This window comes from Carcharodon carcharias, chromosome 7, assembly GCF_017639515.1.
Source record: "Carcharodon carcharias isolate sCarCar2 chromosome 7, sCarCar2.pri, whole genome shotgun sequence".
NCBI lineage: Eukaryota > Metazoa > Chordata > Chondrichthyes > Lamniformes > Lamnidae > Carcharodon > Carcharodon carcharias.
The window spans coordinates 76983383-77119512 of NC_054473.1; the positions used below are offsets into that span (position 1 = coordinate 76983383).

The 136130-nt window shown below is 44.0% G+C and overlaps 2 protein-coding genes across 3 annotated transcripts; both read right to left on the bottom strand.

Moving 5' to 3' along the window:
• Positions 1 to 11811: 11811 nt before the first annotated feature.
• Positions 11812 to 68059, bottom strand: bap1 (BRCA1 associated protein-1 (ubiquitin carboxy-terminal hydrolase)). Its single transcript, XM_041192757.1, has 17 exons — positions 67954 to 68059; positions 50084 to 50113; positions 49874 to 49928; positions 45797 to 45929; positions 42582 to 42701; positions 40856 to 40917; positions 38226 to 38368; positions 34934 to 35012; positions 34112 to 34235; positions 32408 to 32555; positions 31254 to 31438; positions 23277 to 23410; positions 21662 to 22113; positions 15378 to 15550; positions 14431 to 14523; positions 13826 to 13898; positions 11812 to 12630 (listed from the first exon to the last, which is right to left on the bottom strand). The coding sequence occupies exons 1-17, from the start codon at positions 67988 to 67990 to the stop codon at positions 12497 to 12499; spliced, it is 2175 nt and encodes a 724-aa protein (XP_041048691.1). The 5' UTR covers positions 67991 to 68059; the 3' UTR covers positions 11812 to 12496.
• A 13704-nt stretch (positions 68060 to 81763) lies between these two features.
• amt (aminomethyltransferase) lies at positions 81764 to 120808 on the bottom strand. Of its 2 annotated transcripts, none has more exons than XM_041192697.1 (9): positions 120569 to 120808; positions 106028 to 106195; positions 101473 to 101553; positions 99406 to 99537; positions 98716 to 98794; positions 95918 to 96063; positions 87950 to 88151; positions 84654 to 84809; positions 81764 to 83379 (listed from the first exon to the last, which is right to left on the bottom strand). In XM_041192697.1, exons 1-9 carry the CDS (start codon positions 120662 to 120664, stop codon positions 83201 to 83203), a joined length of 1239 nt encoding a protein of 412 aa, XP_041048631.1. In that variant the 5' UTR covers positions 120665 to 120808; the 3' UTR covers positions 81764 to 83200. The 2 variants fall into 2 exon arrangements, with proteins under 2 accessions (XP_041048631.1, XP_041048632.1); XM_041192698.1 differs by having other exon boundaries at positions 87971 to 88151; positions 120569 to 120743.
• Positions 120809 to 136130: the final 15322 nt, after the last annotated feature.

Here is a 136130-nt window from a genome sequence, read left to right on the forward strand (position 1 = left end):
GGATTGGTGATTACAGTCAGTAGGATTGGGGTCTGTGATTACAGTAGTTTGGATTGGGGTTGGTGATTACAATCAATGGGATTGGGGTTGGTGATTACAGTAGATTGGACTGGGGTCAGGGATTACAGTCAGTAGGATTGGGGTCGGTGATTACAGTCAGTGGGATTGGGGTCAGTGATTACAGTCAGTGGGATTGGGGTAGGTGATTGCAGTCATTGGGATTGGAGTCAGTGGTTACAGTCAGTGGGATTAGGGTCAGTGATTATAGTCAGTAGAATTGGGGTCAGTGATTACAGTCGGTTGGACTGGGGTTGGTAATTGCATTTAGTGGAGTTGGGGTCAGAGGTTACAGTCAGTGGGATTGGGGTCAGTGATTACCATCATTGGGATTGGGGTTGGTGATTAGAATCAGTGGGATTGGTGTTGGTGATCACAGTCAGTGGGAATGGTGTCAGTGATTACAGTCATTTGGACTGTGATTGGTGATTACAGTCAGTGGGATTGAAGTCAGTGATTACAGTTAGTAGGATTGGGGTCGGTGATTACAGTAGTTTGGATTGGGGTTGATGATTACAATCAGTGGGATTGGGGTTGGTGATTACAGTCAGTGGGATTGGGGTCAGTGGTTACAGTCAGTGGGATTGTGGTCAGTGATTACAGTCAGTAGGATTGGTGTCAGTGATTACAGTCAGTAGGATTGAGGTCAGTGATTACAGTCGGTTGGACTGGGGTTGGTGATTATAGTCAATGTGATTGGGGTTGGTGGTTACAGTCAGTGGGATTGAAGTCAGTGACTACAGTCAGTAGGACTGGGGTCAGTAATTTCAGTCAATTGGACTGGGGTTGGTGATTACAGTCAGTGGGATTGTTGTCACTGATTACGGTCGGTTGGACCGGGGTTGGAGATTACAGTCAGCGGGATTGGGGTCAGTGATTACAGTCAGTGGGATTGGGGTTGATGATTACAATCAGTGGGATTAGGGTCGGTGATTACAGTAGATTGGACTGGGGTCAGTAATTACAGTCAGCGGGATTGGGGTCAGTGATTACAGTCAGCGGGATTGGGGTCAGTGATTACAGTCAGTGGGATTGGGGTAGGTGATTACAGTCAGTGGGATTGGGGTCGGTGATTCAGTTGGTTGGACTGCGGTCAGAGATTACAGCCAGTTGGATTGGGGTCAGAGATTACAGTCAGTAGGATTGGGGTCAGAGATTACAGTCAGTGGGATTGAAGTCAGTGACTACAGTCAGTAGGATTGGGGTCAGTGATTACAGTCGGTTGGATTGGGGTTGGTGATTACAGTCAGTGGGATTGTGGTCGGTGGTTGCAATCAGTGGGATTAGGGTCGGTGATTGCAGTAGATTGGACTGGGGTCGGGGATTACAGTCAGTGGGATTGGGGTCATTGATTACAGTCAGTGGGATTGAGGGAGGTGATTGCAGTCAGTGGGATTGGGGTCAGTGGTTACAGTCATTGGGATTGGGGTTGGTGATTACAGTTGGTTGGACTGGGGTCAGAGATTACAGCCAGTTGGACTGGGGTCAGAGATTACAGTCAGTGGGATTGGTGTCAGTGATTACAGTCAGTGTTATTGAAGTCAGTGACTACAGTCAGTAGGAATGGGGTCAATGATTACACTCAGTTGGATTGGGGTCAGTGATTATAGTCAGTGGGGTGGGGTTGGTGGTTACAGTCAGTGTGGTTGGGGTAGGTAATTACAGTGAATGGAATTGGGGTCAGTGACTGCAGTCGATTGGATTGGTGTTGGAGATTAGTTAGTGGGATTGGGGTCTGTTGGACTGGGGTTAGAAATTACAGCCAGTTGGACTGGGGTTCTAGATTACAGTTAGTGCGATTGGGGCTGGCGGTTACAATCAGTGGGATTGAAGTCAGTGACTACAGTCAGTAGAATTAGGGTCGGTGATTACAGTTGGTTGGACTGGAGTTGGTGATTACAGTCAGTGGGATTGGGGTTGATGGTTACAGTCAGTGGGATTAGGGTCAGTGATTATAGTCAGTGGAATTGGGGTCGGTGACTGCAGTCGATTGGACTGGGGTTGGAGATTACAGTTAGTGGTATTGGGGTCAGTGATTATAGTCAGTGGGATTGGGGTCAGTGGTTACAGTCAGTGGGATTGGGGTCGGTGATTACAGTCGGTTGTACAGGGGTCAGACATTACAGCCACTTGGACTGGGTTCAGTCAGTGGGATTGGGGTTGATGAATACAGTCAGTTGGATTGGGGTTGGTGATTATAGTCAGTGGGATTGGGGTCTGTGGTTACAGTCGGTTGAATTGGGGTCAGAGGTTACAGTCAGTGGGATTGGGATCGGTGATTGCCGTCATTGGGATTGGGGTTGGTGAATACAGTCAGTGGATTGGTGTTGTTGTTCACAGTCAGTGGGAATGGTGTTGGTGATTCCAGTCGTTTGGACTGGGGTTGGTGATTACAGCCAGTGGGATTGAAGTCTGTGAATACCGTCATTATGATTGGGGTTGGTGATTACAGTAATTTGGATTGAGGTTGGTGATTACAGTCAGTGGGATTGGATCGGTGATTACAGTGGTTTGGATTGGGTTTGGTGGTTACAGTCAGTGGGATTGAAGTCACTGATTATGGTCGATTGGACTGGCGTCGGAGATTACAATCAGTGGGATTGGGGTCAGTGATTACAATCAGTGGGATTGAAGTCAGCGATTACAGTCAGTGGGATTGGGGTTGGTGAATACAGTCAGTTGGATTGAGGTTGGTGATTATATTCAGTGGAATTGGGGTTGGTGATTGCCATCATTGGGATTAGGGTTGGTGATTACAGTCATTGGGGTTGGTGTTGATGATCATAGTCAGTGGGAATGGTGTCGGTGATTACAATCATTTGCACTGGGGTTGGTGGTTACAGTCAGTGGGATTGAAGTCAGTGATTACAGTAATTTGGATTGCTGTTGGTGAATACAGTTGGTGGGATTGGGGGTCGGTGATTACAGTCGGTGGGATTGGGGTCGGTTTATTACAGTCAGTGGAATTGGAGTAGGTGATTACCGCTGGTGGGATTGGTGTCGGTGATTACAGTTGGTGGGATTGGGGGTCAGTGATTACAGCTGGTGGGATTGGGGGTCGGTGATTACAGCTGGTGGGATTGGGGTCGGTGATTACAGTCGGTGGGATTGGGGTCGGTGATTACAGTCGGTTGGATTGGGCTCGGTGACTACAGTCGGTGGGATTGGTGTCGGTGATTACAGTCTGTGGTTTTGGGGTCAGTGATTGCAGACATTGGGATTGGGGTTGGTGATTACAGTCGGTGGGATTGGGGTCGATGATTACAGTCAATGGGATTGGGGTCAGTGATTACTTTGGGTGGCATGGGGTCAGTGATTTAGATAGGTGAAGTTGTAATGGTTGTTCGTTAAGAATGTAACATGCCGTGATTTGGCATTTGCAATGTAATGACGCCCATTAAAACAGACTGAGTAATATTGACCTGAAATGGAATCTGGGACCATGGATTGAAGTTTCTGTGATTTTTGCACTAATCTTTGCCTCTTAATAACCCGGTTCCTTGTCTCTTACCATTGTTTAGAGTCTCCAGCCTATTATAAAGAGTCAATGTCTCGTTTTCGCTACAATGGCTGTTTGAGCAGTGTCGCAATGTCGAGGATTAGTGACTACCTGATGGATGAGTTTAGTGAGCTGAAGCCAGGTCTGCGTCAGTTACAAATGGTTTTCATTGTTTCTGTGTGATGAAGACTTGTTCATAGAAAATAATGAGCCATATTTTTTGTTTTATAAAATGGGTAGGTGCCTATCCAGCCACTAAGCCTAGGATTCCTCCTCAGTTTGCAAATCCATACGAAGAGATGAAGCTGAGCAGCTTTAGATATTGGATAGAGGGAGATTTCTGTGGCAAACTTTGTAAGTAATTGCGTGCTTAGCAATGGGTAATTGTGCAAATGACAATGTGATATGCCCCCTGCCTTGGAGGTAGCACAGTGCCAGGTCATACAGATGAGAGAAGTCCCAAGCTTCTCATGCCCGCATGTCAGTCCTTGGCCTGTTGCATTGTTCCTGTGAAGCTCAACGAAAACTGGAGGAACAACACCTCATCTTCCGACTAGGCACTTTACAGCCTTCTGGACTGAATATTGAGTTCAACAATTTTAGATCATGAACTCTCTCCTCTATCCCCACCCCCTTTCTGATCCCCCTTTTTTCCAATAATTTATATAGATGTTTCTTTTCCCACCTATTTCCATTATTTTTAAATGTATTTTCATCCATTGTTTTATCTCTATCTTTTAGCCTATTTTGATCCCTTCTCCTCACCCCACTCCCACTAGGGCTATCTGTACCTTGCTCGTCCTTCTTTCTACCCTTAATGTCACCTATTATCACATTCCTTAGATAATATTACCACCTTCAACACCTCTTTGTCTTTTTGTCTATGACATCTTTTGGTTATCTCCACCTATCACTGGCCCTCTATCCAGCTCTACCTGTCTCACCACCCCCCTTAAACCAGCTTATATTTCACCTCTTTTCTATTTTTCCTTAGTTCTGTTGAAGAGTCATACGGACTCAAAACATTAACTGCTGAGTTTTCCAGGTATTTTTGTTTTTGTTTTTAATCCCCTGGTCTCAGCCTAGTGCTTGAGCTGACCTGAGCTCCTCTTAGTTAGATCGACTGGAAACTCCATCAGAGTTCCCATAAATGAGGGATTGAGAAGCCACTAAGGTGTGAAGCTACATTATGTGGCTTTTGATTGCAGATACAATTGAGGTGAGGGATTTGGTCATTGCATCTTAAATGTGGCTAAAGAAAAAAAAATCTGAATTATGATTAATCTTTCTTGGCTGCAAAATGCCAATAGTTTGAATGAGTCAATGTCTTTTATTAATCCTAATGGAACTGTTTACCAACTTTCATCCCTTCAGGTCCAATGGTGCGAAAGAAACCTGCTGCAACATGGTGAACTGCAGCAACTCCTGACCTGAGACCTTGTTAGCGCCCTGGCTCCTCTGTGTATTTTCTTCTGACCAGTTTTGAGTTTTCTCATTTTTAGCACATCTTTTCCATCAAGTTTTATGCATTTTGAATAAACCATGTAACCAAAGGGAATTCAAACTGCCATTTCAAAGAGGTGACAGGCTGATCATGTATTTACTGTGCTCCTCTCTCTCTGATGTTGTCAAGTTTAAATATATCATCCAGCTTCCACTTTTCCATGCTCCAATTAGCAAAACCCTGGGAAAAGCAAGAACATGTAGTTATAAAGTATGTCATTACATCCTCATGACGTTCAATGATTTAGTTTTGCAGCCACTGTTGTTATGTCAAATGTAGCAGGCAGCTTGCACACATCACTTTCTCACAGATGGTAAGTGAGATGAATGACCAGTTATGATGTTGAAAATGGGATTGGTGAAGAGAGAAATGTTAGCGAGAAAACCAAGACTCTTGACCCACCTTCAAATAAGGTCATGGGATCTCTCACATCTACCTGAACAGGCAGACAGGGGCCTTGGTTTGACAATTCATTTGAAAGTCATCATATTTAACAATTGCAGCACTCCCCCCACTGAAAATTATCAAACAATATAAAGCTTGAACTCACAATCTTCAGTCAAGGGTTTGACCAAACTAGCCAGGCTAACATCCATAAGACCATAAGACATAGGAGCAGAAATTAGGCCATTCAGCCCAACGAATCTGCTCCACCATTTAATCATGGCTGATAAGTTTCTCAACTCCATTCTCCTGCCTTCTCCCCGTAACCTTTGATCCCCTTACCAATCAAGTGAGAAATGAATTCACTCACCAAAGGTCCCCACAGTAGGAGGATGTGAATTCCCCACCAGTGTAACCTGGGATCAGAGTGTGTGAATTCCCAGTGTATCCTGAGATCGGAGTGTGTGAATTCCCAGTGTATCCTGGGGTCAGAGGGTGTGAATTCCCAGTGAACTCATTCCTTAACTGCACTGTGGGTGTAGCTACACCACAGGTACTGCAGCGGTTCAAGAAGGCAGCTCACCATCACCTTCTCAAGATCAATTAGGGATGGTCAATAAATGCTGGCCTAGCCAGCGACACTCATGTCCCACAAATGAATGAAAAAATATTCTGGAGTCAAGGTGTGTAAATTCCCAGTGTATCCTGGTATTGGAATGCATGAATTTCCCAGCTTAGAACCGGACAGTGGACTGTGTAAGAAGAGATGAAATAAATAACTTAAGATCCCTTTTCATGGTAATGTGGAGGTGGAGCAGGCTGCATAAGAGCAGGATTTAAGGGGTAACCATGATGGAGGAACTCTGAGGTAGATCTTTTGCTGATAGAAATCATGAAGAGTATAGAAATGTTCATTTTGATTTCATTAGGGAAAGTGGTGCGGTCCTGTGCATGTTGAGTTTGATGGACGTGTGGGTAAGAGTTGTGGTGTGTGAGGGCTGAAGAAATATTAGGATAGGACAAGTTGAATCCTGGAGGCCACTAGCACATCCCTTCTAGGGCTGATTGATGGATGTGATGGGATTTCTGGGTAGGTAGAATGACTTTGATGGTGGGGAGCACATCATCAGGGAGGCTGAATTCCATCAGTCCAGGAAACTGGGGAAATGAGGGCAGGGGGAGACATGGGGAAATAAAACAGGCCAAGAGGCAGCAGCCATAGAAGCAGAGAAATATGACTTGTACAAAAACCAACATGTGCACAAGTGGATAAAGCATCCCCAATAGATTACAAAATTTACAGATAGATGCAAACCATACCAAGGGCAGCCACTGGAGGGTCACTGCATTCCAACAGGAGATGGGCCATTAGGCTGGTCTCTCTAATTCCAAAGAGCAATGTCACCACGCTTCTAAGGATGTGCATACAGATGGCTGTAGTTTCATATTAACACAAATAGCCAACAATTATTGTTGCACAATGCAACTGACAGGCTGGTAGAAACTAAACTAGATGGACCCAGGTCTTTCATCTCACAGCTGCTGTTGCTATGTAAAATATGCATGATTCATACAAAACTAATTCAAGCATCTGGTGACAGGATACTCAGCTGATTTAAGTATAGGACCTGGACAATGGATCTCAGCAATTTTGGCCCACTGTGTCTGTGCTGGCTCTTTGCTGGAGTAATTCAAAATTAATACAACTGACCTGCACTCTCCACATTGTTCGGCATCTTCTCTGTAATAGTCTCTGCTTTAAGTATTCCATGTGGCAAAATACTCCATAATCAAACAATGGAAAGGGGAATTTTTCATAAATCCTCCATTCTCTTCGTGATCATTTTAAATTGAAGTCTCCTTCAGACTCCCCAAAGGAAATAGTTTTTCTCTATTAAAACTATTAAAATCCTGTTATTTAAAAACTTCATTAAAAAATCTCTTCTTTCCATTCTCTGTTCCAATGGAAACAATTCCAGGATCCCAAGTTTCTCAAATCATCAAGATATACACCAAGAATGGGACAAGACTATTTCAACCCTTCAAGCTTAACCCACTATTTAATGGGGTCATGGCTGAGTTCCGCGAACCCATCTTTTCTCCATTTTCTTTCCTACCATAGATTAAATCTGTCAATCTCAGATTTAAAATTACCAATTGAGTTAGCATTTGCTATTTGCAGGGGCAGAGGGGTGTGTGTTCTAAACTTCTACCATCCTTTGTGTGTAGAAGTGTTTCCTAATTTGACTCCTGAAAGGTCTGGCTCTAGAGTGCTAGACTCCCCAACCAGCAGGAACAGTTTCTCTCCAACTACCCTATCTGTTCCTCTTAATATTTTGAAAAACTCCAGTCACCTTCTAAATTCCCAGAGAATATCCTAGTTTGCGTACAGGTATTATTCTGGTAAATCTACTCTGTACTCCAAGGCCATTATGTCCTTCCTAAGATGTGGTGCCCAGAACTATTCACAGTACCCAGGTGTGGTCCAACTAGAGATTTGCATAACTGAAATGTGTCTTCTGCCTGGAAACCCAAATCTTTTTGGACCTCCACTATTTCTAGCTTTTCACCATTTAGAAAGTATGCTGGATCTCAGATTTACATACATTGAAATTCATTTGCTACGATTTTGACTTCACTTTATCAATAATACTTTGCATTTTTATCCTTCCATCTACATTACTTACATTGCTGCCTATTTTGGTGTCATTGGCAAATTTGGATATGTGGCTTTCTGTCCCATCATTGAAGTCATTAATAAATATGGCAAATAGCTACATCCCAACACAGATGGTGGCATAGTGGTAATGTCACTGGTCTGGTAATCTAGAGGCCCAGTCTAAATGAGTTCAATTCCCACCACAGGAGCGGGTGGAATTTAATTTAATGAACCTGGAATATAAAGCTAGTTTCAATAATGGTGACCATGACAACTATCATTGATTGTTGCAAAAACCCATCTGCTTCACTAAAGCCCTTTAGGGACGGAAATCTTCTGCCCTTATCCAGTCTATCCTACATGTGGCTCCAGACCTACAGCAATGTGGTTGATTCTAAACTGCCCTCTAAAATGGCCTAGCAAGCCACTCAGTTCAATGGCAATTGGGGATGGGCAAGAAATGCTCACCTTGAAAAAATTGAATAAATGATCCTTGTGAGATGCCACTAGTCACATTTGCTAATTGGAGTACCTGTCCATTAGCCTTATTCTCTCTCTTGCAATTCAGTCAATTTTCAAACCAGGCCAATAATTTGCCTTCAATTATGTTAGCTTCAACTTTAACCAACAGTTTCTTGAGGGTCTTTATCAATGCTTTCCGAAAGCTCATATGCACCCATAGATATTCCCCTATCCACTGCTTTACCCATCTCTTCAAAATCTGATTCATCAGGTATGACTTACCCTGTACAAATCCATGCTCAGTCTATGATCAGCTCAAAATCTTAGTAGCTGTTTCGCATTTGTCCCTTTCAAACACTACAGTGAACTCAATCATATTATGATCAATATTAGATAAATGTTCACATTCTGTTAACTAAATGTGGTTTATTACTAAATCTAACATTGCATGTCCTTTGTTGGGTCCAGGCCAAACTGCTGCAGAATACTACCCTCAACACGAAAAATTCACCAACTTTTTGATATGTGCTAGTCTGCTTATTCTAATCTATATGAAATGTAAAATCCTCCATTAAAATCATATGCCTTTGCTACATGCTTGTTTAATCTCTGCATGAATACAATCTACCACTTCACAACTGCTACCAGGCCTATATACAATTTTCAAAAGTCCTACATCCTGTTCTATTAATTATACCAAGAAAATTGACACTGCTTTCAATATATCCTGTTTTACTTTTGAAGTAATCATTGAGGCTACTCCTCATCTTCTACCATTTTCCCCATCTTTCCTGTCAGCCTTATAATCTGCTAAATTTAATTCCCAGTCCTGTCTTGTAACCATGTCCAGAAATGGCGAGCATGCCATACCCTCTCCTCTAAATTTGACCTGCAATTCATTCAATTTGTTCCTTATGCCCTGTGTATTTGTATGAAGAATGCTTATTTGGTAATACACTCACTAACTAGTCCTTCAGCTCTGTTTTACTCCTACATTTCTTATTTTCCTCTCGGTTTAATTATTTTAACTCTCAGTTTTCCCTTTACCATAGGTCCTTATTGCACAAAATTTGACTTTTCCTCTGCTCTCATCTCTTTCACAGGAAACAGCAGCAGGATTAGGCCATTCGGCCCCTTGAACCTCCTCCACCATTCAACTATATCATGGCTGATCTTCTACCCCAACACCATTTTCCCAGTTCTATCTCCATATTCCCTGATATCTTTAATATCTGGAAATCTATTGATCTCTGTCTTGAATGCACTCAATGACTGAGCCTCCACAGCCCTCTGAGGTAGAGAATTCCAAAGATTCACCAGCTTATATGTTTTTGAACTATTATTTATACTAGCTTTTCCACCTGAGCTCTCCACACCTCACTTACAAGTTTTAAATCTTCGTTTCCACTAGGTCCCTGATCCAAGCCCAGTTCAGGTGCAGCCAGTCCCAATGGTGCAATTCTTTCCTGTCCCAATATCCCATGAAATGGATCTACTTTTTCCTCACGCCATTCCTTCAGCTCGTGTTCACCTCCTCAGTCTCCTTATCCCTATGCCAATTTAGCTGCTGGTACTCTCCAAACAGGACTTCTTACCTATTCTATTCATGTTGTTGGTCCCAACATGGTCCATACCAACTGGATTCTCTCACTCCCTCTCCAACATAGTTTCAATTCAGTTTGAGATGTCCTTTGCTCTGGGTTACAAGTACTGACTCAGCTTCCTGCTCACAATAATTAGATCCTATTCAGCCAGTCACTTCACGGTTGACAGTTCACTCCCACTTACAGGCAGTTTCTGGTAATCAGCTTGCAGTTCTTTTTACAGTTGTTAAAATTCTAAGTTAAATTCAAAATGTTAATTTAAATTTCATTTTGAGATCTACTCACCACGAATTCAACAAATTCCCAACTCTGAACACTCTGCAACCACTCTTAAGTAGATTCGGATCTAATCTTTGGGATACACCATTTCTAACTCTTCTTCAGAGAAATTTCATAACTATAGTTTGTCCATCCTGGCAGCATACTGATGAATCTATACTGTACTGACTTATGATGCTAATATACGCTAGCCAAAATTGCACACAGTAGCCTAATGTTCCATAAAATTAATCATTATTCTTGTACTGTATATGTCAAACCCAAGGTGCTATTGACCTTTGCTATGGTTTTTATAGGCACTCGCACTTCCAGGGAATTACGCACTTACATTAGCTATCTCTGTCATTTACATCCTTCTATTGAATCCATATTACCATTCCATGGTTTTTCTCCCAAAATGCTTATCCACATTAAATTGCACCTGCCTATTCTTTCTGGGTTCTTCTCAGGTCCGTAACAATCCTCCTTGAGGTTTGCCAATCTCCCTGCTTGTATTGTAAGCAGATTTTGCCACTGTGCCTCCTATGCCCAAGTACAATTTATCAATACACAAGCGGGCCATGTTTGACCTCTGGGATAATCCACTTCCAATCATTCTCCAGGAAATTCCAACCCGCAAACCCCCTCCCCCCCACCCGCCCCCACACACACACACACACACACACACCAGTTGCCCCCATTTTTCTATGTATTTTGGACATTAAATGAAACTTCTAAGATGGCTAATTCTTTAGAATGAATGTTAGCACTGCTAAGGGGACCTGATGTTTGCATCAGAATCTGAACAGACTGTGTAAGAGACACTAACCTTAGATATTCGGTCTGGAGTTGGTCAGGTGTCCACACCTGGACTATGGCAAATGATCGTTCAAAATAAAGTAAACATGTCTTCAGGAGATAGTTCAAATCCATTAAGGGAGGTTGAATAAAATATAGATTTCATAATGTAGGTTAACAGGGTTTTGGGGAGGGAATAACAAGGTTACTTGTATCTTAACTTTTGTAAAGGTGTCGGTGACCAGTATTACAGGTATTATGCCTGTGAGGCTTGTGTCTCTCAGTGTCCTTACAGGTGTAACAGTTTTATTGTGTCAGTCATGTGGTACATTGTTGGGTAATTTTGCTGTATTTCAGCCATAGGGAGATTGCAGTCAGGTCTGGTCTGCAGCAGAACCAATGCAAACACTGAGTAACACCACAGCAGATCTAATTTCCGGTTAATAGGAATCGCTGGCGTCATTGAACTGGAGCTGAGCCAGCCATCAACATAACATAATTACACTACATGACCTTTCCATTTTAAACATAGGAATCATCTACTTTTAATCCAAATCAGTTTCAATTGATCACTGACTACAACCAATTTTTAAAAAAGTGCTCTTTAATTTGAACTCGCATTTAATTCAAAATCGTAATTGTTACCCTCTGAATAAATAGGGCTTTATTCCACAGTCTTTGTTTATTCCCACATTTGTTTATCGCAGGTCAAGCAACCTAGTTCCTTCAGGTAGTCAGTCAGTTAGCGGCCAGATGTGTAACAGTTGTCCTTTAATCGATCCCCAATATAAATGCACTTCCACAGACGACAGGGAATTTAGAGGAATGCCTGAATTTGGATGGTCCAGGGCGGAGAAAAGAACAAATGGTGCAAATTCAGACAGTGTATACACAGTGGAAGACCAGAACAAGGTTGTAGTTGCCATGTAATCGGTACTGTCTGGCTTGCAAGCACAGAACAGTGCTAGGATGAGCACATGGATTCTGTCTATGATTGGTCCACTATTAGAAAGCAGCTGTTTCATATCACTGGCCCCAATATTGACTGACCCCGTATTAAGTTTTGCTGGACTGTTGACGGTTTAATTTTTCAAACCAGATCCAAAGTTAGTGTAATTGTCTTGCATTCCAGTCAAGTGTCTGTAATGGGAACGCACAGCTCCACCAGCTGAATCCAGCACGCCTCAGTAACAAGAGCTGCTCGTCAGTCTTGCAGGGATAGGTCCGATGCTGAAGGCGCAGGTGCCTGGGCACTCGTGGGGTCGCAAGCGTCACTGCCGCTTAGCTTTGTATGGCCGGGAACGTTTCCGCCGGTCTGGTTTACGCTGTTTGTGCAGGCGCCCAATGCTCACGCCCTGTCTCCTCCGTACGGAGATGTTCTGCTCCACAAGGCTAGCCAGCATTCCTATAGGGAGAATTAGATAACAGTGATCAATAACTCAGGGATCTGTTCGTCAGTTAGATTGGAATTCACCCTGAGCAAAGATGACTTTGACCTAGTAACCTTTCCATGTCATGTTCAGAAACATGTCCCTGTGGACTAGCAGCACGGCTTTCCCCACATTACCTATCACCCTTCCTAACTGAAGTACAATCCATCTAATTTTGAACAATATTGACATCAAACTACATCCAAAATGTTCAGTCTGGAAGGTTTGAAGGGCATGAGAAGGGTGGTTTCCATTCAAAGAATTAGATGTCTTTTTTTTATTTACACTCTCCACATAAGCTTGGATGCTAAACGCAGCATTACGTGCAGACCATTTGAGCAACTTTGACCTACTTTAGGGACATGTCTACTGGTTTCCCAATTCCAACATCATTCATAGTTAGGGGCTGTTTAAGTTAAGACAGCTCCTAGGTTTCCTGTAAATTCTGTGTTCATTAGGCAAGAGAATTTTAGCACTGGGGGCTGAAACATCATTTGATTTCTAGAGTCAATATTCTCAGGTTGCATGCAAAGTAACACCCCACTTACTCAGTAACTGCTGTCCGAAGAACACTCTTTAAACCACTTTTCAAACTCCCAGTACAGTCGATTGGAGGCCCTTTCAAGTAAGATTGTCCCAAAATGTAGGCCCAAGCTAATTCCAGTATAGCCAGCAGAGGGCAGCTATGGGGGTAGTTGAGGGAGGGGGAGGGGCACAGAATTTTCATGCCATCTGGATTGGTTTCGAGCCCAGGGTAGAAGGCTATACAACCAATTCCCTTGCTACCATAACACAATTAAACTTCACAGTCAATACCTGGTGTTATTGCTAATACTTCTGACTGAGTATGGGGCTGGGTCAAGAAAGGGAGCAAGTAACACTTGCACAATGAGGTCACACTCTATCCAAAGCAGAAAGATGATTCAATGCATTAGTTAACTTAAAAAACCCAGCTTTTAATGAACCCCCACTGCATGTATGAAGTCAGGGATTAGTCCCATTAAATGCCACCTTGATGGATGCAAAGGTGTTGAGACTGCAGCCAGATACCTCTATACAGAAACAGGCAGGTGAGGCTAGAACTAACATTCATGATAGGATGTAGCAATGCTCTTCCCAATTGACAAGGAACTCAAACAGCCTCAAAGGCTTTGGCAAACTGACCCTTACCTTCTTGAGAGAGCATAGAGATGAATGTACAGATAAACTCATCGTAATTGTGGGTTCTTCGCTGATCATCAATCTGCTCAAAAGTAACACAAAAATGTCATTGAGAAGCTGCTTATAAAAAGGTTTGTAAGACAAATAAACGGGTGACAATTTAATATATAGATGCCCAGCAACATCCTACCTAATGGCTGTCAGGCTTTATAGCTCAGAGCAGCTTTAACTGCAAACCGAGCACATCAAAAATTATTTTCCTTCCCATTGTTACTTCAGTTTTTCCCTCACATGAAGTCAGGGAGGATGATGAAAAGAACTGACCGCCCGTCTAGTTTTCTTTCTAATTGACTTCAACCGAGAACAAATTTGGGCAGGGTCCGAAATGGGTGACCAATTTGCTATCGACCATTCTAACAGTGCCAAAATCAAACGTCATACCCAGTAACCTGAGCTGGATCACTGATCCAAGAATACACCTTTCTCAGTGGTCAATGAAGAACGTGTGAGGTTTGAAATTAAGTAACTTATGGTATAAATTGTTTGGTGTCAAGCAGTGTATTCATTCAGTGGGAGCAAGAGAGAGGGAGGGAGCAGGTGTCATTTCTATTCACCTTGTATTTCTTGCGCTTTTCCACCTCCTCTTTAAGGCATACCTCACAGTTAGAGATCTCAGCCTCCACACACTTCAATAAGGCCAGCAGCTCCTAGAAAAACAAACACCAGTGAAGGGGAAGGGAACTATGTTTCCAGAAAGAACAGAGTTATCTTATAATAAACACTATGCCATTTCCCTGTCTTACACCTAAGAGGGAAAGTGTAAAAAGTTAGAAATAAAATTGTTGAAACTTATGCTTTTCACTAAATGTGTCTATTCTCAGCTCTCAACAGAAATTGTGATTTGATCCTGTTTACTCACTGATTGTCTCCTCCTTCATTCTCTAGTACAAAAATGAACCGCCATCATTGCACAAGGCAAATTAACTTGGGTTACTGTCCCTTTAAACGAGTAATGCCTGGAGAATCAGGTAAGCTCTCTTTTCCTTTCCCACCCTAGCTGTTCAGAACTGTGTCTGCAGGAGACAGCAGCAATGGGATCAATGTAACTTCTGTAGTAATTGTAAAGGTAATACAGCAACACTGGGTTCCAGCCATCTCAAATAAGGGAATGACACCTGCAACAGCACAACTGTTGGCATTTTACTAGTTTTCTTTTGCTTTCTCCTCTCTTGAAGCTGATATCTCTTTTGTTGGCATATAGTTCATGGATGCCAGCAATCTTCCATTACCTAGACCTGTTGCCCTTCAATGTCCACAATCCAGCAAGGCTTACTGATAGCAGGAGGTGCAGGAATTCTGGTTAACTTTACCACTACCTAACCTGGGGCTGTGAAATTAACTGTAGGGTCCTTACCACTGCCCATACACCTAATTCAATATAGACTGAAGATGAAACGTGGGATGTTCTTTGTCATGTGGTTCAGAACCTCGCAGGACAGTGAAATTACCTTCCTATCTAACTGAATCCTTCCAGTTATTGCAATAATCGTCAGTTACTCACCTTAGGGGAATACTTTTCTGCAATATTTTGTTCATTGCTTCCACTCCCTGAAAATTTCTCCTTCCTGTCACAGGATCCCGGGGACTCTTTTCCATCCTCCATTTTGACTTCTGTAGACCTGTCTGCACTGTGAGGTAATGGTGAGCTTTTAATGGAATCTGTTTTCTGCTGGTCTACAATCAAAGAGGTGATAGTTTAAAAAAAATTATGTTCTGGTAGCAGTTAACAAACTTTTTCCTGAACATTTGATATTGAACACCAAGGGAGATTAACTACAAATTATAGAGGTTTTATAAATTTGGATTCAGATATTCTCATGGGTTCAGCAATGCTGGTTACTCCCACCAGTAGTCCCTGGATCTAACTTTCAAGAGTGTGCCAACACTGTCCTGTATCCAATCACTACACTAGCATAATCCATAAGTCTAAAAAAAAACCTCCTGGGATAGGAACTGGATACTTGTGCCTTTCATAGGTTCCCCATTTGCACTTGGCTAGTCTATCAGTAAGCTGTTAATATATTACTACCAATTACAGTACAATGATTATCACAGAATATTTTAAGATCAGTGTGGAGGAGGGACTTTTAAAAAGTGACTGAAGACTAATAAACTCCTTAGCTAGTTAGCACCTATCTACTCCTGCTTTTGTTGTGTCGGTATCACAGATTAATATCCGTATTCTGCCAACATTTATGTGGTCAGCACCAGCTGAACCAGACATAAGCTGCTCATGTGGTAGTCATGGTAATAAAAACACTTAGAAATAGAAGCAATCTAAAGATGAGGCTTGAAGACTTCAAGTGCTGGGGCAGTGACTATTTCCCTTGGCAGCTTGTTCCACTACGGGATTGTCCTTGGGAAGAAAGATTACTGATATACTGTCTTGGCAACAAATGGTCTTTGTAGTTTGTGAGGATGATTACCTCGTGTCTTGTCACTGCAAGAGGGCATCAGGTACTTGTTTCTGTCAATTCCCACCTGTACATTCCATATTTTATAGAACATGGTCTGTCTTTCTCCCTCCTTTCCTGTAGTAAGTCCCATTCCAAATCTTTGATTAAGCTTGTGACTCAGGTGTATTTCCCATACTGATTTATTCAGCATGTCTTTGGATCACTTCGGTCTTATTTATATCTCACTATATAAAGATCCCACACACAACTTGCATACTCCAGGACTGGGCGAACAAATGTTTGGCAAGCTATAATTCTGATACTTGTGTTGCAATACTGCAGATTCCTCCTGAGATCCAAGAACCCTGCTTGCTTTGGATGTTACCTGCTGAATGTGGAACTCCCATTGAAGACTGATTTTAAGATGAACTCCCAGGTACCTGTTGGAGAATTTGACTACAAAACTTAAAGCTATCTGTTGGTGTCATTTTTATTGGTGATGCACATGACATACCATTTTTGGCACTGAATGTGATCTCCCATTGATCTTGCCATTTTCGCAATTTCCAAAGATCATCTTGCAATGAACTGATCTTAAGATTTCCCTGATGTGTAATGGAGCCATCTGCAAATATTCCACCCTGTTTTTTTTTAAACCTGTTGGGAAGGTCATTTATATATGCCAAGAAGAATAAAGGTCCCAACACAGTTCTCTAGGGCACTCCAAAGTGGGGGTCTCTAGGGGACGGTGATTCCCCATCATACACCACTCTTTGTTTTCTGTTGCTTAGGAAGTACCGGATCCCATTTAACAATGTTTCCCTAATTCCATAATAATCAAGTTTGAACAAGACCTTTTCACAGGAACTCTGTCAAAGGCTTTTGAGAAATCCAGTATTGCCATGTTAGTAGTATTGCCATCTCATTTGAGACTTGAAGCTATGTCATCAACAATCTTTAAGAGCTGTGTTTCGGTACATCTTTTAACCAAAAACCTATCCTAGGGAGACCAGGGAGTCTTGGCTGCAGTGAAAGTGGGAAAACACTGGTACCTTGTCTATGGGGCAAGTCAATTAGCTTTACACCGATACTGGGTAAAACAATTAAAACTATCGTGATGTTGAGCTACAGACAAGCTGATTCTCTCATCTGATGGACACAATTTTGAATATTATTTAGTGTTCCCACAACTCTTGAAGGTGATGATCCATTTCTTTTTCCCAGTTTCTTTCTCCCAGGTTCAGACTCCTGCTTCTTTTCCCAACAGCTCCTGAAGGTGTTGACCCCAGTTTCTTTCCCTAACCTCTTGAAGGTGCTGACTTTTGCTGAGGTACATGGCTTCAGTAGTGCCAACAGTCGTCCAGTAGCTCACTGCAAGTAGCCATTTTATCAAATATCACCATATCCCCGTGATACTTGCGGGGTACCTAAGCATAGCTTGCCTCAGGGCTCAGTTGATAGCACTTTTGTCTCTTAGTCAGGAGGTCATGAGTTCAAGTCCCACTCCAGGATTTGAGCAAACACTCAAACTGGAACTTCACTGTGGAAGGTGCTGTTTTGATAAGCCATTAATCTCAAGATGTAAAGAATCATAAGACACTGTTCGAAGGGGTACAAGGAATATTTCCTGTGTAGAGGCCAACATCCCTGCTTTAACCAACACAACTGAAAACTGGTCATTTGTCATATTTGCTGTTTCTGGGACCATGGCTGCCATTTTAATCTACATAACAATAGTGAGTACACTTTTAAAAACAACTCATTGAATGTGAAGCATTTTCATGAGGATATGACAGAGTGCTATACAAGTGCACACTTCTTTGTTCTTTTCTTACAGTTAAAATAGAACCTGTCCTTACACACATGTGCAAAGGGACAATGAAAGACGAAACCAAAGAGGTGCTTTGTAAAGTGAGCAGGATCGTTGCTGAATATTTCGCCTCTCAATACTGGAGGGCACTGAGGGTAATTATACTGGCTCAATTGCTGCCCCTTCTAAGCTCAGCTAATTCAGAAGAAACCAGAGGCTGGGATTTTCCTGGTCTATGTGGAACAGATACTCACTGCACTAGCAGTGTAGCTCCATTACTGCCAAGTTTCTTACATTATAACATGACAGTACTTCAGAAATACCTAACTGGCTGAAAAGCCCCTCATGATGTCCTGAGGCTGTGATAGGGGCTATAGAAATGCAAACCTTTCTTTCTTTACATCTTCTCTTGATTCAGGAACCTTAAATTGGAAAACTGTGCATACTACTTCATTATTAAGAAAGGTGAGAGATTGAAACCAGGGAATTATGGACCAGTTAACCTAACATCTGTTGTCAGGAAATTGCTAGAGTCTATAGTTAAGGATAGAGTGATTGAATAGCTTGAAAATGTTCAGTTGATCAGAAAAAGCCAGCATGGATATGTAAAGGGTAGATTATTGCTGATGAATCTGATTGAATTTTTTTTTGAAGAGGTTACTAAAGTAGTGAACAGGGGAACGTCTATGGCTATTATTTATATGGACTTCCAGAAGGCATTTGATAAAAGTCTCTCATAAGAGATGATTATCTAACATTGAAGTTCATGCAACTGATGGCAAATTATTGACCTGGTAAAGAAATTGGCTGAGCAGTTGGAGACAGAGACAGTTGGAGCAGTTGGAGACATAATGGGCAGGTACTCTAAATGGCAGCATGTGAATGTCTTGCAAAGATCTGTGTTTGGGCAGCAGCTATTCACTGTAATCATTAACAACTTAGGTGATGGGATAGAAAGTCACATATCCAAACTTGCTATGACACAAAGATAGGCGGTATTGTCGGCAGTGTAGATGAAAGTGTCAAACTACAAAGATATTGATAAATTAAGTCAATGAGCAAAACTGTGGCAAATAAAATTCAAACTAGGCAAATGTGAGGTTATCCATTTTGGACCTAAAAAGGTGAAAAGATAGAAAGAGTAGATGATGAGGGGGTTCCAGGTAAACAGATCATTAAAATGTCATGAATAGGTACAGAAATTAATCAAAAAGGTTAATGGAATGCTGGCCTTTACATCTAGAAGAACAGAATACAAGTCATCCTTCAGCTATACATAGTCCTGGTCAGACTACATTTGGAGCACTATGAGCAGTTCTGGGCACCATACTTTAGGAAGGAGGGTCTGCATTGTAGATTTACTGCATGATATCTGGATCCAAAGAGTTAAGCTACAAGGAAAGGATTAAACAAACTGGGTTATGTTCCCTGGAACTTAGAAAGTTAAGGGGTGTTGATCAAAGTATTCAAGATATTATTAACAGTAATAGATAGGGTAGAAAGAAACAGTTTTCACTTGTTGGGCCTGGGATTAGGGGCATTGTCTAAAAATTAGAGCCAGACCTACAGGAGTAAAATTGGGAAACACTTCTAAACAAAAAGGGTGGTAGAAGTGTCAAATCTTCCGTCAATAGCAACTGATGTTAGATCAATTGTTGACTTTAAAACTGAGATTGATATTTTTTGTTAATGAAAGATATTAAGGGATATGGGGCAAAGGCGAGTTTATGGAGTTAGGTCACAGACCAGCATAAGAACACAAGAACTAGGAGCAGGAGTAGGCAATTCAGCCTCTCCAGCCTGCCCTGCCTTTCAATACGATCATGGCTGATCTCATTTAGGCCTCAACTCCAATTTCCCACCCTTTCCCCATAACCTTTCAACCCGTTACTAATTAAAAATCTGTCTATCTCCTCAAATTTATTCAGCGTCCCGGCATCCACTGCACTCCGGGGTAGTGAATTCCATGACCCTTTGAGAAAAGTAATTTCTCCTCATCTCTGATTTAAATCTACCACCCTTTAGCCTAAAACTATGGCCTCTCATTCTAGAATGCCACACAAGGGGAAACATTCACTCGACGTCTACTTTTTCTATCCCTTTTAGCATCTTATATACCTCAATTAGATCTCCTCTCATCCTTCTAAACTTTAGCAAGTATAGGCCTAAACTGCTCAATCTCTCCTCATAAGACAAGCCCCGCATCTCTGGAATCAATCCAGTGAACCTCCTCTGAACCGCCTCCAATGCAACTATATCCTTCTTCAAGTAAGGGGACCAAACCTGTGCACAGTACTCCAGGTGCAGTCTCACCAATGCCTTGTACAGTTGCAACAAAACTTCCCTATTTTTATACTCTATCCCTTTAGCAATAAATGCCAAAATTCCAATTGCCTTCCTTATTACCTGCTGTACCTGTATACTAGCTTTCAGCGATTCATGCGTGAGGACACCCAGATCCCTTTGCGCTGAAGCATTCTGAAGTTTCTCTCCATTTAAATAATAAGTCGCCTTCTAATTCTTCCGACCAAAATGGACAACCTCACACTTATCCACGTTAAACTCCATCTGCCAAATTTTGGTCCATTCATCTAACCTGTCTGTATGCATTTGTAAATTTCTTATTTCTTCCTGGCAACTTACTTTCCCACCTATTTTGGTGTCATCTGCAAATTTAGCTATAGTACCTTCTATCCCTGAATCCAAGTCATTAACATAGATTGTAAATGGTTGGGGCCCAAGAACCGAACCCTGTGGCACCCCAGTAGTTACAGCTTGCCGTCCAGAGAAAGACCCACTTATCCCAACTCTCTGCTTTCTGTTGGTTAGCCAATCTTCTATCCAAGCTAATATATTACCCCTAACTCCATGTGATCTTATCTTGTGTATTAATCTTTTATGCGGCATCTTATCAAAGGCCTTCTGGAAGTCCAGATATACTACACCTACAGGATCCCCAATATCCACTTTGCTTGTCACATCTTCAAAGAACTCTAGCAAATTAGTCAAACACGATTTCCTCTTCATAAAACCATGCTGACTCTGATGGATCGCATTTTGACTTTCCAAATGCCCCATTATTACTTCCTTAATAATGGATTCCAACAATTTCCCAACAACAGACGTTAAATTAACTGGTCAATAGTTTCCTACTTTCCGCCTCCCCCGCTTTTTGAATAAGGGCGTTATATTAGCATTTTTCCAATCCACTGGAACCTTTCCAGAATCCATGGAATTTTGGAATATTATAGCCAATGCATCTGCTATCTCTGCTGCCACTTCCTTTAAGGCCCTGGGACGTACGCCATCAGGTCCTGGGTACCTGTCATCCTTTAATCCCAATAGTTTGCTCAGTACTTTTTCTCTAGTAATGGTGATCATTCTAAGTTCCTCCTTCTCTATAACCTCTGCACTACCTGTTACTATTGGGGTGGTACTACTGTCCTCCACCGTGAAATCAGACCAGTCAGGATTTCACTGAACAGCATTACAGGCTTAAGGGGCTAAATAGCCAACTCCTATCTTTCATATTGCAAGACTGCACCCTGTCCCCTCAACTTCTCATCGCCCAGCTCTTACCTGTGATTCCGAGGGTCTTCAGCATTCCTTCATCTCCCAGGTGCAACAGGTTCGTGCTAACAACTGGCCCAAGGTCACGTACTGCTCGGTTATAACGCATGCAATCCACTCGGGACAGACTTTCCTCTTCCCCAAACAGCACTTTGGAAATGTGAGAGGTGACTGGACTTGAAGGACGGGTGGGGTTGGCTGAACGGATAGGAGAACGGAGTGGCGAGTTGAAAGCACTTCCGATCTCGGAGGCGGTGTCTGTACTCTCGTTGCTGGGGGTTGGGGAAGGCTGGGAATGGGTGGGAATGCCACTGCCAATGGTTTTTATGGAAAGAGGAATTGACAAGTCCTTCTGGGATTCCTTTAGCTTCTCAGTTAGCACGTTGATAGTGTTGGGCTGCAGAAGAGAGAGCTGTTCGCTGGGTCGTTGCTCCTGTAACAGATGGCTCTTCTTTTTATACCTGCATGCAAAGAAACAAAAGGAAATACATTTTGTATAATGCAGAGGCAATGGAGCAAATATCTTGTCATATTACACTTGCATACAACATGCACAATAACTTGGTTAGATTGTAATTACACTAACAATGAACCGAGGGATGTGTGAGTATGTGGCCATATAGGTATTAAGCCAAATCCGTGTGACAAGGGTCCCCTAAAGTTCAGTAGATATATCATTGGCTAGTGTGGGTACCACGCCTTGAAGTTTGCAGGTTTCATCCCTAATCTATGCTGAGATACAGTTGTCTTCAGTGCCCACAGGCCAGGAAGGCAAGTCAAGTTTCTCACTCTAAAGGACTATCCTGTGACATTCTGCTGTATTGGCTGTGAACAGATTGGGGCTTCTCTCTAATGGTCCGCTGAGTTGAAAGTCTGCCAACACTCATTCTTCAGGCAATTACACATTAAGAATGAATATGGTAATCCTGGGCGGGGGACATTTGGTGCAATTGTACCCAAGCAAGAGGGGTGCAGGAAAGGAAGCAGATGTGGGTCTATGTCCTGGAGCTGGATGAAGCTCTGCTAGATGAGCTCACTAAAAATAGTCACCATATGTCCATGTGTGAACATAACTGGTTAGTATCAGTGGGTAATTTGATTATGAGAGGAGACCTCACAACCAAGTCCATCCTTTTGCCATTCATATGTGGATTTTCCAGCAGGGGTCACTGAGTATCAACTAGGAGTGAGAATCCTAGCTGAATTTTCTGATCACTCACCCAGACCAACTGCAGCACTATATCCCTAGCTGAGATCACTAACATCACACATAGCTAGAATTAAACCCGAGATCTCCTTGCTCTATATAGTTCAGTTCAATCCCTAAGCTGGTATACTTATCAATCCAGTCAAAAGGAAAAGGCCATGACCAGGACAACAGCGCTAATTCACCTGCTTGCCTTTGAAATAATGCCATTTGACCTTTTATGTTTAACCTCACCACAAGAGGGGAGAGGATACATCAGCATCACTAATTGACAGCCAAACCACTGCTTGTCCCCCTGTTTTCTACCTGACTTCCCTCTTCTGAATGCAGTGACTGTTTGCTGCAGTTTGCTACCAACAGGTCATGGATACTTTTCGGAATCTGAATTCCTTGGAACTTACTATGCACTGGACTGACCTGATAGCTGTGTTGGTGTTCTGACAATCTTCTTCCTCTTCGTCATCGTACTCATCATCGTTGTCCGAGTAACGGTGGTGCTGGGGGTTGGGCAGTCGGCTACGACCAACACCAGATGCAAGGTCTTCTTCTTCCTGTGGGAAGTGACAATAAGTGGTAACAACTGACCTGACTACTAAGCTGAAACTCCCCATTCACTCATACTGGATTTGAGAAAGATTTGTATATACATAGTGCCTTTTCACAATCTCAGGGCTTTGCAAAGCATTTCACAGCCAATGAATATTTTTGAAGTGTAGCCACAGTTGTAATGTAGGAAACACAGCAGCCAATTTCCACACAGCAAGCTCCCACAAATAGCAATGTGATAATGACCAGATAATCTGTCTTAATAATGCTGATTGAGGGACAAATATCGACAGGGCAACAGCAGTAATTCACCTGCTCACCTTTGAAATAGTACCATGTGTCCTTTTACATCCACCTACAATAGTAGTTGGGGCCTCGGTTTAATGTCTCAACTGAAAAGTGGCACTTCAGAAAGTGTAGCACTCCCTCAGTCGTTATTCAGCCAATGAATCTGTACGCCTTTAGTGGGAGTTGTCTACAGGCCTCCAACAGTAGTAGTAGTAAGGTAGGGGACAGTGTTAGACAGGATATTAGAAATGCATATAACAAGGCAGTACAGTAATCATGGGTGACTTTAATCTACATATAGACTGGGCAAACCAAATTAGCAATAATACTGTGGTGGATGAATTCCTGGAGTCTGTATGAGATGGTTTTTTAGACCAGTACTTTGAGGAACCAACTAGGGAACAGGCTATCCTAAATTTAGTTTCATGCAATGAGGAGTTAATTAATAATCTTGTTGTGAGGGGTCCTTTAGGAAACATTGAACATAGCATGATAGAATTCTTCCTTAGATTGGAAAGTGAAGTAGTCCAATCCAAAACTAGGGTCCTAAATCTAAACAAAGGAAATGACAAAGATATGAGGCATGTTGGATAGGCAATGGCTAATACTTAAGGAATGAATGTATGCATTGCAACAATTAGATGTTCCTTTCTGGCACAAAAACATAAGAGGAAAAATGGCCCAACCATGGCTAACAGAAGAAATTAAGGATAGTATTAGATCCAAAGAGTCGTCATATAAAGTTACTAGAAAAAGTAGCAAGTCTGAGGATGGGGAGCAGTTTAGAATTCAGCAAAGGAGATCCAAGGGATTGATTAAGAGGGGCAAAATAGAGTATGAGAGTAAACTTGCAAGGAACTTAAAAGAGAACTGTAAAAGCTTCTAGAAGTATGTAAAAAGAAAAAGGTGAGTGAAGTTAGTTTAGGTTCCTTACAATTCGAAATGGAAAATTTATAATAGGAGGACAAGGATATGGCAGAGCAATTAAACAACAACTTTAGTTCTGTCTTCACAGAGGAAGACACAAATAACTTGCCAGAAATGTTAGGGAATCGAGTGAGAAGGAGGAATTGAAGGAAATTAGTATTATAAAACAATAGTGCTAAAGAAATTAATGGAACTGAAAGCCGATAAATCCTCAGGGTCTGATAATCTACATCCCAGGGCACTAAATGAGGTGGCCATGGAAAGAGTGGATGCATTGGTTGTCATTGTCCAGAATTCTGTAGATCCTGGAACAGTCCTGGTAGACTGGAGGGTGGCAAATGTAATCCCACTATTTAAAAAAGGAGAAAGGGAGAATACAGCGAATTGTAGACCAGTTTGGCCTAACCTCAGTAGTGGGGAAAATGCTAGAGTCTATGATAATGGACGTGATAACAGGACACTTAGAAAATAAAGTCAACATGGATTTATGAAAGGGAAATTATGTTTGATAAATCTACTGGAGTTTTTTGAGGATGTAACTGGCAGGACTGGCAAGGGAGAGCCAGTGGATATGGTGTATTTGGGTTTTTCAGAAAGCTTTTGATAAAGTCCCACACAAGGGGTTAGTGTTTAAAAACTAAAGCACATGGGAATGGGGGTAATATTCTGGCATGGATTGAGAATTGGTTAGCAGACAGGAAACAGACTAGGAATAAATGGGTGTTTTTTGGAGTAGCAGATGGTGACGAGTGGGGTGCCGCAGGGATCAATGCTTGGGCCTCAGCTGTTCACAATATATATCAACGATTTGGATGAGAGAACCAAATGTAATATTTCCAAGTTTGCTGATGACACAAAACTAGGTGGGAATTTGAGTTGTGAGAAGGATGTTAAGAGGCTTCAAGGCAATTTAGTTAAGCTTAGTGAGTGGGCAAATACATGGCAGATGCAGTATAAGGTGGATAAGTGTGACATTATCCACTTTGGTAGGAAAAGCAGAATGGCAGAGAATTATTTAAATGGCGATAGATTGGGAAATGATGTACAAAGGGACATGGGTGTCCTTGCACACCAATCACTGAAAGCAGCATGTAAATGCAGCAAGCAGTTAAGAAGGCAAATGGTATGTTGGCCTTCATTGCAAGGGGATTTGAATAGAGGAGCAAGGATGTATTACTGCAGCTGTACAGGGCCCTGGTGAGACCAAGCTAGAGTATTGTGTACAGTTTTGGTCTCCTAACCTAAGAAAGAATATACTTGCCATAGAGGGAGTACAGCAAAGGTTTACCAGGCTGATTCCTGGGACGGCAGGATTGTCATATGAGGAGAGATTGGGCCGATTAGGCCTGTATTCACTGAAGTTTAGAAGAATGAGAGGGGATCTCATTGAAAAAGTGTAAAATTCTGACAGGGCTGGACAGATTGAATGTAGGGATGATGTTTCCTCTGGCTTGGGGGGTCTAGAACAAGCAGTCGCAATCTCAGGATACAGGGTAGACCATTTAGACTGCTATGGAGGAGAAATTTCTTCACTCAGAGGGTGGTGAACCTGTGGAACTCTCTACCACAGAAGGCTGTGGAGGCCAAGTCACTGAATAGTTTTAAGAAGGAAATAGATTTCTAGACTCTAAAGGTGTCAAGGGATATGGGGAGAGAGTGGGAGTAAGGCATTGAGATAGAGGATCAGCCATGATCATACTGAATGGCGGAGCAGGCTCGAAGGGCTGAATGACCTACTCCTGCTTCTATTTTCTTTGTTTCTTTGCTTCCTCCATGTTGAACACCATTTGGATGAAGCCACGAGGGTGGCTGGGTCAAAACGTTCTCTGGATGGGGGACTTCAATGTCCAACATCAAGAGTAGTTCAGCAGCACCACTGCTGACCAAGCTGGCTGAGTTCTAAAGGACATAGCTGCTAGTCTTGGTCTGCGGCAGACGGCAAGGGAACCAAGAGGGAAAAACCTACTTGGCCTCATCCTCACCAATCTACCTGTCACAGATGCAGCTGTTCAAGACACTATTGGTAGCAGTGACCACCATACAGTCCTTATAGAGACAAAGTCCCATCTTCACATTAAGGATACCCTCCATCACGTTGTGTGGCACTACCATCGTGCTAAATGGGACAGATTTCAAACAGATCTAATAACTCAAAATTGGGCATCCATGAGGCACTGCGGGCCATCAGCAGCAGCAGAACTGTATACAACTGCAAATTTGTAACTTCAAGGCCCAGCATATCCCCCACTCCACCACTGCCATGAAGCAAGGAGATCAACCCCTGGTTCAATAAAGAGTGCAGGAATGTATGCCAGGAGCAGCGCCAGGCATACCTAAAAATGAGCTGCCTACTTGGTGAAATTACAACACAGGACTACTCACATGCCAAATAGCAGAAGCAGCATGCGATAGACAGACCTAAGCAATCTCACAACCAACAGATCAGATCTAAGTTCTGCAGTCTTGCCACATCCAGACGTGAATGGCAGTGGACAATTAGACAACTAACAAGAGGAGGAGGCTCCATAAATATCCCTATCCTCAATAATGAGGGAGCCCAGCACATCAGTGCAAAAGTCAATGCTGAAGTACCCTGTGGATGGTCCATTTTGGCCCCCTCCTGCGGCCCTCAGCCTCATAGATGCCAGTCTTCAGCCAATCCGATTCACTCCACGTGATATCAAGAAACAGCTGAAAGCACTGGATACGACAAAGGCTATGGGCCCTGAGAGCATTCCAGCAACAGTACTAAAGGCTTGTGCTCCAGAAATAGCTGCGCCCTTAGCCAAGCTGTTCCAGTACAGCTACAACACTGGCATCTACCTGGCTATGTGGAAAACTGCCCAGGTGATCCTGTCCACAAAAAGCAGGACAAATCAAACCAGTTGCCGACCCATCAGTCCACTCTCGATCATCAGTAAAATGGTGGAAGATGTTGTCAACAGTGCTATCAAGTGGCACTTACTCAGCAATAACCTGCTCACAGTCACTCAGTTTGGGTTCTGCCGGTACTCAGCTCCTGACCTCATGACAGCCTTGGTTCAAACATGGACAAAAGGGCTGAACTCCAGGTGTGATGTGAAAGTGACTGCCCTTGATATCAAGGCAGCACTTGACCAAGTGTGGCATCAAGGAGCAAAACTGAAGTCAATGGGAATCGGGGGGAAACTTTCCACTGGTTGGAATCATACCTAGCACAAAGGGAGTTGGTTGTGGTTTTTGGAGGCCAATCATCTCAGTTCCAGGACATCACTGCAGGAGTTCCTCAGGGTAGTGTCCTAGGCCCAAACATCTTCAGCTGCTTCATCAATGACATTCCTTCCAACGTAAGGTCAGAAGTGGGGAAGTTTGTTGATGATTGCACAATGTTCAATACCGTTTGCGACTCCTCAGATACTGAAGCAGTCCATGTCCAAATGCAGCAAGACCTCAACAATATCCAGGCTTGGGCTGACAAGAGGCAAGTAACATTCGCGCCACACAAGTGCTAGGCAATGACCATCTCCAACAAGGGAGAATCTAACCATTGCCCCATGACATTCAATGGCATTACCATCGCTGAATCCCCCATTGACCAGAAACTGAACTGGACAATCTATATAAATACTGTGGCTACAAGGACAGGTCAGAGGCTACAAATCCTGTGATGAATAACTAACCTCTTGGCTCCCCAAAGCCTGTTCATAATCTACACGGCACAAGTCAGGAGTGTGATGGAATACCTTCCATTTGCCTGGATGAGTGCAGCTCCAACAACACTCAAGAAGCTTGACACCACCCAGGACAAATCAGCCTGCTTGTTTGTCATCCCATCCACTACCTTCAACGTCCACTCCCTCCACCACCGACACACAGTGGCAGCAGTGTATACCATCCACAAGACACACTGCAGCAACTCACCAAGGCTCCTTCGACAGCACCTTCCAAACACACAACTTCTACCACCTAGAAGGACAAGGGCAGCAGATGCATGGGAACACCACTAGCTGCAAGTTCCCCTCGAAGCTACTCACTATCCTGACTTGGAAATAAGTCGCCATTCCTTTACTGTTGCTGGGTCAAAGTCCTGGAACTCGCTTCCTAACAGCACTGTGGATGTACCTACACCACAGGGACTGCAGCGGTTCAAGAAGGCAGCTCACCACCACCTTCTCAAGGGCAATTAGGGATGGGCAACAAATGCCGGATTAGCAAATGACACCCACACCCCATGAAAGAATTAATAAAAATGCCTCTCCTCATTCTTCCTTGAGTAACTTCTTTGTTTTATTTATTGTGTGAGTGGCTTGCAGGGGAACTTACAGGTGGTGGTGTTCCCATGCATCCGCTGGTCTTGTCCTTCAAGGTGGTGGAGGTTGGGGGTTTGGAAGGTGATGTCAAGGGAATCTTGATGAAATGCTGCAGTGTATCTCATAGCTGGTACACACTGCTGCCACTGTGGGTCGGTAGTGGAAGGAGAGAGTGTTGAAGGTGTTGGATGAGGTGCCAATCAAGAAGACTGCTTTGCCCTGGATGGTGTCGAGCTTCTTGAGTGTTGCTGGAGTTGCATTCATCAAGGCAAGTGGGGGGGTATTCTATCATCTTCCCGACTTGTGCCTTGTAGACGGTGGACAGGTGAAAGCAAAATGCTGCAATGTTGGAAATAATGCAGATGGTAGCTAGCCTTTGGGAAGTCAGGAGGGGAGTTACTCTCCACAGAATTCCCAGCCACTGACCTGGGAGAACTAAACATGAACTAAATGGTATAATTATAAAGCAAATGCAGAGATCTGGGAATGTATGCATATAGATCATGAAGGTGACAGAACAAGTCAGATGGCTGTTACAAAGTGTATGGGATCCATGGTTTTATAAATAAAGACAGAATAAAAAAATAAGGATCCATTCCAAAGCTTTATAAAAAGCTGTTTAGGCCTCAGCTGGAGTATTGTGTTAATTTGAGCCATCACACTTTGGGAAGGATGTCAAGGCCTTGAAGAAGATGCAGAAGCAATTTACTAAAATGGTTCCAGGGATTAGGGACTTCAGTTATGTGGAGTGACTGGAGAAGCTGCGGTTGGTTTCCTCACAGCAGCAAAGGTTAACAGGAGAGTTGATATAAGTGGTAAAAATCATGAATGGTTTTGATAGAGTAAATAACGATAAAGGGTTCCAGAGGACTCAGATTTAAAAATGATTGGCTAAAGGACCATGGGCAACAGAAGGAAACAAACTTTTTGCACAGTGAGTTGTTGTGATCCGGAATGCACTGCTTGAAAGGGTGATGGAAGCAGGTTCAATACAAACTTTCAGAAGGAAATTGGATAAATACTTGAAGGGAAAAAACATTTCCAGGATGCTGGGAGTTGGGGGTGGGGTGTACAGCTGGGAAGCAGGACGAGTGGCTCTTTCAAAGAGTCAGCACAAGCATGATGGACCAAATAGCTTCCTGCTGAGTGATATCATTCTCTGATTCAATCAAAGAAAGGTTAAAAAAGAAAAAGGGACAGAAAGAATTTGCATTTATTAGCATGTTCACAACCTCAGAATTGCTTTGCAGCCAATGAATTACTTTTCAAGTGTCGTCACTATCATAATGCAGGAAACGTGACAACCTATTTACATACGGCAAGGTCCCACAAACAGTAATGAAATAAATAAGAAAACCTTCTGTTTTAGTGATGTTGTTGGAGGGATAAATATAGGCCAGGAGACCAGGGAGAACTCCCCCGCTCTTCTTCGAAATAGTGCCAAGGTTTTTTTTTTTACATCTACCTAAGAGGGCCGTAGGGCCTTGGACATCCCAGCTGGAAGATGTTACCCCTGACAGGGTAACACCCTACACCCTAGATTATTTATTCATGTCTCTGGGGTGTGGTTTGAACCTGTAACCTTAGGACTGCAACACACTGAGCCACAGTTTGAATCAAAAGGCTGTGTCAACATTGCTAGGTCATTCTACATCCAGAGGATGCCCTGAAAACATACATGACACCTGGTGGGAAACTTTTTAAAAATTCAACAAACGGGGAAGTGTAAACTTACAGAAAAATGGGGGAATTTGTTTTTGGTTTTACTTAGAAACTTGGTCAAGGAAAGCTAAACCATAACCCAGCCCCGAGAGGTAATCTGTAACTATCTAGCTATCATGTCATCCATCATAGAGGTTGCTTCAGATTTGGGCTGGTAACTAGTGAGAAAGCTGTCTTTTCAGGGTCAGATCCAGGCCTGAATCCAGAACACACCGGTGAGATAATAGTGATACATGCTTATGTTGCATCACCCTACTTCGGAATGAGCACAAAGCTGATAGCCTCAGTCACAAACAATAATGGGTGCAGAATGTCTAAATGTGCACCGATGTAGTAGTGCTCTGCTTAGCTTGGAGCTATGGCACAGTGATTAAGCACTGTAGAGACCATCGCTCTTCATTCAATTCATGCCGTAACATTCCTGGAGCACACAATTCTGACACTGGGTGAAACATGTTCCATCCCCATGCACAGACATCTCTCAGGTTGAACTCCACAAAACTTACTTTGTAAAACATTTTTGCAAGACTGTAAATGGAATCATTCATTTATGAGCTCCAAATTTTTCTCAGTAACATTAGTTCAATCTGCTCAGTGACAGGAGAGGAAGGGAAGTGATTACCTGCATTGGCGACTTGGCATAGTTGTGGTTATCAAGGAAAGCTGGAAGGCGTTGGATGACAGGACTGGGTGCAGACGTGGGTCCATTCGTACTGGACACTACAGTTTTGATTGGAGGTTTTGGTTTACTTGAAGGGCTGGACGTACAAACTGGTTGAGTTTGAGGCACGGACGCTTCACTGGATCCTGGGGGAAAAAATATTCATGTTATGCAATCTTCCCTGTGCCAAGGTGGGAAATTTTTCAGTATGCCCATTATTTCAATAATTATAGTATAAGAATTGGACCATGACAAGCCTGGCTTCCTATGAGTGTACAGTAGGTGTTATCATGTGGAATCCTGTGTACAAGGACCGTGGGCACCAGCTCAATGTACAAGGACTGTGAATAAAGGAGCCCAATGATTAATTGAGGACCATGGGGACATTCTATTTTTTCCACTGAGAGCTGTTGGTATCAGAGCTGTCCAAAACCACTTAGCTGTTCCATAAAAAGATGTGAGTTCCTGTAAAACTCAAAGGATGGAAACTTGGGAGATATTTAAAAGGAGAAACTCAATGCTTGGATCTAGGCCTTCCAGGGTCAATGAATGTGTCAATTGGCTGGCTGGTGAACAGAAGGCTAAGATTAGAGATGGTAAAGGTAGAAATAAAATGAATGACCAGTTAATCTGTTTTGGTAATATTGGTCGAGGGAAGATTGTTGGTCTGAAGACTCATTGCTGCTCTTCTCTGAATTGCGAAAGGGAAACTTTTACATCTAGCAAAAGGGGACTGCGGTTTAGTATCCTCACCCAGAAGACAGCAACTCAACCAATGCCATACTCTCTCAGCATTGTACTAGAGAGTCAATTCAGATTCTGTGCTCAAGTTCTTGACCTTTTGGCTCAGAGGTGATAGTGCTATGAGTCAGAATGAGATGCAAACATTTCAGGTCAAAACATAAAGGGCAGCAAGATCAGGAGAGAGACTGGCAGCAATACCAATGTACCTAATTGCAAACAGCATTATCATTACATGTGTCACAGTATAAATACCACTATCAATAACAACCCAAAAGTTCTAAAATGTTCCTACAGAAATGTGTAGGGAAGAGTTGGTGACTAAATGAAAGTACCATTCAGCGGTGTTTCCTGCACAGTGATTTAACACTTACCACTCTGCAGGTTATCCTGTACTGGGTATGCCTTGCTGCTCTCCGGTTCAGGTGCAGGTTTGTTCAGAGCTTGCTTTGCCTCCTCCATGGCTTGAGCTTCCTGGGGCTTCTGTGTCTGGATTAACTCTGGCTGGGTGACACGGATCAACTAAAAGAAGAAATTAGAAAGTCCAGTTCAAAGCGTTACTGTGATAGAATATTCCTTCAGTGCTCAAAAAAAAATACAGCTTGTGAAGGAGGCAGAAATTGGACCCAGGCAGAAATGACTTATGGATTGAAATAAAAATGCATCTCATATACATGAAGGAATGGAAACCTATAAAGGGTACACTCATACAGTATGGGAGTATCCTTGAAAACAGGAAGGGCTGCTCATTACACCAGCCCATGCTAACTGTGGCACCTGCAAGCTTCCTCCGCAGCTCTCAGTCTCATCACAGGCTATTGATCAAGTACAGTTGTTGGTAGCCCTATAACCTGTATGAGGAAACAAGGTTGCTCATGGAGTTTGGAAGATTAAAATAGTACAAGAACTACAAAAGCAGAGTCAAGTAAGTCTTTTACTGGGTAAGGCTCTTTAAATCTACCTGGCACAAAGCTGTGTAAAACAGTAAGAATCTAAAAGACATTTAAATTTCCTGATTCTCCATGACAGCATACCTACCATGTTTCTAAAGAAGCAATAATTTAGTAGTAATAAACTTACATTTACACAGTGCCTCATCATATCTTGACAGGATATCCCAAAGGCCTTTACAACCAATTAATTTTGAAGTGCAGTCAGCTTTATGTAGGAAATGCAGAAGCCCATTTGTGCACAGCAAGATCCACAAACTGAAACTGAATGAATGATATTGATTGAAGGAAGAATGTTGGCCAGGACACTGGAAGAAGCCTGGGTTCTTTTTCAAACACCAAGCAGACAGATGGTTCCTCAGTTTAATGTCTCAGTTGAAATACAGCACTCCCTCCATAGACGGCTGAAGTGACGGCATTGACAAAGTGCCTCAGGTCACAGGACAGCTCGAATGATAAAGCAGTAATTCCCACCATACTAAAGCAGGAGCAGGAATTTCCTCAGCATGTCAGCACTCATTATTGTGCCCAGAGTCCGAAGAAGGCACAAGATGAAAGTTGAAAGACTGAAATTGCCGAGATATTAGGTTGGTGTCCCTGTGCAATGGTTGCAGAATTTAAAATCACCCTTCCCTTTCATATGAACCATAACAGACAGGTCCATCCAGCCAGTCCCACATAGTTGCGTTACCTTATGGATCACAATGTATACACTTGCTACCCATCCAAAACCAGGTGATCTCCTGGGAGAGGTTGGAAAAAGATATAAACCCAGGTCAATTTGGGGAGAAAAGAACATCTGGGAAACTCCTTTCTGATCCTCTAGGCCATCGAAACAAATCCAGGAAATCACTTTGGTACTGATAATTCCTTGCAGTATTGACCTTTCATAAAAGGTGAACTCTGTTCCAACCAGAAAGAGGTCCTGTTTTCAAAGGAATTCAATGAATCAGCATTCATCACACAAGCGCAGGCTGTTCCGCGGGTCCAATGTGAGAGAAGAACCACCTCCTGGCATTTAACCTAGATCTGGTCTTGTATACGTCAATGCTGTGACTCCAGTCCCACCTAATCAAAGTAACTGGAACAAACTGTCAATGTTCATGATCTAATTCTCTCAGGCAATACCTGTTGTAGGGCCTCCAGCACCGTCTGCCGGTTCATTTTCAGAAGGCTCAATTTTGTCTCGTACTTCATCCTCCGATCCGGCACCACTGCCATCAGGTTGAAACGGATGTCATGGTAAGGTTCTCTGGGCAAAACAAAAATTATGTTGGCAACAATAAATAAAATAATAGAGCAGAGCATTCCATTTAAGGTTTGAATTCAAGTTGTCATGTGGACAGTTGCCCGTCAAACGCTAGTGAAGAGGAACAGCTACTGCCAATAACTTGTGAAAAAAAATCAATGGCTCTGCAGGTTGCTGCTTAGTGACCTACTGAGACCACTAAAACTGGGAAAGTTAGAAGTTGCATCCTTGGTCTGTGTTGAGTTAGTTGATCTCCGATGGAATGGTGGCAAGGACATCATAATTAGCTTCACCACACTGAGCTAAGAAAGGTGACAGTGGTCCAAAAAAAAAGCCAGAACTTGTGCTCTTGCACTTAATTAGTGAAGCAAGGTACAAGGGGGGAGTATTTCTGGACTAGTAACCCAAACGGCAGAATTAATAATCATGAGTTCAAATCCAGAATTTTAATTCAGTTTAAAAAATGCTATCTGTAAAAGTGACCATGAAGCTGTCTATTTTCACAAGAATCTAATTAGTGCATTAATGTCCTTTAACTGCTGTAATACACTCTCACCTGGTGAGCTACAAGTTGTATGGATATAGTAACCCATCTGATTAACAAGGTGTTGACATTAAAAAAAGGTGATGACAAATGAGTCAGGGGTATTTATAATAACATTTCCTGAATAAAAATGTGTACAGTGGCTATAGATCATTACCCAGCGGTAGCCAGTCCTATTCGCTCCATTATAACTCTCCGTGCTTTGTCTGTCCACTCTTCATCTTCACCCCAAGGCCCTGGAAATAGAAGACAGTTTTACCCTTCAGTACAATACCAGCAGACTACATCAGAAACAATATAAAACCTACATCAGAGGGGACTGAAACACTACAGGATTAAATATTGTTTTGACAAAAAGCATCTTTCGTTTAAAGAAACCTTGTTCCATAGTGCAGGGTGGGATAACTCTCGAGATGTAATAATTAGGTGATGCTGACACTTGCAGAATGTAGGAGGAAGGCAAGCCTAAAGGAGCTATGGAGTGCCAGAATTTAGAGATCCTGGGAAAGAACGAGTTGAAGTCGATGATGGGGCAACGAGTCTTGCTATCAACACAGTAAGGGTGAAGTAAGTGCTATCCCTGTCTGAGAAAGTGTACTTAGAGCTTAGGAAGAACAAGAGAGGAATGCAGGAAGTATTGATAAAATAAAGAGAAAGGAAGGGTACATGATGAGCAGAAAATTTTATTTGCTGAATGCTGAAACAAGAGTTAAAACTAGCATGATGGAGAGGTAATTAGCAGACTTCCTGTCACAAGATGTTATAAAATATTTGCTAAAAATAATGGAAGGATTCAGACACTGCTAAAAATTCATGACAATCTGGAGGTGACAGACTGAATATTTTGGTGGCAGTTCATCTCTGAATCCAGTTATCTAATCCAAGAGTTAAGCTTTGTAAGGTTGTGTTACAGTAAGATTTGATGGCAGTGTAAAGTGTGTTCGTAATGTGGCTAAACAGGTTGATTATCAGCCTGCAAACCCATCCAACACACCTGATAGCAGGCAGTAAGAGCGGGAGAGTTTCCTGGTCAGCCATACTTTTCCGAACATAACCACGGACCAATCCAATGGAAGTTCATGGTTGCCAACGCCCTCTTAGGGCATGGTACCTGAAGGAGGAGGAGGATATACTGCGATGATCTATAATAAGGATATTCCCTGGGACCAGGTTTTCTCATTGACTGTGGTGTGCTTTCCACGGCATAGAAAGTTTGAAGATTGCACACAGTTCTGTGCATAGAAAGTTGCGTAGCTGTGAGCAGGAATTTACAAAAGGACATTGATAAACTGAGTGGGGAAAACAGTGGCAAAGGGAGTTTAATATAGGGAAGTGTGAGGTCATCCACTTTAAATCCAAGAGTTCCACAGAAGAGTCATATTGGGCTCGAAACATTAGCTCCGTTTCCTTCTCCACAGATGCAGTCATATCAGCATTTTCTGTTTTTATTTTGGATTTCCAGCATCAGAAGTATTTTGCTTTTATAAAGAATATCTCAATGTTGGGAGACCAGATCTATCCAGGAACACAGATCACAAAGAGTTAGTAAGCAGAGTCAAGGCTAATGGAATGTCAGCATTTATTTCAAGAGGATTGGAACATGAAGCACAGGAAGTGATACAAAGCTTTAGTCAGGTCCTATCTAGAGTACAGTGTCATCTGGGCACTGCATCTCAAGGATATATTGATCTCAGAGCATGCATTGTGCAAATTCATCAGAATGAAATTGGAATTTATAGGATTAAATTATGAGGATTGGTTCCATAAACTTTTCTTAATTCCCTTGAATTTAGAAGGTTGAGATGTGATCTAATTAAGGTGTTTAAAATGATAAAGGAATTTGAGAGGTAGATGCAGGGAAACCATTTCCTCTGATGGGGGAATTCAGGACTAGAGGGTAGAATCTTAAAACTAGAGCGAAATCATGATGTACTTTTCCACACAAAAAGCCAGTGGAAACCTGAAACTCTTTGCCAAAAGGCTGAGAATGCTGGCAGAATTGAAATTTTTAAGGTTACGATCAAAGTTATCAAGGGATATGAAGACCAATATATTCCTGAACGGCAAGAAATGCACTTGAGGTACAGATCAACTATAATGAACAAACGAGAGGGCTTCGTTTTATTATATCCTGGGACGTGAGCATCGCTGGCAAGGCCAGCATTTGTTGCTCATCCTTAATTGCCTCTGAGAAGGTAGCTGAATGGACTGTTCCTATGCTGTTGGTCTGTGGGCAGATTTCTTTCAGGAGATTTCCTTGGTCATTACTCCCACCAAGCATGTGTCAGATTTGTTCCTCCTCAATGTTCTCATTTCCTTTCCTATAGCTGGACTTTGAACCCATTAGCACCAGTTGCTTTCCTGTACCTCATCCATTTGCTGTTCCTCACATGAGCCTAAACAGAGAGTGTTGATGGACTATTCAACCAGAGGGTTAGGAAAATCAGAGCCAAGTCCTATTGCACCCACTGACATTAACATTTGCACTTCCAGCAGGGATCATGGATAGCTATTGGGAGTGGGAACTTTGGCTAATTATCCTTTCATTAACCAGAGGGCGCCAAGACCACTAGAGCACTCTTACCACCGCTTTGGCTGAAATCCATTCATCCATCAGGGTCACACTCAGGGACTACCTAATAGGTCAGTTCTATAGTGAGTGCTACTCACCAACTGATCTGCTATGGGGGAAATGATGTAGCAAATGCTTAGTGGAGATGGCAAATATAGGCCCTATCTGTTGTTACTGTGGACAGGGATTTCAGGATGCCTCTTACTTCTAGCACTTATGGTAAATATTCAGTACTGATCCAGAACCAGTGTTAAAGCAGAAAGAAGTCCACAATCCATTCTGAGGAGATGGAGGATAAAAGATATACCTGGAACTAGGAGATCTTGAAAGATAGAAGTAGATAAGTGTAACTGAAGCCATAATGTGTAATGTAAGCTTTTAAAAATAATTATTTCATAGGAGGTGAGCGTCGCTGGCATGGCCAGCATTTGTTGTCCATCCCTAATTGCCCTCGAGAAGGCTGTGTTAAGCCACCTTCTTGAGCCGCTGCAGTCCATGTAGTGCAGGTACTCCCGCAGTGCTGTTAAGGAGAGAGTTCCTGGTTTTTGACTCAGCGACAGTGAAGGAATGGTGATTATAGCTCCAAGTCAGGATGGCATGTGGTTTAGATGGAAGCTTGCAGGTCATAGTGTTCCCATGTATCTGATACCGTTGTCCTTCTAGGTGATGGTGGCCACAGGTTTGGAAGATGGAAGGAGGAATGTGGCCTGCTGCAGTTAAACTATTAAGACCAAAAATCCAATCATTAATTGGACACTGAATATAAAAAGGGAGACCTGCCACCAGATAAAGAAGCTGCAGGTTTTGTGTGAGCGTTCAGTGCAAAGTGAAGTGCCTGTCTTATGTTGACATGAAAGGCATGCAGTGTAGCTCATACCATGATCAATGGGATAAGCTTTCAAACCATCCAGTTCAAAGAGGCGACCTTTAATGGGAACATAACTGACAAAGTGAAAGGCCTCCATGGTCCGCACAGCGCTGATTCCATTCTGTTTCTCTGGAAGGTGCCGTGGCTCTGGCCTAGAGGGGAAAAAAAGACAATAAACTCAGTTTCATGTAGTGGCAGGGACTTGGGCAGGATTCCAGTCCTTCCCCTGTTTAGTTAACAATGACAAGTGGGACTTACACCAAGAAATAATGTGCCAAGGTCAGACATTTACCTACACATGGGAGGCCAAAATGGAAGGACAGAGAGAGAAGAATCAGGTAATTGAGGGGAAAAGGATTTCTTATCCTATATAAATAATTCAGAGATAGATTATTAGAAAAGGAGTATGTACTTTGTAACCTCTACACCCAAACATGGTAATTTGGGTATATATTCCACTTAATTCAAAAGCTCTTAATTCATATTACATAATTTCAACTTCTTCAAAGCTGTACAAAACTTTACTGCGTCAATTCTGTCACTTAATTTAAATAATTGGATAATGCAATTTCTTTAGGCACAAAAAACAAACTTGAATTACGAATATGACATCAAGGCTGAGTGAGAGATTTCTATGTGAAGTCACTACTACAGTGCTTTGGGATGGCAGATGATCAAAATGCAGAAGGGCAGGACATGAGCAGTGGTGAAGGTTGAGCCAACATCACTAGGTACCCTCTGTGACATCTACCTAATCACTTCCCTCTCTTTGCATTATTCCACTGTGCCAACTCCAGTAGAGTGTCCATGTAGCACTATTATTTTTTAGGATTTTGAGAACATTTCACCAGCGATAAACAACTTGGGGGGAGAAAAAAAAAAGACGTTAAAGGATTGTGTTTTAAAGCAATATTATTAAGACATTGAGACAAAATGCAAATGAGCTAAGCTTTGAAGTTTACCAAAGATTGTAAACATTGAGCAACTTCTTTGCTTGTGTCAATAATTAATAAATACCTCAGACCTATTTTGTTAGAAAGTCCTTGGGTTCAGACACAAAGTAAGGATTTGTCTGGTATACATCCTCTCCTGGTTCAGATCACAGGCAGATAAATAACAGAGATAGTCAGATTTTAAACAGCAAGCTGCGATGGCTCAGACGTGTAGGATAGTGGAAGCTATTTTAAGTTGCTCAAGACAACCCAGTATTGAGTGGAAATGTAGCATGCTTATTATTCTGCTTCATTACACGAAAGCAGGTCGCACTGATTGAATTAATTATCAGAGCATAGCTGCTGCTCTGTATATAGACTTGTTGATGAAATAAACCAGTTCCAAAATTTATATCTGGTCTCCATCTTACAAAGTTTATTCTTAGACTATCTTCAGAAAGATTGAAGAGACATATGCGAGGGGATGTGTGAAAGATATAATATTCAGTTTATATGTCAAGAGGTGCACATTGCTATGCCATCTTAGGAGTAGGTACACCAACTTTGATCAACATAAGAGGCATGGGATCTGCTTATGTGAGTAACTGACATAACTGGACCCATGAAGAGCTTGCAGATGTTGGCCTCCCTGCTGTGCTTCCAGCAGAGATATTGGTTCTAGTCAAATTGAACTGTATCATTCAACATTTACAATGCTATCTGCCATAGTAGCACTAGGCTACTTGACATAGTATTTAAGATAGCACAAGATTTGCTGCTTGAATTTGTACAATGCACCAGGAGCTTTTCAAGATTTCTCCCCTTCTAAAGATGTTGACCTTTGCTGGGTTCAACTGTCATGCACAGACACCACCCACCCTGCCCTGCTAAGTAACCATTCCCATGCGAGTGAAGATAACAAGCATTTCTACTATGGGGGGCATCGCAGTCAAACCTGATGCTATTCTCAAACCTTCCCAGTTCATGGTCATCAAGGCCATTTATAGCAGCATTGGCTTACTCCAGTTAAGATCAGGTAATTCAGTGCACTATGGACATGAACAGGGATCTCTTGAGCTATATCATGCTGAGTAATACATTTACAAACATGGCTATTCCCTAAAGCCCCTCCACCACACCACCTCCCTCCATGCTTTCAAAAGACTATTGAAAACTCTGTTTTCTACTCTTTTCTTGATTCTTCTCTCAAGTGTTTTGAGACTCCTTTCTAAAAGTGAGGAGTATGTTTAGGAATTTAGGTGGTTAAGCCATGGGGGAGCTCTCTGTTCATAATTTCTCACAAAACCTGGACACGCCCATTAAGTGGCTGGTTTTCTTTTATTATAGCTTTTATTTTACAGCAAAAAGGTTATGGTGCTCTCGGGTCTCTCTCCTTTTAAATAACATTCTGCATCAGTGCATATTCTTCATACCCCAGATTTTATTACAGATTGAAAACAACCTTTAAAAAGCCAGGTATTTACAGGCAACTACAGTAACCTGAATTTGCCTTTTTAGATTGCTTCCTGCACTGGAGTATTTTATGGCACAGGCCAGGTTAAACATAGGCAACATTGGCAGCTAAATATTAAAACTGTGTTCCAGACTGTCCATGAGCAAATCCATATGGATCATCCAGAATTTTAAAATTGTATTCGAACCTGTGTCACATTCCACCGAAGGCTCAAAAATAAATTGCATTCCTACCTGGCATGGCTGTTGTGTGCCTTTGCTAGCTCTGGAGCATTACCAATTGCATAACCTTTGCTCTGTGGAACGAAAATGAACAGCCCTGGTCATCTGTGAGTTAATAATGCAAAAATAAAAACAGCTTCGAGTCTAATGATGCCTGACCCTGCTTCATTCAGAGTCAGGTTACGCGAGCACCATGTTGAGTGCCAGATGTGCACAAACCATTTGGTCCCTCCTCTGATTCTAGCTTTCTTGTGAAGGTCCTGACTCTTACCAATGCAAGTGACCATTCTGAATGTTGAGCCTCAACAGGGGTGTCAGCAAGCACTTAAACAATACAATTCATTGCAGTCGTACTTGATCCTAAGCCCCAGCTGACATGTGCATTTTCTAGCACACTGTTCTGGATAGCCATCAGGAACAACAGGAAGCCTTGCTGAATTTCCCTCTTCCTGGCCCGTGATGCTGAGGACAACCACCTCTAGCACCATCTTAGCTAATTCAGGCAGATTGGTGACGAGCTCAGTATAGCTCAGTATTGGAAGGAGGTCTTGTGATGCAGCGATAAAGTCTCTACCTCTAGGCCAGAGGCTCTGGGTTCAAGTCACACATCAGGATTTGCTGGCCATGGAAAGAGCATTCGTGACACGGTTCCAGAGAATCTTCCCAACACAGAAATTAACTGCGGGCTGGGACCAATTCCAAGTGCTGACCCTGCTGGTGTCTGCTGTCCGCAATCTGATGGGAGCCGACCAATTAAAGACTGCGGCTGGGACCGCGACGTGGGCGGTCCAATGAGAGAGTCCGCAGCACTGGAGAGTGGGCTGCCTCACTGGGAGAAGGCGGTGCTGATGAAAGAGGTAAGTGAGCATGACAGCACCTCAAAATGGAAGCACTCTCAAATGGCTATTAAACATATTTTAAAAAATAAGGTCCAGAGATGTTAGGGCCTTCACTGTAGAGGGGAAACCTCTTTCAGCCTTGCAGCTTCATCACTGGGGGTGTGAGATGCAACTTCAATGGCTCTCCAACAAGCTGCCAAGGGGCTGCCCCCAGGCAGCTGCCAAGCTCCAGACTCACTGGGGGGCCGCCAGATGGGAAAGCTGTGTCAGCGTGGGATAACGGCCCTTCAAACAGGGTCTTAACTGGGGCAGTTGGCTGCACGCCTCCATAGAATGAGCTGTCAACTCCCGTGGCACCCCACACCTGGAAAACATGCCCAGAAGTGGGACAGCATCAAGGATTCATGTGGACAGGTTTTTGTGATACTTCTCCAACTCCCCTGCCTCCAAGGAGCTGGGAAGCTTTGCCCACACTGTGTCTAGTGCAACACTCAGGTAGATCTGTGCTGGAGGACGTCTCACAGCATCTGCCCTAGGGACCGGCATTTTGTTCGCAAATCAATTAGAAGCCAACAGTTCTTTTCCAAAAAGTCCGATGATTTGCAAAGAGTTACAGAAGTATTTAGTGAGCAGAACAAAAGCACGGTTATCCACAGGCCAGTCTTTCATCTGGTTTGGAACAGCTGAGGCAAATGCTGCAGCTGGTGCAGGGTCTGTGCAGGCACCATAAAAATATTGTAACTATGCTGAAATTTGCAACTAACTCATTCTTTGATAAGCAGATTCAAGGATTATTCAGTTCTATATTTTGACTGTGCTTCCCAAAACCTCATTATTGACAACTTAAGAAATCAAAGCACTTTCATCCAGTGTGGGATATTCTCACGGTGAACCCGTACCTCAGGGCTGAATCCTTTGGTAAAGTCCTTCATCCGGCTGAGAGTGGGACCCAAATCCACATTGTCGCAGTTCAAAAGGACGCTAAGCAAAGCGTGCGTTGCACACGAATTTGGGATCAGCTTTGAGACAAGATCGAAAAAATGTAATTAGATTACCGTGCACTTGAAGAAATTTAAGTTAATCAAGGTCAGACAGCACAGGTTGCTAAAAGGTAAGTCATGTTTGGCAAACCTTATAGAATTCTTCAAAGCAATAATTGAAGATAGATAAACAAAATGCAGTGGTTTCTGTAGATTTGCAAAAAAATTGGATAAGGTACATTAAGGATAAGGTCCAAGACTTATGGCACATGGGAATATAGGTAAAATGGGCAGCGAGATGATTGAAGGGCAAAAGGCAAAAGATGAGGTAAAGGGAGGTACCTCGGATTGGATCAATGTGGTGAGTGAGCTTCCATTGAGTCTGTTCTGGAGCTGCTTTTAATTATATCAGATACATAAATGGACCGGGCTTCAAAATTAGTGAAACAATATCAAGGTTTGTAGTGACATAAACTGATAATGACAATTAAAAGGAACATGGAAAATTAAGATAAGGATTGTGGAAAAACTGCAGAGGAAAAGAATTAGGCGGGTAGTTGCAGGCATAATTTGGACATAGTAAAACGTGAAGTAATACATTTTAGAAGTATAAAAAGCAGTAAAATTAAATGGCAAGATTCTAAATGGAGTCGAGGAACAGAGGGGCCTTGATGTGCAGGTACACAGATCATTAACAAGTGGTGGCAGCATAAGTACATCTGGCCAAAATATAAAAGCAAATATTTTTCTTGACATTCTATAGATACATAGAACATAAAAGCAAGCAAGAAAGAATGACCTTGCACAAGATGGCAGTTATGCTGCAATTAGAGTAGACTGGACAGCTTAGGACACTATAGGAAAGGTATAAAATGAATTGAAAAGGTGCAAAAATAGATTCACCCCGATGAGACAGGGTTTGAAAGGTAACAATTATGAGGAGAGACTTAAGAAGTTAGGGCTATTTTTAATGAGTCTAAGCAAGCTGAGGTTATTAATAGAAATTACAAGAGGGAAACTAGCCATTTGTATATCCAGTACATCTTGGCATTTATCCTTCACATGTCCAGTAATCCCAATCCCTGTGCCCACCCTTTTTTTCTTATCCCTTTATTCTATTTTCCTTCAACCACCTATCTATTTAATTTTAAATGCTGACAGAGTTAGAGATTCAATCACTAATTCTGCTGTATTCCACAGCAGGATTATCATTTTTTAAAATTTATTCTTTTCACGGGATGTGGGCGTCACTGGCTAGGCCAGCATTTGCTGCCCATCCCTAATTGTCCTTGAGAATGTGGGGTCTTTAAAATTGCGAGAGGGTTAATAGTGATGGGCTGTTTCTACAATTAATGAGAAGTTAACCAGAAGACACAAATTTAAGATAATCACAAAAAAAAATTAAAGGGGAAGCTACAAAAAACTCTCACAGGTATATTTAGGATGTGAAATTCTCAGCCAGAAATCATTGTTGATGCAGAATCCATTTTTAAAGGGAAATTAGAAAGCTGATTGAGAAAGAGTAAACTGAAGGGTTTGGCAGATGAGCAGGAGATATGTTTAGATAAGGTAGCTCATGTGGAGAAAAACACTGGTGCAGACTTGATGGGCAGAATGGCCTATTTGCGTGCTGGAACATTCTGTGATTCTATAATTGCCAATATTGTGGAAATAAATTAGAACCATTTGTACCAGCTGTTCAGTCACAGTTTTGTCTATCTCTAATTATCAAATTCCGATAAATCATCTGTATGTTTGGAAATTAAACACACCCAAGGTTCAAAACCTATTCTTCCTCCCCTTGAATTTAACCCTTCTTCTCTTTCAAGGCCCTGACTGTTGCTTAGATATGGTTTAACAGGAGTCAGTCATCCTTGGGTACAATATCTAGGTGATCATTCTTCAATAAGTTTCAGCAGGTTTTTTGACCAGGGAGCACAACATAGCAATGACTGACACTAAAATCCATCCATGCCCAATTAGCAGCAGGAATATTACCTGGTAGTAATCAGGAGTAAGGAATGAGCTGATTTCTCTCTTCTTAATCTGCTGGCAATGAGGCCAGTTGCAGTGACCGATCAGTTTCTTATTTTATTTCTTGAGGTGATGAATCAAATACTATACCCCAAAATTAGTATAGTTCTTCACTTCAACCAGATTGCTGCCAATGTTGTATAGCAATAAGGCAACAACCAACAACTGTGCTTCACATTGGCTTTCTCCAGTGTGGAACTGACTCATAAAGAGCAGAGAAGTCCCTGGTTCGATTCCTGGCCTGTGCTGACTCAAATGGGGTGACAATAGAGTGCAACAATTAGCTTCTATATCACTGAACTTTGGAAGTCCCTGGTTCGATTCCTGGCCTGTGCTGACTCAAATGGGGTGACAATAGAGTGCAACAATTAGCTTCTATATCACTGAACTTTGGAAGTCCCTGGTTCGATTCCTGGCCTGTGCTGACTCAAATGGGGTGACAATAGAGTGCAACAATTAGCTTCTATATCACTGAACTTTGGAAGTCCCTGGTTCGATTCCTGGCCTGTGCTGACTCAAATGGGGTGACAATAGAGTGCAACAATTAGCTTCTATATCACTGAACTTTGGAAGATAAAAATCAGCTGGGACTCCTGCTCAATATTAATATTCCAATGATCCCTGCTTGGAAGTGTACATTAAGTGATGACAAGTTTGAGCTTGGCTGTGACATCCCCCATGCTCAAATAGGATGGCGAGCTGCACATCACTGCCTCGTACATGCAAGATTTGGAGCTTTTAAAGGGATGGGCTGGAGAGGGGAAGCAGGAACAGGAGAAGGCACAAACTACTTTTTAAAAAATCTCTTTCCTTGAAAAATGCTGTGCTAATTCCACATTTAACATTTAAGAAACGACTGAGAAGCCAGAAGGATTTTCAATAATAACTTTCAAAAGGGAATGCTATAAAGACTTGCAAAGAAGGAATAAGCAGGACTATAGGGAAAGTGCAGTGGAAGTGGGATTACTTGGAACACTCTTTCACAGAGACACAATATGCTGAATGGCATCCTTTTGTGCTGTATGATTCTATAATTCCAACTGTCCTGCCATCCTAGCATGGACAGCATGAGACATAACATTGGAAACGTCAGAGCTTACCTGGTGAGCAAAGAACATGTCATTAACGATTTCCTCATCGATCACAGATGTCTCGTCTACCAGGGGTGTCACTTTGCGCCGTGATCTACGCTCTTCAATCCATTTGAACAGGAAGATAAATCCGTACACTGGACTGGACATAAGAGGGTAGGAGTGGCGTGAGGTAGCACATTTGATATCATATCAACAATTTATATTCACGCAGCGGCTCTAACGTAGAAAAACATTTTGAAATGTATTAGAGAGGTGTAATCAGACAAGTGGCCACCAGGTCACAGAAGGAGAAACTGGAAAAAGCAAATAAAACTTTGATCACTAAGAGGTGGGCAATATGGAGAGTCAAAGGAAGAGACATAAAGAGATGGAGACGCAGGGAGTTAAAACAGCTAAAGAACAAATTCCAGAGTTTAGGGTCTAGGTGGCTGAAGGTACGGCTGACAATTTAGAACAAAGAATGGAAATATATATTAAGGTGTTGCCGTGCTGTTGGAGATAGAGAAAGGCAGACCTTTGAGGGGATTTAATTATAAAGACAAAAATTCTAAGTTTGAGTCATTGGGAGCCTGCTTGCAAGGCAAAGTTTTGGGAAGCCGGAATGTGATGCGAGTTGTGCTACAGGCAGCAGAGTTTGAGAAATTTACAGACTGTGGGGGAATGATCGGCCACCAAAAGAGCATTGGAATAGTTGTCAGAAATAGTAGTAAGTATCACAGGAGCACACTGTGCTTTGTTACAAAGTCACTTGTTGGGAACTCCTTACAAACTCTGTGCAACAAAGCATAGAGTAAGCCATCACATGGGTTGCTATATTTTTTTTCGAGGGTACCCCGTAATATAATGTAACTGGGCTCCCTTTGCTATTTAATCTACTGTTTATGGTATAGCAGTCTGCATGTGCAACTCACAAATGTGTAGTTGCTTAAATGTAACTTCAAAGTAACTTTTCCAGGCCAAAGATGGGGGGAAGCGATAGGAGAATTGAGACACCTGCATGGCTCCGATTACAGTGGAAATGTTTACTTGACAGATTTATGTCCAGATGCACTCTCACTATTGCACTCAGCTTACTAAGCAAATATCAAGCTCACTTCTGGTTTGTGTGAAATGAACATGGAATTTGAAGATCTCTACACTTTGCTGCCCAAGCTGTCACTTGCTTTAATTAAGTGTATTTATACTAAAATGCAACTGAAAAAAGCAAATCATGTATGTACCAATACAGTTTTATATAGTGTAGTACATGGATACAGTTGCGTAGTGGTTATGTTGCTGGACTAGCAATTCAGAGAATGTGGTGGTTTGTTGCAGGTTCCATCATGGCAGCTTGAGGATGTGAAATCATGTAAAACTGAAATTAAATAAACCTGGTGGGAAAAGTGACCATGAAGCTGTCAAAATGTTATGAAAACCCAAATGCTTCACTAATACCCTTCAGAAAAGGAAACCTTTCGCCCTTACCCTGGATGGCCTAAGTGTGATACCAGCCTGCAACAAATAAAGACAGGGAATTTACCAACAGCAGCTGCCCTCTGAAGCAGCCCAATAACCACACAGTTGAATCCAACAGCTATAATGAAAATGCAATGTTCCAAGGAGAAGGTCCACCATTACCCCCTCAGGACAACAAAGGATCTAGAATAATACAGCACATAGGGAGGCATTCTGCTCATCACGTTTGTACCAACTCTTTGGGACAGCTATACAATTAGTCCCACTCCCCTACTCTTTTCTTGTGCCCTATAAATTTTTTTCCATCAAGAATTTATCCAATTGTCTTTGAAAACTATTATTGAATCCCTGCAGGCAGTGCTTTTGAGATCACAATAACTCATTGTACAAAAAAATGTTTCTTCATGTCATCTCTGGTTCTTTTGGCAGTAAAACATGTGCCCTTTGGATACTGACCCTTCTGCCATTGGAAACAGTTTCTCCTTATATTTTCATGATTTTGAACATTTCTATCAAATTTACTCCTAGCCTTCTCATATAAGGAAAATACCTCCAGCTTATCCAGTCTCTCCATGTAACCAAGTCCCTCATCCTCATATATTCTAGTAAATCGGTTCTACAACACCCCCCAACCTCCCACAAGGCCTTAACATCCTTCTAAAAGTTTGGTGGCCAGAATTGAGCACAATATCCTGCTAAGGTCTAACCAATAATTTATAAAGGTTTAGCATATCTTCTTTGTCTTCATTTATAAAAGTCAGAGTACAAAATCAAAGATACCATATACTTTTTAAACAGCCTTCTCAACTTGTCCTAACACCTTCAAATATTTTGTACATGCACCACCTGTACTCCCTGTTCCTGCACTCCCTTTAACATGTTGCCAATAATCATAATGGGCAATAAATGTTGAGCCCACATCACAATTATTTTTTTAGATCACAGCTGCTGCGTCTGTAACTAGAATTATACATTTCACAATGCTCCACTGGACAGACAGAATCTGTAACTGTACGTCAGTACATGTAAAATAACAGAAAATGGCACACCATTATCTAAATTCCTTGTGACAACAATGTAATGCCAATCCACTTTGCAGGAAATGCACTACCTATCAGACCACACTCTCCTCATCCTCCCACAGGACAATGCATATGCTGGTAGCATCTTTTAAAGCATACCCTCTTTCTCACAGGAGATTATATAAGTAACAGAAACAAGTATCCAGGCCAGTGCAATCTAAGTGGCTGTTTAAAACCTGCAATCTGGAAACGTTCGAGCTTTCTGAACCTGATGAAGCTCTAATTCTTTGATCCCACTGATCCTCAATCTCTCAAGTACTACAGACAATTGTTCTCTCATATATTGCCAAAACAGTTGTGGTCAGGATAATACTCAAGAAAAGGTGAAAGGTACAATGACTATAAAATGCTAGAAAAATTTTAACTGGCACACAGGCCCCAGGTCAAATGGGCTTCACACAGGGAGAATCCATCCATTGTGTTCTGTCCCTCAGACAGTCTCACATGTGAGATTCTTGAGCCACTTTCTCAGGAAGGGTAGAGCTGGTCTCCCATTGCCTTCCTCATAGTTTTTAAAAAATCTATCTTTGGAGTATCTTCAACCAAGATCAAAGAACCCCTTTATGGCAACAAATACTTGCACTGAGTGCCAACCAGGTATTCAGAGCGAGAGTAATCTGGACTGGGGCCCGAAGCCAACCCTTCTTACTCAGAAGTGGGAATACCACCCAAGTCAGTGGTCACTTCTTCCAGACCCAAGTCTCCTGCTGGTTGCTCCTTGCCGGGACTGTGTCAAGTGGGACTCAAACTTTTTGCTTTCTCACCTCATTACCAAAGACGCAGCAGTTATTCAATAAGGTGCACCACTGTGATAGCACAAACACATGAGCTCTGGTAAACTACCTGGATGTGGAACAGGAGTTTAGGATTACAGTTCAGACAGCTGCTGAACACCATATTGCTTCTTCACAACTCAACAGCAATTTCTATAAGCTGACCGAGTCTCTAATGACCTGAAGCTTCTGTTTATAAGCTCCAATGTGCATGGGTTAGTGTAATCAAGGCCTAATCACCTGCTGGAGAACATGAGATGTCCACCAGGTTCTCATCATCTCAGAACACTGAAAATGACACCCTCCAGACCAGTGCATACATACATTGGAGTTACTGTTCACTAGGATTGTGATTCATCCATAACATCCTTAAACTGAGTTAGAGAGATCAGCAGCTGCCAGGTTTGATTCCCAAGACTATGCTAAATTGCCTAGTGTGGTGAAATATAGCATTACAATTGGTCTCAGCTAAGAAAAGATATCAGCCAGTGGTCCATATTCCTCTCCGCCATCCACTAATTCCTGCTGAGTAGTATGTGTGTTTGGATGCCAGGAAAGGACAGCATCGGTTTGGTTATAATACTTTATCCCAGTTGAATAGCCTTGGGACACTCCAACATCCAAGTGCATGCAAAGGGAATGGTCACTTAGATAGTTAGCAAAGGGCATCTTTGGAATTGTACTGCAGTAAATGCCATCACCTTGCGGGAAAGAAAAGGAGAAAGCAGGAAGTAATGGGAAAAAATTAGTAAAAACAAATCAAAAGGACTTACCCTTGAACTTTACAGTGTAGGTCATAGATCTCCTCTACTTGAACACCTTTTACACCTAGGGTGAGAGAATAGAGATGCTAACAATTAATCAAAAGACATGATGAATAACACAGTGCAGCAAAGTAATTTTACTTAGATTTTGCAGCTTCTCCAATTGGTCAAGTTTATTCAATTTTATTGAAACACATTGCAACGTGAACAGGTACTTACCAAAATCCTCTACCAGCAGGGTGAAGAGCCCTGAAACAGAAAACAGAAATATACCTTAATGCATACATCTCAGGCATCCAGCTAAGGATGCTGGCCATTATCAAGGTTTCAACAACTGGTTTTTGAATGCATCTGTACAGCAGATTTTTATTAAATACCAGGCAACATTTATGTACCGAGTTCACTTGAACTGTACAAGACATCTAACGTTATAATTCCAGATTCAATTCATTCAAATTTGGCTCAAGTCTGGAGTGCATTTTGGGCCTAATAGCACTGGGATAAAACATTAGTGGATACAGATTTATCACCAACATTGATAATGGTGGGAGCAATATGAGTGGATGAATTGAAAGTTCTAGATGGTAAATAAGCCTGATGATAATGTGGTTTAACAATAAAAGTTCCAGAATCTTACATCGCAGGCAGAGGACATTTAGCCCCATCGTGACTGTGTTGGTTCTTTGAAAGAAATCATTCCCAATTGTCCTATTCTAGAAAGCCAGTTGGTGAAGGATAGAACTGGAGCCAATATTTATACACTTTTATATTTATTTAAAAAGTCAAATATAACAAGCACACAATTCCTAATCGAACAACCAGTTTTTAGTCTGTCTATTTTTAAGGGGCTCAAGTGATCTTCTCGGTCTTTAAATAAAAATTAGGGTTAATGTGCACAAAATGTCAAAACCTTCCATATGCTGTTACAAAGAATTACATCACGAGATGGTCCCCCTCAAGGACCCTAACAATTCACTTGTGCATGTATTTCTTTTTGTAAAACAATCCGGTAGTTGATAACTTGCATCTACCCATTTCATTTTAGAGATTACCTTTTTCTCAAGTCAGCAAGGTCAATCCACAACATTTTCTCACCGACACTTTTCCTAAAGTGCACATTATCCCACGACAGACAATTTCACATGATACTCAACAGGTATACTATCTGCAGTACCCCACTTCCAGAATCCCACTTAAAATATTTGACAAATAGAATCCCATATCCACTGCCTCTACAAGAGTCAGTGGTTCAGCAACTAAACTACTTTTACCAGCCCTTTATTTTGTTAGCTTCCCAAGCTAAAGGACAACACTTCCCATTTTCACCCATTAGAAACATGAAATCAGCTGACTTGAATACATCAAGGAGATTAGCATATGGAGCACCGCTAAAAATGGCTAGTTTCATGTTTTTTGGGTAACCTAAGGATGGGAACTTAAGTATACATTTTTTCAAATTTATTTTTTTTAAATGCTTTATTTGCACTTAAAACATTCTCAACTTTAGGGAGTTTCATCAAGTACTTAATTCCAACACACTAACATCTGGTCTAGTCTGTGTGCCCAACCAGTTCAACTGACTAATCAAACTTCACAATTACACTGCTTCTTCCTTAGATATAACATCCTTCTGTGGTGATCTAGCATGATTAGAGTGTGTTATGTGTATCCCTGTTAAATAGGATTGTTGTCTTAAAGTCATCCCAGACCTGCTTTATGTGTAAACCAATACATTTAAAAGACCCACAGTCCAGGCTCCCAATTTTAAATTCTAATCTTATTGGTAACACCTTTCTCAAATCCTGCAGTTCATGAGAGATCCTCAACATGCATCATGAAGATGCCTTCAAGTTTTCCTTTATGATGCCAATAAAACATTGTGGGATCTGTTTTTAGTTGAAAACAATGTATTTTCAGGAAAACAGATCTCAGTGAAAAACACCAGGCCCTGGAAGCATCATTCTGGCCACTGACATTAGTCTCCATAGTTTTCCTTCTAAATCTGCTGCCTCTCTGGGCGGTTTCAGAAGAAGTTCTCTCTGAAAAGTATCACCCTGCAGTAATGTGGCTCATATGTCAATTGACCTATGCTCTCATGAAAATGTGGCCAAAAAGCTAAAATTATTTTTTAAGATTACCTTTTCAGTGGTGAGAATCCACCCTAACACCTTTATTGCTCAGTTACTCTTAGCAACTAGCTTTGCTTTAGCCTTACAAGTCCCATCTGCATATACTTTTCAATACAAATCCATCTCTGTGACAATACTGGTTGTCTCTTATCTGGTTTCTCAGAATAAATTCCAAACTCTCTCCAACTATCCAACTCTCCTTGTTTTGCCTCTCTTATTTGTTTATCCTCAAACTTGTTGGCAGCCACCTAAACTTCACGGTCATGAGGGTTTATGTTCCAAGACTGTCTTGTGCCCTTATTTTGTCAAATCTATTCAACCCATGGCCTCTACTTGCATTTTTATGTCTGTTGGGACTATTGAAGGGTCTTTCTCCAGTATGCGATTGTTTTCTGACACATTGTTTTCCGTCACTTTCAGGCTCATTATCAGTACTTGCACTCTGCTTTCTTACTACTCTTTCAAGCCATTCTGCCAGTCCATGGGCCTCACTCCTTGTCCATCATCCTGAGCATTCACCAATTTTTAAATCTGCCATTAGCTTCTCCTGCATGTCCCATTGCACCCCTCCATTTACTAGACCTCTCTCGAATATATGTCACCTAAGTATTCACTCTGGGAAATTGGCCTTTGGATGTGCGCAATGATCACTCATATTACCATAGGGGAGGTGGTGGCGTCGTGGTATTGTCATTGGACTAGTAATCCAGAGGCCCAGAGTAATGCTTTGGGTTTGAATCCCACCACAGCAGATGGTGGAATTTGAATTCAATAAAAATCTGGAATTAAAAGTCTAATGATGGCCTTGAAACCATTGTCAACTGTTGTAAAAATCCATCTGGTTCACTAATGTCCATTAGGAAGGAAACCTGCCTTACCTGGTCTGGCCTGCATGTGACTCCAGATCCCCAGCTACGTGGTTGACCTAGTAAGCCACTCAGTTGTGACAAAACCACTACAAAGTCTGAGACGAATGAAACCCGACGGACCATTCCGCAACAACTTTGACACCAGAAATGACAACAGCAAACTCAGCCCTGTTGACCCTGAAAAGTCCTCCTTACCAACATCTGGGGGCTTGTGCCAAAATTGGGATAGCTGTCTCACAGACTAGTCAAGCAACAGCCTGACATAGTCATACTGGGGGAATCATTTCATATAGATCATGTCCCAGGCGCCACCAGAGGTGGTGGCACAGTGGTATACAGTCAAGAGGGTGTTGCTCCAGGAGTCCTCAACATTGACTCTGGACCCCATTAAGTCTCATAGCATCAGGTCAAACATGGGGAAAGAAAAATCCTGCAGATTACCATGTACCATCCCACCTTCAGCTGATAAGTCAGTGTTCCTCTATGTTGAACACCACTTGGAGGAAGCACTGAGGGTGGCAAGGGTGCAGGGTGTAGTCTGGGTCAGGGACTTCAATGTCCATCACCAAGAGTGGCTCGGTATACCACTACTGACCGAACTGGGCGAGTCTAAGTGCTGCTAGGCTGAGTCTGCGGCAGGTGGTGAGGGAACCAACAAGAGGGAAAAACATCCTTGACCTCATCCTCACCAACCTGCCTGTCACAGATGCGTCTGTCCATGACACCACACAGTGCTTGTGGAAATGAAGTCCTGTCTTCACATTGAGGATGCCCCCACCATGGAGTGTGTCACCACTACTGTGATAAATGGAATAGATTTCAAACAAATCTAGCAGCTCAAGAGGTGCTGTGGGCCATCAACAGCAGATTTGTACTCAACCACAATCTGTAACATTATGGTCCGGCATATCCCCCACTCTACCATTACCACCAAGCCAGAGGATCAACTCTGGTTCAATGAAGCGAGCAGAAGGGCATGCCAGGAGCAGCAGCAGGCATACCTAAAAATGAGGCGTCAACTTGGTGAAGCTACAACACTGGACTACTTGCATGTCAGCGTAAGCAGCATGTGGTAGAAACAGCTAGGCGATCCCACAACCAACGGATCAGATCTAAGCTCTGAAGTCCTGCCATATCCAGTCGTGAATGGTGGTGGACAATTAAACAACTCACTGGAGGAGGAGGTTCCACAAATAACCCCACCCTCAATGATGGAAGAGCCCAGCACGTCAGTGCAAAAGATAAGGCTGAAGCATTTGCTACAATCTACAGTCAGAAGTGCCGATTGGATGATCCATCTCTGCCTCCTCCTGAGGTCCCCAGCATCACAGATGCCAGTCTTCAGCCAATTTGATTCATTTCACAGGATATCAAGAAACAGCTGAAGGCACCGCATATTGCAAAGGCTACGGGACCTGATAATATTCTGGCAATAGTACTGAAGACTTGTGCTCTAGTCTAGCTGCGCCCCTAGTCAAGCTGTTTCAATGCAGCTACAACACTGGCATCTACTCAGCATGTGGAAACTTGCCCAGGTATGTTCTGCCCACAAAAAACAGGACAAATTACTGCCCCATCAGCCTACTCTTGATCATCATTAAAGTGATGGAAAGGGTCATCAATAGTGCTATCAAATGGCACTTGCTTAGCAATAACCTGCTCATTGACGCCCAGTTTGGGTTCCGCCAGGGCTACTCAGCTCTGACCTCATTACAGCCTTGGCAAACATGGACAAAAGAGTTGAACTCCAGAGATGAGGTGAGAATGACTGCCCTTGACATCAAGGCAGCATTTGACTGAGTGTGGCATCAAGGAGCTCTAACAAAACTGGAGTCAATGGCAATCAGAGAGAAAACTCTCGACTGATTGGAGTCATACCTAGCACAAAGGAAGGTGGTTGTGGGTGTTGGAGGTTAGTCATCTCAGGACATCACTGCAGGAGTTCCTCAGGGTATTGTCCTCGGCCCAATCATCTTCAGCTGCTTCATCAATGACCTTCCTTCCATCATAAGATCAGAAGTGGGGATGTTTGCTGATGATTGCACAATGTTCAGCATCATTCACAACCCCTCAGATACTGAAGCAGTCCATGTCCAAATGCAGCAAGACCTGGACAATATCCAGGCTTGTGCTGACAAGTGGCAAGTAACATTCGTGCCACAAAGGTGCCAGGCAATGACCATCTCCAACAAGAATCTAACCATTTTGCCATGGCATTCTATGGCATTACTATCGCTGAATCCCCCACTATCAACATCCTGGGGATTACCACTGACCAGGAAATGAAATGGTCGAGCCATATAAATACTGTGGCTACAAGAGCAGGTCAGAAGCTATGAATGCTCCTGGCTTCCCAAAGCCTGTCCACCATCTACAAGGCACAATTCAGGAGTGTGATGGAATACTCCCCACTTGCCTGGATGAGCTCCAACAACACTCAAGAAGCTTGACACCATCCAGGATGAAGCAGCCCACTTGATTGGCACCCCATCCTCAAACATTCATTCCCTCCACCACCGACGCACAGTGGCAGCAGCGTGCACCATCTACAAGATGCATTGCAGAAACTCACCAACACTCCTTAGACAGCACATTCCAAACCTGCGACTACTACCTCCTAGAAGGAGCAAGGGCAGCAGGTGCTTGGCAGCACCATCTGGAAGTTCCCCCCAAAGTCACTCACCATCCTGACTTGGAAATATATCACTGTTCCCTCACTGTCGCTGGGTAAAAATCCTGGAACTCGCTTCCTAACAGCACTGTGGGTGTACCTACACCACATGGACTGCTGCAGTTCAAGAAGGTGGCCCACCACCACCTTCTCAAGGGCAATTAGGAATGGGCAGTAAATGCTGGCCTAGCTAGCGAAGCTCACATCCCATTAATTAAAAAAATCCAGTCCTTGATCTACCCTACTCTGTTACTCAGGACCTTTATCACAAAACATGCGCACCTGAGGTACAAAGTGGCTCATTTACGTCGATCAGATGCTCAGAGTTTGACACTTTGTAATTAATTCTGATTAATCATGAGGAACGAACCTTAAGTTTGATAAGTACTATCTTACTGACATAACCTATGACCTTGCCAAAACTGTTCCAAACTGTGACCCTTTCTTTTATAATACCCCAAATCCCCTGAATTAAATTCTGTCTCAGATGGTCTGATATAATGCTTCAAAGCTCTCTGAGATTTTCCCGAGACTTCAATCTTGATGACAGCCTGTCTATCTGCATGTAAAGCATTCAAATGTGTGGAAAAATTGAACTAATTGTAGAACTTTCTAGAGCAGGAAGATCATCACACAGCAGAGAAGGCAATTTAGGATTTTGTCCACAGAATAATTGATATGGGGTATACTCTGCAACAATCTGGAGTAAATTCTTTGCATGAACCGTCCTTGCCAAGGCAGTTGTCAACTTGTAGTCTGATTGATCAGCTAAAATTTATGCAGCATTTCATAGATCAATGCACAATTCATTTTACAGAGTCCATTGCTGATAGGGCATGATCTGTTGCATTCATGACCATGATGGCCATGTTTTCACAGGTATCTGAATGAGTCATTGGCAACTTCTCATTCCCTTCCATTATCAGTCAGAAACTTTGCTGGGGTCCCAAGCCCAGTCACTATCCATTTCTCCGTGATTTAGACTATAACAACCTTTTCCGCCCCCAGGCTAGATATTATTGTAGAAAGACTAAATCTAGTCACCAGGTCTACGAAGTGTAGAATGAAAATATTTCTATCCTTGCCACATGTCTTTAGATCCTTGGCGACTAAATCGTTATAGTCACTTGCTAATGGAAGACTTACAATAGGATGTGACAGTAGCTTCCAAGACTTTTTTTTTTTTACAGATTTCGAGCTTCTCATTAATCTCTTCTAGTAGCCTCATATGTTACTTCAACCACACTTGTATCTTTTAGCAGGATTCTTTCCCCCTTGACAATTTTCTCATCCCACATGTCAAATTTAAGACAATTTGCTTTTGTCTTCTCTGATTCTTATAATCTGATGTCATTAATACTTTGCTTACACTCTGATGAGAAAAATCAGTTTTTGTTAAGGCGATACAATAGTAATTGGATAACCTACAGATTTACTGATTTTTCCAAAAATAATTGCCTTATCATGCTCCATGTCAAGTTTCATTTGTGCCTCTTTCATAGAAGGTTTATTCAACAACATAGTTATCTCACTAGAGACTGGCTAACTCCAGATGTTTTAGGTGGAATTACAACTCCTTTTGTTGACCTCAATTCGTTGTCACCATCAAACCTAATTCTTTAACCTTGCTTCAATCCTCACCACTTAATGAATTAAGGTAATATTTTAAAGTCTGTTCTGCACAGTTAAATGAATCTGTGAACACGTTCATCACAGGAGTGAAATTCTTTGTGGCCAGTACAATTTGTTCAGGTGTGCCATTATCTTCATCATTTTCCTCAAAGTGCTCTTCATCATGTGTCATTCCAACACTCTTGCTTTGGACAGTTCACCATATCATGATACGTCGAGTCCCGATTGAAGCACTTATGAATGGTTCCTTGGGCATTCCTGGGATTCGCTCGCGTTTTATTCCTGTTCCATTTCTGTTTTCCATTGTAATAGTCAGAACTACCATTGATGCTTTCATTTTTGGTCTGCCTATTTTAATTGTATTGATGCCACAGTTCAGTATCTGGACCATTTTAAAATCTGGCAATCGCTGGGTCTTCTATTCTTTGTGTCACAGCGAAAAGTTTCATTTATTCCATGAAGACGGAAGGAAGTAAATATTTCCCCTAGGAATTATTTCAAGGCAGATGTCTAACCAAACAGAATCCCCCTCTCTGAGAAGCACACACTAGTTAGAACCAGAAGCCTGTCCATGAGACAATGGAGCACAACCCAGTAATTTAAATGCTAATACTGATGCAGGGACCACTAAATTGAGTTCTGTCAATCTTTTGTACAATTTTTAAATCTCTGTGATATATACGTCCATGAAATAACCATTGGTTTTTCAAAACCCATCAAATTCTGCCCACATTTCATCGTTGTTTAATAGATTACCTTTCTTGTAAATGTAATCCAAGGGCTCAAATAGAAAATCCAAACCTTCTTTATCCAACTGACGTGTAACGAGCTCACAAATTACTCCAAAGTAGTAACTGGGACAAGTGGAGACACTTTCCAAAACAGTAGCCGGGACAGTGAGCAACACTTTCCAAAGCAATAGCCGGGACAGTGAGCAACCCTTTCCAAAGCAGTAACCAGGACAGTGAGGGACACTTTCCAAATCAGTAACCGGGACAGTGAGGGACACATTCCAAATCAGTAACCGGGACAAGTGGAGACAATTTCCAAAGCAGTAACCGGCACAAGTGGAGACACTTTCCAAAGCAGTAACTGGGACAAGGAGACATTTTCCAAAGCAGTAGCCGGGACAGTGAGCAACACTTTCCAAAGCAGTAACCGGGACAGTGAGCAACACTTTCCAAATCAGTAACCGGGATAGTGAGGGTCACTTTCCAAAGTAGTAACTGGTACGATGAGCGACACTTTCCAAAGCAGTAACCGGGACAGTGAGCAACACTTTCCAAAGTAGTAACCGGGACAGTGAGCGATGCTTTCCAAAGCAATAACCAGGACAAGTGGAGACACATTCCAAAGTAGTAACTGGGACAGAGAGCGACACTTTCCAAAGCATTAACCGGGATAGTGAGCGACATTTTCCAAAGCAGTAACTGGGACAGTGAGCAACACTTTCCAAATCATAGCCAGGACAGTGAGCGACATTTTCCAAAGCAGTAACTGGGACAGTGAGTGACACTTTCCAAAGCAGTAACCAGGACAGTGAGGAACGCTTTCCAAATCAGTAACCGGGACAATGAGTGACACTTTCCAAAGCAGTAACCAGGACAGTGAGGAATGCTTTCCAAATCAGTAACCGGGACAGTGAGTGACATTTTCCAAATCAGTAACCAGGACAGTGAGGAACGCTTTCCAAATCAGTAACCGGGACAGTGAGCAGCACTTTCCAAAGCAGTAACCGGGACAGTGAGCGACACTTTCCAAAGCAGTAACTGGGACAGTGAGCAACACTTTCCAAATCAGTAACTGGGACAGTGAGCAACACTTTCCAAAGCATTAACTGGGACAAGTGGAGACACTTTCCAAAGTAGTAACCGGGACAGTGAGCGACACTTTCCAAATCAGTAACCGGGACAGTGAGCAACACTTTCCAAAGCAGTAACTGGGACAAGTGGAGACACTTTTCAAAGTAGTAACCGGGACAGTGAGCAACACTTCCCAAAGCAGTAACCAGGACAATGAGCAACACCTTCCAAAGCATTAACCGGGACAGTGAGCGACATTTTCCAAAGCAGTAACCAGGACAATGAACAACACCTTCCAAATGAGTAGCCGGGACAATGTGTGACATCTTCAGGGGTCAGTATTAGGACTGCTGCTCTTACTGATGATGACCTGGACCTTGGTATACAGGGCACAAGTTCAAAATTTGCGAGTAATACAAAAATATTGTGAACTGTGAGGATAATGTTGTGGAATTCAAAAGCACTTCGGTTAGAGGACCACATTTCATCGTTGTTTAACAGATTATCTTTCTTGTAAATGTAATCCAAGGGCTCAAGTAGAAAATCCAAACCTTCTTTATCCAACTGACGTGTAACGAGCTCACAAAATACTCTACTTCAGATTTTAATTCTGGTAGGAAGTGACAACACCAAGGTCATACTTTGTTTCCTCTTTGGTAGGGCCATAACCAATATTCACATATCCGCTTCACCCTTCCACTGCTCACATGGTTCAGACTCTGAGAAAATCAGAGAGTAATCATACCCTGACAATTTACACTTGCTTCCTCTCAATTTCTGCATTGGTTACTTGGTTGTAGTTTTCTGTCTGAAAATTCTTATCTAAGATCCCAAGCTTTATCTTTAGGCAGCCATCCTCTGCTATCATGTTCGAGGCCAGAAAGCCAGTTGGCAAAGGATAGGACTGGAGCCATCCTTTGTGTACTTCTAGTTATTTACCCGAGTTACATACAGGTATTATAAACAGAAGAGGGCTCAGCTTAATGTTTAGAAGTTTAGAAGAATGAAAGGTGATCTAATTTAAATATATAAAACTCTTAAGGGGCTTGACAGAGTAAATGCTGATAAAAACATATCCAGTATTCAGGTTGAGACGCTTTGCAGTTTCGTCAGATCCAGAGGAAAAAGGTTCGATTGAGAGTATTTTATTTGTCATGTAATGAGCAGAAACTGGAATGGAGCTCAAATGTAAACTAAGTTGATTTTATGGTTAAAGAAAGATGCAATTTATGTCTACTTTTATGACAAATGGAAGCACCTCTGGTTACATGCACCTGGCAACAGTCTCGGTTTTCTAACTTTAACTTTTTTAAAGTTTACTTACGGGGTGAGGGCTTCGCTGGTTAAGCCAGCATTTATTGCCCTTCCCTAGTTGACCTTAAGAAGGTGGTGGTGAGCTGCCTTCTTGAACCACTGCAGTGCTTTTGGTGTAGGTACACCCACAGCGCTGTTAGGGAGGGAGTTCCAGGATTTTGACCCAGCGACAATGAAGGAATGGCGATATATTTCCAAGTCAGGATGGTGAGTGGCTTGGAGGGGAACTTGCAGGTAGTGGTGCCCCCATGTATCTGCTGCCCTTTTCTCAGGAGATGAGTTATTCATTGCAGGATTCCTAGCCTCTGACATGCTCTTGTAGCCACAGTATTTGTATGACTAGTCCAGTTCAGTTTCTGGACAATGGTAACCCCCAGGATGTTGATTATGGGGGATTCAGCAATGGTAATGCCATTGAATGTCAAAGGGCGATGGTTAGATTCTCTCTTGTTGGAGATGGTCATTGCCTGGTGCTTGTGTGGTGTGAACGTTACTTGCCACTTGTGTCAAGAAAACAAAAACATTTAATATTTTTCATCTCCTAATATCACTATCATTTTTTTAATGTACTGGAAGACAGGCGGTTGGGGTAATTTCATAAGGGACAGAGTGACTGCACAGTGGTAGTGCCACACAACACTGTCCAGAACATTAAAATGGGACAGTGAGCAACATTTTCCAAAGTTTCAACTGGGATATGCTTTCCAAAGCAGTAACCAGGACAAGGAAAGACACTTTTCGAAGCAGTAACCAGGACAGTGAGCGACGCTTTCCAAAGCAGTAACTGGGACAGTTAGCGACACTTTCCAAAGCAGTAACCGGGACAGTGAGCGACACTTTCTAAAGCAGTAACCGGGACAGTGAGCGACATTTCCAAAGCAGTAACCGGGACAGGGGGAGACAATTTCCAAAAGAGTAATCGGGACAGTAAGTGACACTTTCCAAAGCAGTAACCGGGACAGTGAGTGACACTTTCCAAATCAGTAACCGGGACAGTGAGTGACACTTTCCAAATCAGTATCCGGGACAGTGAGTGACACTTTCCAAAAGAGTAATCGGGACAGTGAGTGACACTTTCCAAAGCATTAACCGGGACAGTGAGTGACACTTTCCAAAAGAGTAATCGGGACAGTGAGCGACATTTTCCAAAACAGTAGCCGGGACAGTGAGCGACACTTTCCAAAGCAGTAATCAGGAGAAGTGGAGACACTTTCCAAAGCAGTAACCGGGACAGTGAGGGACACTTTCCAAAATATTAACCGGGACAAGTGGAGACACTTTCCAAAGCAGTAGCCGGGACAGTGAGCAACACTTTCCAAAGCAGTAGCTGGGACAGTGAGGGACACTTTCCAAATCAGTAACCGGGACAGTGAGTGACACTTTCCAAAGCATTAACCGGGACAGTGAGTGACACTTTCCAAAAGAGTAATCGGGACAGTGAGCGACATTTTCCAAAACAGTAGCCGGGACAGTGAGCGACACTTTCCAAAGCAGTAATCAGGAGAAGTGGAGACACTTTCCAAAGCAGTAACCGGGACAGTGAGGGACACTTTCCAAAATATTAACCGGGACAAGTGGAGACACTTTCCAAAGCAGTAGCCGGAACAGTGAGCAACACTTTCCAAAGCAGTAGCCGGGACAGTGAGCAACACTTTCCAAAGCAGTAGCTGGGACAGTGAGGGACACTTTCCAAATCAGTAACCGGGACAGTGAGGGACACTTTCCAAAAGTGTAATCGGGACAGTGAGTGACACTTTCCAAAGCATTAACCGGGACAGTGAGGGACACTTCCCAAAGCAGTAACCGGGACAGTGAGGGACACTTTCCAAAAGAGTAATCGGGACAGTGAGTGACATTTTCCAAAGCAGTAACCGGGACATTGAGGGACACTTTCCAAAACAGTAGCCGGGACAGTGAGCGACACTTTCCAAAGCAGTAATCAGGACAAGTGGAGACACTTTCCAAAGCAGTAACCGGGACAGTGAGAGACACTTTCCAAGATATTAACTGGGACAAGTGGAGACACTTTCCAAAGCAGTAGCCAGGACAGTGAGCAACAATTTCCAAAGCAGTAGCCGGGACAGTGAGCAGCACTTTCCAAATCAGTAACCGGGTCAGTGAGGGACATTTTCCAAAGCAGTAACCGGGACAAATGGAGACACTTTCCAAAGCAGTAAGCGGGACAAGGAGGCATTTTCCAAAGCAGTAACCAGGACAAGGAGACATTTTCCAAAGCAGTAGCCGGGACAAGTGGAGACACTTTCCAAAGCAGTAGCCGGGACAGTGAGCAACACTTTCTAAATCAGTAACCAGGACAGTGAGGGACACTTTCCAAAATATTAACCGGCACAAGTGGAGACACTTTCCAAAGCAGTAGCCGGGACAGTGAGCAACACTTTCCAAAGCAGTAGCCGGGACAGTGAGCAACACTTTCCAAAACAGTAGCCGGGACAGTGAGCAACACTTTCCAAAGCAGTAGCCGGGACAGTGAGCAACACTTTCCAAAGCAGTAACCAGGACAGTGAGCAACACTTTCCAAAGCAGTAACCGGGACAGTGAGCAACGCTTTCCAAAGCAGTAACCGGGACAGTGAGCGACATTTTCCAAAGCATTAACCGGGACAGTGAGCGACACTTTCCAAAGCAGTAACCGGGACAGTGAGCAACATTTCCAAAGCAGTAACCGGGACAGTGAGCAACGCTTTCCAAAGCAGTAGCTGGGACAGTGAGGGACACTTTCCAAATCAGTAACCGGGACAGTGAGTGACACTTTCCAAAAGAGTAATCGGGACAGTGAGTGACACTTTCCAAAGCATTAACCGGGACAGTGAGTGACACTTTCCAAAAGAGTAATCGGGACAGTGAGCAACATTTTCCAAAGCAGTAACCGGGACAGTGAGGGACACTTTCCAAAACAGTAGCCGGGACAGTGAGCAACACTTTCCAAAGCAGTAATCAGGAGAAGTGGAGACACTTTCCAAAGTAGTAATCAGGACAAGTGGAGACACTTTCCAAAGCAGTAACCGGGACAGTGAGGGACACTTTCCAAAATATTAACCGGGACAAGTGGAGACACTTTCCAAAGCAGTAGCCGGGACAGTGAGCAACACTTTCCAAAGCAGTAGCTGGGACAGTGAGGGACACTTTCCAAATCAGTAACCGGGACAGTGAGGGACACTTTCCAAAAGAGTAATCGGGACAGTGAGCAGTACTTTCCAAATCAGTAACCGGGACAGTGAGGGACACTTTCCAAAGCAGTAACCGGGACAAGTGCAGACACTTTCCAAAGCAGTAAGCGGGACAAGGAGGCATTTTCCAAAGCAGTAACCAGGACAAGGAGACATTTTCCAAAGCAGTAGCCGGGACAAGTGGAGACACTTTCCAAAGCAGTAGCCGGGACAGTGAGCAACACTTTCTAAATCAGTAACCGGGACAGTGAGGGACACTTTCCAAAATATTAACTGGCACAAGTGGAGACACTTTCCAAAGCAGTAGCCGGGACAGTGAGCAACACTTTCCAAAGCAGTAGCCGGGACAGTGAGCAACACTTTCCAAAGCAGTAACCAGGACAGTGAGCAACACTTTCCAAAGCAGTAACCGGGACAGTGAGCAACACTTTCCAAAGCAGTAACCGGGACAGTGAGCAACACTTTCCAAAGTAGTAACTGGTACAGTGAGCGACACTTTCCAAAGTAGTAACTGGTACAGTGAGTGACATTTTCCAAAGCAGTAACCGGGACAATGAGCGATGCTTTCCAAAGCAGTAACCGGGACAAGTGGAGACACATTCCAAAGTAGTAACTGGGACAGAGAGCGACATTTTCCAAAGCATTAACCGGGATAGTGAGCAACACTTTCCAAAGCAGTAACTGGGACAGTGAGCGACATTTTCCAAAGTAGTAACCGGGACAGTGAGCGATGCTTTCCAAAGCATTAACCGGGACAAGTGGATACACATTCCAAAGTAGTAACTGGGACAGAGAGCGACACTTTCCAAAGCATTAACCGGGATAGTGAGTGACGTTTTCCGAAGCAGTAACTGGGACAGTGAGCGACGTTTTCCAAAGCAGTAACTGGGACAGTGAGCGACACTTTCCAAAGCAGTAACTGGGACAGTGAGCGACACTTTCCAAAGCAGTAAACAGGACAGTGAGCGACACTTTCCAAAGCAGTAAACAGGACAGTGAGCGACACTTTCCAAAGCAGTAAACAGGACAGTGAGCGACACTTTCCAAATCAGTAACCAGGACAGTGAGCGACACTTTCCAAAGCAGTAACCAGGACAGTGAGGGACACTTTCCAAAGCAGTAACCAGGACAGTGAGCGACACTTTCCAAAGCAGTAACCAGGACAGTGAGCGACACTTTCCAAAGCAGTAGCCAGGACAGTGAGCGACACTTTCCAAAGCAGTAACCAGGACAGTGAGCGACACTTTCCAAAGCAGTAACCGGAACAAATGGAGACACTTTCCAAAGCAGTAACCGGGACAATGAGCGACACTTTCCAAAGCAGTAACCAGGACAATGAGCAGCACCTTCCAAAGCATTAACCGGGACAGTGAGCAACATTTTCCAAAGCAGTAACTGGGACAGTGAGCAACGCTTTCCAAGTCAGTATCTAGGTCAGTGAGCAACACTTTCCAAATCAGTAACCAGGACAGTGAGCGACACTTTCCAAAGCATTAACCAGGACAGTGAGCAACACTTTCCAAAGCATTAACCGGGACAGTGAGTGACACTTTCCAAAAGAGTAATCGGGACAGTGAGCGACATTTTCCAAAGCATTAACCGGAACAGTGAGCGACATCTTCCAAATCAGTAGCCAGGACAGTGAGCAACACTTTCTAAATCAGTAATCGGGACAGTGAGCGACATTTTCCAAAGCATTAACCAGGACAGCGAGCGACACTTTCCAAAGCAGTAACTGGGACAGTGAGCAACACTTTCCGAATCAGTAGCCGGGAGTGAGCGACATTTTCCAAAGCAGTTACTGGGACAATGAGCGACACTTTCCAAAACAGTAACCAGGACAATGAGCAACACCTTCCAAATGAATAGCCGGGACAATGTGTGACATCTTCAGGGGTCAGTATTAGGACTGCTGCTCTTACTGATGATGACCTGGACCTTGGTGTACAGGGCACAAGTTCAAAATTTGCGAGTGGACAAGCGTCAGGTTCAATTTAATGCAGGGAAGCATGAAGTGAATTATAATGGTAGAGAGAACACGAAGACACAATATAACACCAAGGGTAAAATTCTAAAAGGGTTTAGAGACAGAGGGGCCTGGGTGTATATGTGCATAAATCATTGATGGTGACAGGACAGGCTGAGAGCGCAGTTAACAAAGCATATGGCACCCTAGGCTTTATATATAGGGTCATGGAGTACAAAAGCAACAAAGTTACGTTAAACTTGTATAGAATACTGGTTCACCTCAACTGAAGTACTGCGTCTAATTCTAGGCACCACACACTTGTGAAGGCATTAGAGAGGGTGCAGAAAAGATTAATGAGAATGGTTCCAGGCATGAGGAACACCAGTTATGTAAACAGATTGGAGAAATTGGGACTGCTCTCTTTGGTGAAAAGAAAGCTGAGGGGAGATTTGATTGAAGTATACAAAATCACGAGGTGTCTGGACAGAGTAGATAGGGAAAAACTATTCCCATTGGTGGAAGGATCGAGAACAAGAGGGTGTAGATTTATGGTAACTGGCAAAAGAAGCAATGATGACACGGGGGAAAACTTTTCATGCGGTAAGTAGGTAAGATCTAGGGTGCCCTGACTGAGAGTGTGGTGGAGGCAGGTTCAATCTAGGCATTCAGAGGGAATTACGTTATATCTGAAAAGGAAGAATGTGCTGGGTTATGGGGAGAAGGCAAGGGAATAACACTAGGACTATTGCCCCTTTGGAGTGCCGGCACAGATATGACAGGCCAAATGGCCTCCCTTCTGTGCTGTAGCCATTGTCATTCTGCGACCCTGGTCCACTGCTCAATCAACCCCAACACCCTGTCCCCTTCCCACTGCACCTTTCTATGCAATCGCAGGAGGTGTTATATCTGACCTTTGACCGCTTCTCTCCTCACTGACCCAGGCCCCAAACACTCCTTCCAGGTGAAGCAGTGAATTACTTGTACTTCTCTCAATTTAGTATACTGCATTCACTAATGCAGTATTCGAGGACGCAAGTTTGAGAACTAGCACCTCATCTTCCAGGTAGGCAATTTGCAGCCTTTTGGATGCAACAATTTCATACTATGAGTTCTGCCCCCCATTTTGATTCAGTTTTTTTTTTGCCATGCACCAGTTTGAACCTTATTTGTCATGTTTTTGCTTTTGGACAGATCTGTTTACACTCACTCTGGACAAATTGTTTGTATCTTTACTACAACCATTACCACTTCCTTTGCCTTTTGTTCCATGACGTCTTTGACATTTAATCTCTCCCACTCTCTACCATAGCCCAGACCACCTCCTTTTGTTCTTCCCTTTCAACAGCATAAAACCTATCACGTTTCTATCTTCCTTCAGTTCTGATCAGACCGAAAACTTTAACTGTTTCTCTCTCCACAGATGCTGCCTAGCCTGCTGAGTATTTCCAGCAATTTGTTTTTATTTCCGATTTCTAGCATCTGTAGTATTTTGCTTCTAGCACCTGAATTCCTTTTTTTCCCTAATCTCTCTGGAAGCATTCAAGTTAACAGCATGGGAAGATGTGAGTCAGTCCATCATCCCTGCATCATCTTCTCATTCAAATATTTATCCAATTTTCCCTTAATGGAAGCAACGTCTGTGCTTTGATTGCTGGTTGCAGGCAGTTTTTTCCCCCAAAATATACTTTCAAATTGGACATTACAGAAAGCGTAATAATATTTAACTTTTCTCCACTGTGGTACTCAGAGGTACCTCAATGCAACTGTATTTACTATATACATTCAATGACAAGCATACAGTGGGGCTCTACAATGTTACCAGCTCCATGGGGCAGTATGGCTGAAAGGCCTTAGACTGTGGCCTTTTCCATTGCGCCTTTGTGGCGGCTGCCCCAAGGTTTAGTGTATCCTTCAACAGGACCTCGGAATGTGCAACACTCGATCGTGGACAACTCTTTGCACTGGAAGACCAATAAGTTTTGGACAGACCAAAAAGTGTCTTTCATCAAACTGGTGATCCTCCAGCAACAGTTTACACTTATCTCAGTATGCATGCCTGGGAACAGCCCATAGAGCACAGGAGACAGCTCAATTTTCTACATGCTAAGTGAGACAATGACTGCACGCAGCCTTCTAGATGTCACAGATAGTTCAGTGAGAGTCACTGAACAGGAGTAGGAACCCCAGCTCTGGGTACTAAAGCCAATTATGCAGTCCTAGGACAGAGCAACATTGAACCTGGGACTGTCCTGGTCTACAGCCTGGGTTTATACCAACATTCCCTCATACTCCTGGACAGGTGGCAATCTTTACCAATGGCTCAGTCACCAAGGCAACCCCTACAACCAGAGACTGGCTGATAAATAACAGGCTGCTCCATTCAGTAAAGCAGCACACTAAGCTGCAAAGCTCTATCTCAAACAGGCTGAAGCTCTCTGGGGATATATCAGAGCCCAGGAAACCTTATCCTGTCCCTGCAGCCTCTAACGTCACCCCCTCACTCTATATTCACTCACCCGGGTCGCTCTCCAGCTCCAGCCAGCCTTTATTCATGTTCTCACCCGACTCTCCATCACTCCCACAGCCCAGGCCCCACAGCACAGTCGGAGCAGGCCGCAGTACGTCATCAGACCGCGCCCGCTCATGCGCGGTAGCGGCTCCGCTGCCCCTCCCGTCGCCATGTTTGTGCGGGGCGAACTCATTGAAATATAGCAGCTTCCCCATTGTCAACTTCCCATCAATTTGGACAGGCAGCCTGTCTCATTCTGGTTTAAGATGGGCATGCACTTAGATGTGTGTCGCGTTTAGTAATAAAAATGGACTTGCAAGCTCAGTACCTTAGTGATAACAGCTCACTACCAAAGAAAATAATAAACTGCAGATGCTAGAAACCTGCATTAGAAAAAGAAAACGAGAGAACAGATTTTCAGTACCCGCAGTGTGCCATATAAAAAAATATGTTGGGCTCCTCTGCGCAAACCTCCCATTCTGCTCTTCCTCAATCCAATAGTTAATACACTGGACAAGTCCATACTCTAACAAATAGTCCCAGTACTACCTGCCAGGTTGCCAATCCTCCAGGATTGGCCTGGAGTCTCCAAGATTTGAAGATCAATCTCCAGGACATTGCTGTGTGCAACCCTGGAGAAAAATCATCGGGACATTAAAAAAGATTGCTCTTTTTTGTCATTTTCTTTGAACATTTCCTTCTATCAGATATAAAAATATTGAAAGTGGGAAAAAAGTGAAACAAAAACAGTAAATGCTGGAAAACTCTGCAGGTCTGACAGCATCTGTAGAGAGTGAAAGAGTTGATGTTTCAAGTCTGTGTGACTCTTCTTCAGAGCTGAGTTTTCCAGCATTTTCTGTTTTTGCTTCAGATTTCCAGCATCCACAATATTTTGCTTTTATATAAAAAAGGCTGTTTGGCTGACAGTCAAGCATCATCCAATTGGTAATGAGTCTTTTTGCTTTCCCATTGGTGTAGGAAGACAGTGCGTCACAAGGATGGATGTGTTGGCCGACTGGTGGCTGAAGCACGTGAGGACAATTCATGTGAGGAAACCTTCAGGAATAGATTTAATCAGAGTTGGCAATCCTAATTGCCACTGCTGTTTACAGTAAATCTAGGTGGCCACACTGAGAGAAGAGTGGGATGCTTTCAGTGTGTTAGCCACTGCATTTGGGGAGAAACAAATGGGAAGGAGAGAAATTAATGGCAAAAGGAAGGCACAAAGATGGCACGGGTAAATTGGAGACTGCACAGTTTGGGGTGTAGTAGGGAAAAGAATGCCAACATGATCTCTGCAGGATGGAAGGAAAGATTATTGGTTTGCATGGTGGGAGTGCTGGAAATATTTCAAAAGGGAATTGAATAAAGACTTAAAAAGTAAAGGTTTGCAGTATTATGGGGAATTTGGAGGGTAAAGCATAAGTACATGGAAGGCTGAAGAAGAAAATCCAAATGTCGAAGAAATGCAATCGATTTTTAAGCAGGTCTGAGAATATGCTGACCTGGAAGTTGTTGAAATTTTATGTTAAATGTGATGCATTTTTTCTGTATTTGAATTTGAGGAGGAGAATGGCAAGTTAAATTGAAAAAAGAGAGTGAGGAACACAACTATGACCTGAGATGGCTGGAGAGAAAGTCCCCCTGGAAGTGTGGGAGGTTTGAGTACAGTGAATTAAGAACTGAATTTTGAGGGGGTTGAGTAACTTTTTTATATTCATTCATGGGATGTGGGCATCACTGGCTAGGCCAGCATTTATTGCCCATCCCTAATTGCCCTTGAGAAGGTGGTGGTGAGCTGCCTTCTTGAACTGCTGCAGTCCATGTGATAGGTACACCCACAGTGCTGTTAGGAAGGGAGTTCCAGGATTTTGACCCAGCGACAGTGAAGGAACAGCGATATATTTCCAAGTCAGGATGGTGAGTGACTTGAAGGGGAAATTCTAGGTGGTGGTGTTCCCATCTATCTGCTGCCCTTGTCATTCTAGATGGTAGTGGTCGTGGGTTTGGAAGGTGCTGTTGAAGGAGCCTTGGTGATCCTGCAGTGCATCCTGTTGGGTAACTTTTGAGTAAATTTGTTCTGTTGAAAATTAAAATGTCACTTTGTTTTAACTTTTCTTTTGAATTAACTGTGGTGTATAAAACAACATAGAATTAACAAAAATGCATCACAGGCAAGATAAAATTTTAACTACTTCCAGGGGTACATGATTCTGACCTGCTTAAAAATTGATTGTGTCTTTTCAGCATTTGGATTTCCTTCTCCAGCCTTCCATGTACTTATGTTTTTCCTTCCAATTGCCCCATAATACTGCATACGTTTACTCCTTAAGTCTTTATCCAATTCCCTTTTGAAGGGTATCATCGAATCTGCTTCCACCTTTTCAGGCTGTGAATTCCAGATCATAACTCACCTTTGAGTTTAATGTAAGCATGGTATATTGTGATCTGATTTGCTTCATTATTTTGTCATCATTATCATTTGTCATCAATATTGATGATGACTGTTTCTTGCGTGCATAGAGTCAACTGTTCTAATGGTGGAGCCCAATTGCAGACCTGCATGGCTTTTCGCAGCACGGATAGGGATGGTTTTGTTGAGACTGCCTGATCTTTCTAGCTTGAAAAATGTAAGATATATTAAATATATGTATATAATAGAACATAATGTGTATGTGTGTATATATATATATATATATATATATCTATATAGAGAGAGAGAGATAGAGATAGAGAGAGAGAGAGAGATCCTGAAGGGATTTAGGGTAGATGCTGAGAGGATGTTTCCCCTTGTGGGGGAGTCTAGGACTAGTTTAAAAATTAGGGGTCTCCCATTTAATTCTGAGATGAGGAGAATTTTTTTCTCTCAGAGGGTCGTTAGCCTATGGAAATCTTTTCCCCAGAGAACAATGGAGGCTGGATCATTGAATATTCAAGGCTGAGTTAGATTTTTAATTGACAAGGGAGTCCAAGGGCATAGTGGGTAGACAGGAAAGTGGAGTTGAAGCCACAATCAGATCAGTCATGATCTTATCAAATGGCAGAGCAGGCCTGAGGGGCCAAATGGCTCGCTCCTGCTTCTTGTGTTCTTTTGTCCTTGTTCTTGTCTTTTGTCCTCAGCTGCCTCTATTCTTTGCCTTTAAAAGAAAACAATACCACGTCTTGAGATTGCTCCACAGATTGTTCTTTCTTGGGTATTTTTCTCCCAGCCCATGGTGGACATGCCACATTATTTATGCAGTGTGTAAGCATTCTAAGGGCTTACTTCTTTATGCATTTCATTAGACAATTGTGTTACTATGGAGCGACAGCATCATCAATGAAGTAGTAAAGGACTGGCCAGAGGACATCATGACGGAGAGATAACTGAGGCTGGCCAAACAACACATACTTTGCTTCCCAAATGCTGCAGTAGAATGGACACTGCCAGAAGGAAGGCGACGACAGGGCTGGCCAAAGAAAACCTGGCGATGTACGTTTAAGGAGGACCTTCAAAAGTAGGACATCACCTGGGCTGGGGTGAAAGAAATTGTGATACATCAGGACTGGTGACAGAGTGTTGCTGCCCATTGTCCCACATGAGACTGGAGAAGTTAAGTCTAAGTAAGTCTAATTTTTCAAATATCATGCTTAAATCAGCTTGAATAAAATACTGGCTTTTATACATCATCTTTTATAGCCTCAGGACATCTCAAAGTGCTTGACAGCCAAGTAAGTACTTTTGAAATGTAATCACTGTTGTAATTTAGGAAACACAACTACCAATTTATGCACAGCAAGACCCCACAAACAGCATGTGACCAGATCATCAGTTTTAGTGATGTTGATTGACGAATAAACCTTGGCCAGGACATTGGGACTAGGAATCCACCTGTCCTTCTTTGAATAGTGCAACAGGATACATCCACTGAGAGGGCAGCTGTAGGGCTTCAATTTAATGGCCAAAATTTTCCGTTTGGTGGGCCGGCGGAGCAGATGCTGATGTGAGCGGCCGCAGACCCAATCACCACCCGCGATTGGGGGCCCGCTGCCATTTTCCTCAGACAGGCCAATTAAGGCCCGCCTAGCGCATTTCCGATTCCCTTGGAGAGTGGGAGTCTGAAGTTTGCGGTTGGTGTGTACAACTGGGTCCAATGGCAACCCGGCAGTCTGTTTAAAAAAAGGTCTGGCAGCCTCCTTTAGGCTGTTTGCTATGGCCAGCTACAGGTGGTGCTGCAGGGGGTCTGCACAGCAGGCCAATGTTGAGGGAAGGCCAGAGGAAGAGGGCAGGCTGCAGGGTATGGCCCAGGAGCAGGGCAGGCTGCAGGGTATGGCCCAGGAGCAGGGCAGGCTGCAGGGTAGGCCAGCAGTGGGCCAATGTACCCCTCGCTTTTCTGATGATTGCCTTGCTGCCCTTCTCGAGGAGGTGGCAGCACGGCGGGAGGTGCTGTTTCCCCAGGATGGAGGAGGAGCCCTCCCCCCCTCACATGACCAAATGTGCCTGGGAGGAGGTGGTGGAGGTGCTGAGCTCCCGCGATGTGGTGCGGCGCATCTGGATCCAGTGCCGTAAGCGCTTCAACGATTTGTTGCGCTCTGGAAGGGTGAGTACCATGTTGGTGTTGGGCATTTAACCCAGCAGGTAGCCTTAGCCTTTGAGGGCCCCCCCGCCAAGTTCTTACTGTCATGACTGCATTGACTCATGCTGGGCATTTGTCGCACGCTGGGTGGGTAAGCAGGTAGTGACCATGCTTATATCAGCCTCAGTGGTTCTTGAGAAGATGGATTCTCCCCGCACCATGTGTTGCTCTTAGTCACACGTGACTAGTCTGGAGGCAACCTGCAGAACATGCAGCTAGGCACTTCCTCAGAACTTCAACACATGTCCTATTCATGGTGATGAGATGGTGGAAGGGGAACCTCAAGGTCTCGTGGCCAAGAGCCATCTGGTGCCCTCGATGCCGCACCTAGTTGTGCCTCCTTGCAATGGGAGCTAAGACCTTGTGTTTCCTAAAGTGATGTGTGCAGAATGTGTCCAAGATGGCCATTGGCGGGATGTTGGGAGCAGCAGTACTACATTTTTGTGACCGATCAGCATTAGCGTGGAGAGGAGGCACTGAAGGCCTCAGATGGGCCACTGTGGTTGGGGTGCGGCATGCACATGCTGCAATGAATGGTCTTCTCTGTTTTTCAGGAGAAAAATATGCACAATGCTTATAAGCGTTTGCGCACTGGAGGCGGCCAGGCCCAGTTGGTAATATTGAGCCATTTTGAGCAGGAGGCATTGGAGATTGAGAGGCACCATGCACCCAGGTCCACAGGTGTCAATGAGGCTGGGATGGAGCGGCCAGGTACTTGAGGTCCACAGTCACATCCGCTCTGTCTTCCCACCATCTATAGCACTGATGACTGTTTGAATCGTTAATGTAGCAACACTGCTCATACACAGACTGATAGAGTCAGACGTGTGGGTCATAGATAAAGGTCCATCGGCCCTTCGAAGATGCACATGTCCAGCACCTTCCAAAGTCACTTTATCCCATTTCTGACCACTATCCCCATGGCCTTGTATGCCATGGCATCGCAACTGCACATCCAAATACTTATTACATGTTAGGAGGGTTTCTGCATTCACCACCCTTTCAGGCAGTGCGTCCCACATTACTGTGTGCAAGAGTTCCTCATCACCTCACCTGTCAACCTCATGCCCCTTACCTTAAATAAATGCCATGAGGTTAGTCATCCCTCTGCCGGGGGGAAAAGTTGCTTTCTGTCGACCCTATCTATGCCCCTCATAATGTTATGAAGCTCATTAATGTCACCCCGCAATCTCCTCTGCTCCACGGCAAATATCCCCAGTCTATGCTATGTGTCCTCAAAACTCCAACTCTCCAGCCCAGCATGCAGCCTGGTCAGCGACCTCTGCACTTTCTCCACTCTAATCATATCTCTCCCATGAAGCGCTGATCAAATCTGCACACAGAACTATAGCTGTGGCCTCGGCAGCATTTTCTGCACTTGCAACATGACCTCCCTGTTCCTACATTCTATTCCTCAGCTAATAAAGGCAAGTATGGCATTTACCTTCTTAAACACCTTATGTACCTGTCCCGCTACCTTAACGGGCCGGTCGACATGCCCAGCAAGCTCCCTCTGATCCTCCTTACTTTCCATGGTCCTACCATTCCTCGTGTATTCCCGTGCCTTGTTTGTCCTGCCCAAGTGCTTCACCTCACACTTATCCACATAACATTCCATTTAGCATTCCTTGGCCCATCTGACCACCCTGTCTGTATCCGCCTGTAATGTTTGGACTCTTCCTGACTATTTGCCACCCCACCAATGTTCATCTCCTTAGGTTCTGGAAGGTTGAGCGCATAATGAGCCTGAGGGAAAGGGATGAAGTGTGACAGTGTGTGAACGCTAGCTGATCCACTGTCCTTGTTGTTATTTTCAGCATCATCTGAGCCTGCAGACCAGGATCGAGTGCAGATGCCCCCTCTCACACCTGAGGGCTCTCAACTGTCACCTGCATCACACCATTTCTGTGAGGCAGGCACCAGCGCAGAAACAATTACATTGGTGGCAATTGCAACATCAGCTAGTGTCCAGGGGCACAGTGGAGAGGGCACTTCACAATCACGGGAGGAGATGGCAGAGACAGAGAGTGCCGATGGCGCCAGCAGTCCAAGGACTGCAGGGGACCAAGCACATGCTCAGTCGGGGCGTGATGATGTGCCTCTGGAGTTGTCCGCGATGCAGCAGCTACGGGAAATGCGGCCGGGTGTGCGGGACCATCTGGGAGTGATACATGAGACAATGCTTCACTTGGTGTCCGTGGTGGAGGAGTCCACGTGGAGCATCAGTGATGCCATGAGCCTCATGTGAGAGCATCATGCTTCCTCCATTGGGAGAGTGGTGACTCTCGTGGAGAAGGGCTTCCAGGAGAACAAACAGCATCTCCTGGTGATACGTTTGGACCTGCAAGCCCTCACAGCGCCAGTGGTCACAGCTGGTCATTGGCAATGTGGGAGATGGTCTGGGCATCAAGTTTCCCAGCTAGTTTACCCATCCATTGACGGTGAGCAGGGAGATCAGAAGCAACCTCACATAGGTGCAGCAGCTGCTTGTCATCTCTGCGAGCTCCTCTCAGGGCGCTGCAGGTGAGGCCAGCAGCTCCTCCACCCCTCTCCCAGTGACTGTTGCATCTGTTGAGGCTGTGATGACTGGGAGATACCAGTTGTGGCACTGGCCACTCCCTCCCAGGTGGGGCCAGCACAGGCTCCACAGGCCAGAGGACAACCGCCAAGGTCATCGAGGCCAACAGGACAGCAGAGTCAGCAGATTGTCTCAGATGCCACTCCAAGTGATGGGGCGGCACCAAGACATAGCACCCATAAACATAAGCATAAGGCACCTTAGACACACCACGGGTTTCTCACTGGTGCTTCTGTGTTGGTCCTAGATTAGGGAATTATTATTTATTGCTGTTGTAAAAACGTTTTGCTTTCATTTTGTTGCACCATATCATGGATGAAATTATATCCAGATGTGTTAGCATGGCTGAGGGTGACTCCTTTGTGCTGCATTTGTATGTCTTACGGACATGTCATGAGTGTTTGAGTGGACATTGAGGTTTATGTCCAAAGCTCTTAGTTGCAGCTGATGAAGTGGCAGATGAAGCATTTAAATGCCGTGTATGGAAGCGCCAGGCAAGGCTGGTCCTCCTGATCCATTTTTGCGGAGCTAGCTGAAGGTTTGTTGGATTAAAGTCTCCTGGGTGTCCCTGCCTCCTTGATGTAGTCCCGGGTCAGCGTTCAGCCCCTCATCATTCCCCTGGGTTTCCTCATCCTCCGAATTATTGCTGGACTCATCAGGTGCAGCCGCAGCCACTGCATCAACGTCTTCATCGTCCACTGTGTCCCCCTTTCCAGCGCAAGATTGTGGGGAGCGCAGCATGTAACCGCTATCACCGAGACACGATCTGGGGGGTACTGGAATGCACCCCGAGTGGTCCAGGCATCGGAAGCGCATCTTGAGAAGACCGATGGCTCTCTCCACCACAGCCCTTTTGGATGCATGGCACCTATTGTACCACTGCTCAGTTTCTATTCTTGGATGGCGGAAAGGCATCATGAGCCTTCTCCTGTCGCTCAGCAGCCATCCAACCAGCTGGGCTGGAGCCACTGAAGAGCCCCGGCACCTGGGAGTGTCTGAGGATGTAGTCATCGTGGGAGCTGCCTGGGTACCTTGCAGAGACTTGTAGAATCTGCATCCTGCGATCACACACAATCTGCACGTTCATGGAGTGAAGCCCTTCCTGTTGATGAAGGCACCGGGCTCACCTGCTGGAGCCTTGATGGCCACATGTGTACAGTCTATTGCACCCTGGACCCAGGAGAAGCCAGCAATGGCCGCGAAGCCTCTTGCTCGCTGTGCCTAACTTGCCTGGTACCAAAAGAAGTTGATGAAGGTCAATGCCCATCTGAACAGAGCGTCTGTGACCTGCTTGACACAAGTGTGGACAGCTGATTGGGAGACACTGCAAAGATCACCCACTGAGCCCTGGAAGGAGCCAGAGGCATAAAAGTTGAGGGCAACTGTGGCCTTCAGAGCCGCTGGCATGGGGTGTCCGCCCACAAAGTTAGGAGAGATCTCAGGGCCAATCATCTGACAGATGTACTGTACTGTCTCCCTTGATAGTCGGAGCCTCCTTTGGCACTGCACCTCAGTTATATTGGGGTAGCAGCTTTGCCGCCTGTATACATGGCAGCAGGATAGTGGCGTCTTCTGTGGCCCCTTCCACCTCGGACTACCTCTTGGCCCTGCGGCCCTTGTGCCTGCGCCTGTACTCCCAAAGGTGGCTCCCCCGGAGGCTGATTGTGCACCCCTGGCCTCCTCCTCATTCTAGCCCTCCCTTCTTCCTCAGAGGAGCTGCCTCCAGTACACATGTCAGAACCCAATCGCAGGCTAAAGGGAGTCCTCTGGAAAGCTGCAGGCCCGATAAAGATTACTGACTGCAGAGTGCTGACCTGAAGGTTCAAAGTACACAGAAATCTGCTGGAATTTGTTCTGAACTGCTGCAGATTACACAGGCAAGTTTAAAATACTTTCTGCAATAAATACTCACAGACCAGATTGACAACCCCACTGAGCCCTCTTATCCCGCCCGTGGATGAGTTTTATTAAAGAGTCTTTTGCCTGCCTGCCTGTTGCGCCCATGCCCTGAGCTGAAGATCGCACAGGCGCCTGAAAATCAGCGTTGATTGCCGAGTTTTGGGCTTTAACCAGCCCGTTAATTAATGGCGGGCGCGCATCGCACTTCATTGCGCACCCACCCAACGAAACATCACAATGGCGCACGGGGCCTGCCCCCTACACATCACCCTGAAAATTCTGCCCAACATCTCATCTAACAGACAAACATCCCAAAAATATAGCACTCCCTCGGTAAGCCACTGGAGTGTCAGCCTAATGTGCTCAAGTTTCTGTATTGCGCCTTGAACCCAAAACCTTCTGACTCAAATGCAAGTGCAACCACAGCCATACCTGACATTCAATAGCCAGCTAAATTAGTTTTTTTTATTCTTTCGTGGGATGTGGGTGTCACTGGCAAGGCTAGCATTTATTGCCCATCTGTGGTAAAGTGAGGTGCCCTGTCCCTTTAAGAGAATGCAAGTGTACTGATCATATGACATCACTGAACAGCATGGGCAACTGGGAACTGTAAGTCTAGTTCTGGAGGTTTCTGAGTGAGCAGATATGATCTGGTGCTCTGCCCTGTCTCAATAAACCATCACTGTTTATTCTTACATCCGTCTCTGCCCATTACTAATTGCCAGCAGCAATTGATGAGAACATAGGAAGGTGTGCAGTTAGAGTTCGGTTGGCCAACAAACTCATTTACCCAAGAAATAAAAGAGGCGACAAAGATAAAAGCATTGCAAGACCCCTGAGTGTGAGTCCACAAGACAGGTGAGTAAAACATTGGAAACAGATGACAGCCAGCAAATGGAGCAGAAAGCAGTGCTGCAGTTAAAATGAAAAAAAAAACCCTGCAGAATTGTGATCACGGGCATCCGCCAAAATGCGAAACCCAGCAGTGAAAAGCCGACAGCTGCAGAGACAGAGTTAAAAACAAGGTGACTGCTCTTAAAACGGCAATACAGTTAAACTGGTAAATACATGAAAAATGGCTATGGACAGAAAATTATGAAACCCCAAAGAGAGGGCAACTCCATGGTAAGTTAAACATCTAAATTTGTCATTACCTGGAAAGCCTATTGGAAGCGCAGTCTCTTTGCAGTCCTTCATGATGCCACAGTTCAGGCATGTCGATCCATTTGACCCCATTTCAGATGACTGGTCTCAGTATGTTGAATACCTAGTGTTCTTTTTACTGCTAATGACATGGCTGGGGAGGAGAAAAAGAGGGTGATTCTTTTGTCCTCATGCGGGAGCAAAACGTATGGGCTGATCCACAGCTTTATCTCACCCAGCACCCCAGAATCGAAGACTTTCAGTGAGTTAATAAAAATTGTACAAAGCCACCTGAGACCAAAGCCCTTAGTCACTATGCAGCGCTTTAAGTTCAATTCAAGGAACAGGTTTCCAGGGGAGACAATAGCTGACTATCTGGCTGTTTTAAAGGCATTAACTGAACGTTGCGAATTCGGAATGTCCATTTGTGATATGTTAAGAGACCGGTTGATATGCAGATTGGAGATGATACTATCCGAAGGCATTTGCTAGCCGATACTAGTCTAGAGTTCAATAAGGCATTAGAATTAGCCACTACGATGAAGAATGCAGTTAGAAATTCTGGAGTTATAAAAGATACACAAAATGGCGCCATCCATCTGGCCGAACGGGATAGTCCGGCAACAAAAGGTGCAAAAACTTCAGACTCCGCGGAAAGTCAGGAAACGCTCTCTAGCTCCAGACCAATGAGAAACAATGATACTGCAGTGAAAACCCACAAAATGAATAAGAGAAATACATCCAGGCCTCCAGTGAGTGAATGACAACTCAAACAAGTTGAGTGCTTTTTCCGCATAAGGCAGCACTGCAGAGAAAGGCTAAAACAACACTATAAAGGCAGAAGGAAAAATCGTGCAATATACCTCATGGAAAAGCCAGAAGAAATAGAATCTGACATTCATTCATTATATAATTTTAAAGTGAGTCGCACCAAGCCAATCCGTGTAGCCATAATAGTCAATAGACAACCTATTAAGATGGAAGTTGATATGGGATTGTCGATGTCTGTCATTGGAGAGCATACATTTCGATATCTGAGTAAAGGAAACCATCCTTTGAAGTTAGAAGTTTCGAACACAAAGCTGAGGACATACACGGGCGAAGAAATACATGTGAAAGGGGTATGTCAAGTCAAGGTGCAGTATGAAGAACAGTCTGCAAAATTACCCCTATTTGTAATGTCAGGCAGAGGACGAGTCTCCTCGGAAGGAACAGGCTGGGAGAGATAAATCTTGAGGGCCTGCTAAGTGTTGCTGCAAAATAAAATGAGTACGCAAAGACCCAATGGACGAAGCCTGTTACACTTATTAAGTCAGTATCTTTCGAAAGGAAATGGAAAATCTATTAAAGGACTTTCGTGCGCTACAAAATTCAATCAGCTTCCAATTTGTGCCACGGAAAAGATATGAAGAAGAAAAGGAAGAGTTAAGCCTGTCTCTGGCTGAGTTAAGGAATGAATTAGCTGAGAAGGGGTAATGATATAAGATTCTCCAGAAACTATTAATGAGAATAAGAAAGAATTGGAAGAGCTGATGTGGCAGCTGCGTAAAAGCCCTGAGGTTTTAAAGCTGGAAGGCCGAGTTCTCAGGAGAGCTGTTGGAAAACTCAACTCATTCACGTTCAGCTCGCGTCTGAATCTAGTCCAGCCAACAGTGAAATTAAAGAGAAGACAGAGATATGGATCAGTGGTGCCAAAAGAACACGGAGGAAGAAAAAGAGAAATTGACAGTCCTCGGAAAGAAAAACAAAAAAAAACGTTATTTCCTTTTCCTCTTTCTCCTCACACATCATGTAGCTCATCGCTTTGTGCTTGCTGCCCTTTATCTGTTTCAGCTTGGAGGAGAGGGGCAGTAGGAGTGAATGTGACTGCACCTGGAAGATGGTGAAATCATCCACAGAGGGACATAGTGGACAACTGTTCCTGAAAAAGAGGTCTTGGAAACACCAGCCAAGGCTGTTGGGCTACAACACTCAACCCAAAGGCGGCCTCATGAGAAACTTTAACTATTTACACAATAACCAATTACAGGTCATGTGTTTTAAGCTTGTTCGCTGTACTTTTAAGTGAAGGGGGAGGGATGTGGTAAAGTGAGGTATCCTGTCCCTTTAAGAGAATGCAAGTGTACTGACCATGTGACAGCACTGACGAATCACTGTACAGCTCGGGCAACTGGGAACTGTAAGTCTAGTTCTGGAGGTTTCTGAGTGAGCATGTATGATCTGGTGCACTACCCTATGTCTCAATAAACCATCACTGTTTATTCTTACATCAGTTTCTCCCCGTTATTGATTGCAAGCAGTAATTGATGAGAACATAGGAAGGCGTGCAGTCAGAGTTCGGCTGGCCAATGAACTCATTTACCCAAGACATACAACCATCCCTAATTGCCCTTGAACTGAATGTCTTGCTAGGCCATTACAGACTGCAGTTAAGTCTCAACCACATTCCTGTGGGTCTGAAGTCATACGTGGGCCAGGCCAGACCAGGCGGGGTTAGCAGATTTCCTTTCCTAAAGGACATTAGTAAACCAGATAGGTTTTTACAACAATTGATGATAGTTTCACGGTTACCATTTCTGAGACTAGCTTTCAATTCCAGATTTTATTAATTGAATTTAAATTCCACCAGCTGCCATTGGGATTTGAACTCATGTCCCCAGGACATTAGCCTAGCCTAGACCTCTGGATTACTAGGTCATATTACATTACCATTATGCCACCATCTCCCCATAAATTGCACTCCTCATAACATCTATCATGTCCTCAGGACATCCCAAAGCACTTCATTAACAATCACTTTTGTACACTGGCCAACATAGCAGGCAATTTGTGCATAATGAAGACCCACAAACAGAATAACCAGTTAATATTTTTGTTGGTACTGGTTGAGGGAGGAATATGGGAAGTGTCCCCATGTGCACCAGGCTCCACCCACCAATCAGGCCAACAAATCAGAAAGGTCTAGACACAAAACTACATATAAATTATCAATGTTTAGTTAAAATACGTAAGATGCTTGACTCTATCCCAATAAAATGGTTATCAAATATCACCCATCAGTGTTACATAGTACTGTATTTTAAAATAGGGGAAGCATGTGCCCAAAGCACATGACATCATCTTGACTGGAAGGAGCAGGGAGAGGAGACAAAACTATTCAGGAACAAGTGCCCAAGTGGTGTGGAATTTGGGTTTTAAAAGCCTCCACACAAACAAGGCCAGGGGAATGGAGGAGTCTGGAGGGAAGGAGGCCAAGGGAAGCAAGGAGTTTAACAGGAAGGAGGCTGAGGGAAGCGAGGAGTTTGGCGGGGAGGCCGAGGGAAGCAAGGAATTTTGTAGGAAGGCCGAAGGAAGCAAGGAGTTTTAAGGGAAGGAGGCGGAAGGAAACGAGGAGTTTGGAAGGAAGGAGACCAAGGGGAGTGAGGAGTTTAGAGGGAAGGAGATGGAGGGAAGCGAGAAGTTTGGAGGTTCTGGGAAAGATGGGGATAGTGTAGGAGGAGGTTGGTTTTCAACAAAGATGCAGAGTTGACAGGTCAGGGTAATCTTCTCCCACAAATTTAACTCAGTCCCTCTCCACTCAATGCTGTTGCTGTATTTTATTATTCCACAGATATATTTCATAAAGAAAATACAAAAAAAATTAACATTTACTCAAGAGGGTATTGCTTCTTCTACAGAGATCAGGCAAGCCCCATCTGTAAACACAAGGCACCATTCATTAAACTGTCTGCAGTTACCAAAGTGATCATCTCCTTCACATATCAATTCAATCACACCAATTAGTATGTGGCTGATTATTCAGTTACTGCAGGAATCATTCAGCAGTATTGTCAGTTCTCTATTGGTATTGGCTTAGTGTCTAATCAACACCCTCATTCATAATATAATTAGTTATATTAGTAAAAACTCCATATTCATTTACAGTTGTAGTATCTAAGATTAGTTCATAAAGGCTAGTCTGCAGAAACTTGACAGAAGTAAGGCAATTATCTCAGTCCCCACAAAACAGCTTCTCATTGTGATGAGACTGTTTATTACATCTAGACCAAAAGTCACCACACCTTCATTGTCAAATCCCCCTATTGTAAAAGTACTGTGTCCCACCGAGCCGCATGAACTCATGGCTCAAGCTGAATCAGTTGTTTACAGCAGGGCTCTCATAGTACCCTGGGTTGGGGCATACGGGAGAGAGGGCGAGGGGTGGCGGAGGGGGAGAGAGAGAGAGAGAGAGAGAGAGAGAAACAACCGGCAAAGGGTTGAATTGCTGCCAGTTCTCCGTCATTCCCTGCTGCAAAGAACTAGATGGCACGGTAATGCTGCCTCTAGTCGAACATCCCTCAAATTTTCCCTGCCCCAGCTTGCGCAATGAACAGCCAAGGTACTGGTGCTGCACAGCAGCAAGAGGTCTGAACCTGCAAGACAGCCAGATGAGGAGAAAGTAGGTGTGAAAAAAGAAGCCATCTCCCAAAAATAAAGGTCCGAACAAAGAATCCCACTCAGGACATGAGCCCTTCGTACATTGCCGGCTCTGCTTTTATCCTGGAAACCAAAAGCTAATCCAGTTAGCTGTCAGACACACAGGATTCTGCAGCTGAGCTGCCCGCTAGAATTTTGGCTGGTTTATTCTTCACCTGGCCCATCTCTGCCATCATGAGTCTGAAGGGTGTCGATCCGCTAGTGAAGAGCAGTGTTTATTGACTGTTCAACTGGCCTTGCTCTCGGGATCAGTTGTAGGTTCCGCAGAGGAGAGCAATGTTGATCAGGTGGATGAAGCAAGGATCAAGAGCAGACAACGATGAGCAGCAATCTCACCATAATTCCTTATCAAGGAATTTCTTCCATCGCTCTGAAAACACTCACTATACTTTAATGCGGCAGTGTAGGAGATTGGAACAAGTCAACAGCTAGCCTTTGTAAACCAAAAGCAGACACAAAACAATTAAAAATATAAAAATATGTAATTAAATCTGATCATCTTCTACAAAGCATTCATTTCTCTCAATCAGAAAAGGAGACAGTCATTTCACAGTATAGTATTTAGACGGTACAAAAGGCATCTTGGAGACAATGGCATCCACAATCTTCTTCCGAATCTCCACGTTTATTGGTGTGCCCTGCTTGCTGTACTCCGTATCTACATATCCCATGGCAATGTTCTGTTTCAGACAGGGGGAGGGGCAACCACTCGTCACTTCCCCTGAGAGTCAATGAAAAATAAGGTTAAGAGCTTAGTACAAATCCCAGTCTTCCTTATTGATTAACTACATTAGAAATAACCTTCATTGAGAATTATCCTGAAATTCAGCAGGTATTTTATGTACAAGTAATGTTTTTATCCCTACCTTCCCCACCTCACAAACCCCTGACTGCCTATACCTCACTGCAGAGGAGCAGGTTCCAACAGATGACATTACCCATCAATGTGCCGCAGGGGAGAATGGTGCACCCTTGCCACCAGTCCGAACCCCAAGGGGGTCATTTTCAGCCCATGGAAAGGCACATTTATATAGTGCCTTTCATGCCTGTAGGACATCTGATAATGCTTTACAGCCAATTAAGTATTTTTGAAGTGTAGTTACTATTGTAATGTAGTAAAAATGATAGCCAATGTGTGTTCAGCAAGCTCCCACAAACAGCAAGTGCTTTTACTGAAGCAGTCCATGCCAATATGCAGCATGATCAGAATAAAAAAAAATGTTCTTTGTGATATTGCGGGATAAATATCGACCAGATCACTGGAGTGAAAGCCCCTGTTCTTCTCCGAATTGTGCCATGAGATCACCCCAGCAGGCAGACAAGGCCCAGGTCTAACGTTTCATCCAAAATACAACTGATACCGGACAGGCATTTGATGGAAATAAAATTGCAGGGCCATGGGGCTAGAGCTGGCTAATGGGACAGACTGGATTGCTCTACAGAAAGCCCACATGCATTTGATGGGCCAAATGGCCTCCTTCTGTGCCGTAATGACTCTATGATCTCTGACAGTACAGCGCTCTTTCAGTACTACACTGGACTGTCAGCCTAGATTATGTGCCTAAGACACTGGAGTGGGACTCGAACTCACAACCTTCTAACCCAATGTCAAGAGTGCAACCCAGAGGTGACAGGAGACAATACCACCCAACAACAACCTTCCATCCCCATGAGGAGGTTGCAGGTTGCTTCTTGTTATAGTACTTATGCACAACAGGAAGTTGGAGGCAGATTTCTCAACACGGTACAGGGAGGTCACATAATTTGAAGGTAATGTCATTTGGCACAGCAGGAGGCCACTTGGCCTATTGTACTTGTGCTGACTCTTTGAAAGAATGATTCAGTTAGTACCACTTGCTGCTTTTTCCCCTTAGCCCTGCATTGTTTTCCCTTTCAAGTATTTATCCAATTCTTTTTTAATTATTATTATAGCAGTGCATTTCCAGATTCCCTAGGTGCCCCTCACACCTCTTGGGTTGCCATTCCAGAACTTACCGATGACTTTTCCGTCCGGGTTTAAAATGGGTGTGCGCTGCCTGACTGGGGGGCCAGCCGACACCAGGCCCACTCGCTTCCGTTTAGTTTTCTCTTTAATCTGTCTCAGGATAATCGAAGCTCCGGGAAAGTCTGCAGCAGCTCTCCGCCGCTTTCCTAAACAGAGAAGGGGAGAGAAGATTCCCAGGTTAGAAACTCTGTCCAGGCACAGGGACCAGCAAAACCATCTCGCTTGTCAGCTGATAGAAATGGGGCCAACTACACAAAGAATAGGAAGTCCCTTCCTGGTCAGCTGTTGGGTGGGTAAAACGCACACACCAGTCACCATGGGACCCAGCTGAGGAAACCAAGGACATGGGAGATCACCATAGTGAGGAGCGAGTTTTGGTATGGCACGCAATGCTTAAGGTGTTCTCTTGGTTACATCACTGACCAAAGAACACTAGTTCAAATCCCACTGCAGCAGTTTGAGAACCTGAATTCAGTTTAAAAACCTGGAAAATAAATTCTGGGGTTCAGTAAAAAGTGACTATGAAACTATGGGATTGTTGTCAGTCCTATATGTGGTCTCAGTCCTAGCCCAACATTATAGACTCTTAACTGCCCTCTGAGGTGGCCTAAACAAGTCACACAGTTGTACAGGGCAGTTTGGGATGGGCAATAAATGCCAGCTTGGCAGTGACACCAAGATCCCAAAACAAATAGAGAAGTTGGACCAAGGTAGGTGAGGGGAGCAATGTGGGGATTACTGGAATTTAACAGTATACAGGACCCAACTGCACTGCAAGAAATGGCTCCTTTGGACTTGTTCCAGCTCAAAATCAGTGGGAGACACTAAACGTACATGAGGCCGAGGGCAGTGGGTGACAATCAGGGCGGAGGAGGAGAAAGGCAGGTCAGGCAAAGGGGAAGCTGAGAGTCTGAAGCCGCCCATCAATTAAACAGCACCGGGCTGTCTGTGATGTGGACAAGATTGGTAAAAGCTTCAATAAAAACAGAAAATGCTGGAAATACTCAGCAGGTCAGGCAGCATCTGTGGAGAGCGAAACAGAGTTAACATTTCAAATTGATAACATTTCAACAGAACAGTCAGAAATGTCAGGGGCTTGAAACATTAACTCTGTTTTAATCTCCACATTTGCTGGCTGACTTGCTGAGTATTTCCAGCATTTTCTGTTTTTTTATTTCAGGTTTCCAGCATCTGCAGTATTTTATTTTTGTGTTGGTGAAAGCTTTGTTGCCCTCACCCATGGAAGAGTTGGGGGGTGGGGGGCAGCAGTGGAAAGAGATAAAGCTACTCAGGAGAACAGCAGAGTGGTAGTCACGGCCGATTCTATAGTACAAGAATAAGCAGCTGTGACCAAGATTCCCAAATGGTTTTGTGCTTCTCAGATACTCGATAAAATGTGTCACGACAGCTGACACGAAGATGAAGTGAGAGCGATCCACAACCTACAACTAACTATGGACATATTGTGCTGTTTAAAGAAGACCTGTTTTTAAAAACAAATACAAGAAACGACACCGATCAAAAGATGGCTGGTACTGTAAAGGGATCCTTCTGCAAAATTCCTATGTGGTTTATACAGGCAGACCTGTCCTGGGGGGACATGGAATTTTGCACCCGAAGGGGTGTCAACGCCCACTTCAAACAGAGACATTGAAAGGAAGGCATGTGAAATGCAAAAGGCTGGACTTGAATCCCCCGTGTTTAGGAAGACAATGGAAACTGTCCCCACCAGCTAGCCACATCCCATCAGACACCCAAAGCCTGTTGATTTATATCTCCAAATGCGTCAAAACATTTCTGTCTTGAAGGCAACATGGACTTAGATGCACGACATACCTATTTCCTCCCCCAGGAAATGAGAAATGAGTTTGAAACTAGCTCTGAAAACCGGTATTGCACAGCAGAAGAACAACGACAAAGAAGCAAGAAGGACACCTCTTCCTGTCTCTCTCTATATCTCACTCTCGCTGAAAACAAGTGTCTTTAAGACAAACAGAGAGAAGCAAGGAAAAACCACTCTCTAGAGTGTAAAGAATACTTTCTGGAGAAAAGCAGGATCTCTCTTGCTCACTGGAGACAAGTGTTTTACCAGGGAGAAGCAAACAACAGGAAGAAAAGGACAGTCATTCCTGTGGAGACAAGCAGGTCATCTCTTCCTCTGGGGACAAGTCAACAAGTGTCTCCAACAGACTGCGAAACTGCCAAAGTCAGCTCCAGAGTTCCTCTGAAATCACCTAAATATCAGCCGCAATCTACCACAATCTATGCCTCACAGACAAGCCAAGGACTTATTCGTATATTCTTTTTAACTTTTATTTGGACTCTTAACTTTCTCTTCTGACCTGTGTGAAGCTATGTTGCATCTTTTATTGTTTTTCCTCGGATTTTAGTAACTAATAAACTTACTCTTTCTTTGACTCAAGAAAATCTGGTTTGATGGGCTCCTTGTTAAAAAGTAAATATGTTCAGACTGGAAAAGTTATCCACGGAGGGAAAGAATTTTAAACAAATCTTCGTTGCAACCAAGCAACAAGGCTGAAATAAAGGGGAGGCGGCTCATTCCTCTTCTCCCAGTCGTAACAAAGGCCATAACACAACAGAGCAGAGGGAAAGTGTTCTGGAAAGAGAAAGATATGAGATGTTTTCTTTTGTTGCAAGTAGTAAGAAGATAAGGATTAGGATGCAGGTGTTGCAAAGCAAGTTGGGTGCTAGGTAAAGAGTAATTTCAAGGTCACTTCTCAATCCATTCACCACAATACATTAGGGACAAGCAAGTTAGACACTTCAAGCTGTGGCTGGAGGTGTGGTTTCAATTGGAGGGTTTTAAGTTCCTCGAATGTGGATACCTGTTTTGGAGCAAGGCAAAACTGTGCAGATTGAATGAAATTTATCTAAGCTCAGTCAATATCAAAAACCTCATGGAGAGGAGGATTTTAAATATCAAAACACACGGAACCAAGTCGAAAGTGAAATCAAAATAGCAGGATTGGATGAAGTGGAGGAGGGAAAAAGTTGGCAAAGAGTGAAAATTCTACTGAAGACAAGTGGCCAAAAGCTGGGAAAATCAGTCAAACAGCGTGTCTTTGTAACCAAGGCTCTGTGACACTAGACACATGGATCCAGATACAGAAGGTAAAGATGCAGTAACAATAAGAGAGACAGACCTGGCTGAAGTCTGAGTCAGAATGAGAGCTAAATATATTGAATCAAAGTATCAAGTGGTTAGGGCTGGTTTCTGACCTTCTGGTTATGAAACTAGATCATTATATCCTATGTAGACACATACCGAAGGGATTAGGTGGAATACCTATGGTCCATAAAAGGGTCGCTTCCACTGGAGTGGTGGTCTCATCAATGTCATTTCCATAAAGACAAAGCCCAGCCTCCAGGCGTAAGCTATCCCTCGACCCAAGACCAGCGAGTCTCACCTCACTGTTCCTCAACAGTAGCTCTGCCAGTTCTACCGTGCGCTGAATAGGGACGGAGATCTGAAATTTAGAAGTATACATGTTAGAACCACAGCAGTTTCTAGCACAGGAGGAGACTCTCCTCCCATCAAATATTTGCAGCTTGTAGTTAGAACAATCCGAATCCAAACCCCACTACCTTGCTCTCGCCCCCAAAGCCCTGTATCAATCCCAAACTAATCGCATTGATCCCCGCTCTCTCCTCACCATAGCTCTATATCAATTCCGAAACTAATCCCCAGTGCCCTATGCTCTCCCCTCCTCATAGCCCTGTATCAACCCTAATCCAATCACATTGCTCCCCACTATCCTCCCATAGCTCTGTAGCAATCCCCAAACTAATCTCCACTGGCCCACTCTCTCTCTCTACCACCTCTACCACCAACACCACCACCAACACCCCATAGCCTTGTAACAATCCCAAACTGATTCCACTGCCTTCTTCTCTCCTCATGGTCCTGACTCAATCCCGAAACTAATCCCACTGCCCTACTCTCTCCCAACAGCCATGCATCAATCCCACAGCCCCACTTTCTCCCCATGGCCCTGTATCAATCCCCAAACCAATCCCACTGCCCCACTCTCTCCCCATAGCCCTGTATCAATCCCCAAACTAATCCCACTGCCCCACTCTCTCCCCATGGCCCTGTATCAATCTCCAAACCAATTCCTCTGCCCCACTTTGTCCCCATGGACCTGTATCAATCCCAAACTAATCCCATTGCCCCATTCTCTCCCAATAGTCCTGTATCAATCCCACTGTCTGCTCTCTTCCAATAACCCTGAATCAATCCCATGTCCCGCTCCCTTCTGAATAGCCCTGCATTAATCCCACTGCTCCGCTCATTCCCAATAACCCTGCATCAATCCCATATTCTGCTCCCTCCCAATAGCCCTGTATCAATCCCATGCCTGCTCTCTCCCAATAGCCCTGCATCAATCCCACTGCCCCGCTCCCTCCCAATAGTCCTGCATCAATCCCACTGCCCCGCTCCCCCCCAATAGTCCTGCATCAATCCCACTGCCCCGCTCCCCCCCAATAGTCCTGCATCAATCCCACTGCCCCGCTCCCTCCCAATAGTCCTGCATCAATCCCACTGCCCCATTCCCTCCCAATAGTCCTGCTTCAATCCCATGCCTGCTCTCTCCCAATAGTCCTGCATCAATCCCACTGCCCCGCTCCCTCCCAATAGTCCTGCATCAATCCCACTGCCCCGCTCCCTCCCAATAGTCCTGCATCAATCCCACTGCCCCGCTCCCTCCCAGTAGTCCTGCATCAATCCCACTGCCCCACTCCCTCCCAATAGTCCTGCATCAATCCCACGCCTGCTCTCTCCCTATAGTCCTGCATCAATCCCACTGCCCCGCTCCCTCCCAATAGTCCTGCATCAATCCCATGCCTGCTCTCTCACAATAGCCCTGCATCAATCCCACTGCCCGCTCCCTCCCAATAGCCCTGCATCTATTTCATGTTCTGCTCCCTCCCAATAGCCCTGCATCAGTCTCATGTTCTGCTCCCTCTCAATAGCCCTGCATCAATTTCATGGCCTGTGCTCTCCCAATAGCCCTGCATCAATCCCACTGCCCCGATCCCTCCCAATAGCCCTGCATCAATTTCATGGCCTGCGCTCTCCCAACAGCCCTGTATTTTCCCCTGCTTCAAATTTAAAAGATGCAATGGTCTCTGAAGATCCATCCACTGCAGGAAAGCATCCGTGTTCCAACAATCCCTATAGAAAGAAATTTCTCCTAACCTCTCATCTCACTCTCTGTGCTAATTTTAAATTGTTGATCCCCATATCACTCACGTCCCAGAATAAATATTCTTTCATATTCACACTATCAGAATTGTTTATTATTTTAAAGAATTCCAATTAACTCACTTTTTAGCCTTGATGCTCCTGTGGAAACAGTATTCCAAGTCTCTGTTTTTAACTTTGGTTCCCTATTCTTGGTATTACCAGGTCAATCTATGCTGCATGCTCTCAATGGCTTTAAATTCCTTTCTCTAACAGGATGTCCAAAACTGCACAAAGCACTAACTATGACTTAACCACTGGTCTGCACAAGTTTATGACTACTTCTTGTTTCTTGTATTCTACACCCCCATTTTAGAACTCTAAGATGCTGTTGACTTTTTTATGGCTTCACCTACCTGCATTCTATGTCTCTGAACATCCACATCTTTCAATATTTTTCCCATTGAGTGAATGCTTCCATTTGCCTGCCTTTATCCCCAAAATGCGTTACCATCACACTCCACAGCTTTATACAGCTTACAGAATCATAGAAATTTTACAGCACAGAAGGCTGCTATTTGGCCCATTACATCAGTGCTGGTCAAAAAAGCGCTATTCAGCCTAATTCCACTTTTCACCTTTTGCCCGTCAACTTCTGTCCTGTTTCAGGCACCTACTATTCACTTTGCTAACCTTGCAAATCCTCCATAGTCTGTTTCACTGTTTACCAAAACCCTCATTCTTGTGTTCTCAGAAACGTACTCATCATGGCCTCTATAACATGAACAGCACTAAGCCTTCAGTACACCACTTCCAACCTTTCTCCAATCTAAGCAAAATCTCTCTTCATTTCCTGTCTGATCACTTGACATCCCACCATTGCATCTCCTCATGATGTTATGCCTAGATTCTTTTTAAACAACCCCATGAGACAGACGTTTCATTGAACACCTACTGGAAATCCGTATATGTTACAACTGCTGCATTCCATTCATTGAACCACTTCTTACAAAGAAACTACTACATTTGTCAAACACAACTTGCCTTTAACAAATCAAAACCACTATCTCATGCAACTCTAAATGCACAGAAATTAGATCTTAAATTAGATTATAAGAGTTTGCCCACAACCGATGTTAAACTGGTTGGTCTGTAGTTACCTAGGTGATCTTTCTTGAGCAAATGTATTACATCCTTTACCCTGTGGACCCACAACATAATTTTAATGTTTAAGGAGGGCTGAACAATTGTGACTGGAGCTGCTGCTACCTCCTCTCTTCAAAAGCCGTGGGTCTTTACAATTAGGATGCTGTGAGCTATCTGCCTCGAGTTCTACTCCTTAAATCCAAACCAAAGCCTTTCTCAGTTATCTTTAATGATGTTGCACATTATCCTCCAGCACATCTACATTTCCACTTCCATCCATTATCATTTTAAAAAGCAATGCAAAATATCTATTTCATATTGTCACCACGAGCAATCCAAATGTGAATGAGTCTCACTTCTTATATACGTATGAAGCGCAACAGTAAAGGTTCAATATAATTCATTCGCCTTTTTAAAAGATTCCTCACTGATTTCCCTTTTCACATCCTGACTACAATGTTATATTTTTCTCAATTTCCTTTTGTACATAGTTTTATCATGTGCTTCACTTTGAAGCTTCAGTTTCGTTTTATTCTCTCCCTTTGCCAAATGGGACTCAAATCCTTTGATGCACCCACTATTTGCCTTTATTTATTTGGTAAGCTCTCCATCTCACACTTTAAAGGTTTACAACTGCTGATTGATCAATCTGTTTGCTAACCATTCTACACAGTTAATTTTATCTCCAGTCCAACAACCTGAGCCTTAACTGGTGTTCTATTTTCAATATACACTATATTGTGTTTTTTCTGTTTATTCTTTTATGGGATGTGGGTGTCACTGGCAAGGGCAGCATTTGTTGCCCATTCCTAATTGCCCTTGAACTGAGTGGCTTGCCAGGCCATTTCACAGGGCAGTTAAGAGTCAACCACATTGCTGCGGGTCTGGAGTCACATGTAGGCCAGACCTGCAAATTTCGTTTGGACATTAGTGAACCATATGGATTATTAGAACAACCAATGTTAGTTTCACTGTCGCCATTACTGAGACTAGCTTTATATTTCAGGTTTTTATTAATTTGAATTTAAATTCCACCACCTGCCATGGTGGGTGTTGAACCAGTGTCTGTGCAGCATTAGCCTGGGCCTCTGGATTACTAGTCCAATGACAGTACCACTATGCCAACATCTCCCCCAGATAAATTCCCAATTGTTATACTCGTGCAGCAGAATTTGCCACTTTTTCCTCAGAGTAAATTGAGTAAATGCTTCTTTTTTCATTATTGGGAATTTTTTTTTAGTGAATATCACCTTCCCCTGCTTTCTCAGCTGAAAATGTTGCTTTTTGCTGAGGTACAATTTCAACCCTCTCACCACTCATCCAGTTGGCCATTCTCTGTGCAAGGATATAGGCAACAGTGCCAGCAGCACAGCCAAGCCCAATTGTACCACTGTCCACACTGGCACTTGGCAGCAGATGGCATGGTCTAGTATTCAGTGGCAAAAAAACCAAGGCCATTCTACCCCAGTGGCCAAGTACTGCCCCCTGGTGATATCAGCTAACACTGCACACACTGGTGATGGAACCTGAGATCCTCAGGTATACACAGCAGAGTATGATGGGTGTTGTTCACTAAGTAGGATATATGACAGTGATTCCAGCTGATGTAGGAAGTGGAATAGGCAGTGTATGTAGTGGAAGCTGTGGGATTAAAGTACGGTGTTAGAATAATGTAGATGGGAATTTGAGGAGGAAGATAAGCCTTCTCCGGGAGGCAGTGCCAGTCGATGAGAGACAAGTTGATGATGCCAAGCAGGGGAATCAGGAAAGTTAGATGGTCCATGTGCTGGGACAGGAGTGTATCAAGGGAGTGGGTCATTGACTTCATGGATGTGAGGAATTGAATGAAAACTGGAGTGGGAAGGGAACCAAAGGTAAAGCCAGGAGTACGAGGAAGGGTTACAGACGTGATGAGGAAGAGTCAAAAATCAGATGGAGCAGAGGCTCGATTTCAACACAAAAAAAACGATGAGTTTTTTGTCCATCCTGTCTGAGGGAGTGGGTATATATAGGGAGAGAAGAATGAGAGGCGATCTCATTGAAACATATAAAATTCTGATGGGGTTTGACAGGGTAGATGTTTTCTCTGGCTGTGAGTTTAGAGCCAGGGTTCACAGTATCAGGATAAGGGGTCAGTCACTTAGGACTGAGATGAAGACAAATTTCTTCACCAAAAAGATTGTGAATTCTCTACCGCAGAGAGCTGTGGATGCTCAATCGCCAAATATATTCAAACCAGAGAGCAACAGACCTTTGGATACCAAAGGAAACAAGGGATAGGGTTGAAAATGGAACTGAGATAGAAGATCAGCCACGATCTTACTGAAAGGCTGAAAGGTCTACTCCTGCTCCGATTCTTTATACAATAAGAAGTGTTTTCCAGTATCAGCAGGATCAGTAACTGGAGGACACAGATTTAAGGTAATTGGCAAAAGAACCAGAGGCAATATGAAGAACAAGAAATGAAACACAGCATGTTGTCAAAATCTGGAATGCACTGCCTGAAAGGATGGTGTAAGCAGGTTCAATACTGACTGCCAAATGGAAGTTGGTAAATAGTTAAAGGAGCAATGTTTGCTGGGCTGCATCATTTTATGATTCATGCAAAAGAAGTGCTCTACCACCATCTAGTGGAGCTAGTCATTCGGTGCAGCTTCTGCTATTGTATGGAATTAAAATCCACTTAACAACGGGCAATGAAGGGTGATTCTAACCCATGGTGAAAATGATTTGGGAATGCTGATGTACAACCCTCTAGGATCTCTGTGTTCAAAAGCAACTTGTATTTATATAGCACCTTTAATGTAATAAAATATCCCAAGGTGCTTCACAGGAGCGTTATAAAACAAAATATCACACAGAGCCACGTAAGGAGATATTGGGTTAGATGTCCAAAGTCTTGGTCAAAGAGACAAGTTTTAAAGAGTCTTAAAGGAGGAAAATGAGGTAGCGAGGCCAAGAGGTTTAGGGAGGGAATTCCAGAGCTTGGAACCTAGGCATTTGAAGGCACACTCACCAATGGTGGGGCAATTAAAATCTGGGATGCTCAGGAGGCCAGAATTAGAGGAGTGCAGATATCTCAGAGGGTTGCAGGACTGCAGAGGATTAGGGAAATAGGAAGGGGTGAGGCCATGAAGGGATTTGAAAACAGGATGAGAATTTTAAACATGAGGCATCACTTTACTGGGAGCCAATGCAGGTCAGCAAACACAGGGGTGATAGGGTGAATGGGATTTGGTGCGAATTAGAACATGGGCAATAGAGTTTTGGATGACCCCAAGTTTATAGAGGATAGGATGAGAGAGGCCAGCCAGGAATGTGTTAGAATAGTTAAGTTTAGAGGAAAGAAAAGGCTTGGATGTGGGTTTCAGGAGAAGAGTTGAGGTAGGATGGGATTGGGCAATGTTACGGAGGTGACAATACAGGTATATGATTGAAAGTTCATTTTAGGGTCAAATATAACACCAAGGTTGTGAACAGTCTGGTTCAGCCTCAGGTGCTTACCAGGGAGAGAGATGGTGTTGGTGGCGAGGGAGTGGAGATTTTGGCGGGAACTAAAGACAAAGGCTCCCATATTTAATTGGAGGAAATTTCTGCTCACAAATTCAGGATTGCACAAAAGTTAGTTCCATTCTTATCTACCTAATTGTAGCCAGGGTATCACTTGCAAGGGCTTCTCATCCCACTGCCACACCGTTAACCTCTGCTGCCTCCAAGGATCTATCCTTGTTCCTTCCTACTTCTCGTTTACATGCTGCTCCTTAGCAACATCATCTGAATGCACAACATTAGTTTTCGCAAGTATACTGACTATCCCCAGCACTAACTCACCACAACATTCTCTCAACCCCTTTGTTGTCTCTAAATTATCAGACTGCTTGTCTTGCATCCAGTGCTCAGGGTGCCCAACTCATGGCAAAAATTTAAGGGACACTTAAATAGGGACAAATGCATAAGAGGCTGGCACGGTGACCAACCACCCAGCATTTTCCGGAACTTTCCCACAATTTGGTCTTTCGTCCCATGTCCTGGATCAGGCCTTCCTGGAACACATTCTGTCTCCAATTTCTTCTTTTGCAGGGGACTTTGTTTCCTTGTATGTGTCTGACCCGGCAAGTATGTAGTTTTAAGTCCAGGGAGTTCCTGTGGCTAAAAGGATGTGTTGGTACAGTATAGGCTCCCCTCTTATGCATTTGTCCCTATTTAAGTGTCCCTTAAATTTTTGCCGTGAGTTGGGCACCCTGAGCACTGGATGCAAGACAAGCTGCCTGATAATTTAGAGACAACAAAGGGGTTGAGAGAATGTGGTGGTGAGTTAGTGCTGGGGATACTCAGTATACTTGCAAAAACTAATGTTGTGCATTCAGATGATGTTGCTAAGGAACAGCATGTAAACGAGAAGTAGGAAGGAACAAGGATAGATCCTTGGAGGCAGCAGAGGTTAACGGTGTGGCAGTGGGATGAGAAGCCCTTGCAAGTGATACTCTGGCTACAATTAGATAAATAAGAATGGAACTAACTCTTGTGCAATCCTGAATTAATTTCCCCCATCATCGATGAACGTGCCTTCAGCTGTCTAGACCCTAAGCTCTGGAGTTCCCTTCCTAAACCACTCCCTCTCTCTTTATGGCCATGCTATGTCAGAGATTTTACTCATACATCCTAATATCCTCCTCTTTAGCTTGGTGCCAAATTTTATTTGTTAACACTTCTGTGAAGTACCTTGGGATGCTTTGCTACGTTAAAGGTGCTTAATAAATGCACGTTTTGTTGATAGAGGAAAAGAATGCAATGAAAATTGCTTCTTTCTGTGTTACTGACACCAATTACATGGATGAACACAAAATTCACAAAAAAAAATCTATTTAGCAGTGAGTCTCACTGTGTCTATTGGGAACTTACCTCCACCCCATCCTCTCCGGTGTAGCCACAACGAGTCACTCTGCAGCCTGGTACCCCAAACACAGTCATCATGGCACTCGACATGAAGGGCAGCTTGCAAAGATCATCAGAGACACCCTCCTGTAATACCCTCGCTGCAGACGGACCTAAGAAATATAAACAACACCTCCAAGTTATATAGAAGGTCCCTACATTTCTGACAGGGAAGAAAAATTAATGCAGTTTTGTCACACCGATACCAGGACTCCAAGGACAGATCTCAAGGCGGTGGATGCTGGGAGCCTTGAGGCACTAGTGCGCTCCAGCTCATTTGTTGCTGCCTATGGAGACTTCCAATTAGAGTGCCAATTGAATGTTGGCTGGGATTAGAAAAATACTTGCATTAGCTGTGGCTGAGAGGGTAGCACACTTGCCTCTGACTCAGAAGGTTGTGAATTCAAGGCCCACTTCAGAGATTTGAAGACATGAGCAAGGCTAATACTCGCAGTGCAGTACTGAGGGAGTTCCGCACTGTGAAAGGTTGCTGTCTTTCCTACAAGACTTTTGGGTTCTGAGGTGTACAAGATCTCATAGCACTATTTCAAAGAGCAGCGAATTTCTCCCTGGTGTTCGTTGATACATGAGAGAGAGGGAGAATTAGTTAATGTGTTCAAGATTGACCAGTTTATTAAGCAAGAAAAGGGCTTGGAGCTGAAGTTGGAAATGATGGCAATAAAATGTTCCAGATTGTAACTGTACAACCACAGGGATACTGTAGCTGCAACCACACTGTGGTTGAAGGTTGCTAATGCTGAGTAGACAAGATGCTAAGAATTAGGAGAGATTAAAAGGCAATGCGCAGTAAAACAGACCAATCAGGGGAGAAAGAGAAAAATTCTAGCTGAAAAAATAATGCATAAGGAGCAATTTCTTTCTTTCGTTTAGTACAACGAGAAGGTATGCCTATGTTTATTGTATTCTGTCTGCAGATAGTATTGCACTTGTAAACTGCTTTTTGTATAAGATATAAAAGTATTGTAACCTGAACTATTGGCTGACTTTGTCACTGCTCAACTGGATAATGTAAGATTTTTTTAACAACAGTGTTCTGCCAATATTTATCCCACAACCATGATCAATAAACCAGGTTATTTGATTATCACGCTGCTGTCTGTGGGAGTTGCTGTGCGCAAAACTGGCTGCATGTTTCCTACATCACAACTGTGTCCACACTTCAAAGTAATTCATTGGTTGTATAGCACTTTGGAACGTCTTGAGGTGGTGAAAGGCGCAATGGAAATGCAAAATCTCTCTCTTTGTTTACCCGGCACCCCCAGATCCTTGGTCAATCATCTTATGGAATCCAGAACAAACCTCTTGGGGTTTACATTGGAATTCTGCATCACCCAGGTGACTGCCTGATAGGAGGGTGGGTCAATGGTGTATGTAATTGTTGTGTGTCTGGGTGGGGTGGGTGTGTTGGTTGATCACATGTTTTAGACTGTGCCCTCTGGAGAAGCAAATAATTTCACCAGCACAGATGCTTTTCCATCCCGCCTGCTCGGAAAGATTTTGGTGAAGAGAGTAAGTCAGTTGCTAGGGCCGTGATCTCTGCACTCACAGGGTGAGGGATGATTCAGGGGCACCCACAGGTCTCAGGTAGCTGGGCTTCTACTTAACTGAAACTCAAACCACCCTCATCAGGAGAGGGCAACGTGCACACCTGCCTTCCAGGAGTTAGAAGCTTAAACATACAGAGAACATGGGTGGAAAATCTCTGACCTCTAAACATTGAAGCACAGTCAGTCAACCATCCGTCATCGACTTTACAAACCAGGTTTAACAACACACTGCAATGAGACTCTGTATGATGTCAAAGAGGCGAGAGAACACCCCTCTCGAGGGGGTCTCACCCTGCAAGGTTGGATCCTCAGTGCTTTTATACTCTTAGTTTTAGCATCGACACAAAGCTCTCAACACTACGCATGGATGCCAAATTACAATGATGGGTGTGAAGACCCATGAAACAGAATCACATTATACAGGTCAACTGACTGACTCTTTTGTTTGTTTTTTGTGAATGCTTCTGGATGAGATGTTAAAGCGAAGCCCTGTCTGCCCTCTCAGGTGGAAGCCAAAGGTTTCCACAGCCACTTTTTCGAAAAAGACTACGACAGTTCTCACCAGTATTCTGACCAATGTTTATCTCCCAATTAGCCTCACCAAAACAGATTCTGACAAAGGGTTATTGACTGAAATGTTATTTCTGTTCCCATTTTCACAGAAGCTGATGACTTGCTGAGCGTTTCCGGCATTTTCTATTTTAATTTCAGGTTTTCAGCATTCACAGTATTTTACTGTTGACCTAAAACAGATTCTGATCATTTATCTCATTGCTGCTTGTGGGAGCTTGCTGTGCATAAATTGGTTGCCACATTTCGTACATTACAACAGTGAATGCACCTCAGTTGGATTTAATTGGCTGTAAAGCACTTTGGGACATCCTGAGGTGATGAAGCGCATGATATAAATGTAAGTCCTTTATTTAGATTACGTACTTATTTATTTTGAAAGAAAAAAAATGGATCAAGTACAATTCTGTGGCTCTCCTGTGGTTGTCTTTGTGGATTGGTTGGGCCAGTAGCTGTAACCAGGGAGAAATCTGAGAGTGGAGAGCATGTGAGCGGCCGCAGATGTCTTAAAATGTAAAATTTAAATGTGTGGGTCAGTCATTACCAAACAGAAAAATGAAACAACATTTCAGATGAAGCCCTTCTTCTATTCTAGATTGTTCCGCGGTGGTGTAGAGAAGGAGTCACCTTGCAGCGCAATCAGTCCCGCCTCCAAAAACTCCAGGTCAACATCATTCCCAGCGGCTTTGAACTCGGCCAATTTCTCCTAGGAAGAGAAGGAAGGCGATAAGCACAGGCCCACACCTCAGAGGATGAGGGCTCCTCACCAGCTCTCTCAGCACTAACCTGGCAGACCCACACCAGCCTGCTACTTGGAATATGAATGGACCTAAAGTTGGCATCAGGTCAAGGCAAGGTTCAGCAGCATCAATCTGCAGATTGTGTGACAGCTCCACTGTCCATTATCAATCAACCCCAACAAGTTTCCTTCATATAATGTTGAATAGACATTGCAGCAATTTGTAAAATGCCCACACATTTTCAGTTCTCAAAAAAATTGATTTTTTCTTAAGTTTAATTCAGTTCTGCAGAGCAATTCAATGGTTTTATTTAAAATTTAACATCCTACCAAAAAGAACAATCTAACTCAAAGAACAAAAATTACCCTGCTTTCTATTTTTTTATTGAGAACCAGATTGGGATATACTGTCTAAACAGGGACAATTCAGGAGTTTTCAAAGCTATGATTCATTTCAGGACCTTCTGGGTGTGTGCAACTTAGCACTGAACTCAGCAACAAATTCACCCACTGACACACCAGCTACTTCATGTCTGTATGCTTCCGTATTCATGATGCCTACAGCAAAGCCAACCTACTTTCATGTGGGCAGAGTCCTTGTCAGCACAGCCAGCATTTGACACAATGTATAGGTATCCGTCTGACGTCCGAGTCACAATCAGATCGTCCTTTATCCCTCCCTTATCGTTGGTGAATAGGGACAGCATACCCTGATCAAAAAGAAGTGAAGGGTTAGCATTGAAAGATGCACTGGCACCTAGAACCGACCCCTAAATTCAGAGGAACTAAGGAAAATCAATCTGGCAAGGGTCATTATAAATTTCCTATAAAAACGTTCTACCAAATGGTCTTCCTGTTGGCATGCAATTCACAGGAGCTGGCCTAGGCAGTGAGTGGTACCACGCTATTTGGCAGTGGAGGCATCACAATAAAAGCTCACACTGATGTACACATTCGGGTAGAGATCGCTGGATGATGATCAGGAACATAAGCTCAGGTCAATTCCCCCACCCTCACCATGCCACCAAGGCCGAATGTGGCACACCCACACCCCCAACATGATCAATGATAGATTCATGCTCACCATTACTAAGACTAAATCCCAGATTTATTAATTAATTGAATTTAAATGCCACCAGCTGCTGTGGTTTGATTTGAACCCATGTCCCCAGAGCATTAACCTAAACCACCAGATTACTATTCCAGTGAGATTACCACTGCTCCACCACTTCCCAGCTGTCTGTGTGAAGTGGGTTAGCTGATGGCAAGCATCAGTTAGAAAGCTGATCTCACTACAGCTAATTTTTGCAAGATTATGTTACCAATTTGGGTGATTCAAATGAGGATTCAATTTGAGATGAACTAACTTGGCACAGGCCAGAAATTGAACATGACCTCATTTGAATCACCCAAATTGGTAACATAATCTTGCAAAAGCATTTGAAACTGCTACAGATAAGTTGAATCAGATGAACTGCAGCGGTTCAAAGCAGCGGCTCCACCACCACCATCTCAAGGTCATTTAGGGTTGGACAACAAATACTTGTGACACTCCCATCCCATGAAAGAACAAAATACACTATGCAAAATGAATCAGCAAAGTTCCTCATAAACATTAGTACTTTTAGAGTGCCTGGACATTCAGCTGATTACTGAGTTGACATTGCTTTATGAACTCATTTATCCATCAGTTAATTATAGACATACACACGAGACTCTGGGACTACGCTCGAGTAAATGATGACTGTCATCCAATTGAGCTGCAAACCAAAGATTGTCAGAATTACACTGTATGCATTCCCAACTTTACCCCCATCTCTCTTGATTGCTGGATTCCTGTTGTGCGCACCAGCTGACCGGTGTTACGCCATTCAGCTTAGACAGTGGGCGATTGTAGACTATTTGGTGAAAGGCAGCATCACAAGTTTCTCCCCACTCAAGACGAATGTATAAGTGCTTCCTGATAGGAGTTTTTGCACAGTAATCAGGAGCACAAAGTCAGAGAACGGTGCTTCTCCTCCCTAACGCATAAGGCTGAGGCTAACCACAGAACCTGACTGCAAACAGCACAGACCGGGAAACAAACACAGGATCTTCTGGTCTGTGCGTCTTCAGGCAATGCCAGCCGCTTTACCACAAGTATCAGCCATGGCTCAGGCGGTAGCATTCTTGCTTCAGAAGGTTGTGGGTTCAAGTCTTACTCTTGAGGGCTGAGCACAAAATCTTGTATAGCATTGAGGGAGTGCTGCAAGGTTGGAGGTGCCGTCTTTCAAATGAGACTTTAACCCATAGCCCTGTCTGACTTCTCAGTGAATATGATAGATCCCATGGCATTATTCAGAGCTCCCCCAGTGTTCTGGCCTATATTTATCTATCAAGAGATATTACTAAAGCAGATTTTCTGGTAACTGATCTCATTGTTGATTGTGGGATCTTGCTGTGTGCAAATGGATTGATGCATTTCCTACAGTACAACAGTGCTTCACAAGTACTTCATTGGCTGTAAAGCGGTTTGCGATGTTCTGAGATTGTGAAAGTCACCACATAAGTGCAAGTTCTTTCCTTCACTGCCGTGGTCCAAGACAGAGTAGCGGACCATAAGAATCGAGGTCGCGTGTTTTTGATGAGAGAAGTTTGATACTCACCTGGTTGTTCTTGAGCTCAGCGATGTCCCCAACGACCAAACTCTCCATGAACTTCACTCGGTCCTTCCCCGTCACCTTGCTCTGAAACAAAGGACGCACTCAATGTAGATACCATTCCTTGTAAAGCAGATGCAAGAACTTCAAGTATGTCAGAGATGAAATAAAAAAGTTATGCTCTCAAAGCTAGAAGTAGATTGTAGATGAAAGGTGGTGAACATGGAGAACCACCTACATCTTTTGCTCCTGCCTGATGAGGGAGGAACAAACAGATTTTCAAGTCCACTGCATGAAACATACTTTGGGTGGACATTTATTTTAATTACATACATGAGGGTGCAGGTTTGATTTCAAGTAAAACTCCAGGCCAACCTCAGATCTCCACTGTTCTACCCTGGTCTGCAACCCTCCAAACAAGTATTCACCCTGGTGCCACACATTCTGTTTCATGGAGTACTTTGTCAATTCAGTCGAAATCTACTCTTATAACTCTAATTTTAGTACTTGGTCCCTATCTCTATAATCTCCTCCAGCTCTCGACCCTTTATGAAATCTATGGTCATCCAACTTTAGCTTCTTGACCATCTCTGATTTAAATTGCCCTACAATTGGCAGGTCTTTGGCTGGCTAGGCAATAAGCTCTGGAATTCTCCCCTTTGATCTCTCTGCTTTGCTATCCTCCTTTAAGATGCTCCCTAAACACTGGCCTTTTTGACCTGGTTTTTGGCTATCTGCCCCAATATCTCCTTACGTGGTTCATTGCTAAATTTTGCTTTATAATGCTCCTGTGAAGCCTCACAGGGTGTTTTATTACATAAAAGTGCTACATAAATACAAATAGTTGTTGTTGCACCATTTCAGTCTAAACTTACCCCTATAAACTCCTATCCAATGTTTCTCTATCTCAGTCCAAACCTGCCTCTACAACCCTAACCCACGTATTTTAACGACAAGGCCTCAAATGCTTGGGTCAAATTTTGGTTGATAACACTCTTGTGAAGTGCCTTGGGACATTTTGCTACATTAAAGGTGCTACATTAATGCAAGTTGTTGATTCCTTGTTCCATAATTACTTTCTGGAGGGAAAAGATGTTTAATTCCCGAGTCTCACTCGAGTTTACTTCACAGAGTCACAGAATGGATACAGCACAGGGTGCCTTTTTTACCTGTCACATCTGTGCTGGCTCTCCAAAGAAGCAATTCACCGACTGTCACTCTCCCCCATTCTCCCCGTAGCCCTGCACGTTCTTCCTTTTCAGATAATAATCCAATTCCCTCTTTTCTATGCCTCGATTAAACCTGCCTCCACCCACACTCAGGCAGCGCAATCCAGATGCTAACCATTCGCTGCGTGAAAGTTTCTCCTCATGTTGCCATTACTTCTTTTGCCAATTAACTTAAATCTGCACCCTCTTGTTCTCACACATTCCACCAATGGGAACAGTTTTTCCCTAACTACCCTGTCCAGACCCCTCATGATTTTGAATATCTCTATCAAATCTCTTCTCAACCTTCTCTTCTCCAAGGACAACAGTCCCAATTTCTCCAATCTACCTACGTAACTGAAGTTCCCCATCCATGGGACCATTCTCGTGAATCATCTCTGCACTCTCTCCAATTTCTCAGAATCCTTCCTAAAGTATGCTGCACAGAACCGGATGTAATACTCCAGTTGAGCTGAACCAGTATTTGAGACAATTTAACATAAGTTCCTTGCTTTTGTACTCTGTGCCCCTATTAATAAAGCCTAGGATGCTGTATGCTATATTAAACATGCCCTCAACCTGTCTTGCCACTTTCAATGATTTGTGCACACACACACCAGGTCTCTCTGCTCCTGAACCCCTCTTCAGGATTGTACCTTTTATTTTATATTGTCTCTCCACATTCTTCCTACCAAAATGAATCACTTCACATTTTTCTGCATTAAATTTCATCTGCCACTTGTCTGCCCATTCCACTATCCTGTCTATGAACTTTTGAAGTTCTACACTATTCTCCTCACAGTTCACAATACTTCCAAATTTTGAATTTCACATTCTCTAGTTCGGTTCTCTTGGTCTAAAACAAATACGCTGTTGAGATATACATCATCTCTTCCTCTCAGAAATGCATCATGTCCCCTTCTCGATCCTCGATCTTCATTTCTCCAGCAAAAATGTGTTGAGCTCTGAGCCTCTCCTCAGTTGAAGTCCAAGCTCTTAATCGCTCTTGTTGCTCTTCCCCGAATGCCTCTCTGATATCCTTTTCAAGGTAGAATGCTCAAAGTTACACACAATATTCCAAATACAGCCCACTAAGTGATCTGTACAAGGGCAACAGAATTTCTACCCACTTTAGAGTTAAACAGCCCCAAAACAGATCCTGGGAACTGCACAGCTTGTTTGCCTGCTGTTATACTGACTGGGAAACATTAATGAATCGTCACTATTTAGATTCCCTTCCTGCTCCACCTTTGTTAAGTAGGACTCATTTTTGCATGTTTTGCAGGCAGACTCAGCTCTTGCCACCCCGCTATGAATCTCCCTCTAGAATGTCTATTCACTTGTAAACAAAGGCCTTGCTATCCCTGAACTTATTGTGGGGAACTGAATCAACATGATGGACTTAACAGAAACCTGGCTGAAAGGTGATGACATTTTTTACCTTAATGAAGCTACATCTGGCTACACCTTCCATCACTCACTCCACCAAGATTGTTGTGGTGCGGTGTGGCACTTATCACTAGCTCATGCCTTGGCCTGACCCTCTCCCTCTCAGGCATCTCACCTTGTTCCGCCCTCTCACCTCTCATTCAAATGCATTATTCTCTACTTCCAGTGCAATAACGTTTTTTTGACCAAGATATCTTCACTGTTTTCCTCCCTCAGCTTCTGGACTGAGCAATTTCTCATCCTCGCTGATTTCAACCTCTATCTCAACTCATCTTGTTCTCCCTTCTGAGTTCACTGCTCTCTCACCCTCTCTAAATCTCTACCTCCATATTCATGGGCACTCCCTTGACCTTGTCATCTCATATCTTACTCGTCCCATCGTATCAATCACAGATAATGCTATCTTTGATCACTTTCTTGTATAACGCTCCACCCACATCCAAACTGTACCTCCTTTTCTATCCATTCCTGGGAAGAAAATTATTCACTTAAAATTGCACTTTCAAAAACCCAACTATCTAGTTTTTGGCACTTCATTTGCCACAACCTTTCTGTAGTTACTGACTTACTCAACACGCCCTCACTTCCACCTTTATGCCCTACTCCTTCATCATACCATTACTCTCTTTCACCCTGGTCATTCCCCTGATATGGCTCTCATCTGCGCTCTCTTAAGTCTAAGGGATGCAGACTTAAAAGGATACGGTGGACAACTGGTTTAGCCATCCACTGCCAGATGTGGCTGGACCATATACAACATTGTTGAATTCTGTTCTGGTCTGCTAAAACTGCTCGCTATTCCAGGATCATCCTGGAATGCAAAGATAACCCAGCTTCTTTTCTCTACTGCAAGCTATCCTCTTAACCCTCTCTCCCTGCACTCCTCCAACAAGGAGTGTGAGGAGTTCATGGACTGCTTTGTCACTAAGTTTGAGACCATCCAATCAGCTGCCTCTGCTGCATTCCTCCCTTCCACTAGCCCACCTGGTCAAATTTCCTCTAAATTTCGTTCCAGCCCTAGACTTGGACTCGCATCTTTCCCTAATTTCTCTCCCAACTCTTCTTCCCTTATGTCCTCTCTGAACTCATCTTATCCATGAGACCCATTTCTTGTGTTATATTCAAGAAAGCAAGCTGGTGAACAATAGAACTATGGCCAGCCTTTACTCAGCATAAGATTTATTTAAAAAGCCAAATATGACAAGCATATATCTCCTAACTCAAGTACACCCCAGTGTTACTAAGTGTCTCTTCATATGTACACAAATGAAATCCCAATTAATGCCCTCCACCAGTATAATTAAAAACAACCAATATACAATTAACATTCCTCTTGCTTGAGCCTATTCCCACTAAACCATTGACCATCTAACTACTCTGCCTGGTCCCCATGTTAGCCAATATTGTAAATGGTTCTCTCTCTTCTGGTATGTGACTATCTTCTTTAAATCTGCAATCATCATCCCTATCCTCCAAATAACAAACAATGACCCACTGTTCTTGCAAACTACCACCCCATCTCCAACTCCCTTTCCTTTCCAAAGTCTTTGAATGTGTTGCTTCCTCCAAAATCCATTCCAATCTTTCTCCCAACTCCATGTTTGAATCCCTTCAATCAGGTTTCTGTCCGTGTCACGGTTTCGAAATGGTTATTTTCCAAGTCACACAGTGACAAAGGTAAAGCTATGGACTAGCCACCTTAAATTTGCTCATGCTAAAACCAACCTGCTATTCTGTAGCTTATTCCCCAACAGGTCCAGGGCATATTACTGCCTTATATCTGTCATGAGTGCCCAGAGCTTGGCATCTTTGGTAAAACTTACATAACAACAAATCCTCCTTGTCAGTGCTACAATGAAGTGGGGGGTGCTCCAGGATGTGCAATGTCCAGATTCTGGTCTTACCTGTAGCATGTGGGATACGTCGAATAATGAGCAGTGCTGGCGGGTGTGCAGGTGCGAGTTGATGTGACTGTCCTTATACTGAACAGGCATACTCCATCCTGCAAATTCCACCATCCGAGCTCCTTTACTCTGATGGAACTCATATAGTGCCGTCTTCTTGAGAGATTCCTGCAAAGATAAAACACAACTAGATTCACAAATTGATGCTCAATGATATCTTGGCATTGTTAGGGCTGAATCTGGGATGCACTTATTTCCAAAAATTGACCCCAAAAACACAGCACAGGTCTCCCTTCTGTCATGAAACAGCTGGGTGGGTTTTCCTCTCTCCTCCTTACCTACCACACAAGATGAATACATCAGTCCTTTCTTTATAGCTGGGAGATATGGGGAGAAAAATAAGATAAAAATAGATAATTGTCTTGCCCCTGCTCGTTTAACATCCTCTTTAACCCAGTTTTTGATCACCCCTCACTAAGTGTCAACCTTGGCTCAATTGGTAGTACTTGTCAAAGATCATTGACCCAAAACATTAATTTTATTTCTCTCTTCACACATGGTGCTTGATCTGCTGAGTATTTCCAACATGTTGGTTTTATGTCTGACATCAGTGGTGGGGAAGTTATTGGAAACCATTATCAAGAACAAAATAAACTTTCATTGGAAAGATATGGGTTAATCGAAGCACAGCAACATGGATTTGTTAAGGACTAACTTGATTGAATCCTTCGATGAGACAGAGAAGTTTGATCAAGGTATTGCAGTAAATTTTGAATATATGGAGGCATTTGACAAAATAACACACAAAATTATTATTAAGATGGAGGCCCGTGAAATTAAGAGGAAAGTGGCAGTTTGGATTTGAAATTGACTCAGTGACAGGGTGCAGAGGGTGATAGTGGATGGATGTTTTTCAGTACAGGAGATACCTTGCAATGGTATTTCCCAAGGGACAGTTTTGGGCCCATTACTGTTTTCAATTGTTATAAACAATATAGACTTAAGAGTAGGGGGCAACATTCTAAGATTTGAAGATGATACAAAACTTGGCAAAATAGATAACAAGGGTAGGTATAAGGTGACATAGACAGAATGGTGAAATGGGTAGAAGCGTAGCAGATGGAGTTCAATGCAAAGAAGTGTGAAGTGAAGCACTTTTGAAAGAATATCATGGAAAGACAGTATACTTTAAATGGCACAATTTTGAAAAGTGTAGATGAGCAAAGATGCCTTGGTATCCATATATACAAATCCTTAAAGGTGGCAGGCTAAGTTGATAAGGTAGTTAAAAAGCACCTGGTTGACTTGGATTTATAAATATAGAAATTGAACATAAAAGCAAAGAGATCATTGCTGGAACTTTATAAATCACTGGTTAGGCCTCAGCTGGAGTATTGCAGACACATCTGGGTACCACACTTCAGGAAAGATGTAAAGGTCTTAAAAAGGGTACAGAGGAAATTACCAGGGATGAGGGACAGAGAACTGGACCAGTTTGGGCCACTCTCTTTGGAACGAAGAAGGTTAACAAGCACCTAATAGAGATTTTCATGATGATGATAAGTTTTCAGAGTAGATAGAGCAAAACTGTTCCCTCAGATGAGTGAATCATAGATTCAAAAAAGACTTAGAGGGGAGATTAAAAGAAATTTTTCACAGAGTTGTCAGGATTTTGAACACTTTCTTTGAAAAGCTAGTGCAAGCTGATTCCATAAATAATTTTTGAAGTGAGTTGAACAGGTACTTGAGGTGGTGGAACTTTCAGGTTTATGGACAAAAGCGGGGACGTAGGACTAAGCATAACTGCTCTTTCCAAGAGCCAGCATAGGTATGATGGGCTGATTGACCTCCTAATATTCTGTAAGTGCCAATGATTCTATCATCTGGTCAATTAGCTCACTGCTGTCTGTGGGATCTTGCTGCATTCAAATTGGCTGATGCGTTTCCCTAAATTACAACAGCAACAATGATCCAATGATTGTGATGTGTTTTGGGACATTCTGAAGGTATGAAAGGGGTATAATTTCTAATGTCTTTGGTTTGGTGTTCACATTTTCCTCATGCTCTAAACTTGCTTTACCTAGGTTAAAACTGGATGAATTTAAGCTGCTGCTCCAGAAGCCAACTTTATCCGGACGTTGACAGGCTGAGTGCTTCAGTCTGCCAATTCACCAAAGGGATAAACTTTTTCCCTTATTGGTATCTGCACATCTTCCTCAATCATGGTGGCAGGGCTGGGGAGGAAGACAGTGCAGTCAGAAGCAAAGTCAAGACCCATGACTTTAATTAATGTGCTTGTACATGACTGCAGTGTTTCCTGTCCCTCTAGTAACCACAAAACAAGATGCAGTCACCCAAGACATTTAAGTAACATTGCAAATACCAGTGGTCAGGTGACATCTCTAGCCACCAATTCCACTTTTGCCTCAACATCACGATGAACTTAAAAGGAAGACAACAAACCAGAAAACAGCATTTTCCAAGAATAAACCCAAATATAGCTCAGCAGGCAGTGTCCCTGATTGGATTGCACTGATCCCCAGGTTTGATCTCTGATTTTTCCTGTTAATTGATTGCAGGTGAGGTCAGGGTTAGTGGTGGAGGAAGGAAGGAGGAGGAAAAATTGTGAAATTTTATAGGAAACTGGGAACATCTTACCCAAGTGTCCTGCTTTGACTAGCATAAAGGGTCACTAGGACTATCATGACATGTATCCAGTCAGTTCACCATCCACCACTCATGTAACATCTTTAATGTAGAAAAACATTCAAAGTGCTTAGAGCATAAGGCGCAGGAGCAGAAATAGGCCATTCGGCCCATCGAGCCTGCTCTGCCATTCAATGAGATCATGGCTGATCTGCTAATCCTCAACTTCACTTTCCTGCCTTTTCCCCATAACCCTTGATTCCGTTACTGATTAAGAATCTGTCTATCTCAGCCTTGAATATACTTAATGATCCACCCTCTACAGTGAAGAGTTCCACTGATTAACAAGCCTCTGAGAGAAGAAATTCCTCTTCATTTTTGTCTTAAATCGGCTGCCCCTCACTCTTCAGATTATGCCCTCTGGTCCTAACCTCTCAGCATCTACCCTGTCAAGCCGCCTAGGAATCTTATGTTTCAATAAGGTCGCCTTTCATTCTTCTAGACTCCAACGAGTACAGGCCCAACCTACTCAACCTCTTCTTATAAGAAAGTCCCTCCACACCAGGGATCAACCTAGTGAACCTTCTCTGGACTGCCTCCTTATCCTTAGATAAGGGGATTAAAACTGTTCAAAGTATTCTAGGTGTGGTCTAACTATTGCCTTGTATAGTTTTGGCAAGCCATCCCTATTTTTAATACTCCATTTCCTTTGAAATAAAGGGCAACATTCCATTTGCCTTTCTTATTACCTGCTGAAACTTGTATGCTAGCTTTTTGGGATTCATGCACGAGGATCCCCAAATCCTTCTGTCCTACAGCGTTCTTCAATATTTCTCCATTTAAGTAATATTCAGCTCCTCTATTCTTCCAGCCAAAGTGCATAATCTCACATTTCCCACATTATATTCCAACTGCTAAGTCTTTGTCCACTTATTTAACCTGTCTATATCCCTTTGTAGACTTTTTGTGTCATCCTCACCACTTGCCTTCCCACCTATTTTTGTGTCATCTGCAAACTTGGTGATAATACATTCATTTCCCTCATCTGAGTCATTAATATATATTGTAAACAATTTTGGCCCAAGTACTAATCCCTGTGGCACTCCACTAGTTACAGGTTGTGTCAGGAAGATATATTAATGAATGATAGGTGATAGGTGAAGATGTGGGAATGTGTTGACAGTTTATTCAAAAGAATTCTGAGGAGCAGGTTACAGAAATGTTTAAAGATTTTGTGCGTGAAGGGAATGTCTTTCCATGTGTACAGGGTGGAGTAGATAAAGGTGTTAACATTTTAAGAAAAGCAGGGACTAGTCAATCCTTAATGCTGTGGGATAATGATATTTGTTGTTCAAATTCCCACATATCATTGCAGGAGCAGGTAATAATAAGTGGGGTCCATGGAGATGCGAAATCTATTCCATTGTGGAAGGTAAATTTAAAGAGAAAATAGAAGACAGGTGAAGTTATAGTTGGAGTGGTGGAAAAATTGCCCATTTGCAGGGGTTCACTTTATTCTAGGTAATGAGGGAAAGGGAGGTAGAGAGGTAGAGATAAAGCAGGGAATTATAGACCAGTCAGCCTGACGCCAGTAGTGGGGAAAATTCTAGAGTCCATTATAAAAGATTTAATAGCTCAGCACTTGGAAAACAGTGGCAGGATCGGACAGAGTCAGCATGGATTTATGAAAAGGAAGTCATGCTTGACAAATCAACTGGAATTTTTCGAGAACGTAACTGGTAGAGTTGTTGAGGGGGAGCCTAGTGGATGTGGTTTATTTGGACTTTCAGAAGGCTTTCGACAAAGTCCCAATTAAGAGATTAGTGTGCAAAATTAAAGCGCATGGGATTGGGGGTAGTGTATTGAGATGTATAGAAAACTGGTTGGCAGACAGGAAACAAAGAGCAGGAATAAACGAGTCTTTTTCCCAATGGCAGGCAGTGACTAGTGGGGTACCGCAGGGATCGGGGCTGGGACCCCAGCTATTCACAATATATATTAATGAATTAGATGAGGGAATTAAATGTAATATCTCCAAATTTGCAGATGACACAAAGCTGGGTGGGAGGGTGAGCTGTGAGGAGGATGCTTCAGTATGATTTCGACAAGCTGAGTGAATGGGTAAGCAGTTAAATGTGGATAAATGTGAGATTATCCACTTTGGTAGCAAAAACAGAAAAGCAGATTATTATCCGAATGGCTATAAATTGAGAGAGGGCAATTATAAATTATAAATTGAGACCTGGATGTCCTCATCGCTGAAGGTAAGCACACAGGTGCAGGTAAAGAAGGCAAATGGTTTGTTGGCCTTCATATCGAGAGGATTTGAATACAGGAGCAGGGCTGTCTTGCTGCAATTATACAGGGCCTTGGTGAGATCATACCTGGAATATTGTGTGCAGTTTTGGTCTCCTTATCTGAGGAAGGATGTTCTTGCTATAGAGGGAGTGCAGCGAAGGTTTACCAGACTGCTTTCTGGGGTGGCGGGACTAAGGAGAGATTGAGTCGGTTAGGATTATATTTACTGGAGTTCAGAAGAATGAGGGGGGATCTTATAGAAACCTATAAAATTCTAACAGGACTAGACAGGGTAGATACAGGAAGGATGTTCCTGATGGTGGGGAAGTCCAGAACCAGGGGTCACAGTCTGAGGATATGTGGTAGATCATTTAGGACTGAGATGAGGAGAAATTTCTTCACCTAGAGAGTGGTGAGCCTGTAGAATTCGCTACCACAGAAAGTAGTTGAGGCCAAAATATTGTATGTTTTCAAGAAGGAGTTAGATATAGCTCTTGGGGCAAAAGGGATCAAAGGATATGGGGAGAAAGTGGAAGCAGGCTATTGAGTTGGATGATCAGCCATAATCGTAATGAATGGCGGAGCAGGCTCGAAGGTCCTAATGACCTACTCCTGCTCTTAGTTTCTATGATATAACTGGATTGCAAATGTGGGTGATGCCTATCAAAAAAGAACAATAAGTTTCAATGGACACTGGAGAGTCAGAAGTCATTTGATAGTTTGAAAAATGTATTAACTACGACACCAGTTTTGGCAGTACCCAATTATGCCAAGCAATTCAAGTTGGCCGTTGATGCAAGCGATATAGGCATTAGGGCCATACTGTTACAAGATGACACTGGAATTGAAAAACCAGTAAGCTGAATGTACAACACAGAAGATATTCAACGATTGAAAAAGAGACTTTAGATCTGGTGTTAGCATTGCAGCATTTTGAAATTTATGTTGCAAACAATTCATCAGAAACAATTGTTTATACAAACCATAATCCTTTGAAGTTTCTGGACAAATTTCGAGACAAAAGTGCAAAACTTTTCAGATGGAGTTTATTATTACAACCATTTAATCTACGGATTATACATGCTGCTGGAAGAGAGAATCTGTTCGCAGATATCAAGAGTTTGAAGCTTAAAGGAAAATTAGACATTAAAAAAATACCTGGAGACTGAACTGGAGTGATTTCTGTTGATACCAAAGATTTGTGTATATATATTGTTGATGCATGCATCTGGCAATGTAATAGGGTAATAAGTATAGTAGATAGTGTGAGATGGGTTAAAAAAAATAAAGCCATCTTTTAGAATTATGGCGGTTCATTTTTCGATAGGAAGGGGAATGTCAGGAAGAAATATTAATGTATATAATGTTACTGGAAATTATTATTTTTTTAAATAGAGATTTAGTCTGTGTGTGTGTTAATTGTATTAAAGCCAGTTAGTCTGGATGCTTTGATGTATAGTAGTTTTGAGATGTACACAGTAAGGTGGAGCACATTTGCATTTTGTTTAATAGAGCATTCAAAGATAGGGGGTGAAATCTTGCACATAGCTAGGAGACACCAAGCCATGTGTTTATATTACTAATAAAATTGGTACTATGAAAGGGGTTTTATTGTTAGAAGAGGTGGAGTTCAAAGGGCCTGGTGATACAATGAGAATTTGCATTCAAAGGGAAAGGCTGGGTATAACAGAAGGGAGTTTGTGTGTGGGAGGCAGAGGCACGTAAGATCTAAGCCTGTAAACCGACAACTGTCTGCAAAGGAACCAAATTGAAAGGAACCTCATTTTGAACTTGTAACGTGAAAATGCTTTGTTTGAGGTCTGTTTAAGTTTATTGGTTATTGTTGCCTTAGTGGAGATTGAATTTGGAATTTGTTAAAAGTTATGATAGTAGTAATTTGTAGCCACATGTATGTGTTTAATTTATGGTAAATTAATAAATGTTTCATTTAGTTTGATATAAAAACCTCTCGAGAACTGGTGATCTTATTGCTGAATCTGGAGCTGCAACTTAAAACATACCACTTGGAAATATAGGTCATGACAGTTGTTTAAAGTTTCCCTCTGGAATTTTAAATAAATCAGCCTTTACCAACTGTGTCATAATAGGTTGCCATCCTGAAAATGACCCCAGTATCCCAACTCTCTGTCTTTTATTAGTTAGCCAATCCTCTATCCATGCTAATATACTGCCCCCAACACCATGAGCTCTTATCTGATTAAGTTGCCTTATGTGCAGTACCTTATCGAACGCCTTTTGGAAATCCAAATATATTACATCTACTGGTTCCCCTTTATCTATTCTGCTTGTTACCTCCTCAAAGAATTCTAATAAATTTGTCAGGCATGATTTCTCCTTCATGAAGCCATGCTGACCCTGCTTGATTAGATTATGCATTTCTAAAAGCTCTGCTATTACATCCTTCATAACAGGCTCTAACATTTTCCCAATGACGGATGATAAATGAACTGGCCTATAATTACCTGTTTTTTTTTCTCCCTCCCTTTTTGAATAAGGGTGTTACATTGGCAGTTTTCCAATGCTCTAGGACTTTTCTAGAATCTAAGGATTCTTGGAAGATTACTACCAGTGCATTCACTATGTGTGTAGTTACTTCCTTTAATATCATAGGATGCAACCCATCAGGTCCAGGTGACGTATCAGCATTTAGCCCCATTAATTTCCCTAGTACTTTTTCTCTAGTGATAGTTATTGTATTTATTTTCTCCCCACCTTTTGACTCTTGATTATTTAGTATTTTTGGTATGGTATTAGTGTCTTCTACTGTGAAAACTGATGCAAAGTATTTATTCAACTCCTCTGCCATTTCCTAGTACCCCATTATTATTTCCCCAGCCTCATTCCCTAGGGGCCTATATTGACTTTGGCCTCTCTCTTCCTTTTTATATACTTAAACGTTTTTATATTACTTGCTAGTTTACCCTCAAAGTTTATTTTCTCCCTCTGTTATTTTTTTGGTCAAATTCTGTTGTTTCTTTAAAACTTTCCCAATCCTCTGGCTTACCACTAATCTTTGCCACATTGTATGTTTTTTCTTTCACTTTGATACTATCCTTAACTTCCTTGGTTAACCATGGTTGGTTTATCCCCTTCCTACAATCCTTCTTCCTCACTGGGATATATCTTTGTTGTGAGTCATGAGCTATTTTCTTAAACATCTACCATTGTTCTTCCAACACCTTTTCTGCTAAACTCCTTTCCCAATCCGCTCCAGCCAACTCTGCCCTCATTGCTTTGTAATTACCCTTATTTAAGATTAGCATAGTTGCTTCCCACCTAAGTTTCTCACTCTCAAACTGAATACTAAATTCCACCATGTTATAGTCACTGTTTTCTAGGGGATTTTTTACTCTGGGATCATTTATTAAACCTACCTTGTTACACATTACCAGATCCAAAATAGCCTGATCCTTGGTTGAATCCACAACATATTGTTCTAGGAAACTGTCCCGAATACACTCTTTTGAATTCTTGCTCATGGTTACCTCTTTCAATTTAATCTTCATGTAGATTGGGAAAATCAAAGTCACCCATGATTAATACACTGGCTTTTTTACATGCCCTCACTATCTTCTGATTTATTCTCTGTCCTACACCTATGCTGTAGGGGGCCTATAGACTATTCCCACCAGTGTTTTCTTCCCCTGTTATTTCTTACCTCCATCCATATGGATTCCACATCTTCCGAATCAAGATAATTTCTTGATATCGTACTTATTCCATCTCATACTAATAAATCTACCCCACCACCCTTTCCTTCCTGCCTGTCCTTTTGAAAAGTCACATATCCCTGAATATTTATTTCCCAGCTTTGATCTCCTTATAACCACGTCTCCATAAACTTGACAGACATATAATTTAAAAAAGTAAACAGTTTCCATTTGGTTCAAGCTCCATAAGTAGATCCTCCGAGAACCAATCAAGTTATCCTTCACTAAATGCTGGGAGACCTGACTTAACAGCTACTATCTTTCAATAACTAGACCTGTCACAGAATGGTTTCTGGTTCAGATCCAAGGCACCAGGGTCTAGGTTGACACTCCAATACAGTATTCAGGGAATCTTCTTTGGTTGACATGTATGATGCTTTCATGTTTTTCACATCGGGAGGACATTGTCTGCTGTTCGATTGTTCTTTTTATGTCATTAACTGGTCAGTTCTCAATGAACTTGCACTCACAGGGAGACCATGTGTTGGTTTCCTGCACGGTCAGAGGTGGCATCTTTCAGATGACACATTCAACCAAGGCCTGATTTTCCCTCTCAGAGAAAAATCCAAGACTGAAATGGGTAAAAGTACTCTGGAAAATTGCTCTTCAGACCCCAGAGGTGATCAAATCAGTCCACAGATCTCATGGACATATTAATGGCAGGCAAGCCTGGGGAGCAATATACTGAGGGTCACAGGTCTCCTTGCTGAGTTCAGGATATGGATTTCCACTGAGCCACTGACAAGAATCAAAAGAACTCAGTCAAGCTGAATCAACAGAATGTCTGACACTTTGTCAAATTTGAGCTTCTGTACAGATTTTACCCCAGATTATCGGTGATGACAGTTTTAGTATGAAGACAACCTTTCATTGGAGAAGGGAAACTGGGATATAATGTCAATCCCAGTCTTTCATACTCGACAAGGATGCAGAGGAGATTTACCAGTAGGCACCAGGGATGAGGGACTTCAGATACATGAAGAGACAGCAGGAGCTGGGGTTGTTCCCCTTAAGCTTAGAAGCTTAAGGGGAGATTTGGATGGTTAGAGTCATGATCAATTTTTCTAGAATAAATAAGGAGAAACTGTTTACGGTGGTAGAAGTGTCAAAACCAGAGGAAACAGATTTAAGGTGGTTGACAGAAGAGCCACAGACAAGATGACAAGTTTTTTCTTTTGTGCAATGAATTATAATCAGGAAGCAAATTCAATCGGAACTTGCAAAATAATATTGGATAACTACACCAGAGAAAAATTTGTAGGGATTTAAGGGAAGAGCAGCAGAATCAGACCTATTGGATAGTTCTTTCAAAGAGCTGATATAGGTACGATGGGCTGAATGACCTTATTCTGTGCTGAAAAATTCTATGATTCAGAATATTTTTAACAATTCTCTGATGGGATGTGAGTGTTGCTGGCATGGGCAGCAATTTTGGCCTATGCTTAATTGCCCTTGTGCCCTTGTACTAGGCCATTTCAGAGGGCAGTTAAGAGTCAACCACATTGCTGTGGGTCTGGAGTCACATGTGGGCCGGACCCTTTAAGGATGTCAGATTTCCTTCCCTAAAAGGACCCTGGTGAAGTAGATGGGTTTTATTACAATCGATGATAATTTCATGGTTACCATCACTGAGATTAACTTTCAATTCCAGATTTTATTAACTGATTTTAAATTCCACCAGCTGCCAACGTGGGATTTGAACCCATGTCACCAGGACATTAGCCTGGGTCTCTGGATTACTGTCTAGTGATATTACCACCATGTCACCACCCCTCTTTAACATAAGAAATAGGAGCAGGAGTAAGCCATTCGTCCCCTTGAGCCTGCTCCAGCATTCAATTATGGCTGATCTGACTGGAGCATCATTTCCATTTTACTGCCTGCCATCCCCCCACCCCATAAACACTAGGCCTATGTCCTCTCTGGCCAGCTCTAAGGCTCTATTCATGAAGTTCATGAGAACCTTGATCTTGGGAACTCCAGCTCCAGTATGGGACCTCTCCTTACTATGAGCCAGCTTGTCCTGCATGAAGACAGATGGAGTGTGAGTGAGACGCATGCGGCAGCAGATGATAAGGATACCTGGCATGTGTGGGTGGCGAGTCGAGACCTGGACAGGATTAGGATGCAAACTTCAGAGGAGATGAGGCCAGATGGAATGCGAGAGTGAGTGGTGATGTGCCTTGAAGTGGCAGTGAGTGAGATCCTTGTGAATGTGTGATGGGCTTGACAGTGTGTAAGTTGAAAGTGAAGAGATGGTTCACTTACCCTGGTGGAATGGATGAGATCGTACATCCTCTTCCTGCACTGGGTGGCTGACCTCTTCTGCAGGGCATTTGCATTGACCACCCAATGCGAACGTCTCCCAAGCTGGATTGGTCACCTTGGTGGAAGGCCTGTGGCCAGAGTGGGGGTTTGGGGACCTCGTGGCAGGCCTTCACTGTGTCCAACAGGCACTCCAGCCAGTCGTCACTGAATTTGGATGCAGCATACTTTCTGCTTTTGGGAGCCATTTCTTCACTGGTCGTTAATGGACTTTGAGCATTTCAGGGAAAATCTAGCCATAATTCAGTGTTGCATCAAGCATTTGTGTAATGTTCAGCCCATGAAATTACACACAACATTACCATTGTGGTCTTACTACTCAAGTTGGGAATGATAACATTATGTAATGGTCCTGCTGGGTGTTTTTTGGTTCAGTGACCATTCTATGGAAATTTTACACACCCACTATTACATTTTGCTGAGAGTTAGCAATAGATACCAAACTACCCTGAACTGGAAGATTTGATCTCAACTATTTTATAACATGAATAATGCAAACCCAGCATTTTACAAGGCCAGGCAATAATGTATAGGTTCAGAAGCCTTAAATCAGAAGAGCAAAGTTCAAATAGATTAGCATTTATCTTGAAATATTGCTGTCACTCACGTTTGTTAGAGGACATACACTTTTTCCCCTCCTAATCCAGAATACACTTCCACACTGGCAATCGGCTCTACGTCACATTCCTAATGGTTACTCTTCATAGGGAAGGGAACATCATAGTAAAAACCAAAATCTGTTTTCGCACAATTCATACAAGCAACTTTTCCAGCACAAGTCACTAGGGAGCTAAAAGCACTACAACAAATTTTAGTGTTCCTATCAGCAGGCTTATCAAAGATCAGGAACCATCACACAGAGAGACTGAAACCGGGATTAGCGAGTACATACAGCTCAGCCAATCACCGCCTCAACTAACTAAGTTAATCAAAAAATTTGATGGAACAATTTCAATGATTAGTTCAAAGTCCAGGACATCTCAGCAAACAGACCTGGCAGTGCTGTGGTCACCATTTCCATGCCTGGGAATATTTTCATTAGCAGGTAATATGTTTACCCTTCAAACATATTTCTGCCACTTCCTGTAATCAGGGGAGACAATGACATAGTGGTAATGTCACCGAACTGGTAATCCAGAGGCCCAGGTTAATGTTCAGGGGACGTGGCTTCAAATCCCACCATGGAATTTGAATTCAATTAGTTCTCACTAACATTGTGGATTATTGTTAAAATCACATCTGGTTCACTATTGCCCTTTAAGGAAGGAAATCCTGGTCAGGCTTACAAAGAACAAAGGAAAGTACAGTACAGGAACAGGCCCTTCGGCCCTCCAAGCCTGCGCCAATCATATTGCCTGTCAAACTAAAACATTTTGCACTTCCGGGGTCCATATCCCTCTATTCCCATCCTATTCATGTATTTGTCAAGCTGCCTCTTAAACACCACTATCGTACCTGCTTCCACCACCTCCTCTGGCAGCAAATTTCAGACGCTCACTACCCTCTGCGTAAAAAACTTGCCCTGCACATCTCCTCTAAAGTTTTCTCCTCTCACCTTAAATCTATGTCCCTTAGTAATTGACTCTTCCACCCTAGGAAAAAGCTTCTGACTATCTACTCTGTCCATGCCACTCATAATTGTAAACCTCCTCTGCACCCTCTCCAACGCCTCCACATCCTTTTGGTAATGTGGCGACCAGAGTTGCACGCAATATTCCAAGTGTGGCCTAACCAAGGTTCTATACAGCTGCAGCATGACTTCCCAGCTTTTATACTCAATACACCTGCCGATGAAGGCAAGCATGGCATATGCCTTCCTGACTATCTTATCCACCTGCGTTGCCACTTTTAGTGACCTGTGGACCTGTACACCCAGATCCCTCTGCCTGTAGATGCACTTAAGGGTTCTGCCATTTACTGTATAATTCCTACCTTTATTAGACCTTCCAAAATGCATTACTTCGCATTTGTCCAGATTAAACTCCATCTGCCATTTCTCTGCCCAAGTCTTCAACCAATCTATGCTAGTCTGAACATGAGATTCCTGGCAAACCTTCCTAACCCTGTTGCACCCGTGATGTTTTCATTGCCTGCTCCAACCATCCTACAGCTCTCCATTACATGTGACTTCAGATCCACAACAATGTGGTTGCCCTCTGAAATGGCCTAGAAAGACACCCAGTTTGAGGGTAATTAGGGATGGGCAACAGATGCTGGCCCTGTCAGTGATACCCACATCCCATGAAAAATACCCCTCACCAGGTACTGTAATACCCTGTCCCCAATCTGAATACCCATCACCAGGTACTGTAATACTCTGTCCCCAATCTAAATACCCATCACCAGGTACTGTAATACCCTGTCCCCAATCTGAATACCCATCACCAGGTACTGTAATACCCTGTCCCCAATCTGAATACCCATCACCAGGTACTGAAATACCCTCTCCCCAATCTGAATACCCAGTACCAGGTACTGTAATATCCTGTCCCTAATCTGAATACCCATCACCAGGTACTGTAATATCCTGGCCCCAATCTGAATGAATACCCATCACCAGGTTCTGTAATATCCTGTCCCTAATCTGAATATCCATCACCAGATACTGTAATACTCTGTCCCCAATCTGAATACCCATCACCAGGTACTGTAATACCCTGGCCCCAATCTGAATGAATACCCATCACCAGGTTCTGTAATATCCTGTCCCCAATCTGAATACCCATCACCAGGTACTGTAATACCCTGGCCCCAATCTGAATGAATACCCATCAGGTACTGTAATACTCTGTCCCCAATCTGAATACCCATCACCAGGTACTGTAAAACTCTGTCCCCAATCTGAATACCCATCACCGGTACTGTAATACTCTGCCCCCAATCTGAATACCCATCACCAGTACTGTAATACTCTGTCCCCAATCTGAATACCCATCACCAGGTACTGTAATACTCTGTCCCCAATCTGAATACCCATCACCAGGTACTGTAATACTCTATCCCCAATCTGAATACCCATCACCGGTACTGTAATACTCTGCCCCCAATCTGAATACCCATCACCAGATACTGTAATACTCTGTCCCCAATCTGAATACCCATCACCAGGTACTGTAATACTCTGTCCCCAATCTGAATACCCATCACCAGGTACTGTAATACTCTATCCCCAATCTGAATACCCATCACCAGGTACTGTAATACTCTGTCCCCAATCTGAATACCCATCACCAGGTACTGTAATACTCTGTCCCCAATCTGAATACCCATCACCAGGTACTGTAATACTCTATCCCCAATCTGAATACCCATCACCAGGTACTGTAATACTCTGTCCCCAATCTGAATACCCATCACCAGGTACTGTAATACTCTGTCCCCAGTCTGAATACTAAATCCTGTAACACACTGTCACCAATCTGAATATCAGGTGCTGCAATATTGACCTATTTTTAATCTGTGAACACCCCAGGTCATCATTGTTATCTCCCCCTCCCCTCCATTAATGTAATTCCTTTATTGTCCAGTGACCAGTAATTACCGTGCTGCCATGGCTGTAGTGGTGGTGGTGCAGCCTGCTGCAGGCCTCCAGCTGCAATCGGAGCCAGGCTACCACTCGAGTTCCAACCGCCTGCATTCCAACCCTGAGTCTTCTCCAGACGCCTCCTGTACAATGCGCATGCGGTCACTCAGCAGCAGGGACATTGTGGGAATTGTAGTCCAGTTCCGTCCGCATCCCTGCGAATCAATCAGCAACCCGGAACTACAACGCCCATGGTGCATCTTGATTACCGTTAGATTCGGTGTGAGTTCACATCAAAGTTACCAGTTTTGATGCAAGCTGCTTTCTTTTTATTTTTGGGATATTAACTAGTCCATCTCCCATGATATTGCTCACTGAGTTTAAGTATACAGAGATAGTACACTTTCCTGTGACTCAGATGGTTGAGGGTTCAAGTCCCACTCCAGACACTTAAATTTATAAGAACAAAAAAACTGCGGATGCTGGAAATCCAAAACAACAACAGAATTACCTGGAAAAACTCAGCAGGTCTGGCAGCATCGGCGGAGAAGAAAAGAGTTGACGTTTCGAGTCCTCATGACCCTTCGACAGAACTTGCGTTCGAGTCCAAGAAAGAGTTGAAATATAAGCTGGTTTAAGGTGTGTGTGTGGGGGGCGGAGAACACCTGCGGTCTGTCCGCAAGAATGACCCAAACCTCCCTGTCGCTTGCCATTTTAACACTCCACCCTGCTCTCTTGCCCACATGTCTGTCCTTGGCTTGCTGCATTGTTCCAGTGAAGCCCAACGCAAACTGGAGGAACAACACCTCATCTTCCGACTAGGGACTTTACAGCCTTCTGGACTGAATATTGAATTCAACAACTTTAGGTCGTAAGCTCCCTCCCCCATCCCCAGTCCCTTTCTGTTTCCCCCTTCCCTTTTTTTTCCCAATAAATTATAAAGATTTTCCTTTTCCCACCTATTCCCATTATATATTAAAATTTAAAAAAAACCCCACTAGAGCTATACCTTGAGTGCCCTACCATCCATTCTTAATTAGCACATTCGTTTAGATAATATCACCAACTTTAATTTTAACACCTATGTGTTCTATTGTACTATTGTCGTTGACATCTTTTGATGATCTGCTTCTTTCACTGCTTGTTTGTCCCTAAAACCACACACCCCCACCCCCCCCTCCACCTCTTTGTCTCTCTATCTCTCCGCCCCCCACACACACACCTTAAACCAGCTTATATTTCAACTCTTTCTTGGACTCGAACGCAAGTTCTGTCGAAGGGTCATGAGGACTCGAAACGTCAACTCTTTTCTTCTCCGCCGATGCTGCCAGACCTGCTGAGTTTTTCCAGGTAATTCTGTTTTTGACTTAAATTTATAATCTCAGACTGACATTCCAGTGCAGTACTGAGGGAGTGCTGCACTGTCAGAGATACTATCCTTCAGTTGAGACATTTAACCCAGGTCCTAGGAAAGCTATCTGCTCTCAAGATGTAATCCCCATGACACTATTTGGAGATGAGCAGGGGCTTTTTATGAAAGCAAAATTTAGCTCATGCTGGAAATACTCAGCCGAACCTGCAGTATCTGTGGAGAGAGAAAGAGTTAAGGTTTCAGGTTGATGATCTTTCATCAGAATAGGCCTTTTTTCCATGGGCAACACTAAACAGATTATCTGGTGGTTATCTTATTGCTGGGAATTGACTGCTACATTTCCCATATTACAACAGTGACTACACTTCCTTGACTGTAAAGGGCTTTGGGATGTTATGAAAGATGCTGTACAAACACAAATTCTTCCTAAAGATAGGTATGGTTGTGGACATGGTGGCTATCTAGTGGAAAAATATTTGGACTGCAGGGAGGATTGGAGGTGTGTTAAGACAGAGCAGTGGTAAACAAAATAACTTGCATTTATGTAATGCCTTAACGACCACAAGTGTCACAGAGTGGTACATTGGGGGTTTCTGCTAGGCTATTAAAGGACTGTGGATTGCGAAGAGTTGGGTTGATACGGCCCAGAGAAAGGATAGAATGCAGGGTTTGATTTATCCATTTATTCTTGGGATATGACATATATGATATTTATAAAATTAAAAGGTGAGGAGGAATGTTGGGAATCCCAGAGCCTTTGGTGGGGCAGTTACTCAGGGTTTGTCAGCATTTGGTTGAAGTCAGGGAGGGGCATTGCAGAAAGATAGCTACACTGGTGAGTGTCTAAGGCTACGTCAGACCTTGGTTGGCATGGGGTATGGCAAATGGTACTATGGCTGGATACATTGTGAGAAAGAATGGGGGCTTACAACACAGGAGCAGGGGTTTCCTGGATTTGGCCCAGTATGGAGGTGTTAGTTCTTGAAGCATTGGAATTGAAAACAAAATCATTATATTGGGGGAAAGGGAGCTCCTTTAGTTTGGCAAGTTTTGGAGGGATACAGAAGCAGAAGTGGATGTCATTGGCAGAATTGAAGACAAACTGGAGTTCATGGACAGAGGCATTTTGGAGGTTGGACCAAAGGCTTTTGGAGGAATCAAGTCTGGAGCTGAAAAAAACATGGACTAGGGTTTCAGCAGCAACGGGAGTGCGGAGTTAGAAGAGGTAGTGGTGGAAGTAGGCATCATAGCCCTGACCAAAATATAGGATTCAAAACTCAGTTGCATGTCAAGCAGGATGACACAGTTACAGACCATGTGGTGCAGCTCAAGCCGTTGAGGAAAGAAAATGGAGCCAATGGCAATTAAGGATCCAATGCATATGGACGTGTAGCACTGAAACCACACATGGACAATCCTACGGAGGCCCATGATTAGAGGAGTGTTTTGTTCAGTGTTTATGACCATGGAAACCAAGGAAGGATAATGTGCCATAGTCATTTGTAAGGTGATTCCAACTGGAAAAGGCAAGAAGTTTATTCAGAACTCAGTACATAGTTTTTATCTGTTAAACAGCACTATTTCATATACACTTGGAGCTCCATAAGCCTCAGCTCTTGTCAACCTGGGCCTAAAGTTTTTGGCTTTGGGAAACTTGAATCTGTCATCTATGATGAAATTCTGCACTCTATACATAAAAAAACTGCCTGGCTGAATTTCTCAGTAGCTTGGGTTGTAGACTTAACCATGCAGACAGTTTCAGCTCATGTAAGATACCCGCTGACCAAAACAAAGACTTAGAGTTTAATTTAATTTATTTTAGTGTCAGCAGCCATGAGATGTACTTCATGTTACAAGGTGTCAGGAGTGGAACAAAGCATTGTTTTCCATTGCTCAATAAATTTGATGGGATGATTGATGTTGTCAGAGCCATCTGCATTTCATAGGAGTTGTGGTTGGAACAGCCTCATGTAGCTCATGAAAGCCAGAGGCTACTGTTATAAGATGTGTATAGTTTGGTAGGTCTCATGAAGAGGTTCTGAGTCTTGTGTAGTTTAACAGTAAGTGTATATTAATCACTTGTAACTATATACATACATACAGTATAAGGTCAAAGCTGGAAGCTGTCTCCATACTTGGCTCTACACACGTCTCTGTGCAGTATGAGGCTGCCCTCTAGACTCAGGTCTTGTGTTCCTTTACATCACAGTGTGGGCAGTACTATACCCAATCCCACATTAACCCTTTCTATCTCAGACCCTTATATGACACCTCCCCCAAGTCTTTATCCAAGGCATTTACAATACATTCTTGTTTACCCAACATTACTTCTACTACCCCTTCTCCTCCCATCAAATCTCTGTGTTTACAGGTTCAGGCAGTCTGGAGGCTTTATAATTCTTCCAGATCTTTTCTTTACAGTAGCTGGAGGTATGGTAGACTTTGTTGTACTGTGTAAACCTTGTTGAAAAGGAGGTTGCTTTGAATGTGGACATTCTGGCGTTTGGTTAGTTGATCTTAATTCTCTGTTTTCATTCTTTGGAGTTGAACTGCTCCTTCCCAACTCCCCATTTGGTGTTATCAATGGACATTAGTTTATCCTGTTCCTTATGGGGAGAACACATTCACAGCTTGTCTATAAAGCTCATTCTGTTTTTCTGCCTATGTGTTTTCCATGATGCATGTTAGAATGGAAGATGTCTCTTCATATTGTGTGAGTGTGACTTACCAATGGACTCACCTTGCAGTTTACCTTTCTGTGCAATGACTTTCTCATTGGTTTTCTTCCTTGCCTCACTGAGGTGTGCTGTAGTTGGTTGATGGCTGTTTCTCTCTTCCTGCATTGTCTGGATAACATTTGTACTGGCTGGAGGTTGAAGCATCTGTGTTGTGGTGTCTTGAGGTATCTTACCGACAGATGTCGGAGCCAGAGGTTGAGGCGCTTCTTGTTGCTGGATCATCTCTTGGCTGTCTTCCATTTGAGACAGTGTGGTAACCATCTGAGTGGTTGGCTGGTCTGACCATCTGAGTGGTTGGCTGGTCTGACCAACAAGGAGCTTCTGACACCTGCAAAGAAAATGGACAAAGTAGCTCTGCAAAGAGGGAAGACAATTCAGAACTGAAGTCCCAGTCGAGAGTATCTTTTTCACTGGGGCTCTCAGAAACTTGAAGTTTGGTATAATTAATGACTGAGGTTGTTTTGACGTCATCTGCCATTTTCAGAAGGTTCAGGGCAACACAGGCAAATCTGCTCAGAAGAGAAAAAGACTGGTGGTACGTAGATGACGTACATGACTTTCTGCTGTCATATCTTAATGGTTCCAGAATCATGTCCAAAACTGGAAGTCAGGTTCCTCCAGGCCCGTAGAGTGGTGTGTCTGTCGTTCGTAGCCAGGTGTGTCTCAGTCATGGTTCCTTGTCCAAGAAGCTCCTGTGTCCAATTTAAATTTTGCGAGATTACCATTAACTGAGATGTCTACGTTCCAGAAAGAAAATCCCTGATCTTTGACCTCACCCAAGAAATGTGGTTGTGTTTCCTCTTGTTGTGGTACCTTTCCCTTGTGAATCACCTTGGGATCATCTATGCTTCTGGTTGTTAGCTTTGCATAGCTTTCCAAAATGTCTTATGCAGTTGCAACTAAAACACTGTACTGAGACTGCTGGAGACTGATCACGACTGTGGGACGCTTGGCTCCACAGCTCTGGCATGCTCGCCCAACCTCTAGTGGTCAGTTAGGGTATTGCTTCCCTAGGCCTGGTGTGTCACCGCTCCTCTGCTGTTTTACTAGCTGGACAGTGGGTGTTGCTCTGTACCATGGCTTGCTTTCATCCCTTCAGATGGATCTGTGCTGCGAATGGATTACAGATTGCCTGACCATCTGAGTGGTCTTTTCAGGGGTCAAACCTTCCTTAGCTTGAAGCATGTCTGAACGTGCATTGTCCGCCACTCCAACAACAATTCTGTCCCTGATTAGGTCACGGTAGTCACAGTCTTCAGCCATTCTGTAAAGCTCATTAATAAAGGAGTCAACAGGTTCTCCTGGCTATGAGCATGCTTGCTCTTTCAAGGATTTTGTTACTGCTCAAGATAAAATAAGTGCCAAATGATTTTAAAACTTGTGTCAAATGATTTTAAAACTTTGTCAAATTTTGCTGAGGATGCATTGATTCCTTATCTAGCTATTATATCGTCTCTTGGACCTACAGAATAAAGCAGTGTTCAGCTCTGTCTTTTTGTCTAAATCTGAAACAATCTTGTATCTAAGGAATCTCTTTGTGAATCCTCCAATTTTGTGACTGGTCTGGGCCTTGGATATCCAAATCCAAACTGGTCTGTTGAGGTAGATTTTTGAATCATGGTCATTTAAAATTAAAAGTGTGCACAGCTTTAAATGCTGTTAGGAAATCCAAGCTGGCGCTCCTACACGCTTTGTCTCAATGAGGTTTCTGGCACTTTTTGGTTTTGATAGGCTCCCTCAGTAATGGCAGTTGCAATTTCTGTGTTTTGAGTTTTCAGCAGCGACTCTTTCTTTTGAGTCTTCCTCTCAGTGTCTAAGGGCAGAATTTTCCGTGCCTGTTGGCGTCAGGCGCCATGGCGGGCATAAGCGGACAATATTGTGGGAAGACCAAAAATCAGTTTCATGCCGTTGAGAAACCAACTGCAGTCGACGCCCCACCCATCAATGGTGGGTCACGTTTCTCGCCACCGGACATCGGGAAGTTCATTTTAATGTATCTGTATATTATTATAAGCCCTGCTCGCCAGAATTATCCTCACGTGCTGGATCATCTGGCCATGTAGGTGTGATTGCACGCTGACGTGTTTCACAACAGCATTTATAAGGTGTGCACCTGGCGAGCTGCATTTCGAGGGGAACTTGGAGTGCTCACTAACGTTGCGCAGTTCTTGCGAAGGTTGCCTGTTCGACTTCAAAGTTGAGGTGCCGTGCATTCAGTTGAGGGCACAGGTAAGTCGCTTTTTCCTGGCTGGCTGAGAGTGCGATGCCAGGACAAGGGCTGCACTGCGATTGGGGTGAGTTTGGGGGGCAAGGCAGCACCATCTGATGGTAATGCACAAGCACACGTGGGGCGGTGAGGGTGGGGAGGGAAATGGCCATGCATTAGGGAAACCTTGTATAAAGTGACTATTCCTCCACAGCTGAGACAGTTCAGGTGCAGCCACATTCACAATTGAGCAATCGGGCCTCTAGTTTATCTGCCCACTCAAGCAACGCAGAGGCATGAAAGGGCCGCCAAATGCTCCAGTGCTTTTCACCCCTCGGGCACAGATTGTAAATTAATAAGTGTTTTAGTGGACTGCAGAACAGTTGGCCGACTGGGTACATTGTACAATCTCCTTGCTAAATCAGGCTACGGAGCAGTCACTGGTGGAGGCGGTCATAGCCCTTTGCAATGTCTTCATCCCAATTTGGACCAGTCTCCCCCACAGTTCAAACTAACAGTGCAGCCTTGCAGCGTGGGTTAGGAGAATGCCTGCACCAGAGCTGAGAGCACAGCATTTAGTCCAGTGAGTGAAGCTGCCGCCAATTGGTCAGTGGGACAGAGGTGGAGTGGGGTGGAGGTGGGTGGGGTTTTGGGCAGCCATGCAGTGCACTAAACTCTGGCCATCCAAATGGTGGCCAGCACTCTCCGGGGTGTGTTAAGGGGCCTTCAGACTTAACCAAGAGAGATTCTTGGTATACCCAAACTAACCCATGCGTCTCTCTCTTTCATCCTGCAGGAGGAGTACATCAGGAACGTGGAGCCTGGTGACCTAGCTGTATGCCTCATGAGATACAGAGAGCAGAGACAATGGAGAAGGGAGCAAGGAGGTGCCTGGCTTGGCAGAGGGAGGAGCAGCACCCTCAGGAAGAAGGGACTGCTGGGGCTTCCGCGCACACCACTGAAGAGCCACAGTGAGCCATTGCTGGTCGGCATTTAGCCAGCCCAAGGGTCTGTAAACAATGTCTTTTATTCCTGCAGATGACTGAGAATCAGCGTTGCTGAGACTGCACATGTCCAGGGAACTGGTCAGTCACATCTGCCACCCACTGCAGGATTTCATGCCATGGGGACAAGGAGGGCATCCAATGCCAGTGGCTATGAAAGTGACCGCGACGTTCAATTTCTATGCCAGTGGTTCCTTTCAGGGCTCCACGGGTGACCTCTGTGGGATATCACAAGCCTCCACCCACAAATGCATCCATGAGGTAACGGGTGCCATCTTTGAAAAGGCACACAACTTTCTGCATTTTACCCAGGATCTGGAAAGCCAGGATTGAAGAGTGCTGGGATTTTCCCAGATCTCGGGTTTCTCACAGGTGCAGGGTGCCATCGACTGCACTCACGTTGCGCTCAGGTCTCCGTGGCAACAAGCAGTCAACTACGCCAACCACAAGAGCTTCCATTCGCTGAATGTTCAGCTGGCGTGTGACCACCACAAATACATTCTGCAGGTCTGCACATGGTTCCCTGGGAGTGTCCATGACTCTTACATTCTCAGTAGGTCTCAGATCCCTTATATCTCCCAGGGTCCAGAGGGACTGCAGGGTTGGCTCCTCGAGGACAAGGCATTGCCACAGAGGACATGACTGATGACACCCGTGCGGTGGCCTCAGACTGCAGCAGGGAGAAGATATAATTAGGCTCATGCTGCAACTTGCACTTTGGTGGAGCAAACCACCTGAGTGTTGAAAATGAGGTTCTGGTGCCTGGACCAGTCTGGCGAACCCCTGCAATATAGTCCACAGAGGGTGGCACGCATCATCATCACTTGCTGCAGTCTTCACAACCTGGGGTTGCAATGGGGAGAGGAGCTGGCTGAGGAGGAGATAGAGGAGCTGCATGTCTCCTCCAATGAGGAGGACGTCGATGGGTATGAGGGTGAGAAGATCCTTGAAGGCAAGGATGATGGCGATGAGGCCATCACACTGACCAGACAAGGCAGGCTTGCTCAGAGGCCCTCATAGCTGCTAGATTCGTGGAGGATGATGACGACATGCAGTGAGAAGACACCATAGACCCTCATTACATCTGTGAATGTTTAACTTCTGTCTGGCTATTGACAGCGCACATACCTTTTGTGACAAGGCTCCTAAATGGAGTCGCAGCAGATGTTCATCGTCCCTACATTCCAGGAGGATGATGATAACATGCAGTGGGGACACTCCACAGATTCTCACATAGCTTATGTGAATGTCTGACTCCTGCCTGGCTGATGGCACCTCGCTTGCGCTCTGTGAACAGGGGTCATATTATGGAGATGCAGCAGGAAAACTTTAACTTCTCCTGATCTCATGGCATCCTTTATGAGCTGAACCCTTCAGGGCCACACTGTTAGCTGACAAAGATGCTCATGAGATGGGAGACTAGCTGCACCTCAGAGCTGCTGAGAGCACGCAGAGATAATAAGCGAACTCTGTGCCGCTGGCCCAGGACATTCTGGCAGCAATGATAAGCCCCATCGAGGTGCAGACCTGACTGATGTGACCAGTGACAGTGAAGGCGCACCATCAGTGTGCTGGGAAGGTTGCACAAAGCACAAGGAAGAGGCCCTGGACTGAGACACCTGCCTTTATCTTGTGCAGGGACCAAGGTTTTGGATCTGAGTGACATGAGCACTGATCATCTGAACAAAGAGCCATAGGCAGGGAGACATTCATGGGAGTTTATTTACAATAGTGAACATTATGTACAAGTGATTAAGATGTCATACTTCAGTCTGTCACATTTTTTTCCATCTGTACAAGTGATTAACACCCATGCCCAGGCTGTGCTTCCTGATCGGGCTCAGGTGCAGCTTGTCCTACCGGAGTGGGAGCTGTTGCTGTGCACTGGCTGTGGCTGCTGCTACTTAGAGAGGTAGGCTTGGCCTAAATGGCCAAGTGGTTATGGTACTGGGTTTGTAACCCAAAGATCAAGAGTTCAAATCTCACAATGGCAAAACTAGCTTGGCCTAAATAGCCAAGTGGTTATGGTACTGGGTTTGTAACCCCAAGATCAAGCGTTCAAATCTCACAATGATAAACTATGAAACAATGTAACTTCATCTGAAACAGATGGAAACGTGTTTGTACTTGAAAGAGTTACTTTACGGGAAGGAGGAGGACCTCCTCGTGAACCTGCTCCTGGGCCTGGCCAAGTTGGCTATTAACAGGTCCAGGCAGCGGGCGATCGACGGGGGAGTCCCGCCCGATTGTTTGTCCCTCTTCCGTGGCTACATTCGCTGCCGGATGTCCCTGGAGAAGGAGCACGCGGTGTCTGCTGGCACTCTCGAGGCCTTCCATGCTCGGTGGGCACCGCGGGGACTGGGGTGTTTTGTTGACCCCTTTAATCACATTTTAATTTAAAGTTTGTAAGTTTCCTTTAAACTTTGTTCTTGGTTTTACAGCTGACCTGAATTAGGGGCTGTGCCTGATTTATCCCAATTTTGTTGATTTGGTTTTCATTTAAAAGATTATCAAGAGTTCAAATCTCACAATGGTGAAACAATGTAACTTCATCTGAAAAACAGATGGAAATGGGTTTGTACTCAAAAGAGTTACACCCTGCTGTTACTATTCCCCCTTTCTATCGGGGACCTGGGTTGGAGGGTGTTGCATGCAGCAGTCCCCTATAATAAGAGGATGCATAGGTTCACGGACTCTCAGGACATGTGGTCTTGTGGAGTCCGTGGACCATGTATACATAGGGTGTTGTAGGCTGCACTCCCTTTTTAGTTATTTGAAAAACCTTTTATTGATGTTTTGTTTGCACTTCAGCCCCACGCTCCTGATCTATGGGCACCCGGTGCGGAAGGGGGTCAGGAAGGAGGAGGACCTCCTCGTGAACCTGCTCCTGGGCCTGGCCAAGTTGGCCATTAACAGGTCCAGGCAGCGGGCAATCGACAGGGGAGTCCCGCCCGATTGTTTGTCCCTCTTCCGCGGCTACGTTCGCTGCCGGATGTCCCTGGAGAGGGAGCACGCGGTGTCTGCTGGCACTCTCGAGGCCTTCCGTGCTCGGTGGGCACCGCGGGGACTGGGGTGTTTTGTTGACCCCTTTAATCACGTTTTGATTTAAAGTTTGTAAGTTTCCTTTAAACTTTGTTCTTGGTTTTATAGCTGACCTGAATTCGGGGCTGTGCCTGATTTATCCCAATTTTGTTGATTTAGTTTTCATTTAAAAGATTATCAAGAGTTCAAATCTCACACTGGTAAACTATGAAACAATGTAACTTCATCTGAAAAACAGATGGAAACGGGTTTGTACTCGAAAGAGTTACTTGGAGAGGTACACCCTGCTGTTACTATTGCTTTTTCCAATATACTCCTCTGGACTTTTACAAGCTGCTCTGGTTTTGCTGCAGCCCAAGGGACACTAGAAGCCTACTGCTGGTATTGTTGCCGGGGCTGCAGGGGCCTGGAGCCTGCAAGGCCTGAAGCTTGGAGAATTGGAGGGAAGAGAGAGGAGGTGCTGCAAGATAGGTACGCCAGGAGGCAAGGACTTTTGTTTCATTACATTTGCGGTGGGTGTCTGGATTTTTGTTTGGTGGGGGCTGTGAAGACCTTTTTGCTTTGTAGGGGGAGGAAAAAGACTACTGAAGGGACTCAGGGAGAAGGGGTGCGTCCATGTGTCCATTTAACATCTTGTTCCCCCCACCCCTCCTTCTCACCCCACCCGTGTCCAAGTCCAGGTAGCAGGTGCTGCCTGGTGAACAGGGATGGACCTGACTTCCGTGTGCCAGGCGAAAGCATCGCCCACCCCCACCCCCTATGGGAAGAACAGCTAGGCCCCCACCACCCCACCCCACTCCACTCCACCCAGCGACACCCACCCACCCTACACCCATTACCCTTCTATGCCTCCGAGTCCTTTTTCCCTCTCTCCTCCCCTTCTGACTTTATGCACCATCAGGAGGGAGAGGGTAATCCTTCCTTTTCCCCCTCTCCCCTTTTCTAAATGCTGTTGCTACCACCGACAGAACTCGGGGTGGGTGTGACTCATCCGCCACAGCGTCACCGGTGGCCGGGCCCTCCGGGGCAGCTGTGGATGCAGCGCTATCACCAGTGGCAGGGCCCGCCAAGAAGACCTATGTGGGAGTGACCGCTTCCATGGCCCCGTCACCATTCCACCTCCTGACCAGGACCATGGGGGTAAAGAGCTACATTCACCTCGAGATGACTGTAGAAACATGCATGAAGGCTTTGGCTGGGGTTGTCGGCCTCTCAGCCATTGTTACAGCCTCGCCCATGTGTGGGAAGGCGGTGTTCTTGCTGAGGTCCGAGTGGGAGGTGCACCTGGCCCTAGCCAAAGGGCTCACTGTAGGCGGAACCTATCTGGCAGTGGATCCTCTTGAGGTCACCGTGGAGAGGCTTGTTTTATCCAACGACCTGCCCTTCGTTCCCGGTGAGCTCTTCCACCCTCACCTTCATCAACTGGGGGAGGTCATGTCCGGGATGGTGCCAATCCTGCTCGGCCTCAGAGAGCCCAGCCTCTGCCACGTGTACTCCTTCCGGTGCCAGGTCTTTGTTCGTCTGACCCAGGAGGAGTGCACAGAAGGGTGATTTGATGCCACCTTTGAGGGGGCTGCCTACCATGTCTTCTGGTAGGCGGATGACATGTGGTGCCATGCCTGCAAGGAGGTGGGGCATGTCTGAAAGAACTGCCCCACCTCCAAGGCTGCCAATGTCACTCAGGAAGCCACAGCTGGCACCGCTATTCCTGTCCCGCCACCACTCCATCTTCCTCCCCGCAATGGGAGGTGCCACCGGCAGCCACCACCATCTCGGCTGCCAGCGAGGTGGAGGGAGAGACCCCGTGCCAGAAGAAGGCGCGACGGAAGACCCACCATTCGGAGGCAGCCTCCCAAACCCCTGACTCCTCAAACCAACCCTGATCCCCAGAGACACCGGCTTGGGGAGAAAAACATCATCCTGCCCCAGCGAATTGTCACAGCATGCCCCCAGGCCCGTATGCGCCTCAGCACCATGTGCTGGACCCAGTGTCATTCATACCCGGGCTCCCGGGTCCGGCGACGATGGGGCGCATGACCCTGAGCCAGTGGTTGTCCTAAAAAGAATAGACCAGCCAAAACCCCAAAGGGTGAGCTTCTAGAGGGGCTGGACAGGGCGGATGGGGCCTTGCAGATGGAGTTTCCCCAGCCCCCAGCCTAGCCCGGAAGAGACACCACCCCTCGGAGGGGTGACTTGTGAGGTCGGATATGTCCTCTCCCTATGTTCTCTGCCCCGTAAGACCTCCCCCTGCCCTCTGGGGGGAGCCCAAATCCCCAACCCCTTGCTGCAGTCCCCTGAGCAGGGCCCCTTGGGAATCGGTGAGGGTGTCGCCCTTGCAGAGGTGCCCCATTCCGACCCACCTTGTACCCCCGAGATGCCATCTGGCCCACCAGGGGACTGCAGCAGTCCCTTCATGGCCCCAATAACTGGGTCATTGGGTGGCGGTGGCAAGGAAGGCCTTCTGACTCCCTCCCAACCTTCAGCACTGGGCGCCTCCGTCCTAGGTCCGGAGCTTTTTCCAGACTCGCCAAGTGACCTGGTGCCTGAGGGGGAGCCGGGCTTTGAGCTGCCACCATCCTTTGGCCTATATCCCCAAGAAGAGACTAGAGAGGACCCCTCTGCCCTTTAACCTGGGGAATCGAGGAGGAGGTGGAACCGACTGGCAGCTCCGAACCAGCCCCTATACTTAATACAGGGGAGGGATTGGCATCTGGAGGTAATGACTGGAAGGAGTACGGGGCTTTGGTGGTGAGCACCAGGGACAACTTAGAGTCGTTGTCGGGTGAGGTGGTGGATCCCCTGGTCCCTCCCCCCTCCACCGATCTGCCCTCATTCCTTTACAGGAGCTCCAGGATTTTTTAGTGAGTAATCGCAGTCGCCGAGACAGAGTCCAGTCGGCCCTGGACTGGTCCTCTTGTGTTCTGGTCCACTTGCAAGGCTCTCGAGGCCCCTGGATTGAACAGGAACGCTAAGAGGAGGGTCCACACATTGCTTGGTGGGCTCCTGAAGGAGAGGAAGGATTAAAATCGTCCTCTCCTTCTTGCACTTTGCACTAGGTGATGGTAGCACATACTTCTGAAAATGAAGACTTCCATAGCTAGCCTCAGCATCAATGGCAGCAGGGATGCACAGAACAGGCTCCAGAACTTCTTGGTCCTCAGGGACAAGAAGTATGCAGTGGGCTTCCTACAGGAAACCCATACCGTTCCGGGAGACAAAGCTACATGCCTCCTGGAGTGGCGAGGGGGGGGGTCTACATGAGTCACCTAGCCTCCAATTCAAGGAGCCAGTGGCAGGCCAGTTGCTGCACCTTACTGTGTGCCTAGGGGGTGCGGCGCTTCACTTTGTGAATATGTTCGCTCCCCTGAGTGCGCAGCCGCAAGTGAGCTTCTGTGAGAAAGTGTCCACTCATCTCGTCTCCATTGACGCGGGCAAGTGCATCGTCCTCGGGGGGATTTCAACTGCACCCTCAGGACCAGTGATCGTCATGCACTGCATGCTAGGTATGAGTAAGCTGAGGAACTTGGTTGGGTCCTTCGACTTGGTAGACATCTGGTGACATCTCCATCCCGACTCCAGCGTTTTCACCTTAGTGTCACTTGGAGCCGGAGCATCCAGATTTGGCCACCTTTACATTTTCAAGGCGCTCGTGTGCTGCGTTCCATCAGCTTCTTTGTGGCAGGTGCTGTGCATGGACCACTGGCTGGTGTGGGCTGAACTCGTTCTGGTCTGTTCTCGGACGGGGTTTGCGTACTGACACTTTAACAACCTGCTGCTGGAGGACGAGCGGTTCCTGGACTCATTCCATTGTTTCTGGGCGAGCTGGAGAAGGAAGCGAGGAGGCTTCCCCTCCTTGAGGCTATGGTGTGATTTGGACAAGACTCATGTCCACGTCTTCCGTCAGGAGTACTCGAGGGGGTTGACAAAGAGGCGGAAATCCAGGGTCAAGGAGTTGGAGAAGGAGGTGTTCGACCTGGAGGCACGTCTCTGTCAGCCCGACAAGGACCCAGCCCTGCGGCTGGTGTACGATGAAATGTAGGGGTGCTGCGGGACCTGCAGCTCGTCAGTTCCCATGGCGGGTTTGTGAGGTCACGGATCCAGTTCCTCAAGGACCTGGACCGTGGCTCCCTCTTCTTCTACTCGCTGGAAAAAAGGCACGGTGTCCGTCAGCAGCTCCTTACACTGCTGGCCGACGACAGATCCCTTGTCTTGGATCTGGAGGGCGCCCAGGGCCATTGTCCGAGACTATTACACTGCCCTGTTCTCTCCGGATTCGTCCAGTGAGGATAATCGCAGAGTTTTGTGGGAGGACCTGCCGCAGGTCGGCCCAGAGAGTGCCGGAAAGCTTGACTCCCCAATAAGTCTGGGGGAGCTGCCCTGTGCCCTCGACAGCCTGTCCAGGGCAAATCCCCGGGGCTGGATGGGCTGGCCGTGGAGTTCCTCAGGACGTTCTGGAGTGTCCTGGGGAACAACTATGCGGGGGTCCTGGGGGAGAGTATCACAGCAGGGGAGACGCCCCTCTTGTGGCGCAGGGTCCTGATGGCCCTGCTGCATAAGAAGGGGGATCTCTGTCTTCTTAAAAACCGGCACCTGGTCTCCCTCCTCAGCACAGATTACAAGATCTTTGCCAGGGCAATGTCTTCTAGCCTTGGCACTGTGCTGGACCATATGATCCACCCTGACCAGTCCTACACGTTTCCAGGGCATTATCCACTTTTCTCAGAGGGCTGGTTTATCGAGCGCCTTCCTGTTTCTTGACCAGGAGAAGGCGTTTGACAGGGTGGATTACAAATATTTATTTGGGACTCTGCGAGCTTTCGGGTTTGGGGGGCATTTAGTTGCCCGGATCCGACTTCTGTACACTGCCACAGAGTGTCTAGTTAAGGTTAACAGGTCCCTGACAGCGCCCCTTCGCTTTGGGAGAGGAATGTGTCAGGGCTGCCCTCTGTCTGGCCAATTGTATTCTATCTGTGTGGAGCCTTTCCTGCGCCTCTTGCGGAGGAGGTTGTCAGGATTGGTTCTGCGCAAGCCGGGCATCGAGGTAGTCCCCTTGCCTTTGTCCGCTGCCTAGACATGCCCTAGCGTGTCTTGTTGCCGTCCGGTGGCGGTGGTCTCCAGTGAAGGGCTCTCTACACGGGAGTCCTTCCCCTTACCATCGGGGACTTGTGGTGGAGGATATTGCATGCAACAGTCCCATGCAACCGTAGAATATGTTGGT

Bases quoted from the DNA above. Each gene is read 5' to 3' on its own strand.
- bap1 (XM_041192757.1), bottom strand. From the start codon at position 67,990: ATGAATAAAGGCTGGCTGGAGCTGGAGAGCGACCCGG. The intron at 35,013-38,225 runs GTATGAGCTACA...TTCTATTTCCAG, and splicing joins AGCTTATCCCATTGATCATG to GGCCTTGGGGTGAAGATGAA. The intron at 15,551-21,661 runs GTAAGAGCTGGG...CTTTGATTGTAG, and splicing joins GAAGACCCTCGGAATCACAG to ACCAGCAGAAAACAGATTCC.
- amt (XM_041192697.1), bottom strand. From the start codon at position 120,664: ATGCAGGCGGTTGGAACTCGAGTGGTAGCCTGGCTCCGATTGCAGCTG. The intron at 106,196-120,568 runs GTAATTACTGGT...TTATCTTTGCAG, and splicing joins ACTACAGCCATGGCAGCACG to GAATCTCTCAAGAAGACGGC. The intron at 88,152-95,917 runs GTAAGTTCCCAA...TCTAAATTTCAG, and splicing joins CCGGAGAGGATGGGGTGGAG to ATCTCCGTCCCTATTCAGCG.